We start from the raw sequence: 142,638 nt of genomic DNA, 5'->3' as shown, positions 1-142,638 counted from the left end.
TCTTTCTTAGCAGTTTCCTGTCCTTTCCATGCTAGCGGCTTCCAGGGCTTTCCTGAGAGCTCCAGGCCAGAAACTGCTGCAGGCTTAGAGCAAGAGGGGGCTGGATCATGGAATCACACAATCATTAAGGTTGGGGAAAGACCTCCAAGATCATGAAGTCCAACCCTTAACCCAACGTTGCCAGGTTTACCACTAACCCATGTCCCCAGGTGCCACATCCACATGTTTTTGAGCACCTCCAGGGATGGTGACCCCACCACTACCATGGGCAGCCTGTCCAATGACTGATCACCCCTTCTATGAAAAATTGACCTCAGTATCCAACCTGGCAAAACTTGAGGATGTTTTCTCTTGTCCTGTCACTTGTTACATGGGTGAAGAGACCAACCCCCACCTGGCTACAATTTCCTTCCCTCCTGAGTCTCCTTTTCTCCTGGCTGAACCCACCCAGCTCTCTCAGCTCATTGTCATCACACCTGTGCTCCACACCCTTCCCCAGCTCCCCTGCCCTTCTCTGGACATGCTCCAGCCCCTCAATGTCATTCTTGCCATGAGGGATCCAGAACTAGTCCCAGGATTTGAGGTGAAGCCTCACCAGTGCCCAGGGATGATCCCTGCCCCGGTCCTGCTGGCCACACCTTTGCTGGTACAATATTTCAGAAGCTCAGCAGAGGCAAATAACTTCTGACAGTGGCATTGAACAGACAGAACCAGCAGTAATTTTCCCACAACACTGACTGTGGCCATGTGTGCTGTGGTGGGAGTTCAAACTCACAGGGGTTAGAAACCTGACTCTGGAGAACAAGGGACTTTCATTTATGAGACCTCAGGGTGGATCACAGATGGCATAGCTGGGCCCCAGGCACAAACAGTCTCTCTTCTCCTAGGACATGCAGCCTGGGGTTAAAGGTAGCTCTGGACTTTACAAAGTGCTTAACTTTGGCATTTTTGTGCAGAGCACTAAAGTGAGCAGCATTCCCAGCAGCACGAGGGCAGAGCCAGGCCCTGGGAGAGTGAGCTGAAGCCTCTGTGCCAGGCAGGAGCTGGTGAGTGACACCAGGCACAGTGTCCCAAATGAGCCTCCTGGCTGGGGACAGGGGCTGGTGTTTGGGTCCCTCTGTCCTGCTGGGATTCAGCTGCAGGCACGAGAGGATCACGCTGTGCAGGAGAAAAAGGAGTGGAGAGGCTCCTATTAAACACAAGAGTCCCTGGGTTTGTTGGGAGGTTTTTTAATTGCCAAGGTGATGAGAGCTTGGGCCCAGTTCCTTTTCCCCGCTGCACTTCTGCCTGCCTGGAGGCACCAGGAGGGGGAACTCCCCATGTCTCCCACTGCTATTGGGAAAGTCACATTCCTGCCTGTGCCCCACTAGCGTGAAGCTGGACAGTGTGCAAAGCAGGGCTGAGACAGACACCTACCCCTGTACACCCCCTGGGGAATAGCTGATATGACCTCGAGGAAGGACTTAAAGTACATGCTTCCACCTTTGACTGATTATTTTACTTCCTGTGTTGTTAGGTAAACAGCTGGTTCAGCAGCCTGGCGGTTCAGGAGCATTGTGAGAACAGCTGCTGGATTAGTCAAGAAACAGGCAACAAACACTGAATGTGAGGAAGGAGAGAGGAGAGAAAGAAAGGACTTGAGCATAATAATATTTGATCAGTAAGCTCCAGAAAATAGAAGATGGAATCTTCCAGTGGCACAGAAACTTTAAACATAAATTGATTTTTTGGAATTCTAGAAAAATAACCTGCTCTTTATCTCAAAACACAGTGGGGCTATCTGTCTCTCAAAACATTATATTTTTGGTAAGAGAAAAAGCCATAAGGAATAATTCACTTCTTGCAACAGTAATGAAATATTCCCCATGCCAGTAAGATAAGAAAGTGATGAGGAGCATGTGCTGGCATTGTCAGAGTTTTAAAACATTTCACCTGCCCCAGTAAGCCTACTGATTTTTAATAAATCTTGGGATTTTGGGGAAATTCCAGAGGTTTGGGAGTCTCAAGAGAAAAGGAACTTAATTCAGTACTTTAAAGGGTGACTGTTCTGAACAGGCAATCATAATCAAATTATGGGGTTGTTGATACTGATTGAATCTAAAAATGTTGTTGAAGAATAGCAATTCAATTTGCAGGTGATAAGGGCAAGAAGCACAATGAGGATCATTTGGCCTGACGAACTCTACCTACTCCAGGTAAAAAAAATTACTTCTGAGTGTCAGCTCAGTTTTTACAGCAATCAGGGAAGCAAATACAACTTTAGAAATGACTGAGAAGGAAATAGAGAATAAATAAGAAGACAAGATGCAGACACTGCACACAACTCTGAAACACTTTGGGATACAAAAGAGCTGCAGAAGGGCAATAAGAAAGACAGGAAGGATGAAACAGCTTCTGTGAGAGAAGTAATGAGACTGGAGCCCTTCAGTGAAAGGTGTCTGGGCAAGAAGGAAAAGTGGTGAGGACTAAGAATGTGAACTGGGAGCAAGTTTTCTCCCAAACAAGAACCACAGTACCAAATGATAGTGGCTCACGACAGGCTTGAAGCAAGCAGAAAGACACTGATTCCCTCAGGGTTGCCCAGCTGCAGAAGTCCTGAGCACAGCCTGGTTCGAATGCTAAATTTTGTACATGTTTGAAAAAAAAAAAGGAAGAAAAATCCATTAAAAGCTGTTGACCATCAGTCCATGGGACTTTCTGAGCTCCTGGCAGCTGGAAGTTCAAGAGCTCTGCCAAGAAAACCTTGCTGCACATTTGTCCTGTCTTTATTTTCTTTGTAGGGATCTCCTGTTCCCTATAGATGATGAGCTCCATGGATCCATGGTCTAACTTGGCAAAACCATTCTTCCACATGAAGCCCAAAACTCTGAGTAAACTGGTACACTGGGACATGGTGGCTCAAACCAGTGGGACTTACAGGGGCTGGCCACTGTCCTTTAGAGGAGCATGGCTGTCTGATTGGTGCCCCCTTTCCCATCTATTTTTTAAAAGAACCTATATTTAGAGTTCCGTGGAATTAAATGACGCTATGTAATAGCTGGGTATTACATATTTGGAAAGAGAGATCCAGGATTGATTTAAAGACCGAAAGTTTTAAAAAGCTCACCACATTCAGCTCTAAGCTAATTCTGGGAATATTAGCACTTCATTTTTTAATAAGCAGCTATTTCTACTTACTGTCCAGTTTCCACTTTGAATTACTGAATTGGCTTCTTTGTCTGCTGTATGAAAAGACTTACTCCCATGGGCATTGTTCTACCTGTGCAGACTGTGATGAATGTTTTTCTCTTATTTTCTGTGGAAGAGGTCGATGGACTTTGTTCTGCTTCTGCTATGCACTTTCATTAGCAGATTTTTTTTCTTCTTGGGTTTTTTCCTTTAGGCTCTCACTTCTCCAAATACTTTTAATATGTAAACACCAGAACTCATTTAATGTTGCAGTAACAGTCTCATCAACACCACAGAGGCACTACTAACTTTCTACTTTTACTGGATTTTGACCTTTACAGTCTGGGGATCAGCTTTCCCTCTCAGTTCCAGCATCACATTAGGAGTTCAGAATCAGCTTTCTATTATGACCAACCCTGCTTTTCCATAATCACTGCTTTCTAATGAAAAGCTTTCCATTTTATAAGTTCTTGCCTCAGAGTTGAAAATCCTTGTTTACAGCTGAGTTAAAAACCAGTTCAGTGCCACTAAAAAGTCTCTGCTTGACATGATTTATGTAATTCCTGTTATTCATTATTAAGTAAAAGTTACTTTGCTTTTTAGGGTGAGGTGTTGGGACAAGTGAAGGTGGGACTTCATGAGCCCTGTCAGTGCCAGGCTCCAGAGGAGAGCTCAAGGTCCCAAGCTGGAGGGTTTGCCACCATCCCATGCCTCCAGGAGGAGAGAGCTCCTCAAGAAGTCATAGAAGAAGGATGCAGGCAGCAATTTGTGCTTCTGGAATTGTGGGGTGCTGGGTTCCAAGAGCTGGGCAGAGGACTGACAAACCCTCTGCTGCTCACACATATTCACTAAAACCCTTTCTCCCAGAACAATCTCCAGACAACCCAAGGATGTGAAAATCAAGATGTGCATGGATTTGAAGTTGGCTTGAAAGCTGCTCTGGACCAGCTGCCTGGTTCCTACACATTTTGTTCTGCTGTCAGCCCTGAGAATCACACGCTCTCAGGTCGCTGGGGGAGGTTTGCACCTCTTGCTATGAGTCCTTAGGGCACCTCTGTAACCTGCTTGTAACCTGCTTGTAACCTGCTTGTAGCCACTTCTTCCTGGGAGAGGGCATGTGCCATGCTGGAGTTCTCACCAATGCCATGCTCCCCCAGCACAGTGCCAGCTGTCTTGAGGAGGTTTAAATTCTGGACACTGGGTTTGTTTTTGTTTTTTTTTTTTTTTTTCCAGTGGTGCCCAGTGCAGCCAGTACAGACACCCCAGAGCAGCATTTGCTCTGCTGGCCCAGGAGGAGCTGTTCAGGCACCCCAAGGGCTCCTGGGCTGCTCTGGCTCACCAGCCTCCAAGACGCTGTATGAGTGCACTGCTGGACACAGCCCCTCTAATGAGTCTGGGCCTTTTCCTTGTTTTTCTGGGATACAGGCAGTATGCTGGCACTGGACGAGCCATCCTGTAACTCAGTCCCTCAAGATTCTTTGGAGCAGCAGGAGCCTCTCCCTGCCACTGCATGGCCTATTCAAGCATGGGGCTCTTGTTGGGAGCCATGTGAAGGGAGGGAAGAAGGAATGACTGCTGGAAGGTGGTGGGGTGAGGGATGGTGGGGACATTTCTCAGTTAGAATTGCTCAATCTTTGCTAGGAAGGACTGACAGTCTCTGGTAGATTATCCCGGATAGCCAGACCTTGCCCCGTATTATATGGTTTTCATCACAAACATAAAAGTACTTGGTATAAAACAGAAGGTCAGGAAGGTTTAAGACATGGTATATGAGAAAACATTTTCCAGATTTCAGCTTCCTCCAAGGTAATATGCAAGTGTAATTAAAACAGAACCTGGAAATATAGAGTACAGTACCCTATTGAAAGTGTGTTGTATGAGCTGAACTCCCTTCATTGATAGTTTTCCAAAACACACAGCTGCAATAATCTTTATCCAGGAGAAGGGAATAAATTAAGTCTGAACACCTCTGCATATAGTACAGTACAGTGTATAGCCCTGCACCCCATATAACCTCGGAGAGGTAATGGAAAGCTGAAGGAGGCGCAAGTGGAAAACCTCTCTGACCAGCAAACACTTTCTTCTTCTGAAAGCAGACAGATGGGAAGAAAAGCTCATGAAACAGAGGCAGCTTAAGTACTGGGATGTCTCATTTCTGCTCAAGTCGTTGAGGCTCTGCAGTGGCAGGGTGCCAAAGCACACTCCAGATTTGACAGGTGGGGAGGGGAATGTCCTGGGCTTGCCCAGCAAACAGAGACTATTGATGGCTGGCTAACGTGAACAAATAGGAGTTTATCATATTTAACAGTAGCAGCAGCCATTAGGATATAAAAGCCTGGAAAAAGTAACCAGGTCCTATTTCTACTCCTCCTGAACAGTTCAGCCATGGAGTTCAGGTTGTGCTTGCCAGGCTTCACCAAACTCAGCGAGGTGCAGCACTGAGCAGCCTGCTCTGCTTCATGTCTGCTTTTCCTCCTGCAGCACTGGTGCAGGAGAAGGGTAACTCCCTTCTGGAGACCAGAGCAAGGACTGCTGTGCACCTCTAGCCAAGGAATTCCAGATCAGGGAATTGATCTCAATACTTGCCAAACCTTTTAAAGTCCAGAGTGAATTGTAAGCATTGTATTTTTATTGAAAAATACATCTTAATTTCATATTTTTAAATAGCTTTTTCCCTGAGAAATGGCAATACAAAAATGTATGCACACTGACACCCCAAACTGAGTCTTATGGGGAGGACTAATCACCTTTATGTTGCTGAAATATAATTTTCTCCCATTAAAAGTCCTTCTTCAGCTTGTAACATATTCCTAAGGGTGGACTTGATCTCGTAGTGTTCAGATTTACTCCATATGAAAAGGAGAAAAATTTTGCAAGAGCGAAGTGTGACATATTTGTTTATGAACTACCAGTTCAAGCTTAGAAAAGCCCTTTTCCTTCAGCAACAGCCAGAGACAGGAATCCAGTGAACCCGGGTTTCCCCTGCAGTCAGATGGCCCCTCACCACTCTGCTGGAACTCAGAGTTCTGCTAAGAGCAGAGCAGACACATCCAGGAAAGCTCTGGAAGAAGTCAATCCACATATACCAGTGCTCCAAGGTATACGTTATCACTGATCTGCACTTCCAGTCCTAAAGGAGTGCATGAGACAGGAGGCAGTGCCAGGTGGGACGTACAGAACAACCCTTTCAGAACCTGGAGCACCAGGAAAGACACTCACGTAGCTGTGGGGCCAGCTGGCACTCCTGCACTATTGGAACAGAACCAGAATTAATAAGACCTGCTGGACTTGAACTGAATTTTTCTATTGGGTTTCTCTTTATCATGATCTCCAGAGTGTCCTGGAATACCCATATGGATTATTTTCCTTCTTGTTAGTGAGAAGGTCCCAGCCCTGCTTGTCCCAGGCAACATGGACAGTTCCTCTTTCCTCTCATGACCATGAGATTCCTTTGACTTTACTTCTGCAGAAGCAGGAGCAGGTGGTAAAGAAGAAAAATTAATACAATTTAAAATCTTTACTTAGACAGGAATTTCAGAATGAGCTGAGGAAAGATTGAAGTTGAAATATTTGTACTTTTTGCCCTGATCTAAAGCTCTGTTTTTCAGAAGGAGGGAGTTCCCCACAGCAAATGTTGGGCTAACAATTACCTTATCCACTTGATTTTGATTCTTCATGTGTCCAAGAAGAGAAAAATACAAGATGCTGTTACAGAAATTTAATTCAAGATGGTCAGCTAACCTGCATATTTAACATTTTAAAATATAAAAGCACAGGCCTGCATAAAAATGATCAGTCTGCTTTTCTGTGTGAAAACAGGAAGAGCATGTGCTATGTTAACATTTAAAAGAAAATTATGTGCTGATGGGGAATGAGGAGGACAGGAAGATCAAATATTTAGATGTCTTTGTTTAAAAGTTATTTATCACTCCTTCCTAATTTGGACGAAAAGGAAAGAGAGTTGTAGTAATGACCACTGAACTAGCGTGGGAGAGGTTAAAGAGAAGATAGGATTGAGACCAAATCAGGAGGCCCATTAAATATAATGTATTAATAAATGAATTATTATTATAAATAACAAGAAATTTCTTTTATAATTCATTATGTACATTAAACATCATGATATCCTTTCTGATCCTTCTTTCCTGTTCAGCCACATGAGCTCCTGAGGCCATTGTTGATGTTCCCCAACATCTTTCAGAAAACACATAACAACAAGTTTCTCAGTCTCTTTAGTGGCCTCAGGTGACAATCTCCCAGGAAGCGGGAATCTTCCACATGGAAAATTCATTATCACAGATGTAAGACTCACACAGCTGTGGAGCTGCCCACTGAGCAAAGCTGAGTGGAGGAGCTTGAGGACAGCAAAAATGTGTGCAAAGGAGAATAAATTGCCAGTGCTCTGACTGAGGGTATCCCTTCAGAACTGAAACTAAAATTGAAACTCAGGTCCACAGCAAAGTCTTCTGGGTTCATGTCCCATCAGAGGCTGTTCTGTTCCCTCAAGGAGCTGTGTTCAGACAGATTGACAGGGAAAGGGCTTGGTGCTACATGGAGCAGTGACAGGCAGAGGAATCTTAGGTGGGACAGTAACTTTCTCCAACTGAAGTGTGTCAGAATCTTTCTGTGCATCATTAGGTAGGACTAACACAAACCCAGGTAAGTGTCAATAGTTATCAGACATAGCTCTGAGTTGGAAAGTGTCCACTGTAGTGGACAGACCATGTCACATCACTGAGAGACCCTGCTGGTGGCAAGAGCCTTTTCTCTGCACGACTACACACTTTAGGGCCTCTTAAGCATCGTCATTTTTAATGGCTGTAACTCATTAATGGCAAAGAGGGTTCAGAAAAGCGTAATCACTCCTCTCCATCACCTTCCTACAAAAAAATTGCTACTAACAATGGTATTTAATATTGGTTTGAGTGCAATGCATGAAGGGTAGCTAAGCAAACATAAAACAACAAAACCATCTTTAACCTTCCTGCCTGGAATTCACTGCAGGGACAAGAACAAAATGAAATGTAGCATTTCACCAACAGAGATCCCACGGTCCCCTGCATTGTTCAACATCCTGCCTCGTGTCAGAACAACTTGTTCACTAAACAGCTTGTCAGACACAGTTAAACCCCTTTCAGCAGATAGCTGTGGGGAGGCAGAACATCTCGGGAAAGACCAGCTGCAAGCACAGGGATCTGGGATGCCTGTGGATAAGAAGTCCAGACAGGTGATTCCATTGGCCCCCTGAGGCCTGATATTTAAGAACATATGAAAGATTTCTAAGGACTACTGTGAAGTTTCAGGGCCATTAAAGCAGCTGCTACTGCCCTCCTGAGAAGCTGACATCCCAGTTAACGTGCTGGGAAAGAGAGGAGGAGAAAGTTATAGTTCCCTAAGCCCTCCAAGCCAGCGCTGCCGCTGGCCGCACAGCCTCGCTGCCTGCCCCAGCTGCTGCTGCTCACATCTGCACCAGCACTGGCGTTTGTGAGGTGATGTGGATGTGATCCAGATTCAGCCTAACCTGGCAAAACAAGCCAGCTCGCTTCACCCCATTGGATCACTGCTCAGGCTCACTCTGTGGCCTCGTGAAAGCTGGTGCCAGCAGCAGCCAGGAGCAGGGAACACGGGACAGGGACAGGCGGGATGGCTCCTGGCAGGGAACACGGGACGGGGACAGGTGAGATGGCTCCTGGCAGGGAATATGCAGCAGGGACAGGCATCAGGATGGCTCCTGGAAGGGAGTATGCAGCAGGGACAGGTGGGATGGCTCCTGGCAGCAAGCTGCTGGCTCTGGGGGGCTCTGGGTGATGGGCTCTGCCACGTTTTCCTGGTGACACGAGTGCAGGCTCACACTGATACTTGGGGCAGCCAGGATGGCCTCACCAACTTCAGCCACGGGAGCTACTGCTGCTTCCATGCTGCTCTCTCTGCTGCCCCGGGGCAGAGCCACTGTCCCCCAGGACATGGCTGACAGCAGTGGGCAGGCATGGATCTGCCACCTCTGCCCCTTCCAAACCAAACCCCAGCACAGACCTGGAGCCTCCCATGCTGTTGCAAAAATGTGGAATATGTCAAGATTGTCTTAAGTCAGGATGTTCTTTGGTGTAAGGTCTTTGTATACTTTCAAGCCTAATGATCAAGAAAGGAGACCCCATCAGTGGAACAGGGAGCAGGAGCATCCCCTGCCCATGGACATCCTGTAACTAACAAGCTTTAAGGACACAGTAAATCAAGATGTTGATGTGAGTCTATGTCTACACTGCTAACCTGGCAAAATACTCAAGGTCCATGTATCCCAAAGGTGAACTATGTTCATTGTAATACCTACATCATGCCTACAAGTCAAAAAGGCTCCTGGGTTATGTAACTGTATGGAAACTACTAACTGATCCTAATAGAGGGGCTGTACTTGGGAAGTTCCTAATTCTGAATTTCTGCGTCTAAAAAATTTGTGGGGCAAATTCTGCTAGGGCATGCTGGATTTGTTGAATATAACCAAGCTCCCAGGCTTGCACAACTCTGAAATAAATAGTCTTGCTGACCTTCATTTCCATTGGGCAGATGATCATATGCAGCACCAGGAACAGGACTAGGTGCTTCCTTTCTCAAGGAAAGGTGGCATCATTTAGATGCAGATCCCAGTTTGGCATTAGGAACTCAGCTCCAAGGCTGAACACGCACAGGGATTGATACAACACAACAGGCTCCAAGAAAGAAAGGTCTTGCTGGTCTTTACCTCCTGTTGGGCAGCCCACTGTCTGCACCTGGAGCCCTGAGGCTACTGGCTCTCATTCCCACGGAAAAGCACAGTTATTTCCACTCAGGGGTCCATTGCCAAAATTTATGATACCACCTCCAATACTGAATACATCCAAAGATTGCTCACACACAAAAGGTGCCAAGACAGAAAAGTCCTGCTGGCCTTTTCCAGCACTAGGCAGATGATCACCTGCAGCACTAACAGGACGAACAGGTATTTCCCTTCCCCAGGAAAGGGGCTTTGATTCACTTTCTGGACTGGAGCTCTGCAATTTGGTTGCAAAATTTGCTTCAAAACTGAATAGATCGAGGGATTGCTCTTACACAAGATGTGAGAGGTCAGAAAGCTGTTGTTAGACTTTACTGTTGAGAAATAAATCTGGTCCAGGTAACTCGGCCTGCAAACTGCAGATTGAAATGTGGATTGAGCCCTGGGTTGGAGCTATGAGCTGCCAGCCTCTGGTTAACAAAGGGCACAAAGACAGGTCCAGGTGATGAAACCTAGCAGGAACCAGGGAAGTGGATGGACACAGAGAAGGGGACACTAGCCAGAGACTCACGAAAAAGAGCTGAGACTTTGCTGTGCTCAGACTGTGAAGGCCTAACAGCCCAGGGGTTCAAAAGGTCCTTCCCTGGAGGCACCGGCTCGAGCTGTTTCTGTGTTCCTGTGCCGCAAATAAATTGTTTTGTGGAATGAGACCCGTGAGACTCTGCTGTGGGAAACCTGGTCTGACTGGGTGAGAGTGGGGAATGCAGGGACACCCTTCGGCTCATTTGAGCCTCCCATTGTGGAGGTGCTTCGGTTCTAGCAGTGAATGTGTCTGACCTTTGGCAGTGTGACTGCCAGGGCGTTTCAGAATGGGAAGCTTCCTTAACATTTACCTCCCATGGGCAGCTTATAACCTGCGCTTTAAATAGCAGGGAAAGGTGCTCTCCTTCCCATGGAAACACAACTACATAATTACTCTCTCGAGCGTGCCATTATCGGTTCGTTTCACGGCGGGGAAGGCTCACGATCCTGTGAGGCAGCGCCCCGGTGCCCGCCCGCCTCACGCCGCCGCCCGCCCGGCGCTTCCCGCGGAAGGGGCCGGGCCGCGCCGGCGGAAGCGGCGCCGGGGACTCATGGCGGCACTGGCGCGGGCCTTGGTGAGCGAAGGAAGGAGGGAGGGGAGGAAGGAGGGGAGAGAGCTCTGGCCCTGAGGGGGCGAGCGGCGTGTGGAACTGAGGCCGCCCCTGTGGCAGCCTCCCCCCGCAGCCCGAGGGGTGTCAGCGGGGGCTGCTCCCGCTTCCCGCCCTGTGGCCTCGCACCCGGTGTCTGGAGAAGCAGCCGGGCGAGCTTTTCCCGCGGAGTTTGTGTTTGCTGAAGGGTTAGTGAGGGGCTGGAGCTTGTTTAGGGAGGGGAACGGAGCTGGGGAAGGAGCTGGAGCACCAGGAGTGGCTGAGGGAGCTGGGCGGGCTCTGCCCGCGGAAAAGGAGGCTCAGGGGGCACCTTCTGGTTCTGCACAAACTCCCTGAGAGGAGCGTGCAGACAGGAGGGGTTCGGGAACAAGGATGAGAGGAAACAGCTTCAAATTGTGCCAGAGGAGGTTCAGCTTGGACGTTAGGAGGCATTTCTTCACTGAAAGGGTGGTCAGGCGTTGGAAGGGGCTGCCCAGGCAGGTGGTGGAGTCACCATCCCTGGAAGTGTTTAAGGGACTCTGTGCCATGGTCTAGTTGACAGGATAGTGTTGCAGTCCTAAGTTGAACTCGATGATCTCAGAGGTCTTTTCCAACTTAATTGATCCTGTGATTCTGTTGTGTAAGGGTGTGGGCTCCTGGTGGGAACTGGAGACGCATGCCTGCCAGTGGGCTCAGTGTGTGCCCTAAGAGGTGGGCATTGCCCTTATGGGGCCTTCCCCTCTCACTCTGGAGCTGTTTGATAGCAAGGGTAGTGTAAAGATTCCAGTTCTTGTGTACTGCTCAGGCACTGGCACCACCACAGGGCAGTGGTGGAGATACCATCCCTAGAAGTGTTCAGACACCATGTGCATATGGCACTTGGTGACATGGTTTAGTAATGGTTGGACTTGATCACCTCAGAGGACTTTTCCAGCCCTAGTGGTTCTGTGATTCAGATTGGAAGTGTTTGGGTTCCTGTGAAAGTGTGGGTTTCCGATGGCTCCACTCCTTTCTTCTTTCCTGTTCATTTGTGTGCATTTTTTCTTTCTATTAGCCTTTAAAGCATCTGTGGCAGAGTTCCTCTCTTTAGCATATTGTCTAGAACACGGAATTTTGTACCTGGATATGATCTTACATCACCACACAGCACTGCTAGGTGGGTACAGATGTCCCAGGAACGGGAAAGGCCTTTAGTATGGGGGCAATATCCACTTACTAAATCAGTCCCCCAGGTACTCTGAGCTGATGGCTCAGGGTGTGGTTTCCCCAATCATGCTGAGCCCTGCCTTTTCCAAACTCAAGATGAGAGCAGCTCAAATGCAGCGACCTTGAGTTCCTGCTTTCTCCTCCCACCCCTGCCCTTTCTCTGTGCTTTGTCCTTGCTCTGTTGCCTGCCTTTTTCTTGGCCCCCAGGATCCAAGTGCTGGAGCAGCAGAACAGTGACAACAGGTTGTGCAGTTTGAAAGCATTTAAGAGGCAATGGTCAGCAGGCAGCGAGGGGGGAGCCGGGCAGGGAGGGCAGTAGGGAAGCAGTGAGGCACCAGGAGGGCTCAGCTGTCTGTGGAGCCTCACCCCCAGGGCAGGGTTTGCAATGAAAGCTGCTTCTGAAGGGGAAGAATTTGCCTCCTGGGCTTACCTCTCCCTGGGCAGCTGCTCAGCCAGCTGCTGCTGGCATTCATGTGGCAAAGTACGCTGATTTGATTTTTCAGCCGGATCAGAAAGGTTTCTCTTTGGAGAGGAGATGATGTAGTTACCTGCCATTTTTGTGATCTGAAGTATGCTCAGCTTCAGCTCAAGAAGTGCTCATCCCTGGCATTTCTCAGCGTGTGTTTCTGCATTAGAATTCAGTGGTTTCCTAATTGTATGAAAACGAGTCTTAAAACTTTCTGTATTTCTTCCTTCTACTGGAAATAGGAAAATTTGGGTTTTGTCTGACTTTGAGCTCCTGGTGGATGATACAGCCCTGACATTTCAGCTCTGCTCCTTAATACTGGCATTATGATAAATCTGGCTTTTGCCCAAGATACCTTGATAAATAGCTTGCCTGCTACCTTAGCCTTTCCGAAAGTTTGCCAAGAGGATTTAGAAGACTAGTGATATTCTTTCATCTCTGTCTTGACAAGGCAGCTGCCTGCAGACTATTCCTGAGTAATCCTGTTCAGTTTAGGCTTGGTACATTTTCTTTCAGCCCAGGGGGGAAGCAAAAGAAGCCCTTGTAATTTGAAAGGAAGGCTGTGTTCTGCAGAGTGATACTGGCTTAGAGAAAATTCCTTAGCTCTTCATATTCCCTGCTATCTCCTGGTGTCTGTTTTCTTTATTACTGGATTGTTTATCACACCTCAGCTTTTAAGTGTGCTTATGCTTTTTTTTTGTTGTTGTTTTCATATGTCTTTGTCCAGTTTTGTTGCATTTGTGCTTTTCAGCAGTTCCAAACCTCAGTATGTTCAAGCTCTAAGGCATAACCTGGGCATGTTAGTGAGAAAAAGCCTCAAAAAAGCTCTGTCAGATCCTTGGAATCTTGTAGTAATTGTTCACAAAAAATAAAAAAGGTTACTTCTTTCTCAATGAAGTGTTTATTAAACTGTTTGGGTCAGAACACTAGATTATCTCAAGAAGTACTTTGTGGGACTCAGCTAAAATGTTTTTTTTGATAGAAATGTGTCATTTTCATCGTTTCACTTGCTGACGGTGATGTTAGGTGCAAAGATCAGAAGCCTGAGTAGTTTTGCTGCAGTGGAAGTGGGAAGGTGTAGTAGAGGTGGACACTCACCATGTTTGTCATGGGACACCATCTCTCCCTGGGCAGTGTTTAAAGCCCCAGATCAGTTCCTTTAATGGACTCGAGGCGCAGCTCTGGAGTTGAGGGACAGCCTGCGAGGCCAATGGCCACACCTGAGGGACAGCGGTGACAGTGCAGGTCACAGGAGGGGGACAGGAACTGGGGGTGCTTTGTGTTGGTTCCTCTTGTCTCTGGGCAGATCTGCTGCTCTCATGGTTGTCCTTTCACTGAGCACCCCCAGCGACAGTCTGACTGCCCTCCCCAGCAGATGTTAATACAGATTGGTAAGATTTCCCTGAAGTCTTTGTTTCTCAAAACTAATTCTCTGCTAATACATTGCATGCTTCAGTCTCTTAATCATCTTTGTGGCCAACCAAAAATGAAGCTATTTTTATTAGAAAATGGCATCTCCATACATTATTTCCAGTGTTGATGTAGTGTATGTATGAAGGAGGCAAATATTGTACTAACTGAAATATTGCAGAAGGTGAAAGGTGCAAGGAAGGTGCAAAAAAAGCTCCACCTCTTTTTTGTATTGCTGACATTTTCAGGACAGAAAATAATGATCTTCACTAAAAATTTATGGGGACAATATACTTTTGGAATACGAAAATTCTTAGCTGTGCCTGAGTAAATTAAGAGAAAGATGCATAAAAGCTGACTTGGATGAGGGCTTTTTAGAGCTTACTCAGTCAATTGAAGAATGCTTCTTAAGCATTTGAATTTATTGTATAGACAGAAGTTGTGGTGTGGTTTTATAATGTAGACAGCCCACCATTTCCTTCCATTCATCTGTTTCTGCCATCAGACTTGGGTTGGATACTTGTACTGGAAGGCAAAATATTTTCATAATCAAAATTTATACTCTTGTCAAGCGCAAGTTGGGAGTTGAATCTGAGGATTGTTAGAATCATGGAATATCCTGAGCTGGAAGGGACCCACAAGGATCATTGAGTCCAATGCCCAGCCCTGCACAGACACCCCGACAATCCCCCCTGTGCCTGAGAGCGCTGTCCCAAAGCTCCTGGAGCTCTGGCAGCCTCGGGGCCGTACCCATTCCCTGGGGAGCCTGGGCAGTGCCAGCACCCTCTGGGGAAGAGCCTTTCCCTGATACCCAACCTAAGCCCTTCCCTCTGCCCTTGTGACACAGCTCCATGTTGTTTTTGTTGTATGAATGAATAAAACCTGTGAGAGCAGAGGGGCAGTTACACTATTTCTGCACATCTGTGTCCTTTCCCTCATTGCTCCTCTCCTCGTTCCAGAGCTGCCAGGCTGGAGTGACCCAGTGGACAGCAGGGTGCTGTGGGTTGCTGCAGAGCCCCACAGTCCCGGGCCCCTGGAGGTGGATGCTCTGCAGTGCTTTCCAGGTAAGACATCACTGCATGTTAAAGTGTCTGAAAAATGGAATGTTCTGAAATTACCAAGAAAAAGTAAGGATTTTTCAATAAGGAGGCTTCCAAAAGTGATGTCTTCACCATGTATTGTGGAAATACCAAGGCAACTCTAGAGCTCTCTGCTGCTGCAAGAGTGAGCTCCCACTCTTGCTACATGTCCAGGTGTGTCTTTTACTAGATCCAAATGATCTGTCATGAGAATATTAAATGCAGAAGTCCAAATGGAGGTGTTACTTTTCCAAACAAGCTGTTACAAGCCAGTCATGTTTGCATGCTGTTTCCAGCATTTTATTTTAGAGAACACTTTATTTTATAGAGCATCTCCACTGTACAGTGACCTTGGACTTCCTAGTACTGACGGATGTTTACCTTGCACAGCACATTTAGTGTTGTTCCAGTGGAAGCTTTGCAGTTTGGCTCAGTGTTGTGGGATGCCAGCATAGTGCCAGTGTGTCTCTCCAGAGTAAATCAACTAGAGCATCAAGTAATAGGAGTTAATGATAAAGGGGTGAAAAATATGTAGAAAATGGGAATAGACATAGAATGCTAACCCTACTGTTAAAGCACCAGTTTGCACCAGTAGCATGTGATGTTGGGACTAGAGGTGGAAATGAGCAGTTGTGAAATTATTAATGAAGTTGGACTTACTCTACATTCAGTACACATCTGGGGATGACTGCTCTGAAGAGCATATTTACTCTGAATTAATTGATAAATAAGGTACTGCTAAGCTGGGTGTGCTGGGAGACTGAGAGTGTTCTGTTCAGTGTGCAGCTTCTCTCCTGGAGAGCCCACATCCTTGCTCCTGCCTGAGTGTTTTCTTTGTTGTGCACTAGATCTGTGATTGAAGTCATAGGGCCTGTAGTGGTAGCATTTACACTGCAATTTGTGTTTTCTCAAGTCTTGGCCACAAAAACAACTGAACAGGCTATAAAGTTGTAGATAAAAATAGCTATTTGTCTGCTAAGTCAGAAAAAACAATTATTCTTTATTAAGAGACAAACCCCATAATTAGAAGTAGTGTGAGAGCCCAAGCAGAGAGGCTGTGGCTTTTGGGTACAGTGTTCTACCAGTCCATTCCATCAGTACATTTATGGAACACTGGAAAATGTGATCTGGAGCATTAAGGATAGACAACCATTTTGTTTCTAACAGTTGCTATAATAAATTTGTGCTATTTGTGATTTCAGGATTAGCCAGCTTGGAAGAAAACTAGTGGTGGTTGATGTAAAATCAATGGTTTCTTAATTCTTTTTCTTTTCTTTTATCATTTCTACTAGAGACACAAGGCTGGCACCTTCCAACTCTCTCAATTCTGTGGTGGATTGATTCAAGCCAATGGAGCCATCACACAGCAAAACAGATCTTTTTACAATATGAGTAAGGTGAGAAGAGTTGGGAGGTTTTATTGTTGGAGGACACATGTGCTGGGGATTCTACAGAGACAGGGGGCAAAACACATAGGAGAGGATTCAGCCTTTCTCTGAGATGTTTTAGTGTAATGTGAACAGTGGGTCTGGTGATTGGAGAAGGAATTCTGTTCCTTTCCAGAAAACGAAGGGCTGGCATAGGAAGGTGCAGTTACAGTTGGGTCATCAGGGTGAAGGTTCATTGACAAGGCTGAGGGCTTCCTTCCAGTCAGGAAAGAAATTAAGTCAAGGTAGTTGGGGGCAGATGTTCCTTCCACACATATTAGAAGTGACAAATTGATTTCTTATTCTTTGGTTTGGGAGTAATGTGTGGTGACAGTTTTGCTATCTTCTAAACACTGAAAATTGTCGCGCAGTCTACTAATAACAGCTAATTATTGTGTGACAATTTATTGTTCATCTGTACTGTTTTGTTAATCTGTGGTCTATGTGTCTTGTACATGCATTGTCTTTTGTCTTGGAGTAGAAGTTTCCTGAGGCATGAATCAACTCCGTAATATCAGTTCACCACTTAAACTAAGGGTGTTAGCATCTCTCAACTAATAAATATCCTGATATCTTGTTAATCCAGTGTGAAAAAAATGGCAAAATGGAACACATGCATGAGAAGTGAGATGACAGAAGGAAAAAGAGTTAGGGACTGATGGGTAAAACTTCCATGAAAACAATAATCCCAGTTTGCTATCTAGCTAATAGTGCATTTTGCTGGTGTGGAGTTAGAGGTCCATACTAAGAAGGATTTAAAATTTGTTATTTTGAAGTGGATAGAAAAAATGAAGTGAAACCAGAAGTGTGCAAGGGAAGAGCCTCTGCCTGGTCTTTGCATTAGTTCTCAGCTAAGGGTTTTTCCTTCTTATAGTCAATTTTTCAGTGTTTTCCAGCTATTAAGATAAACCAAACATTTTGCAGACAGGGATTGAATCATATACAAAGGGATTGCACAATTTATCATGGCCAGAGCTAAAGCTGTTACCCAGACTCCCAAAGATGGTGCATGCCCCTAATCCCCACTCCTGCCTGCACTGCTCTGAGCTCTGCACAGGCAGCACTTAGAGAGCAGGTCTGGGAGAGCAGTGGGTGACAAGACAGTACCTCAAACAAACCAGGAGTGCCATGAAAATCTTCAAGGCAGGACTCAAGATTTGTTTTGGTGTATTGGAAAGGGCAAGGGGAAGGGTACAAGGGCTGAAAGATGGATGGGGAAACTTCCCAGTTAAAATAGCCATGGTGTAAGAAGCCAGGCAGGATTTATGACCAGAGAGGAAGCAGTTTACAACACTGTAGGTTTGAGGTGAGTTTTTGGACTGCAACTTCATTATTTTGAATAGAGAAGTACTTACTCATCTTTGAAATGTGAACTTGACTATGCAGTCCTGGTGGGAAAGTGGTTTGGAATTAATGGTGAGCTCCAGATGTTTCAGTTTATGTTTGGTGTCAAAATTAAAATGATTGTTTGCTTTAAGCACTGCCTTTCAGGTATTGAGCAGGAAAGGCAGCCTTAGGTAGGCTTATGTCCCTTGCACAGTGTCTTCATGAGCTTGTTTTGAGTGAGTTATAAAATAAATTTTTATGTCTCTCTCTCTCTCTCTCTCTCTCTCTCTCTCTCTCTCTCTGTTGTGGTTTTAGCCCAGCTGGCAACTAAGCACCACTCAGTCGTCCCCCCACCCCACCCCAGTGTTTCCTAGATCTGATTTTACAGATTCTTACAGGATTGTTTAATTGCATTTGGCTGCAGTCCTAGCATTGACAGGATGAGCTTCAGACCTCTATCCATAGGTTGAACCAAGCACTCTCTGCTTAAATCCCTTCACCATCTCTTGAGCTAGTCCAGGCTGCCTTGCAGAAGAAAGAAGCAAGAAACATGGCATTTCCTAGAGAAACCTGCTTGTTGGTTAGTCTTTGTTTTAGTGATGAGCTAACAACAGACAAATTGAGATAATTTTGGTTTTTAACTTATTCTGCATAATGAAAAACCTGTACAGAGGGAGACTTCATATGCATTTATAGATAAGAGGCATGTAGTGAAGTTTTGCCTGGGTTCATTAGAGGTTCAGTGTGATTTGAATTGCTGTGGAGGAGATGAATGTTGATTTAGTGAGCGTGGCAGTGGTTATTGGACACAAGCTCTGCCTTCAGCAGTTCCTACCATTGCCTGGCTGGAGGGGGATTTTGGAGTTACAATGGAAGGTTAGGAGCCATTTGTAGAGTAGCAGGGAGTATTGCACTGCATAATACTGAAGAGGAGGTTTAAATAAAAACTGGTTTAAATACCCACGTAGGTGTCAGGGGAATCACTGGGTCCATCACGTGTGGCAGAGGGTGGGATGAGCCTCTGCAGACCTTGGTAACAGGGGACCTGGTGAGCAGGGTTAATGACCAGCATTCAGAGGAGGAGCTATCACAGGAGGTCTGAGCAGTGTTACACTGTCTGGGAGGTTGACAGATATTAAAATGGTGCTGGGTGTGTTTCTCCCCATTTACCTGAACACTGGGCATGGCAAGATTCAAGGCACTGACAGCCATCCATGGACAGTGCACAAGTGCAGAGTATTTTATCTCAAATGCTCAGGCTTGTGTGTGGATATACACAGGGATGGATTCTGTCTCAGAGCTATAATTTTGTCACCTTTACAGTCAGTTTTTAATTAATTATAGCAATTTGTGCAGAGTATGGATCTGTATTTTAATCTGTATCTTAATGTGTATTTACTTACCGTTCATGCCATTTCAAACACTACTATGTTAGTGCTAGGAGGTCTATAGAGAATTATCAGAAAAGGGAAAAGATTTCAATATGAGAATAGCCTGTTTTAGGACCCTTCTAAACTAAGGAATGCATGTATGATACTGGCCTATAAAAGTAATAAAAGTTACTGAAAAGTGGGATAGGAAACGGTTGTTTGCAGGTTCTTATGCGAAAATTGGGAGCGTCCAATGATCATAGAATACTTTGGGTTGGAAGGGACTTTTAAAGGTCATCTAGTCCAACTTACAAAGTTGGATTTTAAAAAGGCACAAGGGATTTTTTTTAACATGATTAAACTGTGAAACCCAACATACCACGACTTTGTGTTACTGAGGTTAAATAGTTTCAAATGCCACAGGGATGCTGAAGGTGTAGCCAGTTGGAGCTGACAAAAAAATGAACAGGTACATTTTCGTGTGCAGGAATGTCTGTCAGAAGCTGGGCAGGTACATCCCAGAAGGCTGGGGGGGTGTGTGCTGTATTTCTCTGCTTTTGTGTCATCCCCAAGAGTCTGCTCCTGGTCCTTGCTGGAGCTGCCATCCTGCTCTCATTACTGTCACAGGTTATAATGGCTCTCAGCTGTATTTCCTCAAATCATACCTAGGAGGTTCATGTGCAATAGATAGGTTAAAAGTAATTTATTGATGGCAAAAAGTCTATACTGCATGCTTAATTCATGGAAATTATTTGCTGGAGTACCAGTGGTGATTACAGCTGGCTGATGGCTGCTGCTGGGGCAGAATGCCATAAAGTTTTCTTACCAGTTGTGCTGCTTTGGGCTGGGGGAGGGTAAATTTTCTTCCTGGTAGCTGGTATGGGTTGTGGTTTGGATTTGTGATTTGCGCTGGACACAGCCCTGACATCCCAGGCATGTTTGAGTTACTGAGCAGGGCTGACACAAGGCTGAGGCATTTCCTGCTCCTCTCCCCACCAGTGGAGTAGCTGGGGGTGCACAAGGAATTGTGGGGACACAGCAGGGACACAGTGAGGACAGCTGATCCCAGCTGACCCCAGGGACAGTCCAGACCATCCAGCATCATTCTCACATATAAAGCTTGGGAAGAAGGTGGAAGTGGGGGACATTGGTGTGATGTTACTCTGATGGAGACCAGGTGCCCTGGGGATGGTTTAGCACCTGCCTGCCCTGGGAAAGTGGGGGATCAATTCCTCCTTTGGCTTTGCTTGTGTCTCTGGCTTTTGTTTTACTGCCCTTATCTCAACCCTTCAATTTTCTCACTTTTACCCTCCCAATTCTCTCCCCTGTCCCCATCTGTCCATTGGGCTAGAGCCACAGCATCAGCCCAGGGGTGTTTAAGGTGTGTAGTGAGTCTGGAAGAGAACATTTATCTTCATGTTTGCACACACTGCAAATCATTGCTGACTAAGTACTTTGCTGATCTGGATTTTCTGCAAATACTCTGCAGATTAACTGTAAAGGGAATAAGAGTCTGGGGGAGCTCTTTGGTAAGAATGGTGGGTTCATGTATCTTCATTGGTTTTAAAACAGAGCTGATTGGTTTGTGTAATGCATAATTACTGTAGAATGCCTGTGAGAGGAAGAGAGGGAATGTGAAAGGTTAGCTTTATTTACTCTGTTTCTGTGATTTGTTTGCTCATTTTATCTGCAAAAGACTTAAGCCCAAGTAAAGACACTTAGAATGAATATGGGAGTCTAGGATAGGAGCCATATTTTGGAAAGCAAGTTTCTGTAAATATTAAATATTTGAGCTTCCAATGGGATGTTGTTATCACAATGGTTATACAATTTTTGTATTCATACACAGAGGAATGGCACATATGAAAACCAGTGGAATATTTTCAGAGGAGACCTAAACAGTGTTTTTTGTTTAAAAAACAGTTGAACAAAGAAAACAGGCAATAAAACCCTTAAATTCTCTGTTAAATTTGTAACTTTGCTATCTAAAATGTGTCAGATTTAAGTGCTGAGACTGAAATATGTGCTATTTCAATTTTACAGCATCTTTCTGCAAAAGATTCCTTGCTGTCCTCTGAAGAAAAAGTGGGTGCTTTTACAAGGATAATAGAAGCCTTGGGGTTCACAGGACCACTCAAGTACAGCAGATGGGTAAAGCACTAATTTAATAATTCTTTTGTTTGTTTCGTAGTTCTAAAAAGCAGACCAAAAACCCTCCACATTTTTTTTCTTATGATAGGAGCAGTATTTAATAGATAAGTTTTAATGTAAATTTCTGTTTTCTGATGTAAGGAATTACTAATCCAGATCTTGAACCTCCATTATGTATTGCCATCATTGACATATGCAACAATACTGTATTGGGTAGAGTCTAAATCCTTCTTGAATTTCTTCAGATATCTGATTTTAACTTCGTTTGTGCATCAAAGAACAGAGTAAGAGCCTTACCAGGAGGATCTGCTGAGCAGGCAGTGATGAGATATGGTGTGGTTGCTGCTCAAATCACTGTTCAGTGGTAGCTGACTGGGGCAGAGTCACAAATAGGTCCAGCTCTTTCTCCTTTTCTTTTTAAATAGCCCTTTCATAAAACGATTGGTAACATTGACTAAGTGAGAGCAGCTCTGTGAGAGACGCTTTTGGTTCCTTATGTGGAAGAAAAAGATGAAATTCATAATTTTTTTTCTCTGAACAAAGGAAGAGTACAAAAGAATGAGAGGAGAAGGCAGCTTGAAAGAAGGACTGAGCTCAATCGTGTTGAAATGAAAACCAGTTATTTGAATAAAAAGATTAAAAATAATGGAAAGCTTAAGGTGCTTCGAATAGCTGCAAGGCAGAGTGCACCTCTTCAGAGACTGATCTGAAACTATTGCTGATTGCATGCTGCTCCTCAGAAAGTGTAAAGCAAAGATAAATGACTTGTAACAGGCTTACTTATTTTGGTTAAAATCAGTTGCTTTAATCAGGTGATGCTAAACCTCTTGAGAGTGTAGTTTCTCTCCCATGTGCTTGTGTACATATTGTTGTAATAAAGATTCTTGTTAGCTCTAAGTGTTGATTTCAGAGTTCTCCTTAATTGCTGCTCTTTACTGCCTGCTTTTGGCTGGGGATCCTGGGTTGGGACAGAGTTATTTTGTGGTTAGGGCCCAAGAGACCTGAGTTCATTCTTGGCCTTGCCCGTGCTCTACAGGAGATCTTTGGGAAGTTTCTTAATATTTCTCTTGCTTTTTTCTGTTTTATTCTCCCTTCCCCCATGCTTCTTCTACACTCTAAAACTTCCATGATTAAATTTCATCAGTTTCTCCTTTGTTACCTGCATTATTTAAGGGCTGGATTGTGGGGACTGTTTTTTTACAATATGTTTTTAATGTCTGGTAATGCCTGCTCTGGGGCAGTGACTCTCACCAGGGAGCTCTCTGCTCACAGGCCAGGCAGTGTTTCCTTTAAAAGGGAAACCTTCAGAACTCCTGTAAGCAATGCAAATCATTTTACTTCAAGAAGTTTAGATATATGTTTGATTTTTGACAGAAGCCTGAGATTACTGAATAAGAAAAATAATGAGCTCCTGTGTTTCCTCAACAATCAGTTGCAACTTCTTTATTTTCCTTTTGGTTGAAGGAGACACAAATAATTACTTTGGTGATTTGAACTGCCATTTAGCAGGCAGAGTGCTCATCCTTGCAGTGTGGTGAGCTGAGATGATCACTGGTATATGTCACTAGAAAAAACAAAAAACCAAACCAGAGCAATCCAAACCCAATGCCATTCCTCTTTAAGATTTTTGCTATTAGTTATTGTGCTCTTTGAAGCTTCATCACATGTGTCTATGTTCTAGATGATGCACTGGAGGTGTTTTGGGTGCAGTGGCAGGCAGGGAGCAAGCATGCAGGAATACCTCATGTTGTTCATCATTTGGAATTCCTTTCTCACTCTTATAATCAGTCAAGTGTCACTTTTCTAGGAAAAAAAAAGCTATTTTTAGGACATATCTGGTATGTGACTTCTTTAATATTTAAAACTTAAATTACACAAAACGCTCTTACTGGTATGCATCACTTAAATTTATTAGAGGAAACCAGGAGTTGTGAATTGGGATCTTCAGAGACTCTGTAAAGAAAACCATTTAATTTATATTTTCTGTAATTATATCAAGTATTTTAACATACTAGATTTGGAAGACATTTAATAATTTTTTTTCCTTCAAGGCAAAATGAATTATACTCATGCCATTACTGGCAGATCTAATAGTTTAATGTGCTCCTGAAAATCTCAAGCATTGGTGATTCTCAGAAGAAGTGTTTTCAGAAAATGGCTGTGTGGGACAAAGGGACAGTGTTCACCAGTGTTCCCAGTGTTCAGGGACAAAGCCAGCAGTGTTCCCCAGCTCAGTGATGAATGTTTCAAGTGTTGTCCCTTTCTTTTGTTCAGAAGCTGAAGGTGGCGGCGCTGCGCATGTACGCGTGCTGCGTGGAGAAAACCGACTTCGAGGAGTTCTTCAACAGTAAGTGCTGCCCTGAGGGTGTGTGCCTGCTGCCTTGGGAAAGGAACACACACTGGAATCATGTCACTGGATCTGTTTGTGATGATAAATGCAACAACAAAAAGACTTGTCAGACCTTACCAGGGCATAGTCAGCTGGAAGGGGACTGTACTGCAGCATTCCCCTGAGCTCTGGAGTGACAGGGGTACAAGGGCAGACCCTAGAGTCTGGCATTGTTACATTTTCCCTGCTGCAGTGGGGAGCAGGAACAGGAGTGGGATAGGAAGAGCTTGGAATGGCCTGGACTTCAAAGGATATTGCCATTTTTGTTATTACCAGGGGTGGGATAAACTAAGAATCCAAATATACCTTCCCTTTTTATGGTGGTCAGGTGGTTTCTGTGTCCTACCCTGTGCCAGCCCCAGTACAACTGGGATGCAGGTAAGGGAATCACCCCCATCCACTAATGCTCAACTTTGTAATGATACAAGGTCAGTTAGGTCACAGGGATCACCTGTCTCTGTCATGGCTGGGGGAGGTTTGGGTACGACTTAAGAGACTTTCTACATTTTTTACTGACCCTGATAGCATTAAATCAGGACACATCTCTTGACTGGGTAGAGAGTATGACTAGAACAGTCTGTATAGTCTATATAGTGTGTGTATATATGTATATATATATATCTATAACTAGAGCATACATAGAGCAAGTCCTTCCTACAAGTATATAGGTATATTAGTGACTTGGATTGGGATGATTTTTTGATGTTGTACACAGTGGTTTTTAACTGGTTTTTTTTAGCTAAAAATCTGTTGCAGCTTTGAATAGTTTCAAACCTGGCTGGTGAAGAAGGAAGATGTACTTTGAGACTTATGTAAGCTGCAATAGTATTTTTTTTCTTAGGTGAATGATTTCTCGTGTCAGTGTGATTTAGCTGGTAGTAAACCCAGCTGGATCTGGCCTGGATTCCTGAGCTGCCAGATGCTTCCTTACAGCACAGGTTGGGGCTGCTGCCTCATGAGAGATCAGCTGAAGGAACACCTTCATCCAGTGCAGAGCATAGTGAGGGTGGTTTGTTACATAGTGTTGCTACTGCAAAATTTTCAAGTGTTTTTCAGAAGATTTTCCAAACCTCTGATGTGGTTTCAGTGGTTGAAGGAGTGAGAGAACTCTGTGAGCAGTAGGATTCATTTCTAGTGATCAAAACTTGAGAACCTCATTTTGCCTGTGCACACCCTCTCCCAGCTGAGTGCCCTCCCAGGCTTGCTCAGATAGGGTCTGCTCTGTTTGTGGTATTTACCTCTCAGACAAGGGCTTTGCTGTCTTTAACTGGTGTTTCACTATCCCTGTTTAATTGTACAAAGATCTATAAATGTTGCCCTAGCTTAAAATTTAAAGGAATTTCTAAACTTGTCTGTGGAAAGAATTCTGGCATAGATTTTCAGGTTCAATACAGAGTAAAATAGCTTCAGTTGTGTTTTTGATGTTGTCTTACTGTCTTGAAAAGAAAACATGTATTTAAAGAGTAGGTGTTTGCATGGACTTAAGACAGTTGTTGTCTAAAGAACAAGGTAGTTTTCTGAGATTGATGGAGTGCATGATGCACCTGTTGGTGGTATAGGATCACCTGTGCTGTGGGGGGTCAGTGCTTGTGGTTCCAAAGAAATCATTGTTTTCATATCACAACAGGTAAGAGAAGTTTCTTTTACTTCTGTCACATAGAAATTAAACTGTTTTGGGGGATTAGCTCAAAAATTTAACAGGCTTGTGATCCATGTTAAAAAGTAGTTCCCCTAAAACAAGCAGTGTGGGATGGGTGGGAAGCTTTTAACAGGATTTTGCCATGGAGAAGCTTTAGGCTGTGGTTCCAAGGGCAGCTGAGTTGAGGTAGCAGCCAAAGGTGAAAGTCTCACATCTCCATCTTCCTGTGCCCTGTTCTAGTTTGCACAGGTATATCCTTGGTGAATGTTCAGGTCACTGAAGGAGAACAGCCCAGTTTACTGACATCCTGGTTTGCTGTATTGATGAGCTAAAGTGGCACATGGAAGGGTCTGGTGCAGAGCAGCTGTGGCACAAAGCAGGTGCTAGGGAGTGCATAATTGAGAGGGAAACATGGCATGGAGCAGGATACCCAGCTTTCACTTGAGTTTACCATGTCTGCATCAAACTGTGTCAGTCAGGAGCTGTTTTTTTCCTCTAGCAGCTAAAGATGGACATTGCTTAAGCCCATTGCTCACTCCTGAAGGAGCAGCCTGGTAGGAGGAGGGGCAAGTACCTGTGACCTGTGCTGTGCTGCAGCAGCAGAGCAGTGCCCCAGCCTGTGCTCTGTGGGTGCTGCTCCCCTCCCAGTGCCCACGGGAGCCCCAGGGCAGGGTGGTGCTGTCTGAACCATGTGCTCACCTGGGCTGTGATTGTGCTCTGCTGCCCTTCTGGCTCTAGCTGGAGGGTGTTGAGATCAGCTGAACTGCTCAGAGTCAGCTTTGCTCTCTGGAGAGCTTATTAGCTCCTTCCTGGCCACGTGTGAGCCCTGTTAACCTGCTGAGCTGACCTGGGAAACCTGCAGCCACTCATGTGTGAAACCACTCGTGGGCTCGTTAACCTGAGTGAGCAGAACCAGTTCTGCACAGAGCCCTTCTCAGTGTTTTCTGGATGTGCTTTTGTGGTGTGGTTCTGCTGTGGCATAAGGAACAACTGCACTGTGACCTTCTGGAACTTGGATTGCTGTGGGGAGTTTGTAGGGTCACTCTCTTACAGAGGTGACAGTGTAAAGAGTGGATGGTGTAGTGGAGGGCTAGGACAGTGTCCATTTCATGTCTTATGGGCTCTCTTCTATCTCACTGCATTCCTGCTGATGCCCAGTGGAATTTCTGAGACTTTTTGTGGCACAGTATGAGAGCCCTGTGAACTGCCTATCTCTGTATATGTCTTGGAACAGCAGTTCCCAAAATATAGACTGTGGCTATGCAAGTCATGAGGCCACTGTAGGATATAAAGAAGGTGTTTTAATTGAGACTCTTGAGTATAAAACTGCAGCTAATTTTATTATGCTTCCCATCCTTTTGTCTCTTGATATTGGATCACTCATGGACAAAACTTTGGGAACTCTGCTTTAGAGCCCATATCCCAAATGTCTGCACTGTGCTGCTTATGGGGAAAGTGGAGCTATTTTAGGATGTCAGCTGTTTCTTGTTTAAAGGAGAAGAGAGAAACGGCAGAGGGAATAGCAAAGTTGCTGGTGCCAGGTTTGGCACAGAGCTTGGGTAGTTCCCATGCAACAGAGGAGGCAGCCTGTGAGGAGAGAGTTTCATGCCTGACCTCAGACTTGAAAGGTCAAAAGAACTTTTAGCATCAGGCAGGTAATACTCAGAGCTGAACTGGAGTTTGGCTGATGAATATGGACTGTAGGGTTACCTTGAATTGAACTTGAACTATTTATGCTGTTAATTCTCTAGAGTCAGGCAGCTGCAGCAGTAGAGAGTTTGTCTCACTAAATCAGGCTTTTGGATGGCTCCTAGTGGGGCTCAGTGCAGCTCAAAAAAGGCTGGAGGTTACAGGACTCTTAATTCTTATGTCTCCCATAATAGGCACTGCTCGGTGCCTTCCAGGCTCCTGCTCCTGCTTGCCACACTCCGGGGAGCACTGACACAGCGCACCTGTTCTTTTGCAGGATGTGTGGATGTTTTCCCATTGTGTCCTTCCTAAAGTTGTGGTAGTGGCAAAGAGAATCCATCATGAAAAAGTTCTTGCTTTTGCTTAAAGGAGCCACTCTTCATTTAAATTTACCATGCAGACAGTCCAAATATAGAAGTTAAAAATTATTTATAAAAATAGAATTGCAACTCTTGGAAAGTTAGAGAAAAAATTCTTGCCTCCTGGGTACTGAATAGGTCTTTAAAAACTTTCCGTGTTTCCAGGAGTGGAGGTGTGAGCTTTGCTTTCCACTGCAGAGTGATTTCTGTGGTAGGGGACTGGTCCATGGGAACTCCTACTGGAGAAACCTCTGTCTGAACTGAGTGTTTGCCTCTTGCCTGTGGAACCTTCATTTACTGAGATGGTTTGGTTAATGCAGGCATTGTGTGCTGCTGCCCTAGTTAGAGATGCCTTGGCATGGCTTTAGGTCAAAATAGTCATTTCTAGGCACAGGAATTATTTCTAATAGGAATGAGAGAGCCAGAAGGGTAGAAGGGTGAGGGAGACCTGTGTTTAATCTCCAAACATGGACTGTTAGTGTCTTTGTACTGTCTTAGAGGTGATGTATGGGCAGTGGTGCTGAACCTTGGCACCTCCTGGGCCTGATGGAGTCATCTCTCTGGGGAGGGAGGAATAGTGGTGATCTGTTTGGTTCTTCTGACCAGAGCTGGCATATAAAAAGAAAGAGGCTGTGAAAGCTTTGCTTCATGATGTGGGTGAATCTCTTTTGTAATACTTGACAGCAAAGAAGTATAGGAGCCAGGAAGGAATCTATTTAGCACAGAAAAGACGAGGTTGACTTCCCTAGGGCATATCTGACTGTAGAGTCACTTTCTGAAGGCTCTCAGGCCTTTTTCCAGCTAGGTTTGAACAGCTCAGAAGAGAACACCAAGTGCTGGGTAGGCCAAGGTGGCTACCTCAGATCCTTCTCATTAGGGACTTGCCTTAAAACCCTCTCCAGGAAACAGATGCAGAAGTGTGCCTGGGAGGAAGGTTTGAGATTGACAGGAACTAAAGGATTTGGCATGCACAGAACCCACAGGTTCATTTTTTTTCAAGCATGAGGAAGAGGAATATGGTTTTTGTGCCACGTGGCCTAAATCTCCAGCCTCGCATCCTAACGGCACATGAAAATCCATCTTGTGAACACACATATGGACAAGCCATCTCTGGGAAAACAGCGGCTGTGGGAGTAGAGCTGAATCTGGAAACAGATTGTTTCTGTGGTTGGTTGATGGGTTTAATCCTAATGTAGCCTGGCTGGAGCACTCAGAGTGCTGTGGGCTGTGCAGTCATGGAGTGAATCCAACTGGTGGAGTGGGAGCAGAGACTCAGGTAACACAGAATTCTGTCCCTGGCAGGAGACAGCAGCACATGAGAAGGAAGAGTGTAAGAATGGAGCAAAGCATCCATTGATTCCACTGTGTTAGCCACTGCTGCTTTGAGACTCTCCAGGCTAGAAGCTACATGTTTGTCTCATTGTGGAATTTTCCCCCTCTGTAAAAGTTGTCCAAGTGGGTTCTAAACACCTGAAATCTTTCAGAATCCACAGCATCCTGTGGCTGTATGTTCTAGAGTTTAAGCACAAACATGACAGTAAATCATGTTTGCTTCTAGTATGTATGTACTGTTATTGCTGAAAATAAATTACTAAAGTGCTTTTAGATTTTGGTGCAGTGAATTTCTGTTAAGCACAAAATGGGATTAAATTCATTTTAATGTTTTGTTTTGGTTTTGTGTTTTTTTCCCCTTCCATCAAGGATGCCAAATGCCTGATACTTTGAATTCATGGTTTCTAGTAGCCCAGCTTCATGTCTGGTAAGTGAAAGACAAAATAGTAATACAATTATTTTCAGGAAATGGAGTTATATACAACTTAATGTAAGAAAAATACAGCCTTCTATCCATGCTTGATAATAGAGGTTATATTAATTTTACTGCTGACTGAATTTAGGCTGTTTTCTGCTGAAGAACAGTAAGTCCTATAGAGAAGCTGACATCTCTTACATCTCAAAATTCCTCACTAGTGGAATGATCTTTGCCATGAGTTTTCTAAAAGCCTTGCTCAGGCTATGTGGAAAAATCCTACTTGGGTGTTTTAGGAAAGGTTTAAATTTATGTAAAAGTCATTTAAATTGGGAGAATTTGTGGTGATGAGAAGCATTTAACAAATTACAGCACTGGCATTTATTCTTTCACTTCTGAAAGGTACGTGCAGGGAGGTGAATGCCAGCTTGGCTGCATGTGAAAATATTTAACACCTTAAACGTGAAGTTTTTTCCCTTTTTAGTTTGTGAAAATAGTAGCCAAAAAAATCAGGTTTTCATCTAGCATTACATACTTATAAAGGTCAGAGGATGCACAAGGGAGTACAGTAATTTTTTAAGTGCCAGATCTTTCAGGGAACTGAAATCCATAGACTTGGGTTCGGCTGTCCAAAGGCTGAAAGGAAGTTTGTACTGAAATAGCTGCACTTAAGGCCCCTTGTTTCTTTGCCTCCTCCTTTTTCCCTTCTCTCCTTTTAATTTCCTGACTCCTCAATATAGTGGAAGATGGGGCAGCTCATTACACTGAAGAGTGAATAAATGAGCAGAGCCGTTGAAATTATAATCAGTTAATGAAATCAGTGGAACAAAGTAAGGATAACCCTCGAAATCTGCAGTTTATTTATTTTCTACTGTTCCCTGTGGGAAAAAAATGAATTGATGATAATAATTCATATAGGTATTTTGAAAATTAGTGCAATAAGTGTTAAAAACCAGACTGTTTGTAAGTATCTGGGAAAACCAAAGAGGGTTAAGATGAATCTGCAGAGAACACACTTTTTTCATCTTGATTTCTCATTGATGGGACAATGTCTCCTGTGATTAATACACAGCTTCAAATTCAAGATTAATTATAAAAATCAACAAGAGAACTATGACAGAGATGAAACTGGTATAGGATAGGCATAAGTTTCCAAGATCAAAGCTACATTGGCTTCTTTTGAAGGTGGCCAAGAGTTGCTGCCCTTTGAGCTGATGTTATGGGGAGATTTGCTGAGAATTGAAATACTCTTACATGTGAGATATGGTGGACAGTTTGACAGCAATATCCTGCACAAGCAGGAAAGAACTAAATCCCTCTGTCTCGTTGTGGCAGCAGTGAAAATTCAGGTGTGGAGGTTAGCACTAGAGGTTAATTTTTCTAGGGTTTGTGAGCCTGGCTCCTCTGTGTTCTGGCAGCACTGTCATTCTGGACCACAAATCAGAGATCTGGTTTGATATTCCAGGACACACAGAAGCCTGTGACAGGCCTGCTCACTGCCTGGCTCATTGGGAAATGCTGTAGGCTTTGCCTGTGATGAGATCAGTGACCAGCATCCTGCCATGCCATATTTTGCTTTCCCAGGCAGGTTTATTGCTGTTCTCTGGGATCTCTTTCTTTAAGCAATTTGACCTCAGTAAAGTGGGAGCAGAAGTGCTTCTGCTAGCTTTGACAAGGTCAAGGACATCCTACCCCTGTGTGAAGGCTCCAGTTCTCCTCTTTCCTGCTGGACCATTTGTCTCAGGGGGTAGAAATCCTCCTGATCTGGTGGCCAGCAGCCTGCCAGGAGATTCTGATCACCATCTGCTCCTGCTGCCCCTAGCAGAGCAGTCTGCACAACTTTCTGAGATACTTCTTCCTTCTTATTTCAGCAGCCTATTTTCAACTGATTTAGGGTGTCTTCTGGAGCCAGAGAAGTTGGTAATTTTCCCTATTTTGGTAAACTTTGTCTCCTTCTCTTACTGTTGCCATTGCCCAGCATGTTCTAGTCAGTTTTTCCATGCTTTTTGCATCCCAGGTTTTACAGACTTAAAGTGCTTGTCAGGGCACGTTGTTGTGTTACACATTCTGGTGGGTTCTCTTTGAATCTCTGGCTCCTACTTCTTCTTGTCTGTGAATAGAATGTTCCTACTGACCCCACTCAAGAAGAGAGGAATTCAGGCTCTCATGTTTAGCCTCTGCTGTTGCAAGCTTCTTTATAAGATAATGTTCCTTTAGAAACACTCCAGTGCCTTCCAATGCAGTGCTAAAATCATGCTGTAAAAAGTCAACCCATCAATATTACTTGGAAAACCAACCCATGGTTATTCTTTCCTGGATGTCATGTTTTCATAGGCCATTTCTGTTACTTTATGCCTCTGATGTCAGAGGGACTCTTGGTTTATATTTAGAAGTCCAGAGCTTTAGAAAAGCTCTTTATTTCTTCTGCTGGGTTTGCATTTTCCCATGCATCTAAATGGAGTATTGGCTGAATCCAGAGCTGTTACCAAACTGCCAGAGAAATTACTTGGGTGACTGCTGAGGAATGTCTTGGTTCAGTATTTGTTATGTAGATACCTAGAGCTCCCTTCATATTTTCACCACACCAATCATGGTGACATCTCTGAAGTATTTAGGATCAAATAGAGTGGTGCTACAACTCCTGTTCTGAAAGACTCAGAGACCTGTTGCAAAAATTCATCCGAGAATTGTTTTTCTTAAGGAAATCTGCACTTAGGAAAGTTCTGATCAGCCTCAGGAAGTCCAGAGGGGAATGAAAACCACCAAGTATATGTAGAAAACAGCTCCTGCCAGAAAAGATTTCTCTGATTTGCACAGAGATGCCTGAGGACACAGTGCCATTTTGAAATGTGGTGCTTCAGAAGAAAGGGAATAAACTCTATGTTTTGCGTCTTAATTGCATCAGGATAGTCTTGCTTGAGAGAGATTTTAAGAGTAAGTTTATTTGGAATGTCTCCAGCATTTAGTTGCTCCTGCCTTAACGTGAGGGACTGGGCCACAGCAGCCTAAGAAAGGCCCCAGAGGAGAGGAGGCTGCACAGCCAGGCTGGGCTCTGTCTGATGGATACAACAGTGCTGGGGAGCTGGCCAGGCTGGAGCACAGGAGAACATGCAAACCTAATTAGGACCTGTTCAGAATTCTGCTGATAATCATTATTCCCTGAAGCACAACGTCACAACAGAGCAGATGGAAAAGTCAGTTCAGGAGTTTCCTGCCATCCCCCAAACTGGCAGCTGTTCATGAGTGGGTTAAACAGAATAAAGCTTTCCAAAAATGCTGTTGATATTTGTGGTGTTAAACCAGAGTAATTTCTTTGAGCAACTATAGCATAGCTGCAGAAACAGTTGCTCTGGAGCAACTGAGGAACCAGGAATGAGTGGCCAGGTACAGGAAGGTTCAAGTGGGCTTTACCCTTAATGGCTCATCACACCTTGGTGCATGGCACAGGGCACCTCACAGCAGTGATCAGGGGTGTCAACCACCACTTCTGCTGTTCAGGCCAGTCTGGCACTCTGGGAACACTGACAGAAGCTGGCTGAGGCTGTTGTGAAAAACTACATCTCAGCTGATGTGGGTTGAGTTACAGATGCTCCTGGTCCTTTTCCACTATCCTTTCTTCTAAGATTCTAAGGTTTTCTTCTAAGATAATCTCTCTGCATAGCTTAAATACAGCAAAAATTATCCAACCCAACTAATGTGAGGTAGACAGCTTTCTAAAGATAGTTTGGAGTAATTTTCCTTTCAGGGTTTGATGGAGATGAGTCAGTATTTGACTAAATTACAGAACAGATTGTGCAGTGAAATGATGAAATGTTTCAGGCCATGGTGATCTGGTTAGGAGGTTTACAGGCTTTAAAGAGTCTGTGTCACCTCAGACAGCAGGTGTAGTAACAAACTACCAAACTTCCAAATAAGCTGCAAAATTCCATGATCTCACTCGTGGTGCTGCAGAACAGCTCTGTGTCAGCACTGTGCATCCAAACACAAGAGGTCTCTTTTAGGCCCCATGAGTAGCAGGTTTTCCCCTGCACACCAGCCCAGTCCTGCTCATCATTGACCAGTTGTTGGCCTCTGCACTGCTTTCTCCTCCTGCTTCTCCACCACCCAAGGCACACAGGATGGAAAACACTATTTATGCTCAGGGGGAGCTTTTCTTGCCCCTGAGTTTTTCACCCCTGAGTTAAGTCTGTTCAGCAAGACAAGTATAAAAATGCTTTTCTTAACACAAAATTAGTCTTTTTAACTGAGTCTTTTTCTCTTTGGCTTGTTAAGAGTAAAAATTTTCAATTCAGTAATTCACTTCTTTGTACACTTCAGTTGTGTAAATGCACATGAGGAACAAAGGTCTTGAAACTGGTAGAAGTAAACTGAAAGTTTTAAACTCTTTCTGCATTTGTTTTGTGAAAGGTCTGGTACCTGGACAGCTGTTCTATGACAGCTGCTCTCTGACCACTGTTTGAACAGAAAGTTTTGCCATCCTTCTGTGAGAAAATGAGGGTTTGGTTTTGGTGCCATCTTAATTGCATTTGTGTGGTGGGACAGTGATTCTGACTAGTAAGAAGAATATAGGACTGCTCCAGGTTTTGCTACCTAGCAGCTTTTGTCTTTGACTGTCCCTGGCAGTAAGTTTTACTTCTTTAACAGGTTAAAAAATGTTTCCTTTACTAATCCATACACAAGATAGAACCCATCATAAAGATGGACATCTGTCCCTTTACGGGTCATCTCAGCACACTTCAGGTGTTTGTGATTTTCCCTGTTGGGCTGGCATTCATGGGTCACCAAATACTTTTAATGCCTGCAGATCTTATATTCACTAAAGAAATGAATCTATTAACAATAAATAATCGTGTTTTCCTTTCAGCTCTTGTGGCACATTCACCATTGTTAGTGTGCACCAGCTCCACAGTGGCCTCCAGCAGCTCTGCTCTCTTGGTTTTACAGGGAGCAGTTTCCTTCCTAGCATGTCTGTGAAAAGGAGTGGATTCTCTGAGCTCCAGTATTTGAGTATCATCTTGTCTGCAGTCACTCAGTCAGTCCTGGACAGGCACTTCTGTCTTTCAGCACAGGAGTTGCTGAGTGAGGTAGAGAAGATGGGACAGGTGACAGGACTGGTCCCAGCCCACTGAGGAATCAGCCTGGGCTTCAGTTTGTGCTCTTTACAGATGTTTTGTTAGAGGCAAAATAAAATTATTCTTTTATTTTGTAGACAGAACAGCAGCAATGAAGTTTTAAGTGGCTTTAGTGCTTAAAAACAAAGTAAAACAACTCAACCTGATGTTCTCATTAAGATCTCACAGTGCCCTTACAAACCTCTGAGCTGGTCTTGCATGTGAAGGTTTTGCCAGGTGGCTGGACATGTATCCTAATACCCCTGTAGTTGAAGTAATTTAGGACATTGCTAATGTGGATTGGTTGAAGTCTGTAACTTGCTTAAGCTTTCCCAGCTTGGCTAGTTGGGCTCTTACAGCACTGGAGTGCACCAAGTGAGCTACAGCTGGCTCGGAGCCTGGGATTAGACAAGCCATGTGTTCCTGCTCCAGAGGGTGAGGTGTTCTTAAGGCTGAGGAATTCAGGTTGCAGCAGTGTTTAACTAGATTACAGTACTGTCAGCAAGAATAGAGTCCACTGTCACTCTTCCATGGCTGGATTGGCCAAAATCCAGCAGATACAGCTCCTGAGTACAGAATGGAAATGTTTGTAGTGGTTTATTAAAAAAAAAAAGGCGTGTGTATTTCCCTCCTGATCACAAACATATACTGTAAGAAAACTGTTAAATGAGCTGGAATGTATTTAATTTACTCTCTCCCTTTTAAAAAAAGCCCAGGGGCTGAGTGGTGTGTGCTCTTGCAGGATGTGCCTGGTGCGGCTGAAGCAGGAGGGCCGCACGGGGAAGTACATGTGCCGCTACATCGTGCACTGCATGTGGGAGGACGTGGAACAGCGTGGGAAGGTGATGGGGGTAAGTCCTCTCTGCTGGTGTTAATCCTGATGATTCCCATCTTTCAGTGCTCTTTTGGATTTAAATATCTTAGAAAAATGCCCGAGAATCCAACTGGTTGATTACTTTTCTAGCTCAAGCTGATACCTGCAGCCCTCACTCCTGACCATTCATTCCCTCAGCTGCTATATTGAACCACTGTCCTTGTTTCTGAAAGTGCATTGTGGCCTGGATAAAGGTATTGATTTGTCTGAAATTGATTCATTTCCGGAATGATTTGCCATGTGATTGCAGGAATGGATGCTGCTGCAACAGAATGGGGATAGGAATAAGCAGCTGTGGTAGGGAGGAATGTGGCTGGTGCCAAACCTATAGCAACAACTTCAGTCATTCCAGCAGAGCTCTGAGTGTTCTCTGTATCTAAAGTGGTAAAAGGGAAGTTAATCAACAAGGGGTTTTTGTCAAGTTCCTGCACATGACTATACCTAGTTCTTAGTGTATTTTTAATTTTAGATTTTCACTATACCTGATCTTTATCATCACAAAAAAAAAAAGTATTTCTCCAGCCCTGTGTTGGTGTTTGCCTGAAGAGAAGGCATTGCAGAGGCAGTGGAGGCAGGTGACAGCGGACCTGATGCAGGTGAGGCTGCCTGTGTTTAGGGCACTTCTGTGCTTCTGTGGGAGAACAGGCCTGGCAACATCTGTGTTGTCAAAAAGGAAGAGAACTGTTCAGTGATTCAGTGTTAAGAGAAATGACAGTTTTCATGTAGCAATAATTAATTCCTTATTTGTTAAGCCTTAGCTGTCAGTTCTGTTGGAGAAGCTGCCAAGATGTTCCTGGTGGTGCCAGACAAGGGAATTAACTAGTGAGTTAGGATTTGGGATGCAATCACATTAGAAATTCAAGAAGTTTCTCCCTGATTCTTTATTTTGTATGTGGTTTTAGAAGGTGTTGGTTCTGGTATAACTTCAGTTATTCCTTTAGCAGTAGGGTTTGTTCCTAGTTGTTGGGACTTCTGTCGCTTTACTTTGTTGCACATTGCTCTTAACGACAAGACATCCTGTTAATCTTCTTTTGAATTAAATTTAAATTTGTACATCTGAGGATTTTTTGCTATGTTAATGTTCTTAGATAAATTCCAGTGTGGGAATCTCCCCTTTCTGGTAGGGAAGTGTGAGTGAGCCTAACAAATCAGATGTACTGGAGAAAAAGACTGAATGAAAGAGCTTCTGCATTTTTGTCCTTATCCAATGCCTTCCATATCATATCTCTGGTTCATTCTGCTTTTTCTCTAGGAGCTCCCACATCTTTACTCTGGGTGAAAATTTAAGGTTCTTCTTGAAAAGCAAAAAATCCCCCCAAATCCAAAACAAACTGCAGCCAAACATGTCACCTTCCAAAGCACCTGAAAGCATCTGTCTGATTCCATGCAGAAAATGACCTTTGGAAAAGAAAATGATTTGTCTGTTTCTTTTGTCCCTAATTTTGTCTTATATGAACAAAGTGCTGCCCTGTAGTTTTCTGTGCAGGGTTGGAAGCAGCAGTCAGAAAAGAGGAGCAGAGCTGGCTGTTTGCTGTCCTTCCAAGCCATGCAGGGCTCCAAAGTGAAGAGTGCTGCAGGGTAGGCCTGCATTGAGAGCTTTATAATAAACCTTAGGGGAAAAAAGATAGTGTTTGCAGTCAGTTATTTTTAAAGGGATGCACAGGGTTTCCATTTATGCAAACTAAACTATCCCGTTTCTCCACAAAATTCCTTGAAGTATAAAAAAAACCCATCAGTGTCTTTATCTTTTCATCCAGTCTGTACCCTGAAGTGTTTATACATGCATTTTGCAGTAGCATGGTTGGTGTGTGATGCAACTGCAAGGAGCTCTGAAGTTGCTGGAATGCCATTTATTCCCGGCCTTGTCAAGTTAGGCATCTGGTCAGTTCACCCTTGAATTTAAATTGTGCAGTCTTTGTAGGAATGACCCTGCAGTGGCATCTCCAGTGTGCTTAGCTTGCCCTGCTGTGATTCCTGTAATACACCAGACTGTGGCCTGGTGCTAGCACAGCCTTTACATGGCCATAGCAGATGCTCAGAGGAAGAACCTGCACATTTCAGGGATTAATGTGCAAGGCAGTTACACCTGGGTGTGTATTTAGTACAGCTGAGCTGCACAGGGGCCCCTTGGTTTAATGAGCCTCCTTGGCTGAGAACTCCTGAGCAGGCACTGAGGGGGGGGTGAGAAAGCAGAGTGGACTCTAGTGGGGTGTAAATTTGGAAATCAGGATTGTTCTCTTCACTGTAGTCTTAGGGAGGGCTTTCGTTATCTGCAGTGGTTTGGTTTGGTTTTTTAATCTTTTGTTTATTCCTGATCTTTCAGTCATTATTCGTAGTCAGTCCCCTATGGAGACAGGCTGAGAAGGTTGGGGCTCTTGAGGCTGGAGGAGGGGAAGGTTGTGTGGAGACCTCCCAGCACCTGTCCAGAATCTGAAGGGGCTACAGGGAAGCCAGAGGGGGACCCTTCCTCAGGAACTGCAGTGACAGGACAAGGGGAGATGGCTTCACAATGAAAAGGAGGGGATTTAGGTTAGACATGTGGAAGGAGTTCTTCCCTGTCAGGGTGGGCAGGCCCTGGCACAGGGTGCCCAGAGAAGCTGTGGCTGCTCCTGGATCCCTGGAATTGTCCAAGGCCAGGTTGGATGGAGCTTGGAGCAGCCTGGGACAGTGGAAGGTATCCCTGCCATGGCAGGAGGTGGAATGGAATGACCCAAAAGTTCTGTTGAGATGAACAAACTTTTTGGTCTGTTCTGGTAATATTTACTGTATGTTAGATGAAAATTATCTCTGCCCTGATGTTTGAAGATGTTACCAGTTCCCTTGCTGCTTGTCACTACTTCATTTTGCTTTGTCTTTGCCAGTGATTCTGGCTTCATATCCCACTTCACTCATGCCCCTGCACAGGCAGTTCCTGTTTTTTGCATGCTTGTTCACTCTTCTCCACTCACCTTCCTTCCCTTCACAGATCTGTACCCTGATTGAAATCTTTCTCACTTCTCACCTTTGGCAATTGCAAGGAGTTTTGAGTGACCAATAAAGGGCAGTTTCCCAAGTGCTACATGCTTTTTATTCATCTTGACCTCTTTATCCCTAATGATTTTTTAAACTGAAGCTGAGGTAATGACAGGGAGTTTGTGACCTGATGGAAGGATGTGTATAGCAGCAATTTATTTTCAAGTAATGTAGTCCTGCAATCAGTAAATATTCTGCCTCCAAAAGAAGGTGGTCAAATACCAAGAATAGTAGATAAAAAGAAGATGACACTTATGTTCCTGTGTTGATGCTCTTAAATTTCAGAATCTGATTCTTTCTCAGAAATAAGTGAAAAGAAACTTTACTGACTACATCCAGAGAACTAAATTTTCATTTGCATAGATCCTAGGAGGTTAGGAAATTCCATTCCTTGCTTTTTCTCTCATGCAGTGTATCAAAGGTAAAGATTTAACTCTGATTCCTGTATTGTGGTACAAGTGACAGAGCATCTGGGTGGAATTGCTGCCTGGATGCAATTAGTTTAACTTGCTGACATACAAAGTTGCATTTCTTTAGCTTGCTTCCAGTCTAGCAACAATGCTGGCACTCGATGCAGAAAATGGACACTATATTCCTGAGGTGATGCTGATGGTTTATTGAAATGTGCCATCTGCTCTTAACTGGTTCATTGGAGCTGAAAGGGGTAGAATGTAAAGCATTTTAACTGCAAATTTACATCAGCTCCAGCTCCAAATTGAGTTTGTATTATTTCAAAACCTGGTTGTTAAAACTGCTGAGATCTAAATCTCTGCTACAAAGTTTTGGGACCTGTTAGCCTGAGCTCCTTCAGCACTCCTGAATGTCGGCAAGAGTCAGAAACCCAAACTTGACACAGCTGTAAAAACACACAGAGTCTGTGGCCTCAGCAAATTCTACTGGTGCAGGCATATTTCAGATATAAATTTTACTCTGCTGTCCCTAGTACTAATGAAGTCAGTCTCTTTTGGTGGGTTTGCAGCCAGGTGTGTCCAGTTCTGTGGCTAACCAGTGCTCTTTACTTAATTTTTCCACTAGTGACATTTCTATCAAACTTTAAAAACAAACAGAAAAATTGGCTTGATGCAATGGCTCCAAGTGTTAATAGTAACATTAGGCTGGGTAAAAGACTTCCTTTGGATCCTGCTTTGCCAGAGATCTCCACCTCGTGGCTTGCAGGGAATAGATTTACACTGTGCAAGCTGGCAGCTGCCTCATCAGTGTGCAAAGGGAATTCTCTCAGGACTGGACATTGCTGCTGTTTCTCCCTAAGGGAGTTCTGGAGCCACCTGAGAATTAACCTGGTTGATCTCAGTATTGTGCTTTAGTAATAGTGTGGATTTAAAAGTTGTGATAAAAGTTTAAGTGTGTTTTAAATACCCTTAGATGAAGCTGCAGAGTTGATGGGAAGGACATGTGGGTATTCCCTGGAACAGGATTTCAGCTGATAACAGGACAGGAGATAGGAGGGTTAAATAAATAAATAAATAAATAACAGACTTTCAACCACTCAAAAAATCCCAACCCAAAACAACCTCTACCCTCCTTCTCCCTCCTCCAAGCACCCCACATTTACTTTGGGGTGCAAATCCCGTGGTGTCTAGGGAAGATCCACCAGGCTTTATTCCAATACTTGTAACTGGTTGCAGGCTCACTTTACCTGCCTTGGTCGTGTTTGTGGTGGTGGCATTCTGCTGCTGAAATGAATTAAAATTGTTTTCAGTGCAAAATGACAATCCATTTTATAATTAATAAATGTTCTAAAAGCCGCCCATTCATTTTATGATAAATAAATGTTCTAAAAGAGATAGGACTAGGAGGGGCTGTCCAGCCCAGTGTGCCAAACCTGTTTTAATTTGTCATAATCTCACTTTCCTGTTTTCCCACCAGACTACTTAGACTCCTACCCCCTTTTTTTTCCAGGAACACATCTAGGTGTCTTTTGAATTCGTTTATTGGCTCTGCTGTGTGTAGCACAATACAGCCTTTGTTGCACTTTTAGCTGGAGCTGTTTATACCCAGTGACCCATAATTTGCTCTCAATTACACTCATGTACATCTGAAGTAACAGCATCAGAATCAATACATGTAACTGAGAGCTGAAATTGGCTCTGGGAACTTGAGCACTATTTTCTGTCTTGATACTTTTTTCATAATTAGAAAATTTCAGTTGATTAAAAATGCTTATTTACCTCACAGGAGCTACAGAATTTCCTAAACTCAGTTTAATTCTGTTTAAGTTATTCTTACTGTGGAGAACAAAAGGTTTGAGCCTTGTGACTAAAGACTCAGAAGGCATGGTCAGGGTGAGACCAGCAAGTTGCAGAATGGCTTTAGAGGATGAGAGGACAGGGTGTAAAATGGATACAGTTTTGAAATAGAACTTGATCTTTTTGTGAATTGAAGTGGGAAGCTGCTGTCCTGGGGTGTCCAGGGGTCCTCTTCAGGCCTGCCTCTAAAATCTGATGGGAAGTCATGCAGTCAGTTTTGGATACACAGGAGTGAAACTACATTTTTGAGAGAGAATGGGGCAGGAGGAAAGTGGGTGCAGTATTTTGGGGCTGGAATGGGGAGTTGGGATGAAGGGAATGTACTGAAGCGAAACACTGCAGAGAAGGTATTGATTTTGTTTGAGGAAATGGACTGGGGTATGAGGCAGAGGATAGTGTTCAGTAGAGTTGAAAAAGGTTTTTAAATACCTATAAAACTAAAGAAGAGAAGTTTGAGTTTTGAATGATCTATGTATATTTTGAAATGCTTTACTAGGACATTTTAAGGAGAAAAATGTTATGATTTTTGATGACCAGTTGGAATATATAAAATTTCACCAGTTTCTAGTTCCCTTTAAAAACAACAAAGAAACTAAACCCTTGCCAAAGTAGTGAGATAGAAAATTGTTCTGTACAGTTTTTGTGGCTTTTTTTAAATAGGATACCAGACATTGTATGATTACTTTTACCTGAAGTTATTGTTTCAAGAACATCACCAAAAAAAAGTTCATCAACCCTTGATCTTTTCTCAAAGAGCTTGAAAGTTCACACTAAGTTTCCAGTACTTTGTCATTTCATGGATGAATAATAGTAGGTACTTTTCCAGAGGAAATTCAGTAAATTTGATTCTGGAAATCTTAATAACTTAAATATGTAGGATAGTGCACGTGCATGGAATGTTACATTGAATTATCTCAGCTGTGATGATGTCTGGAACAAACTGTAATGATGCAAAGGTAGCTTTACCAGCATGTGGATCTTTGAAATATGGATCCCTTTCTCAAGTTGTTTGTTCTGTAGTTGTTCTAGAGACAGCATCTGTGGAACCAGCACACCTGGGTGAAATGTTTGGGCCATGCTGAGGATGCTTGGTATTGAAATAAAGGTATAATAAATGCTTGGGTTCTCTTCAGACGGCCTGCTCCAGTTTTCTGGCATAAAAAAATCGATTCTGGCACAAAAAAATCAATTTAAATTTCCCAGATGTGTTGGATCCTGTTACTGTAAGGTGGTGGTGTTGGCATGTTCTGTGCCTTGCTTGAGTGCCTGCAGGAATTACACTGGAAGCTGCCTTGTGGCACCTTTTCTAGAGATACCTTTTTTTTTCAGAATTATGTATTTTTCAGTGTTATATTACTCCATGTCTGTTATATAGGGAGAGCTCTTCCCCCAGAATGTGCTTTCAAGCTCCTCCATAAAAACAGAAATAATACCAGGACCAGAGTCTGTTCTAAATCAAGCCAAACAAACAATTGAGAGCTTCTCTGTTGTTCCCATACATTTTAATCACATTGTTGCTTGTGCTTTTCTCTGCAGATAGAAAGTCACTGATATCTTCTGCTTCCAATTCTGGAGTGAGTCTTGTATTTTATTGCTGGAGCTTTGTTTATTTTTTGCTTCCATTTTCTGAGTTCTCTGGCCCGTTTTATCCATTTACAGAACTGGCAGCTCTTTGAAACTTTTTTTTTTTGACTGCCTTTGCTAACTGCTCCCACAGGAGAAGAAAAGATAATGATCAGGAAGTGCAAGTGCAATCCCTGCAGTAATCCCAGTGCCTGCTTCCACACTTGCTGACTCCTCTGGTTTCTTTTACAACCCTACTAAAGCAACAGCATAGAATACTTCTGTACAATCTAGGGAAACTAAGGTGCTTTTCTGTTTTCCATTCTGGAAATCAATGGATTCTATTCCTTTTTCTGTCCTCAGTCTTCCTCCTCTCTTCCTGTTCTTACACAGCACTTGCTTTGTCTCTATTAATTAGTTAATTCCGATTACACTTCCGTAAGAGCTTGAATGTTTTTATTTCATTCAAAGGTCAGGAAATAATGCCAAAGCTTAAAATACCAGCATATCTAATCTTGGAGATCTCTCTTAGTTGGTAGCAAAGTGTTCATCATGTTGATTTTCAAGTTAGTCAGGAGGCCTTGAGGCCAGGAGAGTAAATGGACATAAAAGGGACAATTTTATGGCTGGACTGTCATGGATGGGAGATGGGGTCACTGCAGTCTTGGTCTGTAATGTGAAATGAACAACCCTGGTCTGAATGGGTTTTCACAGGGCTTGGCCATGCAGAAGGATCTGGCAGGGAACACAAGGCAGGCCTGTGGGCGAGCAGGGGTTTTAGGGGGTGTCCCCTGAGCTTTGGAGTCACTTGTCTCATTGATGCTGAGTACCAGCAATTCTGTTTGGAGGTGCTGTTTGAAGACTTCATTTTTTAAAAGTGGGGAAGTGTCAGAGCCGCTGTAATTGGTAGAAATATAGGACTAAAGTCCCAGAGGACAAAGCCAGGTACCAAGAGCTTAAAAATATTGTGTCTCCTTGAAAGCATCCTAAATGTACCCTAATTTACCCTTTTGTATTTCCTGTTTTATTATGTCCTTGCAGGAGGGAAGATAACCCATATATAGGTTTAATCTGTGTTATTCAGGAAACTGTGTAAGGAAAAATCTTTGCTCATGTTTTTAGGATCTTCTGGAAGTTTATTTATTCACAGCAGCATCGAATCTGAATGAAATGCAGAAGTAAGATGGAAAACTCACAGTATCTTACCATGCAGCCTTTTCATGGTTTGCTTTCCTCCTTTGCCTTTTACTTGAGGGCAGAACTAGGGTAGAGAAATAATTTTTGTTCTCTTCTGAAAGGTTACAGTAATAAAGAAACTCTTGTTAACATCAGAGTATATGGCAGGCAGGAGTTTTCACAGTCTGGCATTGTTTATTTTACCAGCAATTTGGAACCTTCTGCACTCTTAAAATATTGGCAAGAAAATATTTAACTGTTAACTGTTCTGTGGCCTGTGTGTGTTTGAAGCCCTGGGGAGGAGGAATGCTTGGGGAAATCGGGTTTTTCTCAGCTTATGATTGAAACCAGAAGGTGCAGAATATTGGTAGAAGGTGAAAGCAATGTGACTTCAAATTAGAATTTTACCCAAATGTGGAACTGATGGGAGAATGTCAAACAGGTCACGTACGAGCAGGGCCCTGCCAGGAGAGAGTGGGGAGGCTGATGGAGCAAGCACAAATCAGCCAGTCTGCCAGGCATACAGAAATGAATTTGAAAAGGTGATGGTAATTGTGAGTATTTGCATTTATCCTGGCCTCTGTCACTGGATAAAGGTTGTCGCAGTAAGAATTAGGCTGGTTAATTGCCTACTAATTGTATGGACTCTAGCAATTGTCACTGCATTTGAAATCAAACAAACATTTTTTGGAGAGTTTTTTTAGGGGAGGAGATGAGTGCCTTGCTGTTCCCCTCCAACAGAAGCTTGTCCTGGTCCCAAATTCTGGAGAAAAAATGTTTTTTTTGTGTTCTTAACTATTTTCCCCTAGGGGAGGATGACCTATTTGGTATGAGTGGGATCATTCTTGCTCATATTGCTACATAAAATGTAGCCTCTTCCCATGAGGGTATTAAAGGCTATGGTAAGGGAGCAGGTTTTTTTAATAGCACTAGCACTTTTCAGGTGAAATTCCTGCCAAGTCAGCAAAGTGACCTGAGTCTGGTGTCCAGGATCATCTAATGAGCTGTGTCTGTCCTGCTGGAAGTCAGGACAGGAAAGAACAGAGACCCAGAGAGGAGAGATACCAGCAATATCTGCAAAGGTCAGCAAAAAAAGGACAAAGCTGAACATCCTCAGAGCTCCTGCTGCTGTCAGATGAAGATCCAGTGTGTGCTGTGGCTGCCAATGACCAGAGATATTTGGGATAAAGGATAAGAAACAGAACTGTGGGTCAGTTCCTTCTGGTACATTCTCCTGGCATTCACTAACGAGTAACCCGAGAGCTGCATGGGGATCACTGACAGGAATCCTCCAGGAATGTGCAGCCCTTTGTTACCTCTTCCATAATTTTTGCTCTTTAATGCCCTGTGGCAGTGGCTCTTGCCACTTATATGCGTTGCATGAGAAAACACCTATATTTTAAACTATTATTTCATCATTTCATTAGATTCTTTTCTACATCTTTTTTAATGAGAAACAGTGGACAGTAATTCCTTGTTTATCTGCTTGATACCAGTCATGACTTTGCCTCTCCATCATCTCTTCGTCCTCACTTTATCCTGAAAAGTTTCCTGAGTGTTTGCTCATATGTGTCATCATGTCATCATGGTCTTCTCTGTGTGTTTTCTACTACTTTTAGATTTCTTTAGAGATCAATAGGTAACAATTTTGCACACCATTTTACATGCAACACATTATGGATTTATGCAGAATAGGGTTCCTCTTTTGGTTTATATCCCTTTCATAATAATTCCTAAAATCTATGTATCTTTTTCTTCACTATCTAATTGTTCAACTTAATTTTTTTCTCTTAAAGATCCATTTCAAAACTGTAGCTGCCAAATGGGTGCATGTTGTTAAATAGGTTTTATGGACTTTTTTTGAATATTACTGGTCATAATTATCTGTGATTTTTATTTTCATCTACTGTATTTTCTACTAATTTGTACTTATGTGTTTCTGCTGAAAGACTTTTCAGAATGGATGCCACCTTTCCTGTCTCTGCAGCCCTGGTAATGTTAGCTAAGATGTTTAATTTAGTTTAGCACTTTATGATCCTTGGAATTTTGTTGTTCTTGACTTTTATTAAGTTACCAGAAGCCTTTCTCTGTGGGTGGGTCACATCTCCTGGAATATGACAGACTGGCAGTGTCCAAGGCGAGGATGGACAGGGCTTGGAGCAGCCTGGTCTGGTGGAAGGTGTCCCTGCCCATGGCAGGGGGTGGAAATGGATGGGCTTGAAGGTCCCTTCTTCCAAACCAAACCACTCTGGGATCATTCTCTGACTCTCAAAATCCTGAGTGCTGTGAGAAGGTGATGGAGCAATGAGTATTCACTGCCTGATCCTGTGGAAAGAGTGGGCCAGCAGATGCAGCCAGCTGGAGCCAGTTTCAGAGGTCCCCACAGGAGGAGATGGATCTCCTCAGGGGTAGCAGACCAGGGTGCTTCTTGCTGAAGCGCATGGTGAGCGCAGAAAGTTCCCTGCACAAGCTGCTGGACATGGAGACCTTTTGGAGGTTACTCTCTAAACAAATAGCAAGAGTTGGGAAGTATCCTTAGCTGAAATTAGTTGGGAGAATCCTTGGAGGGAGTATATATCAGCTTTTCGAGGGTTTGGCCTTTTCTCAGGGATTCTGGCTGCTGTTGAAGGCAGGATACCCTGGTAGGTGGCCCCTTGGTCTGATCAGTGTTCCTGGTGTGTGACACTTCCTGACAGACCCTGAGGTTTGTCTCAGTGAGGAGCTGGAGCTTTACAGGAGCTCTCTGAGTGCTCATGGTGCATATTTACCTTAATGATTTATCTGCCTGTACTACTGTCTTCTCCAGGTGCTTCTTTCAAACTTGGTTCTGAAATTTCCCTTATCAGTTTATCCGGCTGAATTCCTGATTCTGGTGTGTTCAGAAACACATTGGTTAGCTTTAGGCTTTTAGCAACTAGGTTTTTCAAGAGGCATTACAAGAAAATCCCTTGACAACTGCACACCTTACAGAGAATCAGCACAGCTTGACAGAACACAGCAATTTGACCTCTTCTCCCTGATCCTTCTCTTGAGAGGTTATCAGTGAGCTCTGCCAGCCACGTTCTGCAGGGAAGCAGGAATTTGCAGTAAGCCACTGAATACAGTTCAGATTGTACTGTGATCTGCTCTGCATCTGTAACTGTTACCGTGGCAGAGCTTCCAAATTAATCAGCTGCAAGAGGGGAACAAACCTCATTTTCTGGGTAGCAGAAAGGTAGGGGTGAGCATCTGCTTTTGCTGAAAGATGTAGGTAATGTTGTATAACTTGCTTTTCTGTGTCTTTCTTGGAATAAACTTGCTCTGAGGAGCCTTATTGATGATTGCACAATTGTTGTGAAGGTAGAGCATGCACAACTTTTTCCATTAACATGTTGTATTTTATGGATTGAAGATTTTGGCAGGAGCTGGTTTTGCTACAACCCAACATTTACCTTTTGTCTAGGTTAAAAGAATATTGGGGTAGGTTATCACTGAATATTGAAGAAGGCTTTAAAGATTGTTCTCTGAAGTTAATGGTTATGGAGGTGTATTACAAAATTACTTCTAATTAAAAAATAGAGAATTTATCAGAAGAGTGAATATTTAAAACACACAGGACTCAAGCTGTGGGTAATTACAAGCAGTGTTCCGCTTTGCAGACAAAGTAACAGAGCAGTTAATAAAAGGCTCAAAAATTGAAGATTGGAAAAATAATTTCTTTAATATCTTTGTCATTTCACAAGTATGTGCCTGAAGGAACCAGCTGTTATGGCCACTTGCTACAGGAATCTTCCTAATCTTTTTTATTAATTTAATATTTTTGATTCTAGCTACAGTCTCAGTCATGTTAAAATTACTGTCCTGCAAGCAGTAGTGATGTTACAGAATGAAATAAAAGGGCTGTTTGCCCATTTAATGTCATGTGTGTTTTAACACAGTGTTTTGAGCAAACACTCAAAAAGCCCATATATAACTGCAAGTGTGTATATATTATTTATAAAGAACATAAACCATATTACAAGTAATTCTGTCCTATTCCAACTTAAGAGAGGGGGCATTAAAAAACCTAAATATTTGTGGAGTGGCATTTTTTACCACGGAAGTTTGGTCCTGTATCTCCTTCAGGAACTTTTGCTGATAGTCCTGCTCCAGCAGTCAGAAGTGTCAGTGAGAGTGGCTGATGTTTATGGCAGTGGGGCTGCAGAAGCCCCAGAGTGGACTCAGCCATGACAAGATGAGTGTACTCAGACCTGTGGAACTTGTTTTGCACAAGGGATGGATTAATTTGTACTATATCAGCGTAAACCACTGCTTTGCTGTTGCAACTTTGACCACTCCAGGAGGGTACTGCTGGTGTGGTGTGATACCTGGAAGAGCCCAGTCCTGGTTTGAAGAGATGACTCTGCTGGCACATCCATCCTGTACTGGTACAGGAGCAAACACATTGTAAAGAAGAGGCTATTTATTCTAGCAGCATTGGTATAATGAGAATGAGGGGGTGGAAACCCAAGCCAGAGAATTCAAATATGAAATGAGATACACATGTTCAACTGTGAGGGTGATATGCTTTAGCCAAACACAACTTAGTGAGCTTAGTACAGGGGGAACTTGGTGAAATGTAATGGTCTGTGATATGCAGAGGGTCAGGTTCTATGATCTAATCATTTCTTCTGGCTGAAATCTCTTCATAAAAAAGTCTAGTTCAAGCATAGCTTACAGCCTAAAGAGAGGAATTGCTGCCTGGAATTCAATGACTAGTGCTTGTACAAGGCAGTTAGAAGTGCCCCTTCTGACTTTATAGTCTATGGAAGGATTAATGTGTTAAAGTAGCTTAAGGGTGCAACACATGCTGGCAAAAGCTGAAGCAGAAAGAAACTCCTGTTGCAGTGCTCAAGGCAGTGCAGCCCATGGCCATCCCAGCTGGGGCAGTGCTGGCAGGACACAGTGACACTGCCAGGGATGCCTTGTCCTGCTCTGAGGGGATGGGCTGCACCTCAGCCCCTGGGCTGATGGCTCTGAGCAGGCAGAGCACATCAGAGCCCATGGAATTGTTAAGATTGGGAAACACCATCCAGATCATCCAGTCCCCATCAGTCAGTAACAGCACCTCCATGTTCACCATTAAACCATGTCCTCAACTGCCTCATCCACACGATTTTTGAACCAGGGATGATGATTCCACCACTGCCCTGGGCAGCCTGTGCCAGTGTTTTAAAAGTCTTTCTGTTGTTTCTTTTCCCTCATGTCCAATCTAAACCTCTCCTGGGACAACTTGAGGCTGTTCCTCTTGCCCTGTCATTTGTTACCTTCCAGTCTGTGCACACTGATCCTACTCTGCACCATGAGCCAAAGCACGTGGGGAGGAGGAGGAGATTCATTTCCAGAGGAAGCTCTTGGTCCTTCAGAGGACACTGACATGGACTAATTCCAGAGCAGCATTCCCTTTAAACACCATGGCCATGTGTTAGGTCTTTTGCTATGTGTCCAGCAGTACAGGAGAGCACAGTGCTCTTCCCTAGAAATCTTCTTAGAGTACGAAACCTTCTGTGAGACTTTGCTGCAGAGTCACCCTCAGCACGTGGCTGTTGGATGATGCACATGAACTCCCTGAGGCTGAAGATGGTTTCTTCACTGTGACATGGAAAATCCAGCAGCTGCTTGCTGCAGTTGTCCCACAGGCAGAACAGAAAGGCTCCCAGAGAAAGGCCCATGGAGCCTTTCAGAGAACAGTTGTGACCTGTAGCAGGGAGATAATGTTAGCTGTACATTTCCTTGTTTCAGAGGCCTTGTAAAGGTGAGATGTGTACCAAAAATGGGTTCCTTGTTTTGAACTAGCAGAGTCCTGTGTCACTCAGCCCATAAATCTGTCCAGTGACAGCTCTGCACTGGGCTGCTCCAAGGAAGGCAAAGGGGCAAAGTCCCAAGAAGAGCTCCAGATGTTACTGATTTTTTCCTTGTTATTAGCAATTACTCACTTGGAATTCTCTAGCAGTTTTTCTTCTTAATAACAAACTGTGGAAGAGTCAGCAGAATCACAACCAACCAGATCCTGAAACTTGCCAGTGGCAAGAACTCGTACAAGCTTTGAAAGAGGAAGCAATTCCAGCAAACACTGCTTTGGATGTGCTCATTTTTCTAGATTTAAAAAGAGGGATTTTTTTCCTTCAGTATTTGTACTTGACTGATGCCAGTTGTATTCTTCAGAAACTGCAATATTTCTTTAAATATCATTTCATTGCATAAGATACAGCTCCATCCCCAAACTCAGGTTTTTTATCTGAAACTGTCTTTTAAGATGTATTTATTGCCATGTTTGTTTAACTTGCTTATCTCCTGCATCAGTCTGTTTCTTGCTAACTTAAAGCTGCTGCTCTTTGGTTTTAGTAGGGAAAGCTGCTTCCCCAGGGATGTATAGTCCAGGACTTGTCTCTGTAATGGGACTATTTGTTTTCTTTGCCCCTTGCAGTTGCCTGCTGTAACATTTGTAGTATGTGTTAAGTAATCCTTGAGGTAACATTTTTATTATGTCATAAAAAGTGCGTGGCAAATATATAATAACTCATGGAATTTGTTTGTTTAAAATGGAAGGATAATTTATTGAGTGTGTTACATGAGACCTGCTCCCCCTTATTAGAGCTGTAGAAGTGCAGCTTATTTAGAAGTATGTTCTATTGAGAAAAACCACGATCTCTGACATGCATAGAAGGTTTGAGCATGGTTGGGTAGAAATGACATCATAGTTTATGTACTCAATAAAAATTTAATTAAGTCATTACAGAAGTTGCAGTCATCATTTAACCCTCTGATTTCTTATGTTTAGTTCTTTTTTTAAACATTCAGTAATAACCAGTCTCCAAATCTTGATAGCCTATAAAATATCTGCATGAATTTTAATAGTTTATATTAATGGAAAAATATGAGTAACTGACATAAAAGGAATTTTCCTTGTGTTTGCACTATGTGCATTGCTATAAAAATCAACAGATGAAAAAAGACAGTGGTTTAAGGGAAGAGTATATGAACTGGAAATTTGTTCACTTGACAGAAACTAACTCATATTTTGATAGAAAAGCTGTTGTGTAATTGCCAAGGTGAATACTCATAAGGATACTGAGAGAGAATTCAGGACAAGGGGTTCCCAGTGTGGTGGATGTGCTGGGCTGGTGTCTCTTGTGTGTGAATCCTGTCTCTGCAAAGTGCAGTGTCACACCTGAGTGTCCTGCTGGTGTGCAGGGCTTATTGGCCTTGTCTTTTGTGCTTCTGGAGCATGTGAGAGCTGTAGAAAAGAAATGTCTTGTGTCTCCTGGATCCCTCATGGGAGTCAGTACAAAGAAGCTTTACCAAAGTGTAGCTGGGCCCTTGGGAGAGAAACTGCATCACTTTGTTGGCAGAGGTAATGAGTAGAGGCAAGAGAGACAGGCAGTGTGGGTGAGGGAGATGCACAGGAAGCATTTCAGCCATCCCTCTGCACCCAGCAGTTGGTCCAGTCCCATTTTAAGCTCACGTGGGGTCAGTTCTCACATCAATGGGTGGCTTAGGCCAACCCAGCAAATACTTAAGCAATTACTAAATTTAGTTAAAGGTCAGTGTGGAACTTGGACTGAGTCGCACTTAGAGCATGGGGGAAGTTGCTGTGTCATCACAGACTCTGAAAGAAGTTTAATCATAGTCAAAAACTTGTGAGTCTGAGCTGCTAGAGATGCTGGGGAGGGAGAATTCATGTTCTTGCTGGCTGAGAGTCAGTCTGGACAGTACAGGAGGAGCAGTGGCAGGGTGGTGCCTCTGTCTTTAGTATTCCTGTACTTCCACTGTAGTAGCACATCCATCCCTGCAGTCTGTGCTTTGGGGACAAAAAAACATTGAAAAACAAACAGTTTCTACAGATGGATGAAGGTCTGGAATAGCTGCTCAGTAGTTGACTACAGAGGGCTCTCCATGCTCTTGGGCTGTGCTGCCACTGCAAGGGCAGCCTTGCTTCACACTCCCCCAGCAGCATTTTCTCTCCCCTCCTGCAGCTGGTGGCAGAGCTGTTGGCTGGGCTGCTCCTGCCAGTTGTGAGCTGAGTAACAACAACCTCAGCTGTGTCAGAATTGATGGAGCTGTGTCCCAGGGGGTTCCAGAGGGACTGACTCCTGCTTGCAGCCAAATCTCACTCAGGTGGGCTGGGGCACTGGTGGTTCTTTGTCCACTCACAGTGAAATTGGGAATATTTTCTCCTCACCTCTTCCTTAAAGCCTCTACTGATGGTTTTCTGGCTTGTTTTTCAGATTAATTCTACTGTTCTAAAAGAAGACCTGAAAAGGATGGCAGAAAATTTCTATGCAGCTCTGTTTGGATACGATGAGGTAAGAAGGCTGTTTTCAGGGAATGTACAACAAGTAGACCATCTAATTCCTGAACACAGAATAGTCCAGGTGGGGAAAACATTCACTGCCCATTTCTTTGGAGAAATATTACGTTAGGGAAGCAGCCTGGAATGAAAGTTCTTAGAAGAAAACTGCACAGGGCATATGGATTTAAACCATGGGTGTGGATGGTAGGCTGTTCTTTCTGCTGCTTCACCATCCCTTACTGGCCACCACTAAGTCATTTCCTCCCTCTGAATCCTGCTGTACTCAGCTGTACTTTGAAAGCAAAGAGAGGATTTATAGAGTATTTGTAGGGAGTCTATGCAAGAATATTTACAGGCAGGGAGGCAAAAGCACCACTCTGCACAAGTGTCTGCAGGACCTTCAAGAGAAAAATACAATTACATTGGGGTTTTTTGCTCTTGTGAGTGTTGCTCTTCAGATGCTGTTATTCACATCATGATATTGGTTTTTTGCTCAGTGATTTGTGTTATTATTATGTTGTAAATGTAACCTCATAGAGTTGTGGACAGTGTTACATATGCAAGGTTTAATCTAGTTTTAAGTATAACCAGGATGTGTCTGCTTGTGCTTTGTTGACAATCTTTTTGGAAACAAAATGTTTGCTTTGATTAAAGACAAATGTTGACTTTTAAAAAATTTTAACGGAATATTTTTAAGTCTTTTACCTTTGGTAAATGTATCAGGAGAAGACAGGATTTATGAGCCTGTGGTGATAGCACTACATAATCTAAAAAGACAATAAAAGTTCAAGAGAATTTGGATAAAAACATTAATGGACATGGTTCTTGTATAAACCAAAGCTAATATTTGATTTAACTGGAAAAATCTAGATAGTTTTTGATGAGCAGGATTTCTCTCTCATTTAGAATGAAAAGTAAAAAAGTAAAGAAAAATAGCAAACTCCAGACTACAGTTCTGTGACATTGGATTAAATATCCTTTAATTTTTCTTTTTAAAGTGTCATAGGCTTCGCACATTCCCATGAGGTGGTGCTGCCTTCTCTGTAAGATCACTATTTTTATGGTAAAGATTTCATAACAGAGAAATGCAGTTATCAACTCCGACGTTCGGAATACCCTGACCCAGGTTTTTTCCAAATTAACTTGCCAGAAAATTGGTTACAGGCTGCTCTGTAAATTAATTGAAGGCCAGGGCTGTTTTTCCATTCTGGGAAAGAGTGATGTTGCTGCCTTTCCATGTGCAGAGCCCATGGCAGCTGCAGGCTCTGGGACAGGTGCCGTGGCCAGGGGCCAAGTACACCAGGGGGGTGTCTCGTGTTCAGGCCTTCTTCACGTGCAGTTTTTAATCCCCCTCTGTCCTTCCCTTTAGGGAATCCTGTGTGATGATCGTGTTCTGGCATCAGCTCTTTGGAGAAACCTTTTTAACAGGAACTGTGAGGACCCTCGGCACCTGGAGCTGCTCGTGGAGTACGTGCGCAAACAGGTGCGGCCCCGCTCTGCATGGGGAGCTTCCACTGCTGCCCTGTGCAGCTCATTCTCATCAATAAACCTGATTTTAATATTCAGTGATCGTTTTTAAGGAGAAGAAAGGAAAAATATGAAAACTGGGTGATATTTATTACAGAGTCATGGAATGTCCTGAGCTGGGAGGGACCCCCAGGATCACCCAGGGCAGCCCCAGCCCTGCCCAGACACCCCAACAGCCCCACCCTGGGCATCCCTGGCAGCTCCTGGAGCTCTGGCAGCCTCGGGGCCATGCCCATTCCCTGGGGAGCCTGGGCAGTGCCAGCACCCTCTGGGGAAGAACCTTTTCCTGATCTACAGCCTGACCCTGCCTGGCACAGCTCCAGCCATTCCCTGGGTCCTGTCCCTGGTCACCAGAGACAACAGATCATTACTGCAGTTTGATGACAAATGGCTGCAGAGAAATTAATGGAATATTGAAAGGAGTCCTGCTCAGCTATTTCTGGACCTGTGCTACAGAGTGGCTTGACAAAATGTGCCAGAAATAGGCTGCAAACTTATTGTAGAATTGTTACCAGTCTTAGAGAGTTGGGGTTCTCCTCATAGTGAATTAGCAGATAGAGCTTGAAAGTCTCTTGGTGACCTTTGAGGAAAAGAAACAAATGGATTTGTTTTCCAGAATTATTTCTGATTCTTTCAGTTATTACCTGGAGAAGACAGTACTGAGTAGTGTTTGTCCTCTCAGCCCTGAGGAGTTTTGGGAACCAGATCTCTAGGAAATGTTGGGATAAAATCCATGTGGGCACCAAAGAAAGGGGGTGAGAGAGGTTATGGAGTAAAAGTGGAGGGTGTTGGACAGGAAATTAAAGACCAGAACTTTCACAACATCATTCTCTGTAGTGTTTCCAGTACTATATTCAGGATCAGATAGAGGTATAGAGAGACAGTATGTAAGTGTGTGTCTGAGAAAATGGGAAATAAAGGGCTGAGCTTCCTAAGGGAATGAGGACACTTTGGAAATGCCACAGAGTTCTCAGGAGGGACTGGCTTAAATACTGAAGGTTGCAGATGCTCAATGGTGAAGCTGTAGGAAAGTTTGCTGGGGACAAGCACATATAAAAAGTATGTAATTTGGGATAATTTCTTGCCAGATGGGAAATTTGTTGCACTTCTGGATATTCAAGCAAAGGATAGGTCTGAAGCAATCAGCAGTTGAATAGGAAAGAGTGATCAGGCAGGAAAATGTGGCACATTGGGGAGGAATGAGCACAGGTTCTGTGCAGACAGATCATTCCTGCAGACAAGTGGTGCACTTGAGGAAAACATTCCCAGCTTTACATAGGTACCAATGAGCTCTGAACTGTTAGCACACAGGAATGAGGCCTTGAGTTCTATTATAAAAATGTCAATTCAGCACTCCATAGTGTTTAAAATCCTCAGAACTACTGGGGAAGAAATAGAGAATAAAATACTGCTGTGGTGCCAGTTTTACATGTCTGGTACCATTGTGAGCTGGAATAATGTGTCTGGTTTGGGTGCTGACCACCAGAACAGATCAAACGTTACCTGAAGAAGGCTCAGAGAGGAGCACTAAGGGTGACAGTGAAACGGCTCCTTTTTTAGCAATGAGTAGAATCCCCTGCCCAAAAAAGAATGGGAGAAAAAATGGGAGACATCTCTGGGAAGTCCTGAAGGCATGTGAAAGGTGAGGAAGGAAAGGCATTCAGAGACACAGGAATATAGGGACAGAGCATTGGCACAGTTGTTTGGGATGCTGCAATTGCACATGGGGTTCCAAAGCCACTGGCAAGATTTATGGAAGAAAAGTTTGCCCAGGGCTATTAAATCCACAACCACTTCAGACTCAAAATCTGTGAATGAACAGATTCTGAGAGGGAGGGAAAATGAACAAGGAAAAGAGCATTGTGTGCTGTGTTTAACTCCTCCTGGGGAAGTTGCTGGTGGTGACTGTCAGGAACAGGACACTGTGCTTAGGTGGCTTTCCAGTGTGACCCTCTGTGACCATGGGTCATTCATTCCCCTGTTGAGAAACTCCTTGTCCAATTATCCATTGTTTCTATAACATTGTGTACCAGGTTGTCCCCAGTTTCTTGTGGATCCTGTCTTTAACAGTGGCTATTAGTGGGTGCCAGAGGAGAACATACTGACAGCACAGCATGTACTGTGCCCCTGGTCAGCTCTCCCAGCCTTCCTGAGCTAATGGTGGTGGGTTTGTCTTTGACTCATCCTTGAATGACTTTTTTTTTCCCCCATTTCCCATATCTAGGGTGACCAGTGGCAGCAAGGTGACCCTCTGCTATATGATGAGAGGGTTTTTTTTTTAATTTTGGTTATATTACACCCTTAAATTACAATAGATCCCAACTATCTTGCCCAGAGAAGTTGTGAATGCCCCATCCCTGGAAGTGTTCAAGGCCAAGCTGGACAGGGCTTGGAGCACCCTGGGACAGTGGGAGGTGTTCCTGCCCATGGCAGGGGGTGGGACTGGATGGGTTTTAAGGTCCCTTCCAACCCAAACCATTCAGGGAATTCTTCTGTTGGGAGGATGAGCATTCATTGCATGTTACCCTCTTCCAGCTCATGTGCTTTGATGTGATAATCCCAGGTGTTCCCTGCTGCTCAGGCCAGTTTTCTGTGGCTGAAGCCTCGGCTGTGTGCAGGGTGGGAGCTCTCCATGGGGCTCTGGCCTGGGCAGTGTTCCCTGCAGTAAGCACCAGGAGGATGAAGTGACTCACTGCAGCTTTGCTGGCTCCTCTTTGCCCTGTTGCCACACCTTCAGAGGAGGCATCAGTGACGCAGGTGACTCCAGAGGATCTGCAGATCCTTATCCTGGCCTTTTCATGATGCTTCGCAGTCGGAAGTGACCGTTCTAGGTCCACCTCACAGAAATGGCAGAGTAGGCTGAAATGTCCCTGTTGTGTTGCTTTTTGGAACGAGGTGTTTGTGTAGCTGCTGAGGGAGCTGCCTGGGCCATGGGGCACGTGGCAGTGACTTGTTGTGCTTGCAGGTGCAGCACCTGGACGCGCTGAGCGGGGAGGATCTGCTGCTCACGGGCGAGGTGAGCTGGCGGCCGCTGGTGGAGAGCAATGCCCGCAGCATCCTCAAGCCCCTGTCCCCCATTTACAACGATGAAGGACTCTGAGATCCACGTGCCAGAACAGCTTGGGAAGCATGGCTGCAATGGGACTGGGCTGAGGCTGTGTGGTTGGGAAGAACAGTTTGCTGTTGGAAGGAAAACATTTCATTAGCTCTCCCATCCGTGGTGCCTCGGTAGCCTCCTGGACAGCCGTACTCCCGAATCTTCACCTGCAAATAAATGCTCATTGTTTTAAAAACCTCTGTCCTCTTTATGGACCTGAGTGGCCCTTGCTGACATGGACAGAGCTGCCTTCTGCCTTTAGGAAACCAGGTATTCACCATGATGTAGAGTTCTCTCAAAAAGACATTTCTGTCCCTTGCCTTGTTTAAAGAGCTGCTACTCAGAGACACAGTGGTGTCCTCTGCTCCCTGAATGGTTGTAATTGTAAATCTGAGCTTTGCATACTTAGATATTAAGTATATATTTTAAATGTCTGATACCAAGATGGAATGGTCCATTTTGCATTAGTGGAGTTAAGAATTGCTTTAACATTCTGAAGGGTTTTCTGTGAAAATCCCTTTCAGGAACTCTCCATTTTGTTGCACAAGGATGAGAGAATGTAAAGAATGCTGCACAGTCCCCAGCAATCCTCTGTGACCTTGGCTGTCTGAGGGAGATGAAAGCCCCAGTTCTGGCTGGGCTGGCACTAAAAGCTGCCCCAGATCCTGACGTTCAGTCTGCCTTGCTGATAGTTCCACATTCTTTGTAGAATTGTCTTCTAGGAACTCCTTTATGGAAAGAACATCCCTGTTGTATCCCTGGGACAGGACTCTGCCATCCTCCATCCCCTACAGCAGCAGTCCGGGGATTTTAGCAAGATCCTTCAACACCAGTGAAAACTTTCTATGGCTGTGCAGGCAAATGGCGCCAACACAGTAATTAGGGGAGCAGGAGCTGCACTGATGAGATCAGCAGAGGCTGAGGTGCTCTGTGTGGGTGGATGGTTCACCAGGCTGTTTCCAGGTCAGTGGCAAAAAGAGTTTTTATTTCTCTCCTGTCCAAAATCTGAGTCAGTAATAAATGTCAGTCTGGGTTAAATTGCTGTGTGTTTGTTTTCTGTGCCATGTGTGCTTTTGATAAGAATAAGCCCTATAAAATCAGGACTTATTCCTAATAAAAGTATTAAGCAAAAGTAGAAGGTGATAATCCTTAATTTATGAATTTAATCCTTAATTTGTGACTTCTTAGTCTGGTGAAAGTGAAACTGTGCCTGGTTGTGACTATTCTTCCTTCTCAAGTTGCTTTCTTTGTGTGTGTCTGTTGGGGAATATTTGCCATCCCTTCCCTGTGTAAAAAGCAGTGGGATGCAGCATAGAGGCTCCCAAACACTGACTTGTGGGGTTGTTTTAAAATCTTCTTTTAGGGAGCCTTCTGTGTATAAAAAGGCGCTTTTTTTTCCAGAATGAGCTTCCTCAGTTTAACTTGTTATAAAATGAGGCATGTAAAGAGCCCCTCTCCCTGTGTGAGGTGTATCCCTTCTCTGTGAAAACATTACAGCCCAAACAACTTGCTTGCAGTTTATTTAAGATGCTTTTGTTGAAAGCTGAGCTAAGCAGAGAAACCTCTTATGTGTGAAGTATTATACAGTGTGTGTGAGATAATAACACCTTGTAATTCATTACAGCTGGCTTGTATTTACATAAAAGAAGGCTGAGCTGTGTAGGAATTTGCTGATTAATTTATTTTTAATGAGAGTGAAGTATACCAAGTACCAAAATAAACTTTACTTTGTGTATCTTACTGCTCCTGAAATAGGTGGAAAAATTAATGGTAGATATTTTGGCTCAAAACTACATACATTAATTCATATACAAAACAGTTATTTAAACTTTAACCCCTTTCCTGCTGTGTAATTTAAACCTGAGCTCATGTTCTCCATGCCATGGGAACGGGCTGGGAGCACAGCACCATCGAGGCTGGAGAGCTGCTGGAATCCTTGGGCTGGCCTGGAGGGGAGAACACCTTTGTGCTCTGAATGTGGGACAGTGTGTGGTCAAACTGAACCCTCCTCTGTGTTTATGGGCAGGAGACTCCACAAGTGATGGTGCCAGATTGGAGTCATTGGCATCTGCCCCTGCACCTTTTATTAGGGTGAGGATAAAGGGCTGTAATCACAGCTCTGCCTGGGCCATGAAATGCCTTCACCGCCCACTGGAAGGGCTGAGCCAGCAGTGGGCTGTGCTTGGGCGTGTGGGGCCTGGTGAGAAAACAAGGCAGATACTGTCTCTGAGTTAAAAGGGTAATTTGTTAGGGAGGCAAAATCCACTGGAGGCTACACAGGAGCAGGGAAGACTTTCCTTCCCAGTCATTAGTTACCCAGAGACAGGATCCTACAGTATTAGATTGGACACCAGGAAGAAATTCTTCCCTGTGAGGGTGGGCAGGCTGTGGCACAGGGTGCCCAGAGAAGCTGTGCCTGCCCCAAGAGATCCCTTGGACCTCTCCAAGGCCAGGTGGGATGGGGCTGGGAGCAGCATGGGACAGTGGAAGGTGTCCCTGCCATGGCAGGGGATGAAATGAGATGAACTTCAAAGTTCCTTCCAACCCGAACCATTCTGGGATTTTAATGTGACCCCTGTTGCTCTCAAGAGGTGAAGAAATGTGAGCTGGAAAGCTGCCATTGCCAGTATCTTACATAAGACAGAAGGAAAGAAAACACATTCCCAGTAGCAAAATCTGCCCTCTGCAGTGTTCCAGCAGCAGAGACTGGCAGGTGAGTGATTCCTATGCACAGCTCTTCTTCCAGGGCAGCAGAACAGAGGGGGTTTAACCAAACATTGTAAAGCCCATCTTTTCCTATTTTCAAAGTTTTCCAGAGGGAATGATTGAAGGTGTTTCACTTATGGACAGTTCTTTGTTTATGCTGTTGGGTTTTTGGAAAGTTGTCTCAGACCATCAGCTTAGAGGCACTAACTGTATTTAAATGAACATATCCATGTGAATTTCTTCTGGAAGGAACTACTTCACCATCCAGCCTGATCTCCTGTCTCGTAGACAGCATTTGGACATCCCTTAGGATTCCAGAGGACTTACTCTTCAACTTTTCCAGGTGTCTTAAAATGAAGAGACATGAGCCCCTAGAAATCACTCATGATTTCAGCTGGATCCTGGGCTGCTCTCTGTGGGTAGAAGGATCAGCACTCACTGTCTTCCTTCTCTTCTGTTTTGCGCCATGGGAGAGTAGGAGCATGTTTTGGCTCTCAGGGTCAAACTTGGGAAGTCTCTTGCTTTAGGCTGGTATATTTGAGATGTTTTGGAGTAGGGGGGAGTAATCTGATACTCTTCAATGCCCACTCTCTATTTTAGGTGGTTAAATGTTTTCCTGTGTCACCTTGGCTGCTGTGCTCACACCACCTTTGGGTGTTGAACTGTTTTCTCCTGCATCTTCCAAGTGCTGCAGTGCTGAGAGCACAGGCATCCTCCATGATCTCCACACTCCTGTGCTCACCAGTGCTTAAGTGCAGTTGCCACTTCCCAGATTTGTGACTCCCATCCTCACCTTGCACAGGGTGATGTTTGCAGTCGTGTTTCTGCCCCACCAAGCCCTAGGTCAGAACTGCTGCTCCTGACCTGGCAGCTGGAATTAACCACTGTCCTGTCTCCCTGCCCGTGCCTCGGACACAGAACAGGAACTAGAGCTAAGAACCACAGCTGTAAATGAGATGAATGCAGAGTAGGTGAAGAGCAGCAAAGCTGGGGGGGTGAGCATCAGCTGGGAGGGGACTGGTTGTGCAAGCTTTGTCCCTGTGGCATCTGCCACTGCCACTGCCACTGCCTGGCACCACTCTGAGGAGCAGTGGGAGCCATGCCCTACCCTGTGACCCACTTGTATTTTCCACATTCTCCTAGTTGTTGGAGAATTGTTTAATCCTGGTGGTTGCCTGCATCCCAGGGATGTGTTGAAGTACTGCTTGAGCATTTGGAGAGGTTTGCTGATCCCCTCTCCAGGGATGCTGAATGAGGCATTGAGCTCCAAGCTGCACTGGGTGCTTCCTTCCCTCCAGGAAAAGTCCCACTGTAGAGAATTTTAAGTGTTTAAGTTAATCCATACCTAGAACTGCTGTGTCTTCCTAGTTCTTCTGCTACAAGAGCTGTGCCACAAATGCAGTGGTTATTTCAGGCCCCAGTGTGGGGTTTGGTCCTGTTCACAGCCTTGTACACGAGCATTTTTCTTGGCTGATGCTGGTGGCAGCTAATTAAAAACATAGAATCATGGAACATCCTGACCTGGAAGGGACCCATCAGGATCATTGAGTCCAGCTCCTGGCTGTGCACAGGACCCCAGGAATCCCACCGTGTGCCTGAGAGCATTGTCCAGGGTTCCAGGTGGAGATCTCTCTGTATGGGCTCCTCCCCTCCACATCTGCCCTGCTTTGTCTGATCTCTGTTGTCTCCCTGATTAATGAACTCTAATCAAGGCTTCTTTGCTCTTTTCTCTGCAAGAAGCTGTGATAAACCCATATTCTGTCCTTCCCACTGTCCTGCACTGTGTCCAGCTCTCCCAGGCTGGAGGGACACCTGTCCCAGCGCTCTGGGTGACGATGTTTCTGTGCCACTGGAACAGGATCTGCATCTTTGGGCACGTTGTGTCTGCACAGCCTGGCCCTCAGCATGCTCCGTGTTCTCTTGAAGATCTGAGAAGGCAAGGAGAGGGCAGCAGCTTATGTGAGAGCCTGGGAAAGCTGGCAAGGACATAGGGAAGACCCTGAGGCTCAGCAGAGGTGACCAGTGGGCTCTGCTGTTCACACAGTGCCTGCCCCTCCTCTGTCACCTGTGGGTGTCATGGGCTGCCCGGCCTCCTGCACCCTGATGGGGCAGTTGAGTGTTAACAATTCTGTGATCCTTCCCAGACTCATCTGGTGAGGGTTTTTTTGACCACTGCCCCTTCTTCAGGCGCTCAGGTCTGCCCTGTGCATCCTACATGTGTTCTTCCTGAAGTTGCTGAACATGTTGAGGGAGTGCTTGTTTTGCCTACAGTCATTCAACCTGCTGGGCAGCTTGCTCTGCTCATTTGTGGGACAGAAGAGATGGCTGGGCCTCATCCTTCCACTGGGAATGCAGAGCTCACATGGGAGTGATTCCACCTTCTGCTGTTACATCTCAGTGGCTGTTGAGATGTGATTTGCTGGGATCAGCCAGGGAGTTCAGGTCAAGTGGCAATAGAACTGTCAGAGGGACCTGGGGCAGGTTAGTGGAAACACTCCCAAACACTGCCTTGAATTTTTTTAATCTTTTAGGGAGCCTTCTGTGTATAAAAAAAAGCTTTTTGGTTTTTTTTTCCCAAGGCAAACTTCCTCAGTTTGACTTGTCATGTAAAGAGCAACATCTGTAACCAGCAACATCCTCTGTCCTGCTGTTACTGTCTGGTGCAGGTGTGTTCATCTGGGAGGGCCCTGCACAAGCTGCTGAGCCTGGATCCTGTTGGAAGCTGCTGCAGCTCCTCCAGAGGTGAGAGCTCCCTCGTGCTCATTGTAGAAGTGAGGAATCCTGCACACTCAGAGCCTTCATTAATGACTGCATCACAATGAGCTGGGATCCTTCATGCCTCATCCCACCTGCCAGCTCCTGGGCTGCTCCACATCCTGTCAAAACCAGACATCTTAGGCAGATTTACTCAATGTCCTACATCCTTCCCTGTGCACCCTCTTCCTGCTGGTAGCCAGAGCCAGTGATGTTACAACACCCAGTTCAGTCTCTGTGGATTCCCTTTGGAAGGGTTCACAGAAGGGGTGTCTGGAAGTGCTTTCTCCCATGTTCAGGACGGGCAGCAGCTGAAGGAAGCAGCACACTGTGTCCCTCTCCTGCCAGCTGTGCATCAGCCCCCTGGGCAGCTCAGGGCTGCACCACAGCAGCTCCATGGACTCACACTGGCTTCCCTGCATGGCACAGGGGTGTGGAAACCTTGGAGCTGCAACAGGACAGAACCCCTGTGCTGGGCACACCACTGGGCAGGGGCAGCAGGGCTGGGGGGTCCCTGCCTCCCCTGACATCCTTTGTGGTTGGATCATTTGGCCTGTGGCTGGCAACTGGTGTCCAGTGCCCTCCTTCAGCTGTGCAGGCTGCCTCTCCCCTGACTTGAGAGGGTCTTAACAAACAAATGGTAAAGATGAAACGTGGAATTCGTGTGCTGCCCCTGTGCTTGGATTGTGTAACACCATGGTTGGGAATCTTGGACAAAAAATGGGGAGATTTGACTTTGCTCTGTGGGTTCAGTGCTGACAGAGCTCAGTGCAGGAACTAAAATTGGGACTTTTCTCATCCAGATGTGCTGGCTGAGTGCATCTGGCCAGTGAATTCTACAGTGGAGCACTGCTGTGCAGTGCCTTCCAGAAACGCTGGTACAGCGCTGAGGAGCACCCTGATGTTTTGAGATGGAAGATTGGGTTTCAGTCTGAAATAGAGGGGGGAAAAAAGCAAATCTGGCTTCTTGTGTTGCCGGGTGAGCGCTCTCCAAGATCTATCAGGAAACAGGCTGGCAGGCTGCCTCCATGTGTGCGTGAAGAGGAAGCAGCAGGTACATTCTGTGGAGAGCCCAGGCAAGGTGTTTTTGTTTGCTGAGCTCCAAGAACATCTGTGGGATGGAAGAATGAAGTGTTGCCTAATGCTTGGCTGAGCTCAGTTATCAGCCAGAGCAGAGCTGCCCAGGGACATTGACTTGGCAGTGGCACTTGGGGCGTGCGTGCAGCCAGAGGGAATTTTCCCCTTGTCTTTCTCTGTTGATTGCAGAAGGTGTGTAGACAAGACTTGAGATAAGATCCCAGCTTTTAGCTGGCAAAAATGGGCTGATGAGATTCCCACATCCTGTGTTGGCCAATCAGCCTCTGGAGTGCCAATTAGAGCCCTTTTGCCAGACAGCAGGGACAGAACACATCTAATTTTAGATGTCTGCATGGCAAACCTCTGTCACTGACTTGGGCAGCCCGAGCTCCTGCTGTCAGTGGGGGGAGATAAGAGCTTCCCAGGCACATTTCATCCAACCTGTTCCAGGTGTCTGCTGCAGGGTGAGGTAACTGACTCCTGGAAGTCTCTGCCTCTCCCCACCAACTCTGAAGGAGCCCAGCCTGACAAGCTGGGCTGGAGATATTTACATCGTGTGTGCTTTCATGTGCTGAGGACCATAAGAAATTACTGGTGGGAAAGTAGATCATTACCAAACAGTGCAAATCCCTTTACAAATCTCCTTTATGGGATCAGCAGCAGAAAATATGTATTTGATTACTTCTTTTAAAATTCACTGTCTTTTAAGCTCTTTAGGAAGGCAAAAAGTAGGGTGATGGTACACTTCTTTTCTGTTATCACCCTGGCAAAGCAGCTCCAGAAAAACACTCACCATGTTACAGCTCCTTACCTTTGTTACTTCCCCAAACTTCCTTACACTGGGTTGGCTGTTCACTTCACATTTTAAATTAGTCTTTAGGCTGTTCTAATGTTTACTTTCACCCCTAACACTTCTGTGCCAGCAGCTTTGTTACAGTTTTGTCCCATCCCTACTTTGCCCTTTCTCACAGCCAACTGGCAGCCAACTTCTGTTTTCTGATTCAATCAATGCAGTGTTCTTGCCATTTGCAGTCCTGCTGAGGCTTCATCCTGAATTCAGGCATCCAGAGACCAGACAGCTAATCCAAACTAATCATCCCACTCAGCTGTAGTCCATGGAGAGTGATAGTCCCTTGGGGACATGATTCATCCCAGCTGTCTTAGAGCCTGGTGTCTGGATGTGCTGGTTCATGCTCAGGCATGGCCATCCCTACTCCATTGACTATTATTCCATGCCCATGATTATTCCAGGGCACACATTTAGCTTTTACATTACTTAATTTAATTTAATCCCAGGGGAGTTTGTACATAAAAGGCTAGTTGATTACATCAACTCTCCAGCCAGTTTTTCATTCCCTGGTTGCCTGTGTGGAGTTCAGTAGCTCCAAGGTAAGCTGATCTCTGCTCCTCTGCAGTTCTTCACACGTTGTGTTCTCCTGGTGTGTTCCTACGCAGTGCCTTAATTCACATAGCAATGTCTGCCCGTACTGTTCCTCCAAAAATAACTCCATGATGCTTTTGGGAAGCTGGAATTGACTAATCCCCAATAAGCAGCATGCGGGCAGTATCATCATTCACACAGCACCAGACTCCTAAGGCTGAATGTCCTTGAAGGATTTCCAGGGATATGCTAAATGAGCATGTGAAATATTGCTCTTCTTGCCTGCAGCATCTAATGACCAAGATTCCTGCTGGGATTCCTACAAACACCATGACTCTGTGTGTCAAGAAATAGACTGTTCTGGTGTAGCAGAGCCAAGCTCCCAAGAAATGCTAAGGAGGAGCATTATCTGTGGCTCAGGGATGAGTAAGTTTCTCTGCTGAGTCTGATTACCCACTTGGGGTATTTGTGTTTCATTATAACTGACACTAAGCAGTGTGTTTGATTTGGAACAAATTTCAAGCAGGAACAAGTTCCAGCATCTGCATTTCCACTGCGAGCACAGTGAGGGACAAAACAGGTTAGAGCCTGCTAGGCCAAGGGTGGGGACCTCTCTAGGGACGGGAAGGAAAGGGGAGAACAGCAGATTAATCAGTTACAAGGAAAAGGAAGGAGCAGCTTGAAGAGTTGGTATTCTTCCTCTTGCAAAAGGGGCACTCGGAGCAGTGAGTATCAGGTGTGTGTCTGGGGAAGCCGGGTGAGGGAGCTGGGAAAGGCGGCTCCTCCCCCGGAGTGGGAGGCTGTACCTGGTGATTAAGGAGTTGAGCTTATGCTGAATCCTGGAGGAACCTGTTGGGAGGAGCTCAGGAGTGCAGGAGGGGCAGAAAAGACGTGAAGACGGACACAGGACTAATCCAGCAGGAGAGACACCTCTCGGCATCAGCAGCTCCAGTCATGTTCAACTACCTGGCAGTCGAGGTGAGGCCCCAGCTCCACCGCAGCTATGGGAGCCAGCAAGGGGTGTCTGGGCCACTGAAGAGCCGCCTGGAGCAGCTGAAGAAGCCGTGGTGGAGGGAGCCCACCCCACTGGTGCTCCAGCACAGCGAGACAGCCAGGCTGGCCATCGACGCCTTCCTCGAGGAGGGCGAGCGTGGCTACCTGAGCGCCATCGCCGAGGAGAGGGAGCTGCCATTTCTGTCCACCTTGGACATGGAATACATCAGCCATCAGAGGAACCAAAGCTTCCCAGACCCCAGTGCAATGAAAGACAAAGAGGCTGACCCTGGTGATGCGGACACTGGAGACAGGTTCTCCCTCAACTCTGACCTGACATCGGGCACCTACTTCCCCCTCATGTCAGATGTGCTCCCTCCAGAGCTGGAGCTGGGGTGGCCAGGGACTCCTCTCCTCACGCTGTCTGGCCAGACTCAGGCCACTGTGATTTTCCAAAGAAACAAAACGAACAGCATTAAGGATTTGGTCCGGTCTCTGATCAGCCGGGCGCGGACGGTACGTACAGAGCTGTGTCCCTGAGGGGAGCCTTGTGCCACAGCGCCCGGGGCTGCTCCCACACCTGTGACCACACGCTCCACGCTGTCGCTGCTCTCTCCGTGTCTGGCATGATGTGATTGCTTTTCCTGCAGCAGACCTGTAGCTGCTCCTGCTCCTTTCTTTCCTTGTCATTTCTTTCTGCCTGGGATTTCACATCATGCAGGCAGTGCCCTCGCAGGCTTTCTGTGTCCATAGCTGCAGGGATGCACAGCAGGCCCAGAGCCCAGGGGGGTGCGTGGCGGGGCCTGCAGTGTCCCTGGCTCTGTGTGTCCTCCCAGCTCTCCTCCCTCTGCACGGCCAGGGCTCTTCTCCAGCCCTGGACATCATTTTAAGCTGGACAAGACAATACCACTGGTGAGCTGCTGTCACAGAGAAAATCTCAGAATGGTTTGTGTTGGAATAAACCTTAAGGACCGTCTCATTCCATGCCCTGCCATGGGCAGGGACACCTTCCACTATCCCAGGTTGCTCCAAGCCTGGTCCACTCTGGCCTTGGACATTACCAGGGATGGAGCAGACACAGCTTTTCTGGGCAACCTAGGCCAGGACCTCACCACATATGACCTGAGGAAATTTGGGGGACTGAAAATCCCTGCCAGTGGTTTGAATTAAATTAGAATCCTGTCTCCTAGGTTTGATGTCTGTGCCTCCCCAGGGATGAGTAAGATCAGCCCATTTTGCCCCATTGCACAGTTTCTGGTGTGTTATTACAACCCTCGGATGTAATAAAAACTGGATGATTACAGTGCCTGCCTACCAAGCACAATGCTGGCATGAATTTATTCCCTCAATTATGCTGCTTGTTGTTTCTTTCGCTTTGCCACTGTACTCTGTGTGAAAGCAGCAGCTCAGAGAACTCAGACACATTTTCAGCTTTTTGTTCTCTTCATGGTTCTTTTCAGCTGTTTCACATCAATCTTCTTTTGTAGTATTTGTGTTGAGTTATTGAAGAAACATTTAGAGCAAAGTTCACTTTAACCAGTCCACTTCTGGCAGTTTCTCTTATCACTCAGTAGTTTCCTATTTAACTTCAGTCACTCCTTATATTCATTGTTGCTTGTGTAAAAGCTGGAGATAAGGAATCACCTGGATCACTGCAGCTCAAGTGTGATCTTCTATAACCCTCAGCAGAGCTGAGCAAATGAATTTATGTATTCCCAGCAGCTCAGATTGCTGCACAGCATTAAAACAGCCTCAAAGAGCCAGATATCAGTGAAGTTTGGGTGTGATATGAGGTGAATGGGGATCTTTTTTCTTTTGCCCAAAAGACCATTTTGCCACATGAACTGCTGCTCAGTTGTAAGCAGCCCTTGCTTAATGCCTGAACTTCCACTGCATCTTATAGGCAACTACAGGAAGTTTTGGTCCCGGAAATAAGTGACAGAAAGCTTTGTTTGTCCTTGTAGGCAGCTGATTTATGGTATCTTAAATGATCCGAAAAGTTCTGTGATACTGACCCCATCCTTGTCAGGAGTGGGGATTAAGGCACAGTCATGGTAGAATGCGCAGAGTAAATGACTACCAAGAAGTGTCCTCCCCTCACTCAGCACGTGTCCCGGATCTTCAGTGATATAATGATCTTTTAAGCCACAGGAAAAACATCTTGCTGCTCTCTCAGTTCACAGGAACTTCTCAGTTTCTATGGGCAAGTTGCCTGGGCAGTGGCTGCTTTATTGTACTTTCAGTACATTCTGAGCTTTTTGCTTTCTTTGCTTGGGTTGACAAAGCCCTGACAATCTTCTGCCCTTCATGTTTGAGTTGGTGGTTTCCTACAGTGCTTTTTACTGTTGTGCAAAATGTGAGAATGAGTTTTTAAGTATCTTACTGATTTATTACTGGCTTTTGGGTTAGCAGCTCTGGCCAGTGCTTCCCATGATTAACTCTATGATTGATGGCAACTCCAGCTCATTCACAATCTCAGTTATACATATTTAAGTATTTACTGAGTAATTTTGCTCAACAAACCATCCAAAAGGATGTTACTTATGTGTCTAATTGACAAAAGAGCTACTACCAGAGGTAAAAGCTTCCTTTGCTTGAAGTGCCAGTATGAACCATTTGGAGAACCCCCTGGTTTTTGGTTTGCAGCTGCTGTTTCTACATTTCCAATATTTTTGCCGCTAGACTTTTAGCTGTTGTCATAGATCCCTCTTTTGCAGAGAGTTTCTCCTCCCATGGGGGACACAGTGCTGGTGTGATGTGGGAAAGATGTTGAGATCCCCAGCTGCTTTTCCCAGGTCCTGCAGACAGGGAGGTGCGTGTCTTGAAATGCTGTTTGCTTCTTCCCGGTAGAGTCACACTGAACAACATCAGCTGACATCTCTTGCAACAGCATGTTTGTGCTGACAAATTAGGAAAAGGAGCATTTGTTTCATGGGTATCTTTGGCTGGTGAGGTTGGTCTTTTGCCTTCGCTGTGTTTAACCAGCTCTCTTTGAAGACTGATGTTCAGATTTGAGCTTTTCTCTTTGCAGACGTAAGAAGATGCAGCACAGCCACACCTTTGCCTTCATTTGATAATACTGTTAAAATTTTGCTCTTGCTAGATGAGCTCCAATCTGGTTTGAACTGTTCATGCTGCTTCTTTCACTCCTCTTGTGCCCCTTGGACTCTGTCTGTGCCTGGTGGGAGAAGGGTCCCTGATGGTCCTCAGGGAAGCAAGAGATCAAATGGCACCACTGCAGTAATGACCCAAACCACACTGCTATTGGCAAATACCAGTAAAACCAGCTGTGCTGGTTAGAAACCAGACAGATGGCAAACCCCAGTGGGGATCTGGTAGGTGCTGTAATTCCTAAAGTGATGACTCCAGTAATTGCTGAATTGTGAGTTTCCAGAAGTGCGTTTGGAAATGTCATGGTTTAACCCTACAATGGCAAGGTGTGAATTTTTTTAAAGCCTGTGGGGCAGCTGTGTCTCTAATATCCTGACCTGCCAAGGCCGAGCCATGGGCTCAGAGGTCATGGTGAGCATGGGGAGGAGCAGGGATGCCCCAAGCCAGCCTTGCAGCCCCCACCACTGAAACAGAGGGGCTGGAAGCACTGACACAGGTTTAGGTTTGTATGGCCCAATTGACTGGAATGCCCACAAAGCTTTAAATGTGAGACAGAGCTGTTTGGAGCCTGAATTGCAGATGGTACTTGGATACTCAACTCCCACTGCTTTAGGGGGTTTAAGGGGAAAAATCTTCCAGGGTCTTCTTCCCCCAAAATTTCTTGGCTTTGGGGTTGATCTGATGTTATTGTAAGAGCTGCCTGCTTTGATTTCCAAAAGGGTGTGCTGATCTCAGTGCCCTTATGGATACCCACAGTTACAAGGAGCAGCCCCGCATGGGCATCTCCCCCTGCAGGGAGGGCACAGCCTCCCCTCTGTGCCCACTGCAGCACACACGGGGTCTGTCCTTGCTGCCAGCACCGGCTGTGCTGCACGCTGGGAGTGCTGGGAAGGAAGGTGTGAGCAGAGCTGCAGCCTGCTCCACCTCCAGACCAAGCCAAGACCCGCTTTGGAAAGCCTGAGTGTGACTATCAGGGCTCCACCCAGCTTGCACAGGCTGGCCCTGCTGCCTGGGGCTCTCGCTGCATCCAGCCTGGCATCGGCTGCCACGGGTGACTCTGTGCTGTGTGTGCTGCCTGCTCAGCCCCATCCCTCTCATGGGGAGCACTGAGGCCATAGCAGTGCTGGTCTGGGGCAAGGATCAGCCTGAATTGTGGCAACCAGCCCTGCCAAAGCCTGCAAGCACTGGTAGAGGAGAGCAAGTGGTGTGGATCTCCTGTGCACTCCAGGTACAGGCCTTGCCCCTCAGCATGTGGGATCTGGGGACAAAGGATCTTTGGTCTTCCTTGACTCCATCATACTGACTTCCCAAGCAGACAGACTTCCCCAAGACAAACCTGCCTCAAACCCAAGCTTGAGATGAGCTCAAATATCATGAGGTGAAGTCTGGCTGAGAGGGACTTGCCTCAGGCTTTACACAAGGTCTGGGCTATCGTTTTTTCATGGTGCTTCATCATCAGAGGATGTGTGACCCATCAAAGAAATTTGGCTAAATTGCAGTTGGCCTTTGGCTGGAGGTCAGTGTGGAGAGATGTGGCAAAGTCCTTTTATACTGTGGATCTCAGTGGTACCTTGTGCTGATAGACCAGCAGCAGCATTAATTCGGGAAGTTGAAGATGTTTCTCAGTGCTTGCAGAGCTCCTCCAGGGCTGACTCTGCTCTCCATGAGACATGGGCGCATTTCAAGAGGGGAGAAGTTTGCCAAACCTTTGTAAGGCTTCTGGGAAGACAACACTGACAAGGGCTACAGAAGAGGTGCCCTTTGGAGTCAGATTCTAGACCCTGTATCTCCCAGGGCCAGGGTGAAAGGGTAGAGATGTGGTTTTGGCCTGGACAGCAGGAATGATTTTTAGCTCTTGACAGCTGCCTTGGGTCCCACGTTGATACCTGGGATTGCACCATCCTCTGGGAAGGTTCTTCCCCAAACCCTGCTGCAGTGAGCTGGGCCCGGGGTCTCCTGCAAGATGTTGAGGACACTGACAGTGTGTTGGGCATCATCACAGGGAGGGGTTGTGGGGACAAAACAGAGCCATGGTATCTTTGTCCATCTGCAAAAGGGCTCGATCCCCAAGGGAGTAGGAATCAGCCTTCTGACATTGTTGTCTTCTCCACTGTGGCTCTGTGCAAAGGTCTCTCCATGGACTGTACAGGCTGAGAGCAGCCAGCTCCCCAAGCAGAAGACTGGGCTGGAGAGCACGGGGGCCCTGCTCTGCCTGTGACTGCTCTGAGGCCATGAGTGTGAGCCTGGAAAGAGGCAGGTTATTAATGAAAACAGAGCAGAGGAGCTACTGGGCAGAGAGCAGTCTGGGCCAGTGTGGCAGTCTGGAGCACAAATCCAAGCACAGTTAAACTTGGAGCTCCTCTCCTCTTTTCTGAAGCTATTCCAAATCAGCCCCACGCCATGATTGCAATTTCCCCTGTTCCTATTTACAGCTCGAAACACTGCACATGTAAAATCTGACCTCACTGCCATCTGCTGCATTTAGCTCTTGGTTTGAAGGTGAGCAGCAGCGGCAGAGGAAGGCTCACCCTGCAGGGGTGAGATCCATGGGGTGATTTGGTCTATGGAGAGTTGCATTTGTGGCCATGCATGTAACACAGGCAGCAGAGGTGCTGGAGCACAGGCTCCCTCCTCATGGAGGCATGATGGCAGCAGGGCTGACTGGGTTTTCTGTGCCAGGTGTGGTGCAGGGCATGAGCACTGAGAAGCAGAATAGGTTATTGGAGCTTCACTCCCAAATTTAGTGAGTTTTGAGTCATCTTTACTTGGGCATTCTCTGACAGGTGCAGAAACACAAATCAGGGTTATACACCCAACTTACCAGCAGCAGTTACCTTATTCACTATGATATGGTAAAGACTGGGACTAAAGTACTTGGGCAGTAGTTTCACTGGTTTTTTTCAGCTTTTGAAAAGAAGTTTGGCTGATGGTAAATCCTCCCCTACCCTTTTCCATCATGCAGTGTGTTCTCAGTGTTAACTGCTGATTCTTCAAGGTCTGAGTCACCAGGTGCTCTGCACCCTCAGGTGCAGTGACAAATTATCCTGCTCAGCAAGTGCTCTCCTGTCTGTTCTTCCTTGTTCAAGGTGTCCCCCTGACCCTGACAGTGACAGCCAACAGATGGATCCCAACAGTCACTTCCTCATCCAAATAAGGGCCCCCTCAGCATTGTCTGCTGGCAACTTCATTCCATGAGGAACAGAGCAACAGGGTCTCCAATCCCATCTGAATCTATTTATGGCTGATTTCCCTTGATGCATTGTGCTTGTTGCAGGTCATTCTATACTTTGGATTGTCTGGTCCTGGGTCAACTCACTTGTAGTAGCTGCTTGTCATGATTTACCTTCTGTTTTCTGTATTTTCATTCCAGTTTTTGGAGAATTCATGTAGCCATGACAGTCTGCTGCCTCCCACTCTATCTCCATAGTGGGATGCATCGCCATGGTCTTTTCAACCTCATTCTTTAAAGAACTGGCAGTTCTCTTTAAAATTCTTTTCCTATTTAAAACCCCTTCCTTGAAGACCTTATCTTCACTTTATTGAGATACATATATTTTTATTTTTTTAATAATCTTAGCGTTATTCTTTCTTCCTCCTGTCAGGTTTCATACCCATCACTTGCATCCCTGGCTGCATGAGCAGTTCTGACAGCAGGGAAAGGGGAGGGATCCTTTCCACACACATTATTCTCAGATTTTGTCTAGGCACCCCTAGGATCTAATCTTGACACGAGGATTTGCACATACTTTATCACAATACCTTCTCCCTCACCTGGTAGTGTGTTCATCCTAAAAAAAATTTGTACTTTTTTGTATTAATCTGCCAGTCATGTAGAGTCACTCTTGCTGACTGATCAATGCTTTTGCTCAGTCTCAGCTCTTGTTTATATTCTTTATTCTTGGCATATTTTCTTAAGGCAACACATACTTGTTGGACCACTGAAATTCAGATTTTGTGCATGCATTACCCTTTCAGCTATTCCTTTCTGCGAATAGCAGATGAGACAGGAGGTACCCAGGTGGGAATTGTCTTCGCAGTTATTAAAATTTGATTTTAGCTGCCACAGCAAGGTAAGGGCTGTGGCAGCTAAACACAAATTAAATTAAATTCTGGACCTTAAACACAAAGGTCCAGAATTATCTCCATTCAGGCGGCCAAGGGGTCTCAGTAACTCAGGAGGTTTGAATAGTTTATAGCACACAGTTTAAAGCACAATTCACTTGGGCATGAGATTTCAACAATCTCTTGTGTTTCTTTCCCCCCACACCTCTTTTCTCCTGGCCAGGTGATAGCAATTGTGATGGATCTGTTTACAGACATGGAAATTCTGTGTGACCTGCTGGAGGCCTCAAGCAGACGGCACATCCCCGTTTACCTGATCCTGGATGAAGAGTACTTGAAGCATTTTGTGGAAATGTGCAATAAAATGGCTCTAACTCAGGACAGCTTCCCAGTAAGTTTTCAGTCACACACTGGATATGATAAACAGGTCTTGGAATTGATAAAAATTATGTACCCTGTGTTCTGTTCCCCTTGCCTGGTCCCTAGGACTCATCCCTTCTCCCCAGAATCTATCCCTTCTCTCCCTGTCCCAGGCTAAGGAACCAAGGCTGTTTGCTCTAGGAAATTGAGATCTGTCTGGAAGCACAGAGGAAGGCATGCAGGAGCCTCCTAGTCCCATATACTGATGTTTTATGGTCCTCCTTTCAGTTTTCCATGCAGAGAGTGTGAATCTGGAGCCGATGAGATGCAGTGAGTTGCTGAACACTTTGCTGGGCTGGTGCAGAGATGCAGGGGGAGGCCTGGAAATTTAGTTTATGTGAACCTGTATCATCTGCACATGGCGGGGGAAAGAACACAGCCCCTGCTCTAGGACATAGAATTGCAAGACTTAAATTGCTCATAGCTCAGATCCCTGAGCTCAGGGATTTAAATTCTGCCCAGGGCTGCTGCAGGGCAATAGCTGGGAGGGCAAGGGAAGGAGTGAGTCCCCTCAGATGTCCTGCTGCAAACCCCATCACTTGCTTCTGCTGAACCCATAGGTTAAAAATCTCACATTAAGATCTGCTTTTAGGCTTTGCAATTCAGTTGTGGGCCCATGATTTGGATTTATGAAAAACCCAATTCCTGCTCAGTGGGTGCCCATCACCCAGCATGTGGTGCCCAGGGCAGATAAACAGTAAAACTAAATGTGACAGTGCCATAAGCTCTCTTGGGAACTTGCAGACTCAGAGACACACCCCAGTATCCTGCTGATCCCCATTTCTGGCCACCACCTCTCAATGGAAGTTGTTTTTTTTGTTGTCATTTGTTATTCCTGTAAGGCCAGCAGTGCTGGCTGTGCTTCTTCCCTTGGTGTGCAGGATTCCCTGGAGCACTGACTCCACTCCAGCCTCCAGTTTCATGGGTTTTCCCTTCATTTTTGTGGGGAACACTTGGAAATTTTCCAGTTAGCTCAAAGGTATTCCTAGCTAAAAATAAGCTAGGGACAATGCAAAAACAATGTTTTACAGGATATTCTAAATAGATGCAGTTAAAATGTCTTAATTTTCCCTGATTTTTAAGCTGTCTACACAAAGGGTAATTTACAGAGGCTTCTTTAGAGAAGCACTCAGTGCTCTGGTCCAGTTGACCAAGGTTGACTTGATGACCTTGGATGTATTTTCCAGTCTAAATGATTCTGTGATTCTTCCACCATGCTGGTGAAGCTCTGTCCTGTCTTGGTTCTTACAAGCCAGACCCATTTCATCCTGACCCTTGAGATGGTAGCTCTTGGGGAAAACTCCTCCATGCTGCAGCACGTTTGCTTCCATAAATAACTTCCACACTGAAGTGACCTGGTGCATTCAGATGAATTCCATCTCTCAAAAATATATTTTATTCCTTCTTGTCCAAGAGGTGGCCATTGTTAAAATTAAAATTAGAGTGAGTTTATATCTGGTGAGATGTCTGTGTCTCTTTGTTATGCCTGATGTCATGTCGTGTGCTTGAATGGGTAATTAACACCTGCCTCCCCATTCCATGACTCACTAGCAGCTCTCCATCTGAAGTGTCTCTTACCTGATGCACATGTGCAGTCCATTACCTGCAGGCTGAATACACATCTGAGTGGAATGAGGGTACATATTTTATTCCTGCCTCCAAGTTGTGACAGGATGTGGCAGTAAATCTCCATTTGGAATAATTTGTGACAATTTGGGCTTGAATGGGGAATTTGGGGTAATTGCTCCTCCAGCATCTTAGTTCTGAAAACAACATGTGAGTCTGCTGGTGGCAAATTCCAGTGCTGAGCATCAGAAAATCCTGTGTGGAGCACTGGCAGCAGAAGCCTTAACTTGGAGTTTTCAAACATTTGTCTGCTGAACCTGGAGCTACTGTTTGGATGGAGCAAGAGTAGTACCAGGGTGTCTTTCCTGCAAGACTGCAGGATTCTCATCTTGTGGGGACTATTCAGGGTCTGGATGGACAAGAGGAAGAAGATGATAATGAAAATGAACAAGATATCAAAAACTCAACCAGCCTTGGAAAGGATAAAGGGAGTGAAGAAATACTGTGGTGACAAACTTACGGAATTTACCTGAAGTTGTTTTAATTTCCCCAGGAAGGAGGTGAGGGGGAGGAAGCTCCTCCCAGTGAAAACCAGTATTACTGAAACTTTGTCACTGGAAGAAAAAATCCTGTTTTGACTGGCCACAGGATAAGGTGAAGACCTCACCAAGTATCCAGCATTATCCTGGTCTGAATTAGCAACTTGTGGTGTCATTTCAGAGGATCACAGGTTAATTCAAGTTGGCAAGGATCTTAGAATGTCATCAGCCCAGTCTCCCACTCAAAACAGTGTCACCTGTGAGGTCACTTTACCTGGTCTCATCTGGCAGCTCTCCAAGTGAAGAGACTGCACAGTCTCTCTGGGTAACTTGTTCCAATGCACAACTGTCATTATTGGGAAAAGATTTCTCCCTTCTCATACGTGGCAGATGAGGATATGTTCTGGGACATAAAAAGCCAACAAGTGAAAGCCACAGTGTCAAAATTCTGAAGCTTCATCACTGTACTTGCTAGAGGTTTGCATGAACTCAAGAGAAGACTAGACCAGCACTTGGAGAAGAGATCACAGTGGGCTTCCCACTGAGACAAACCACAAGAAGCTTAGGAAATCCCCTGAGCAGAAAACAGGGCCAATATGAGGGGCAGCATCATAAATGATTGCCCTCTCCCTGCTGTCCCCAGCTGCCATTGCCACAGCAAGAGAGAGCCTGGATGGGCTCTGGGCAGGAGCAGATTTGCTGCTGTGCTGCCCTGAGGGCCGTGGTGCTCCCGGCTGGGCTGGAGACCCTCACTGCAGGGCGGGAGCCGAGCCTTTCCCACCTGGCCGTGCTCCCGGAGGGAAGCTCGGCTCCTGCCCGCGGGGACTCTGACAGCAGAGGAAGCCGCAGGGTCCCTGCCCTGAGCCCCGTGGGAGGAAGGCGAAGGGGGCACCGGCCGGGACAGCTCCGGAAGGCTGGAAGGGGCGTGGGACGCGCCCTGCGGGGAACATCTGCCGGCAAAGCCCTGCTGGCGCTTGTCCCTTGCCTGGCCTGGCCAGAAACCTGCTGGGGGGCAGAGGGGCAGTGACACATTCCCTGAGTGCCCGGCTCTGCCAGGAGCAAATCGGCCCCACCAGCTGCTCTAGGGCTTTGTCTGTAGCTGGGCTGATGTTCGGCAGGAATGGGCTGCCCACAGAGGGGTCTGCCCGGTCAAGTGCAGGCGGTGACAGCTTGTGACAGCTCCTGCTGTACCAGAGGTGTGACAGGTGTCAGGGGAGCTGGCCTGCAGGGCAGGAAGGGATGACCTGGCAGCCCCGCGGAGGTGTAGCCTTGGGGATGTTTATTTACATGCCAGATGTTTTGTTTGGCACTGTATCACACAGAGCAGGTCACTAACAACTTCCAGTGACTGTTCTGATCTTCTGCCTTCCTCACCTGAGGTGCAAATAACTTCTATTATGGGCAAACACCTTGCATTATGAAAGAGGCTCCCAATGGATACCAAGAGCCATATTCCCCAGTTTATTCTGGGCAGTTAGTTTTACAGGTCAAGGTTGTATCAGAGAAGTACTTGCAGTGGAGCATCAGGTCTGCTTCAATTGAGTATAGCAGCTGAAAATGTTAATATATTTTTAAAATGTATTGATAAAAGGAATTCCTTAAAATGTAGATATTCCTCTAAGTCTTTTTTCATTGAGTAATGTTTTAGTTTTAAGCCTGTAATTGTATAAAATCAGAGCAGCACACTCTATTGATTAGAAACTAGCTAGTTGTTATGCATCAAAATTTACTTAATGTAGAGCCATCAGCTAGTGGGGTGCTGAATATCATTAATAATCTGGAAGAAATTGGATAGTTTTACATACATCAGAAATGATCTGTAGGCTCATAGGATTCTCCAAAGTTTTTTTTTCAAACTAGAATTTGCACTCAAGTGCAACTTGTTAATTTTTGCTGGGTTTTTATCCCATAGAAGCAGGCAGTGTGACAAAATATTTGATATGTAGGAGCCAAGAAATACTTAATGCCTTGCTGAGTTCTACCTCTCAGAGCAGAGCATGAGCTTGAGGGAGTCCAGCAGTGATGCACAAGGGAACATCTCAGTTTAGCTCAGTACATGGCCCCTTACCAACTCTCCCTGCTTTGGTTTCAGAACATGCGCATAAGGTGCCTGAGTGGAGACACGTACTACAGCAAAGCAGGCAAGAAATTTGCAGGCCAGGTTCTGGAGAAGTTTGTCCTGGTTGATTGTGACCAAGTTCTTGCTGGTACATACAGGTAAGAAAATACAGCAACTACTGTGGCAGAGACTGGTGACACTGAGGAAATATTCCTTACCAAAATACTGAACAACTCCTGGTGCTGCATGGTGGTTCAAGAGTTACCCTGCATTCACCTCAGTCAGTGCTTTCACAGTTTTCCAAACCTCTATCTTATCCACCCTCCCTGCCCTTTTCTTACCTGAAGACCTCAAACTTTTCAGAAGTCTCTCCTCATACAGTGGCTGCTGCATCCCTCAGCCTTTTTAATTCTGTTTTTCTGCACCCTCTGTGACCTCACTACCTCCTTCTTGAGGTGCAGAGACAAGAACTGCATGTGGCCCCCCTGATAGGCTGCACCGAGGTGTTCAAGAGGGGTCAAAGATGCCCAGACTCTGGTTTGTGATTGTGGTCCTTGCTGGCAGGGGCCAACACTCACTGCATGTTTTAGTTGCCATGGCACTCTGAGCTGATGATGTCAGACAACTTCCTGAGCTGTTCCAGGTTCAGCATCATACAGATAATTTTCCCCAATGGATACACAACATTTTTCTTTACTGAAGTTCATCTGCCACATATTTGTCCACTTGCTCGGTTCTGTGAGGTTCTTCTGGATTTGCTCACTTACAGTGAGGTATCCAACCAGCTGAAGGACCTGAGGATCCCCTGCAAGCCTGGGAATTTCACTGCACCCCCCCATGCCTGAGGGCATCCATGTGCTCATTGGCTCCCTCACCAAACTCCAGCAGGTTGGTGAGCTGGGCTTGCCTTTGCCCTGTTGTCCTTTTCCAAGAGGCTGTGATTCTCCATGCTAGCAGGAATCTTGTTCTTCTCAGCATGCTCTGCATGCCCCAGGGTAGAGAGCAGCTCCAGGGGTGTGTGGGCCTCAAGACTGCACTCAGAGCCCCCTCTGTAGGTGGGATCAGAGGGGAAACCTCTCAGCCCTTGGCCGTTCTGGTGGTGCTGATACAGAGGAGAGAAGTACACCTCAGTGCCACCAGCACCAGCGATGGATGCAGGAAGTTCTTTGAGGTTCTCAGCTATGGCCTTGCCATCACTCTTGTAACACCCAGGCCTCAAATCAGGCCACAATTCCTTGACTGCCAGTACAGCATTTGTGAACAGCCTACAGCCCCAGTCATCCTGGGGATTTTTGGTCTGCTCCCTTTCAGCTCTTTTTGACAGATTGCTGCATTTTTACATAGCTACCTTTCTTGAAATTGAACCTCCACATGCTGCATTTATTTAGCTTGCTCTCCACTAAAGAGTTAAAACTGTGTTGTGATCATTCTTAAAAACGGGTTCTTCCACTTCTGCCTCTGGAACCAAGTCTTATGCCCCATTCCAGACCACATCCTGAATCACATCTTTGCTTGTGGGTCAAACAATTTAGACTAGTTAATTCTGGCATGTAATCATTTATTGCTTCAAAAAAGTTTTTCTCCATGGTTCATCCCAGTGAAGCATTATCCTGTATGTGTATGAATGGATGAAATCTCCCCCTGTTGCTGCCCATCCTAATTTTGCAGCCTCTGTGACCTCAGCTAACATTGTTCTCCACAGTTCTGATCAGAGGGTCAGGCCTACTGTTCTTGTCCTATATTTTTATTACTAGACTCTATTCAGTTACTTTGCCACCTGCAGATCCTCCCCACAGTATTTTCACACTGTTGAACATTATATGATCCTTCACAAACAGTGCAGCTCCTCAGGACAGCCTGCTCTGTGAATCTGTTGTCCTGGCAACACTTTTATTCTCCTTCCACCAGATCTCCTTGAACACTGCTCTCCCTCTCCCTTTCTCTCAGTTTCCATCTCTCTGTGAGCGCATGCTGGACCCTCAGGCTACCAGCGTCCTCATCAGTGCTGTAGCTTCAAGCTGCACCTTCTCCTCTGGTGATGACTTCATCTCCAAGAGTGGAGGTCTCACCTCATCAAACTCAGGCAAAATGAATTAAAAATGGGAGTATATGGTTGAAACTGGTTGTGTCAAATCTCTAAACAACATGGAGAGCAGTGTCTGGTGGCATTTTTACCATCCTAAGACACTGAAAAACAATGGAGTGAATCACAGGTGGAAAAGCCCTTTAAGAGCCTTCAGTCCAACTGTTCCCTCAGCATTGCTGAGCCCACAACTAACCCATGTCACATATACTCATCTTTTAAATCCCTCTATCCATCTTCATTGGCTGCAGGGGCAGGGATTACATAACTCATCAGGATCATTTAGTCATTTTTGGATGACTAAAGCTGAGCATGTGTCAGCTGGACTGAACTGCACAGCTGGAGGAACATCTGATTTCGCTATGGCCCACAGTCAGGGTATTGCTTAAAATGCAGGTGCAGCTCTCTGGGTCAGTTCCTCCCTGTGCTGTTAAGGGCAGGGACTGGGGGCTCTCATGTGCTCCCTTTCTACAGAGCTCTGCAGAGCTGAAACTTCTGGAATTCTGGAAGACAGTATTTCAGTTGAATAGGGTTTTACATCTGATTCTGTGCTGTGCCAGTAAGCATATGATGTTCTGCACTAACAGAAACAGTCTCTTCTTGAGGAGTTTGTTCACTTGTCAGAAACACTTTCACAGCAGAAAATCAGGATGTCTGCTTCTGGTAGAGTGCAACCTGTATAGGAGATATTTAGATTACTGTCCCTGCAGATGGGAAAGCCAGATGCAAAGGATGAGAACAGTTACTGAGTACAGCCAAAGATCCAGAGTGGAACCAGGGGTCTCTCAGGATGATACAGGGACAAGGGTAAGTAAGAGTGTTCTTACCCAGCAGCAGGTTTTGCAGTTCAGCAATGCTGTGTGCAAGGATCAGAGGTTTCAGAACTCTGGGGTTTTATGTTGTATGTGCTTCTCTATGTTCAGTTTGCTGTAGGACACTCTTTCCCACCGTGTCTGGCCTCCATGATACCCTCTGGCAATGGGTTATGCAGTTTAATTTATGTTTTGTGTGAAGAAGTTGTCTGTGGTGTTTACAGTAGACCTACTGCCAGATAATTATATTTGATGTCCTTAAATTCCCACAACCTGGGCACAGAAAATCAGTGTTTCCTATTTACTTTCTTGACTGCATCCATGATTTTGTCCTCCTCCATTATAATCCCTCATGTGAATCATCTCTTCTCCAGGTGAAGTATGCTTGGCTTTTCAGTCATTTCTTGTATCCAGAGTTTGAATTTATTGACATTTAATTGTCCATCATTTTGTCACATGTTCCTCCCCTTACCATAGAACCCTCTTGCAGCTTCTGTTTATCCAGTTTTCTTTTGATCCACAATAATTTTGTCATGAGGTCTGACATGGACAGTTTCTACAGTTTTTTAGTACTTTCCTCAACACGTTGGACAGCATTGATCCCAGCACAAAACTTGTGGGTTTCCAGTGGGTAAATGAAACCCACTGCTAATGTTTGTATTTTTAATCAGCTGCTACTTGTTGGGAAGACCTTCCTTTGTATGTATTTCTTGATCACTTAATTTTTCCAACAACAAAAATTGTCTTTGCTGAGTGACCATGTCAAAATCTCTTTGAAAGTTCAAGTTTGATACATCAAGCACATCTGTGTGCTTGCCACCTCCCTCAAAGATCTGCAAGAGGCTTTTGAGGCATGGCTTCCTTCCACAAAAACATGCTGAGTCTTCAGCATTATGATTATAGTTATTTATGCATCTAATCATTTTACTCTCTATTTGCTTCTACCAGTTTGTTCAGTATGGAAATAGGACTGGCTGGTTTGTAGTTTTCCAGGAGCTCTTTAAAAGGTTCACATTTAAAACTTTCCATTCCTCTGCTACTATGTTCAATATTAAATGACAGGTTATTCTCTGGTTTATAATTGGAAAATCGCTGACTTACAGTTTATGAAGGCTTTTTGCTTCCATATTTTCATATAATGCATCTTTCTAACTATGGTGAGATTTTCTGATGACTTAAAATGTCTTTATTTTGATAGGTACGTTTTCTCTGAGACTCTAACATAGCATCTTTAAACAATCTTCTTGCCACCTCAAAGCATTTAACCTTTTTGATTGCTCTTTTAAATTTCTTTTAAATAGCATTCCTCACATTCTCTTTGAAGTTAAGCATTACTGTTTTGGATTATTTTGGTCCTGAAAGAATATTTGATATGGCTAGGTCATGGTTATTTTTTGCTGAGTGAACTTCCCGAAGAAACTCTCTGAACTGGTAGTGTTGTTTCTTCTTTTGTTGGCTTTCTGGTTGGTTTTTCCAACAAGTGGTCATTTATAGTGTCTAAAATGCAGTTTTGGCAACTTTCCTCATTGTGGCCCCCATTCAGCCTGGCAGGATCTCCCTTTATCCCTCTGCTTTCTGCCTTCTTAATCTCTCAGCACCCCCTCAACATGGCTAATTTACCATCAGCACTCCGCTCAGAAAGTTCCCAGTACAGCCACCGTGCACTTTTCTAAACACAGCTTTATTTGTTCAGATGTTCTCCATTGATTCTAATTCCTTACCCAAGTGTCACTGATTTCCATCCTGTCCTTTTATCAGAATACAGTTTTCCTGCATTTGTTTTTAAAGTGAAGTGGGTGATCCCTAACTGTGTGACCTTCAACACATCCCAGCTTTGGTCTGTAGCAATCCACTGCACCCTGCTGTCCACTGGGTCACTCCAGCCTGGCAGCTCTGCAACGAGAAGATGAGCAATGAAGAAAAGGATCCAACTATACAGAAACAGTGTAACTGTCCCTCTGCTCTCACGGGTTTATTCATTGATACAATAAGAACCACATGGAGCTGTGTCAGGGGATTTAGGCTGGAGCTCAGGGAAAGGCTCTTCCCCAGAGGGTGCTGGCACTGCCCAGGCTCCCCAGGGAATGGGCACATCCCTGAGGCTGCCAGAGCTCCAGGAGCATTGGGACAGCGCTGCCAGGGATGCCCAAGGTGGGGTTGTTGGGGTGTCTGTGCAGGGCCAGGGGTTGGATTGCATGATCCCAGTGAGTCCCCTCCCACTCAGGATGTTCTGTGATTCCATGATTCTTTAATTTATTCTGATAAATATATCAGGATAAATTAAAGAATGCTGCCTCTTGGTACAGATCAAGCACATTTCTGCAGCACTCTCTAAATATGGAAGCCAAGCTCACAGCTCTTATCTTAAACAAATGTAGGCAAATTAGTTTAGACCCTTCAACTCTTATGTGTACACTGACTAACATTATATTTCTTCTAAATAAAGGAAAAAAACTAGATTGAGGTATCTAGGCAAAGCAATCATCTAAAATCTTAAATGTAATTAAGTATATAGCTATTTAGGTTTATTCTGGGTAACAGAAGAAATAGAGTGTTTATTTGAGCAATTAAGATATTTACTGTTTCAGCAGGTGAGAAGAACCCAAGGGCCAAGAGGGGCTAGAGCTAAACAGGATCTTGAACAGGATATATAGACTAGAACCAGAGTGGTATTGTCAGCCTGAAAGAGAGTTATGTGGCTGAGTTGCCTTAGAGGAGATTAAATTTCTCTGCTGAAAATGACAGATGGTCACGGTATGGTTGTGTCCTGCCATGGGCACAGAGAGGAAGGAGCCAGTCCGGTGTTTGCTGTAGGGAGAAACTCAAGATCTGGGGTTGAAGCTGACACAGCAGCTGAAACTGAAAAATGAGAGGCGAAAGTTTACAAGACTGCAAAAGCTTTCACACATGGCTTCAGGAGAAATAAAACTGAAGTACAGAAGTGTTTGGCAATGGACAGATAAAGTTACATGGGTTTGAAGCTAAAGGAAGCCTGGAATTTCTTTCAAAGAAAGGTGCTTATACTCACAGGTATCCATGGCCCAAGCAATAGGAAAGAGCTTTGAAGAGGGATTTTCAGATCTAGCTTGATGAGGACTCACCTCAAGAAAGAAGTTCTAATTAAGCAGAAAGGGAGTGTGTAAGGAGTGGGAAGCACAGTGCATCAGCAAGGGAACCCCAGATGACACACACAGCAGACATTGCCAGGAGATGAGTGATGTGCAGCCTTGCTGGGCACACCAAAGCAGGGAAGAGCAAGTCCTCGGGTGTGTAAATAAAAAGTGAATCCAGGAGAAAGAGACAAGGTCTGCTGCTGGAAGGATGAATAAGACGTAAGAGATAACAGACATGGGTGCCCAAATTAGTGAGTACATTGCACTGGTTTGGATCAAAACAAAGATGAGAATCAAGGAATGGAAATTATTTCAAGTGTGTTGGGAGCAAGCTAAAAGAGGTTGCTGCAATAAAGGCAGGTTGTTGGTACCCTATCTAAGAAAATGTCACTTGAAATCAAAGTCTAGTAATGAGTGTTATGTGGTACATGCATTTAGCCATGAGCAAAAACAAAACACAAGTTTGTGTTGGCATATGGAAAGAAAAGAATGGCTTTGTGACAGCCCAAGTGGCAGAAGAGCAGTAAAAATGAGTTTGAGAAACTACTGAAAGAAGCAAAAAATCTTCCGCTGCAGATTGGTATCCCGTCTGTTGGGAAGAGCTGAAGCAGAGAGGCTGAATGTGGAGATGTGGTCACCTGTCCAAACAGCTGAGGAAAGGCAAAGGCCACCGTGAGCCCAGAGCAGAGCACGGCTGCACAGGGGGGCACGCAGGGAACTAATCCGGGTGTCGAAAATGCTGCTGAGACGGAGACTTGTGGAACACCGCAGGGGCTCTTCCCGCTCCTGCTCGGCCCACGGCAGAGCCCCGGGCAGGGGGCGATGCTGCACCTCCATCTCCCGGCCAAGGGCTGAGCTGCACCGCTCCCGCAGAGTCGGAAAGCAGGGCACGGAGGGGATCCTATCCTACAGCCATCCTCTCTGAGTCTTTGTGCCCCAGGGTGATCTAGAACGGCTGTGAGCTGCAGTTTGTTATAGGGAAAAAATAATGTCAGGAAAATCCTACCGCTCTTTGAAGCTTCTATGATCTTTTAGCATCCAGGGTAGCCTGCAGCAGGAGGAGCTCCAAAGCCCATGTGGGTGTTGTGTTGTGCAAGGCACAACACCTCTTCCTGTCTGTGTTAGATTTTTAATTTGTGAATTTCATCCAGTGCCTCATTTTTATACCAGATATCATTCCCTGGCTATGCCAGTCAGGGAAGAAAATGTTCTTTATCAGTTTGTAGTGATGGGAATAGCCACGGCTGCAAGTCCCATCCTGGAAACTTGTGCTGTGGCAAGGAGGGCTGTGCCACCGGGGAACTTGGATAATTCCTTCCAGATCCTTTTATGACACAGAGTGAGCAGGACCTCATTGGGTCGGCATGGGAAACTGGGACACAGGAATGCCCAAACTGGGGCAAGAGGCATCAGTGGAGCCAGGAAGTGCCCTGGGACAGACGCCTTTGACAGTGTCGAACCATGAAATCTCCCCTGTCTGGGCTCCTGGATTTCCTCAAAGAACTCTCAGGGCTTTCTGAGAGATAACATTCCTTTGCCAAAGCTGCCTTTCCTATTATCTCATATTTCCTATATTGCCATTAACTGCATTCTTTAGAAGAGTGTCTACTAATTTGTGTATCAACACAACTTATGTCTATCTAATTTGTGAGATTTAATTGTCTATAACATAAAAAACATTATATCACATTAGCACCCTGGCACTCTGACAGCCAGAGCCCTTTCAAGTGGAAGATAGCACAGCCTGGTTAGGACTGAGCTATTTCATCCTGGCATTCCCTGGGTGCTCTTATGTTGATGATCCCTGCTCCTGCCCAGGTGCTGATACTGTTCTGTTGATGTTTTCTAATCTCTTCTACAGAGATCTCAACAGGAGACTGATCCTCCCTTGTGTTCTGTGCCAAGGGGGCTCAGGGCAGCCCAAATTCCTGTACAATAAAGGGATGCTGAGGAATTATCTGAACACTCCTGTTGCACATGGACCACGTGCCTCAAAAAAAGCTGAATAGTTCTTCTTTCCCCTTTTGCAATATGTGACCCAACCGTTTTCAAAGATGATCTCTCTGGAGCTTCTCCTCTGTCATTTAGCAATCCCAGGTAGTTTCTGGTTTGATTTTTTCACCCTAATATCTCTGTGAAGGGATGCATTTGCTTTGAGCCTCCAGGATGGTATTTCTGAGTACTCTTCATGCCACCCACAAAGATCTTTTTATTCTTTTACTACTTTTGCATTCTTACCTAATTCACCTGGTTTGATATGAAGCAGCAGAGTATTTTTTTCCATATTATGTTTCTCTTTGGTGTGTGATTGAGTGTAAACATACCAAACACCAGTCTGACTTAAAACAACTGCAGAGTGCTCAGGGACTGGCCAGGAGCTGTGTTTCCTACTAGAAATTCCCAAACAGCTTTCTTGTGAGCTAAACATTGATGAGGTCCCAAAACACAGTGCCAGTATCTTGTCCTAAAAGGACATTTTCTTGAGAATGTAATGTCTCATGACAATTGCTCTCCTGGAGCTCCTGTAATTTTACCCTGCTCTTCAGAATCAGTGTCTTGCTTTAGCAGCCCTCAGCTGTACTGTCACCTCTGAAAATTCTGGTTTATTTGACACATTCAGTGTGCTGGTCTGGTTTGACTATAGCAAGAATAAAAAATCAGCTGATGACTGGGATGACCAGGAGCCTGGGGCTCCCACTCTGGAGAGGAACTTCTCTGCTTAATCAGAAAAAGGAAGATGAAGAGAATGTGGTTACAATCTGTAGCAATATTGGGGAAGAGCTGATTAGGTTACAGTTTGGGCACAAACAAGAGGTAGGGTTAAACAGATAAGGAAAATTTGCAGAGTTGCAATTAATGGAAGTTTTTACCCAGCTAAGGCAAAACCAGTTTGGTTTTAGGGTAGAATATGATGAGCTCCCAGAAAAAATCCCAAAACACTTAACTGTGAGGGCAGGGACTGGAGTTGTTGAGCCAAGAATTAACTTCTATTGCATTTGGGAATCCCACAGCATACTTATAGCAAACATCATCATCCTTCCTGTCCTGAGGTATTCCTGTAGTCTCTGGAGACCTCCACTCCTCAAGGCAGTTCCTCATTTCCTGCCTGCCCAGGCAGCTCCTACAAGCCCATCAGAGATGTCAGGACATGAGAACACAGCTCCTGCCAAGGTGAGGGAAGAGCAGGGGACCCCGAGCAGAAATCAAACAACCACTTTAGGGTTATTCTTTTGTACTTATTGATGAGCACATTCATGTCCATGAGCAATCTCACAGCTGCCTACTTAGAGAAAGTTGTAACAACACAAATCGGGTAGGAATCCATCACTGGAATGTGAAAATCCGTGGTAGGCATTCTGGCACTCTGTGAACTGAAGTTAACACGTGTTTTGTTTCTTTTCCTGCAGTTTCACCTGGCTTTGCAGCCAAGTCCACACTGGCCTGGTGACCCACTTCCGCGGGCAAATTGTTGCAGAGTTTGAAAAGGAATTCCGGTTCTTGTACGCAGAGTCCAGAGCAGTGACCAGCTTCTGTGTGCCAGATCCCAGGACATGCCTCTCTTCTTGGAATACCTCACAAGTTGACAACTGTCTTCTAAAACCCACTCAGGGGAATGATACTGAGACCCTGAGCCCCTCCAGCAGTCTTTCCAATGTGAGCATCAGGAGCATAAAAGTGTCTCCCTTTATGAAAAACTCCAGCTGCAGTGCACACCAGGAAAAGCAAGATTCCAGCTCTGATTCTGGCAATAAGAAGGGGAAGGAGGACACATTCCTGAAGCCCACTTGCCCTAAACAGCAAGAAGAACCACCAGACTCGGCTAACAGTCCTCCAAATAAACCCACCCCAGCCTTGTATCCCAAATCAAACCTCATAACAGCAAGGATATTCCTGCAGCCGGAGCCTTCCTCCAATAAACCTGGTGACCAGGGGGACACAAAGGCCAGCAGCAGCCACTGCTCCCCGCCGAGAGCGGGGCAGCCGCTGCAGTCCCTGTCGGAAGGCACCGGCAGCAACGGGACCAGCCTGAAGCAGAGAGCACCTGTGGCCACCTCTGGGGAGCTGCCAGCTGAAAATGAGAACGTGGTTTATGGGGTAGAAAAGAGACAGAGCCCTGGACATGGCCATTTTGACCTTTTCTCCCCATACAACCACCTCAAACGGGATAAAAAGTCCGTAGTGCCTTGCTATGACAAGTTCCCAGAGGATGTGCTGCTGGACAAGAACAGCGCGTACGGGGCGGAGAAGAGAATGACTCTGGGGCACAGCAAGCTGGACCTGATCACCAAGTACAACAAATTAAAATCCAAACACATACACAGTCGGTTTGAACTCTGACCTGGGCCTCGAGCTGGCCTCTGCTCTGATTTTCCAGGGGTTGCTTTTCCCCGCCAGTCATCATGCCTGGGGCTTGGAATCAAAACATTAGTCTTGTTCCTGTTAAAAGGTGTCTAATCTATGTAGACGACTGATTCAGATGAGATTAGCAACTGCAGCTCAAATTTTCTATTACATGATTGTGGCAGGAGGGAGAAAAGCACATAAATATAATCCACATTCTTTTTATCCACTTCAGAAAGAACTATTTCCCCTCAAACTTACACAAATCCATTGCTACACCTGGAAACTGGACACTGAGGTCTTCAGGGTGAGCCCTGGTTCTCTCCATGCTGAGCAATTCCTCTCCCTGTATCCATATGGTGAAAATGAAATGGCCAAAGGCAGGGGGATGTGAAAAATAAAGGAGTTGTTCTGCTGGAAAAAGCCGTGTTGGGTCCTGGTGGAGGGGGTGAGCACTGAGTGTGGCCAGCACCCTGCCCGCGCTGAGCCGTGCCAGGCCAGGAGGGGACAGGGACATGTCTGGGCACATGTTTGGCATCCGTACACGGCTGACATTGGCACGGCAGTGGTGTCAGCACACGGATGGGGTCACACCTGAACACTGGTGCCAGCTGACACAGGTGGCCCCTATACACAAGCACGGCACTCAGGTGGCAGCCGGGTGGCGGGTGGCCTGTCAGCTCACAGTGACACGTCTGCTGTCCTACAGCACAGGTGGCAGCAGGGCGGGGGTGTCCAGGCACGGCTCCTGTTGGGACAGGGACAGTGTCAGCACCAGGGGAGCACCAGGGCATGGGCCGGGCTGCACACGGAGGGGGTGGCCCACAGTGGCCAGGGACAGCCATGGCACACCTGGCCCAGGAACAGGGACAGTGATGGACACCAGGGACAAGGACAACGATGCCGCCCCTGGACCCGTAGCGGCCTCTCCAGGCTGTGGGGACACATGGGCCGGCTCAGCCCCAGGCGGGATCCGGGCACACGGGGACGGGCTGTGTCCCACAGGGCCGCGGCGGGGCCCGAGCTGGCGAGCGGTGCCTGGGGCGGTGCTGCCGCCACGGGCCGGTCCCTCCTGGGCCGGTCCCGGTCCCGCTCGGTCCCTCCTGGGCCGGGGCCGGTCCCTCTCGGTCCCTCAGCGGGTCCCGCCCCGTTCCCCCTCACGGTGGCGCGCCCTGGGCGCTCTCACCTCCCGGCCGCTCGGGGGCGCTGTCCCCAACAAGGGCGGCCGGCGCCGCTCTGCCCCGCGTGTGCCCCGCCGGAAGCGGAAGCGGCGGCGCCTCGTGGTTCCGGCGGAGGCGCTGGGAGCCGCCGCGGCCCGTCCCTGTTCCCGTTCCTGTTCCTGTTCCCGTTCCCGCTTCAGCTCCAGCTCCTTCCCGGCCCCGGCCCCGCCCAGTTCCCGTTCTCGCCCCAATCTTGGTCCCGTTCCGGCTTCCTTCCCGGAGGCAGCTCCGTTTCCATTCCCCTTCTCGGCCCCCTTCTTCGTCCCGTTCCCGGCTCCATTCCCGCTCCCATTCCCGGCCCCGCTCGCATTCCCGTTCCTGCCATGGCGGTCCGCGCCAGCTTCGAGAACAACAATGAGCTGGGCTGCTTCGCCAAGCTCACCAACGCCTATTGCCTCGTGGCCATCGGCGGCTCCGAGAACTTCTACAGGTGAGGCGGGCCCGGCCCGGCCCGGCCCTGCCCGCGGCCCCGCACGGCCCTGACGCGGCGCTTTCTCCTTGCAGTGTGTTCGAGGGGGAGCTCTTCGGGACCATCCCGGTGGTTCACGCCTCCATCGCCGGCTGCCGCATCATCGGCAGGATGTGTGTGGGTACGTGAGGCGGGGGGAGCCTCGGGGGGGACGGGAGGGGTCGCGGTTCGCTCGGAGCCGCAGCGGGGCTGAGCCGTGCCGGGGAGCCCGTGGGGCAGCGCCCTCGCTCTCGAGGGTTGTTCTAATGCCTCGAGTGTGCGAGCAGAGGGAAGGATGAGCTCAAAGGTCTTTTCCAACCTGGCTGGTTCTGTGAAGGACGGAGGGAAACAGAGACTCGCCCGGAGCCGGGGTGGGGGAGTGTTGGCTCTCGGGGCCAGGGAAGCTCGGCTGCTCCTCAGTGCCCAGGGAGGGGGAGGCGATACCGAATGTGAGAGTCAGGGAAAAGCCTTTGACGTGTCTGTGCCTGGTGAGACCCTGTTAGGTCTGACCAGCTTCTTGCTTGTTCTTTAACCATTCAGTCGTGCTGCCACAGCCGCACAAACAGCAGCCCCGGGCCTTCTGTAGGGCCAGTAGCATCTGCACGGAGAGTTCCTTGTTAAGTGTCTCACTGAGAGCCTCGAGGTTCCTTTTGTCCTGTTGGAAGAGAGAAGGGGGTAAAGATAGTGCCATTCACCCACACTCTGTGCTTCAGCCTGGCTTTTCATTTCCTGAGGTGCTGGTTATTTTTACATCTCCTGGGCTGAATTCTGGGCTTGGAAGAAATGCACAGGGCACGAGCAGCTGAAGCCATGTGTGAACAGCAGGGCGGTGCTAACACACCCTGTGGGAGCATTATTTTCATTCTGTCCTGTTTCCTGTTGTCCTGTTAGGGAACAGGCACGGGCTGCTGGTGCCGAGCAGCACGACAGACCAGGAGCTGCAGCACATCCGGAACAGCCTCCCCGACTCCGTGCGCATCCAGCGCGTGGAGGAGGCGGCTCTCGGCCCTGGGCAACGTCACCACCTGCAACGACTACGTGGCCCTGGTGCACCCGGACCTGGACAGGGTACAGGGCTCTGGGACGCTCCCTCATCCAGAGCGGGGCTGGGAAATGCTGCCCTGGCTGAGGCTGGAGTTGTTCCCTGTGCTGCAGAGGGGGTGGATGCGCTTTGGAGAAGGGAGGGAGTGGGGGGGTCCTGTGTGTCACGGGGCAGGGAAGGGGGAACAGCTCCCCACTGACTGAGGGCAGGGCTAGATGGGATAGTGGGAAGAAATTCTTCCCTGACAGGGTGGTGAGGTTCTGGCAGAGTTGCCCAGAGGAGCTCCAAGCCCCATCCCTGGAAATGCCCAAGGCCAGGTTGGATGGGGCTTGGAGCAACCTGGTGTGGTGGAAGGTGTCCCTGCCCATGGCAGAGGGTGGACTGAGATGAGTTTTAAGGTCCCTCCAACAGAAAGCATTCTGTGAATCAGTGATCACTGGGTGCAGTTTGCTGTGGGTGCATAAAATTGGGTGAAGTAGGGTGTGCATGGGTCTAATCAGGAGCGTAAGGAGGAGTGCAGTGACGAGGAACACAGGAGGGGTTACAAGCTACAGCTGAGTGAGCCAGAGCATGTCATAGCTGAAAGAGACCATGGATGTGCATCATTACAGGGGTCTGAAAGAAAAATAGAAGGTTCTTGTATGAGAGTTTAAAATAAGGGCTGAGGAGACAACGTCACTCCCATTTTATGCCTGAGAACAGGTACCTCAATAGCATTGAGAGAGATGTGTTGTGTGGCTGCAGGTCCTGACAGTGTTTGCTTCCAGCTTGTGCTAAAGGCAATGAAGGAATGGGACTTAGTGGCAGGAGTGCAAAAGGAAAAGTAAGGGGATGGGAGAAGGCTTTGTACTATGTTTTTTAAAAGTGTAAAAAGTAATGTAAGATGGCCAAGGAGAGAGAAATCAAAATAATTCACAGTGAAATCAGGAGAGGAAAAGAATTGTTAGAGTTATGAGGAGCATAAGACCATTTTGTCCCAGTGGTTTGGGAGCAAAGAGGACTGGTTTGCTGAGAATTGATACAAGTGATGTACTGCCAGCAGAGAGGGGGGATTTGGGCACTTTCCAGCAAAGGCAGGAGGTTGTGTTTATAGTGACACAGGAAGCTGGGAACATGTGGAGTGTGGAGCTTGGCTGTGTGTGTTATTGTGGCTGGGTTGCACTGGGCTGTGCAGAGTGAGAGGCTCCCAGCTGAGGGCTGTGTGCAGGAATAGCTTGACTTCCCACTCCACAATTCCATTTGGCTGAAGGCTTTATCCTCCTTCCATTTGCAGGAGACAGAAGAGATCCTGGCAGATGTGTTGAAGGTGGAGGTGTTCAGACAAACCGTAGCAGACCAGGTGCTGGTTGGAAGTTACTGTGTGTTCAGTAACCAGGGAGGAATCGTGCACCCCAAGACTTCCATCGATGACCAGGATGAGCTCTCTTCTTTGCTGCAGGTCCCACTCGTGGTAAGGTCTTTGTGGAGTGTTTGCTGCTCCCATTCCCTCCCAAATCAGGTGCAATGTATCTCCAGCTCAGGGGCTCCCAGATACAGTTTTTTCTGTGAAGTGATTTTGAGTGGGAGGTGAGGAGAAGACTTGAACCAAGTCTTCCATACAGTTTCTCATCCTTCCTGAGTCTGAATAAGCTGCTCAGTGCTTTTAGCTGCCCTCTGAAATGTTGCTCTGCTGGGATTGTGCACATTGTGCAGATACAGAATGTGAGGCTGTTTGTGGTTTGGCTGAAGCCAGTTGTAGCATCCCATGAACTCGCTCCCTTTGATCAATCCCCAAGCCCTCAGCCCATGGACTTGGTGTCACAACTTCCTCTGGTTTCTCCTTCCTTGTCACTGGCTGGGCACTCTGGTGGCTGCCCCCCTTCCCCTGGAGGCCAGGCCCCTCTGCCCAGCCCTTAGCTCGGCCCCCTACCCCTTCCCCTTTATAAGCTGCCTGCTCCACGTGGTTCATTCATCCTCTTTTCTGGGGGTTTGTCCTTCAGCTACTGTGTTACTCTGCTGGAATAAAACCTTGCAAGAGAGCCTTTCTTGCCACTATCACTGTGCCAGTTAGTGGTGAGTGTTGAGTGGAGGTTTGACTGTGTTGCCTGAATGTTCACTCAGCTTGCCTTTGGACAGGAAAGGCTTGCTGGGGACAAAACTAGGCAGCAGCACCTACCATTCTAACACCTGCATTTTTAGCCAGTGTTTAAAAAGATTAAGTAAGAAACTCCTGTGCCTGCTCAGTTGGATGTGTGAATGCTGTTATCCTTCCTGCTCCTTGGATTCTCTGTCACTGAATGCCACACCAGTTTCTCACCAGAAATAAAGGCTGTTCATTAATCACTTTATCTGACACCTTCAGAACTTTGCTGGTGGCAGAGTTGCTCTCTTCAGCAGTGTGAGCTGAAGCCCCCAACAAAGAGCTGTGGCAGGGCACTGTGAGGAGCAGTGTGAGGAGCTGTGGCAGGCACTGTGAGGAGCTGTGCCAGGGCACTGTGAGGAGCTGTGCCAGCCCCATCTCACGGCTGCTGTGTCCGGCAGGCGGGCACGGTGAACCGCGGCAGCGAGGTGATCGCCGCGGGGATGGTGGTCAACGACTGGTGCGCCTTCTGCGGGCTGGACACCACCAGCACCGAGCTCTCCGTCATCGAGAGCATCTTCAGGCTCAACGAGGCTCAGCCCAGCACCATCGCCACCAACATGAGGGATTCCCTCATTGACAGGTAGGAGGATCCACCTCTGGGCAGTTGTGGGCAGAATAGGCAAGACTTGGTAAAAAAGCAGCTGGTTTCACAGTTGATCTGTCTGCTTTAATTATCTTTTTTTTCACTTCTTCTCCCTTTTTGTTGGTTACTGGCAGCAATTACTCATTGGGTTATGAAATATGCTATTGTAATGAGAATCCTTTTTGTGAGAACTAACATCTGTTTCAGCTGGCAGATTTTCTTTCCTAACTGTTCAGTGCTCAGCTATGGCATGAATGGGGTTTTTTAAAACAAATCTTATTTTAAAAGTTAAAATACCAGTGACTTTGCTTGTCATCTTGGCTTTTGATCACTGTAGTTATTCAATTGTTATTTCAAATGCTAGCTGTAACCATTTCTGGAGCTAAAAAGACTGTGGAACTTGTCAGCTGCTGCTGCCACAAACCTCTTACATTTAAAACTGCTAACTTGAATTTTTTTAAGCCTTTTTGCTAAAGGCTTTGTTCAGGTTACTTTGTAATATGAGGCAGGTGTTGTTTTCCATCTGGAGTGGTAATGATATGGGACCTTCCCCATTCATTAATGTATGTAAATATTTTTCATAAGCAAATGTTTTTACATTTAGGCAGAGCACAGATGAATGTCCTGTGGGAACTGATTTTGGGCCCTGAGTTCCATCCTTGAGCACCACTGATGTGGTGCTGAAAGTGTGTTCCTGAACTTCCTGAGCATTGTAACTTGGTTGCTGAGTTCTCAGCCAGTCTGGGAATTGTTTATGGCATAAGGAGTTCCTTCAGTGGAAAACCCTTTAAATTTTTTATCCTTTGCCCTGTTACACTTTGGGTACAAAGTCTTGATGTCTCTGAGCATATCAGAGCTGTAATTAAACCTGCTCTGAGCTGTAGATCATTACCTGGGCCAGGCTGAATGTGCATTTTGCCTTTGCCAGCCTGAGAGGTCTGACCCTGTGGCTGGCTGTTAGCAGCCACAACATCTTGCTTCCCTCTTATCATAGATCCTTTCCTAGAAAGGGAAATTTCTTCTGGGCCTTTGTAATGGGAAGGTGAGAACTGACTGAAGCTGGTATTTTGAAATGCCTTCTGCATTCTGGCACAACTAAACCTTCTTTCTGTTTTGTCTTTCAGCCTGACATGAGCAGTATTGGTTTCTACTTCCCAGAAAGCTCCTAAGGAGTGAAGTGTTGAGCTGCACTTTGGATCACAGACATCCAGAACTTCTGATGATGTTTCTGCAGGCCTGGCCCAAAGGAGAGGCTACAAAACCAAATTCTTGTTATCTTTTGTAAACTGTTACCACAAAAACTGACAAATAACATGCATAAGATACAAATAAGGAATGCTCTCTATCCCTTTTCTCAGTTCTTCTTCTCTGCTTTCTGGTTCTGTGATGCCAGCTGAGCCCCTCAGATTACCCCACAATATTTACTCTTGTGGCTCTTGGATGTTGATCACTAGAGATTATTTTGCCTTAAGTCTTGCACCAGTATCCTGCTGCACAGAGTTTGTTTTGGCACTACATGTGCTGCCCTCTCTTTCCACACTCCTGCTTGAGTGGTGTTTCTGCTCTAGGTACATGTAAGACCCCTTTGTATGTCCAGTACCAAAAATACAGTAAAATAATTCAAAAATCCACAAAATAATTCAAAAACCATCACCTGCTCTTTTGCCCTGACTTGCAGCTGTTCCCATGGGATGGTGATTCTGAAGTGATCAGCTTGGATAAAAACTGGAGTTTTTCAGTGTCAATCCAAGGGCTTTTACCAATAACAGTGTGGGGGTCAGTGTTTGACCTGGTGTCACCTGTGCTGCTTCTGAGGCACCTGCAGGAGAGGGCCCAAAAGGCACACTTGCCAGTGGGCTTAATTTGTCCTGCAGGAGTTCACCTCCTACAATGGGAAGCTCCTAGAAATCAGCAAATCCCAATAGATTTGGACTACCTTATCTGGAGTTACCGTGGAGACAAAGGTTAAATAGCATGGTTCTGAGCAGTCAGTCAGTCAAAGGCTACAGATTTGGGAGCTTCCTCATGAAGAGCTCTGCCTGAGCCAGATGAAAGCTGCTGTAGGTGCTGCTTTCAGGCAGAAGATTGTAATTTCTTTCTGCACAGCTGTTAGTCAGGATATCTCATTTCAGTTGCTTTCCTGCTTGTCCATTAAGGGTGCACTGAAGGCATAGAAGTTCCTCCATTTCCCATCCTGAGGGTAAGAGGAAGCTCTCGCTTGTCTCCACGCAGCTGCCTTGCTCTCAGCTGAGTTCTCTTGAGGGGTGATGACCCGTGGGCTGTATGGGCAGAGCTCTTTTCAGCCCAGGTGCTTTGGGCTTTGTAGAAAATTGAGTAAATTTCCATTTTTGTTTTACTGTCTGGATGTTCAGGAAAGACTTTGTAAGATTTGGCTGATACAAGGTTACTCCTTAAACTTCAAAATAAAGATTGCCATGATCATCTGTGATCAGATATCAGCCCTTTAATATGCACCTGTCTTGGCCCTGACTCCAGGTCTCCTCCCAGCCTGTCTCAGTATTTAGAGTGAGAAGCTGCTTCTCTTTGGCCACCTCACAGGGCTCAGCTCTTGGGTGGAACAAATGTGATGCGTGTTTTAAATGTGAGTCTGTGGGTATCCTGAGCTAGTGAGATGGAGCTGTGTACAAGGAAAACAAACAAACAAAAGGATAATAAATAATGGGTTTAGAAACATAGATCATGAGAGAGGATAAACGTGGTGTTTCAATGGCAAGTTGTGTCCCACAAGACCTGTGCAGCTCTTTAAAAGAGTCCACAGGGATAGGGAGAAGGTCTCTTACACTGTTGTATTTTCAAAAGGCATTTGGGGACCTTGGGTCACTGATCCCATGGAATGATGAAAGTCCTCTTGCCTGGTTTAGGAAGGTCAGTGGATTAGGGCAGGGAATTTTGGCCATACTGACTTACTCAGACTAGTGAGGATGAGGACTGGATAGAGGGGGAAACTGCAGCTGAGTGTGAAGTGAAGCACGTTGTGGTTAAGAATCCAAATTTCACCCAGTAGTGATGAACTCTGAGCAGTGCAAGAGCACACTCCTGGCTGAAGCTCCATATTGGAACAGACATGCTCTGGCTTCAGTAATGGTCAAGAAAGCAAACAATGTCTGGAGCTAATGAGGAAAACAAAGCCCAAAGAGCCCAAAGCAGCATTAGCTGGAAATCCATGATGCATCTTTATCCTGAGCTCTACGTGTAGATGAGATGCAAGTGTTGCACAGTGGTTGCCAAGTGTTTCTGCAAATAGATATTCTGGAGTAATGCTCATCTACATTAAATTTTGGGTCACAAACTCCAAAAGAGGCTGGGGAAAGGAGGGGTGAAATTCTCATGCTGCTGCCCATTGCTTGCCATGAGATCTGCCCTGCAGTGCCAGAGCTGGCAGGAGCAGGGTGCTGAGGAGGAGGCTGAGTGCAGCACTGAGTCACAGCAAGGGTGACATGAGAGCCCAGGTGAAGGGCTCAGAATGGCAGGATTCCAGGTGACAGGCCCTTGGCTTGACAGCCTGGGGCACAAGCACAGTGCAGCCCCTGCCTGCCCCTTTTCCATGGCTTTCATCTCCAAGGCAGTACAGCATGTGTGCTGATGATGCCAACAGGTGTTAAGGAATAGCCAATAAAATCAAATTGGATGTTCAATAGTCAATCAAATCAAATGTTCCCAGAGCTGGGTTCCTAGGGGTTCTTGGGATTCTTAAATTGAGCTACAAAGGTGTGGGTTACACAGCATGACTAAAGCCACCTGGCACCTTTGCCATCAGGCAAAGGCAACATGTGACTTCAGGTGCTGGGAAGGGTTGCAGGAATGATCAGAGAACTAAAGGAGTGCTGGACAAATAGGTGATGCTATGAGAAGGGCCGGAATCTAGCCTTGGGGTGAATGTGAGAGGAGGGAGAAATGAAAGTCTCATAACTGGCTTCAGTGGGAAGGTCTTGGGGTGCGTAGCTGTGTGTGCTTTAATAGCCAAAAACTCGTTAGGATCCTTTACAGAGGATGTAAAATGTAAAAAATGAGCCTGAATGGTGATGAAATTGTTCAAAGTAGTCAAAAACTGGAAAAAAACCCAAATAGGATATTGGGTGTGGCTGGCAGTTTGTCCAGGGTGTTCCAAGGTCCCTGGGCTGTCCAAATCCCTGTGCTGCAGAGCGGGATCACAGGAACACAAAACAGCCTTTTGCTTGTTAGAGTTGAATTAGCACTGCTGATCCCTGCTCCCGTGTGGGAACAATGTGTCCTGCATTTCTGGAGAGGAGCTGGAATGCAGCCCCTGCCCACAGAGAGCTTTGGCCAGGCGGATGGGCAGCGAGCCAGTGCTTCTGTAGGATCCCAGCAAAGAGCTCAGGGGTGGGAACTGTCCCTTACACAAAAAACCCCATGTTTGTGCCCAGATCCAAGTTACCCCAGGACTGCCATGGGCTGATCCTGGCAAAACAGAGGTGATAATGAATAGGATTGTGCTGGAGGAAAGCTGCCTCCCCTCCTGCAGCCCCCTGTGGCTGCAGAGTGCTGTTCTCACCCCCTGAACACCTCCTGGAATACCTCACTCCTGGAAACTCCCATATGTAACACCTGCCCCAGGAGGGGGCACAGGGCAGGTAGAAAAGGCCCTGGGGTATTTCTGTGGCTCTGTGGAGCAGCAGCTGAGGCTGGGTTTTGGCAGCCCAGGGCAGCAGCTCACCTTGCTGCAGCCACCCCAGGCACTGCACTGCCCAATCAGCTCCTTCCCTGGGCAGGCCAAAACCCGAACTTTGGGGTGAGGGGGAGAAAATACAAACAAACCCAGACGCTGCTCTCCGTTGTAAATTTTTTTTTTAAAAATTTTTTTTAAATGATGGCTGTTGGAAGTTGCTCAAAGGTTTGGGCTGTCGCAGTCCCGGCGAGATGGCAGCGTACAGATGAGACCGAGGTGCCAGGTGGCCGTGGTGTGTCCCACCACACCTCTGGTGCACAGAGCAACGCGGAGTAGCGTGGGGCTGTCTGATCAGGAGCTCTGGTTTCCTTTGGTCCTTCGCACTCCTTCACTCACCATGAGACGTTAGCACGTTTTGTCACTACAGTTCAAAGTTTTGCATCTACGAGCTTCTCACTTACTTTGTAATATGTTGGTAATAGTTTATGTTTAAACACAATAAACAGCTTGGCTATGGAAATCAGTTATGAAGGACAAAATACAGTTTGAGACCACATGTTACTGCAGTCCTAGTGGGCTTCACCAGACGAATCTAAGTGTCTATTCTGCTTCACCAGAGCAATATTTGAGCACTAATTAGCAATCCAGAATGCTAACGATCTCTCTGCTGCTTTGTTCCTCATTGTAATTAGGAATACTTTTAGTGTGTTTGTTGTCCTTGGGGGTTTTTTTCAGAGCTGACATTACAAAGCTGTAATTTTCTATACTAAGTGGACATTCTGTGCATTGCACTTCATTGCACTCAATAAAATTCAGTTATAGGCAGGGGGTTTAGGTTAATCACCTGTTCCCCATGGTGAGCGGGCAAAGCAATTCCTGTGCTGACATGGATGGCACTTCTGTACAGTGCTGGGCTTCACCATTACACTGCACTGCAAAAGGCTCTTCCACTCATTCAACATGGTAAAAATATCAGCATCAACATGAAAATCAAAAGTTTGTGGCTAGGGCACAATGTCCTGAACCACTCACAACTGTAAGAGGGACAAGCAGAAGCTACTGTTGTAGGAAGAGATCTGTGGAAAGTCACTAGCTGAAAGTTAAGGTATTTTTCTTGCCTTTACCTGATTTTTATGGCTCTGTCAAACATGGTAAACTCATTCTACTGTGTGGCATGCTTCCTTTGGTCCTTGCCAAATATTTGCCTGTGAAGAAGTGGGCAAAACAAACCCCCAAATTCTGAAGGCATACAATGTTTGTAACATCTACAGGGGTTGGATTTAGTTTTATAAACAGGCCTAATTCTTACCGAACCTTGATTATTTCACCAAAATATAATGACAACCTCACTCCAAACAAACATTTCCATTCTCCTGAAACCCAACATACAAATTCCACAATCTAGTTACACATGCCACGGAACAACAACTCATCTTTTCCCAGCGTCTGAACGGGCAGAGTGCAGTCTGTCTATACTCATTCCCCGTATTTTAGTAACCATTGGTTCCCGGGTTCTTGCTGGTGGGAGCTTAAACCAACTTACATGACATTTAAATATTTCTTTCATGAGTGGCTCCCAAAACAAAAACCATGATTGGTTTGGTTTTTTTTTTTTTAAGACCCAATTACTTTGTCTTCAGATTGTCCCAGTCTAGGGCTTGATGTTGCCAGGTGTCTGGTTTGGTGCTTCTTGAGCTTCTGCTCCGCACTCCGGTACCTCTTTGAGTGCTTGGTGGTTCCTCGTGCACTGTGCTGAGTGGCAGCATTGATTAGTTATGAATGTACAAAACATCTGACCAGCAGGTATTGGAAAATCGTATCCAGGTAGATCCCTGGATTTTTTAATAAACTAAGAAGATTTTTTAGAATGATTCAGCATCAGAATGCCTTCTGCTTATGACACTGAAATTGTTCATAGATTTCATGATCTTAATTCATTTATGAGACAGCTATTAAAAAAATGGTTCTGTTCAGAGGTGGTTTAGCTACACTGGAGAATGCTGGGTTTAACAGGGAGCACTGGTGCAGGGAACTGAAGGAAGTTTCCCAGATCAGTTGAAACCTGTCTCGAAGACTCTGGTGCTGGCAGAGCGAGCCGGTGGATGGCACCGCGGCTGGCAGGTGACCAAAGCAGTACAAAGGAAAGAGGCTCCACACTGCAAGGCTGCCTGCCTGAATTTTTTCCAGTTTTCCTGCTTATTTCCATCCCAGGGTGTCCAAAACTTGTAGGTCACTGAAGTAGTTTTGTTTGGTAGGCTTTTCAATGCATTTTTTTCCACTTTTTTGTGTGTGTCCATAGTCCTCATCAGCTCAGTGAGTTGAAACGTGCAGCAGGCTGTGTCATACCCATTCCTGGACAGGTCTTTTGTAGTACACAACATTTTGCTGCACCTCTTTGTTTTTAAACTGGAAGATTGTGTATACCAGGACAAGGATACATAGAGACAGGATGCAGGGGATCACCACTGCGATGGCATTGACAGTGCTGGGCATGTCATTTATTGTCACCATGATATCCACGTCGTCGTGCGGGAGGCGCCGGTCCTTGCTCCGCTCAACTTCCTTCTGGTTACAGCCCATCCAGTCCTTGAGGATCGACCTGGGGTAGCCTGGCTCCACACTCAGCCTCTGGTTATCGAACTTCCAGTACTCCTTCCCTTTGTAAAAGTAGGTGTAAACTAGGAGACAAAACAGAGAATATTTCTCACTATTTCCCGTTGGTGAGCTGTGCCTGTGGGAGGACATTAAGGGAGCCTGAAGACGGACACTACCTAAGTCAATAAAACACATTTATCCAGAACATTCCCAAGCCATTGGAAAGTGAAGGTGATTTTGGAGGTGGGATTTAAAGGAGAAGCTGTAACCCTAGCTAGCATGTTCAGCATTGCCCATGGAACACCATTCCCCTTGGCCAAGACAAGCTGGGAATTAAAAAAGAAAACCCTACTATCTTTAAAGGAAGGGTTCTGCAGTGAGGTACTTTTTAACTAAGGCATCTGTAAATGTGTGCTTATCATTGCTAAGTGATAAACATCATCTGCAAGGTGCCAGCATGTGCCTGGGTATGACAGTGTTTGGAAGAACACCCTGTTTCTGTGCATTCAGCCTGAGGGAGCAAATGCTGAGTAAGATGAATCCTTTTGCCACAGAATCCCGAAGATTTGGTCTGTGTTAAGGAGCAGTGTTGTTCTGCTGCTAATAAAAGGGTGATGCTTTATGCTACATGTTGTTTGAAGCACCCCCCTCTCCCCAGATGACCCATTTTCTAATGACTCTCAAGTTAGAAAAAAAGGGAACAGGAGAAGGGAGCTGTGGTGAAAGTGTTGGTCTCCTGCACTGTTCCCCAGCTTAGCTGACTCTCACTGCCATCCCTCCAGCCTAGCCCAGCCCTACAGTCCCTCCTCTCATACAACTCCAAATTTGAACACAGCCTCAATGGCACAAACCCCTTCTGTTGGCTCTTTCCCTTACTGGAGGAGGAAATCTTCAAATCAGAGAAAGAAATGTGTTGGAAGGAGCCTCTGGAGCTCCAAGCTCCTACTCAGAGCATAACTTCAAGACTGACTACTGACATCAGACAGGCTGGAGCCTTTAGCAGAGAGCCAGAGCTCACTACAGGTAGATTAGGAGGAAATATAAGTTCCAGCATCCCCAGAACCAGGACCCAGGAAAAGTAGGGTAGGGTCTGTTGTGGCAGAAAAAGTCCCATTCCCACAGAGCTGGATTGTCACAATGTGGTTTAGCAGCTGAGGAGGTGTGTGGGTTGGGATGAGGGTCAGGAAGAATCTCAGACTGCTGCTGCTTACAAAGCCCAGGTGACCCCAGGGCTTCTGAGACTTGATTCCTGGATCAGAAAATACTCAGAACACTCCCCATCCAACCGCCCAGCTCCCAGCACAGACCAGCTCTTCCCGATCTAACAGGTGCAATGCCTGCAGACACATACAGCCTTCCTTGCTGATGAAAGCCCCCTGAGGAGCCTGAGGGATTCCTCTCCACACGGTGATGGGCTTGGGGTAGCCTGGGTCCGTTGCTCTCTTGTCCTCGTTGTACCTCCAGTACCTGTCCCCTTTGAAGAAGTAGGTTTTGCCCACGGGCTCCCAGCGCAGCGCGGTGTCGATGCCCTCCCGGGGCAGGCAGCTCCCCAGCTCCACCAGGCTGTGAGGGTAGCCTGGCTCTGCCGTCACCTCCTTAAAAACCCAGTACTTATCTCCTAGAGGTGAGTGGGGACACAACAACAAACACATTGGCCTGTTAGGAGTCAGATCGATATGAACCTAAACCAACCAGTGGACTGCAGCATCTTGAGGGCTTCCAGGCTTAACTGCAATCTGTGAAAAAGCTGCTCCTCTACTTCATTTTGAATCTGGAACCTCATTTCATCTGCTGCTTCTCAGCTCTTGTGTTGGGAGAGCTGTTGAATGGCCCTTCCCCATTTACGTTCTCATGCCAGTCATGATTTCAGACTTGTCTCGTCCCCTGTCTGCCATCCTTTGCTCAGGCTGAGGTGTTGATCAGCCCAAGCTTTTCAGACATTTCTGCCGCCTTTCCCTGAGCCTCTCAAGTTTTAGTACAGTTTAGAAAGGTGAGGTACTGGAGCTGCAGACACGAATGCAGAAGCCCAGGTACTGTGGTTTTGTACCAGCCATGCTTTCCAGCCACCCTTCCTTGCTCACCACTTGCTCTCAAGTTACAGGATCCTGTTCAGGCACTGCCACCATACAAGGAGCTAAAGTGGGCCCCAGCACAAGGTTGGTCATTTTGTCTCTTTAGGAGACAATTGTCCAGAAATGAGGTTTGGGAGTGCCCTGCACCTGGAGAGGGCTCAATGCCCTGGCAAAAGGTGTTCAAGGAGATAAGCAGGGCACTGGCACTCGCTGGGAAATAGGAGCTGTTTCTTGTCACATGAAAGCCAACTTCCCCTAATTGATATTAACTCTAAACAGAGAATGTCCTGGCAAGGCCAGCCCACACTGAACTGTATTTTAAGGATCAGTGGCTGCTTGAAGTGCCCCCTCGGAGAAGGGCAAGGGTGCAGCGTACCTGCTTTCCCCATTTTCATGCCACAGAAGCAGCCTGAGCTGAGGCAGGAGTGTCTGGCTCGTGCTGAGCTGTACTGTACCTTTGAAGAAAACGAATTTGCCATCAGAGCGCTCATAGGCTGCGTCGATCTTGGCAGGGAGGCCCTTCCAGAACTGCTCAATCTGCATGGGGTACCCCTCCTGCACGCGGTTGTTGCGCAGACGCCAGAACCAGCGATCCTGAGGAAACCAGAAGCCTCTTGAGACTGAGCACTCTTGTCTTGCAGTCAGACCCGGCTGGGTCCAGCATCCAGCTCTGCTAATCCTTGCCTAGACCCCACAACCATTACAGACACAAGTCCTGCTGCAGGTGACAGCTCCAGCCCAGCCCAACACTGTCTCCAGTGTGGGAAATGCTGTGGGGGGAAGATGGCAGCAAAAAGGGGGAGATGTTGATTGATGGGGCTGTGTGAAAAGGGTGGAAAGAAGGAGAGGGGAAGGGAGCAAGGGGGAAGCGGGTCCACAGCTGTAAGCATTGTGACCTCTCCATGTCTTGTCACTGAGGTGTCATGCTTGTCCTGGTTCAGCTGAAGCTTAGCTCCTGGAGCCCAGGAGAGCCAGGCAGCCTGAATATCACCTGGTGACTGTGTGAAACACACAAGGCTTAAGGGCACAAAGGAAGTATGAAATATCCCTTTAGATATTCTATCATTACTTAAAGCTGCAGGGGATGCTCAGGGATGAGCATGAGCAGGACAGAACCTTTGACACTTCTCCGAGATACCATCCCAACCTTCAACTCGTTTCATTTCAGGAATCTTCTGCAGCTGATGTGGTTTGTCCATTTAATAACCTTCAATATGTCCCTTTCCATACTTCACACCCACTGGGTAGAGATAAAACTGCTGGTATTTTGGGAATGGGATCACGGATGTCCATATTCTGTTGGTACTCTAATGGGTTATTGAGCAAGGGCTGTAGTTTACAAGAAAGGTTGACTCCAACTCCCCAGGTAGTTGCTGGGGAGTGGAACTGAGTGCTCCCGGAGCCCCAGTTCCACGCATGTCACCTCTGAGACAATGAGGCTGCTCCCAGAGAAGCTGTGGCTGCCTCATCCCTGAAAGTGTTTCAGGCCAGCTTGGACAGGGCTTGATCTAGTGGAAGGTGTCCCTGTCCATGGCAGGGGGTGAGACAAGGTGATCTTTAAGGTCCCTCCCAACCCAACCCACTCTAATGGTTACCCATGGTACTGGTATTGCTTCCTGGCTTTACAGGGGGCTCCTCTCAGGCTTGGTGGCATCTGCATTCTCTGCCAATGCACCCAGTTGACATTTTGGAGCACAGGATGCCTGGGCATTCTATAAATCCCATCAGGCATTGTTTCCAAATATTACAGAACCAATCTGCTCACATTTCCTTCCAATATTTCTCAGTCATCACCCTCAGGGGAACAGAGCTATGTTCACAGACATTTCAAATCTCACTACCAAATACTTCTATTAACCTTTTCCAGCAATAAAATGAAGGGAAGACTCATGGGTAAGTGGGAATTCTCAGTACCTTGAAAACAAACATTTCTCCTCTAAAGAGAGCCACAGTGTTAAAGTTGCCATCACAGATGTTTGGTTTGGAGCCAGGGAGGGCTGGCCTGTCACCCAGGGGAGGACTGGGGGGTCGTGGCTGCCGCTCGTGTTTTCTTTCTGAAGTGGAGTGAATTCTGCGAACAGGAAGAGTTGGTAAAGGCCTGGTTGGCTCCAGGGGCTCTATAGGAGGACCTAGAAGTGAAAAGGAATATATTTAGCAAAGTGGATAAGCTTGTTTTTTCTGTAAGCTTTAAAAGGCTCCAGGCTGGATGGACAGCACTGCCAGGGTACCCCTGATGCAGAGCTCATTCCCTAGAAATGGGGAGCAGAACAAGATGCATCCACATGTGAAAACTATCCCAAAGCAGACCAGTGATAAGAACTGAAGAAGAGCCAGAATGTTTTTGTAGGTCTTCCCAAGGAGGCTGGAGCTAAAAGGAAGAAAGAGCCACACCAGTCATGTTCCCAGCTGAAATGAAAGGTGGTAACCCTTGAATAGAACTGCTTAGTAGACCATAAAAAAAGGCAACAAAAAACCGTAAAAACCAAAGTAAAACTAGAAAAAAAAAGAGGGTGTGAAAACCAATGCTACATTGTAAGGAGAACTGCAGGGAGCACTTCATTACACAGCAGTGACCAACCTGTGCTGTCCCTGGTGAGCAGCTGTGACAAGGGACCTTACCCACTCAACTGACGACCTCCCAGCACAGCTCTCCCTTTCCATCCTTCCCAAACTCAGCTCTGGGATCTGACAAGGCCAGAGAAATAAAAATACAAGTGAGCTAGACTGGAGCAGATGTCTTAAACAGCCTCTTGCCATAGGATGTTTTCATCAACTGTTAGTGGTAAATCTGGACCAAATCTCACTCAGAGTCACATTTCTTGTTGCTTCTCAGAGAAGGCCATGAGTTAAGATGGCAATAAACAGAAGGCCACTAGAGCAAGGGATTTTAGTGGGCTTGAGATGTGAAGATGGTTTATTTGCAAGGATCACAGTTTCAATTTCCTTCTGAGCCTGTAGGACAAACCCCCCCCATGGAGGCTGCTGCCATGGGTGCTGTTTCAGTGTCACACACTGGGGCCAAGGAGCTGCACCCCAGCTGGAGGTGAACACTGGCCCTGGACAAGGCTCATCCTCACAGCATGGAAGAGTCACAGCACCTGCAACCCAGGCCACCAATGTAAAGGTTTTAATTAGCCCTAAAATGCCACTGAAGAACTGGCATGGCAGAAGCAGTTGTACACACCATGGTCAGGATGATGCCAAGCAGCAAAGATTTAGATGAACCAGGGATTTGCTTTAAGGAAAACGTTTGCTAGATCAGTGGAGAGAGATCTCAAGTCAGGCCCAACAAGGGAAGCTGGCCCTGTGTGTACTCGCTGCTGGCCATGGCCAAACCAGCCCTGGCAAGGCTTCCCACACATGCTGCAGGTGGTCTGCAACCTGCTTGGATGCAGACTTTGTCATTTCACTTCAAATATTCCTCTTACTGTCCTTCTCTGCTAGCCACGGATGTTTCCTTGCTACCTTTCACTCATTTTTGTTTTTATAACCTAGGCCTTCTAATTTATTCTGATTGAAGATTTGTCTCTCTAGACTGCCTTTTCATTTTTAGCTGCTGCCTCCACTTAGTCCCTGAGTGTGGCTTAGGGTGGGAGGTGATCCTTCAGCTGTGCACATGTGAAGAGCAGGGGAGTACACTGAAAACATGGAAATCCTCAGGCCCAAGTGCTACTCAGGCAGAATTGTGGTACAGCTATGGGGATGGGAAACAGAAGCACAGCCTGTCCTTTGGTGGAGAGAGTGCTCCCTCATAAGGGAGGCACTGCAGAGTCCAACCTGGCACAAAAGCAGAATGAGCAGACTCCATCCATCAGGAAAGGCCACTGGTCATTCCTATTTCCAGACTCCATCACAGTTACCTGCCTCCAAAACAGCTCAAGGCAGGATGGAACAGATTCACCATGAGTGTGTGAACAAAGTTACTTAAGATGTGCTGGCACTGTGGTAATTAATGCAGAGACTGATCACATCCACCAGCCTGAGCAGGCAGCAGAGCACACAAACCACATCCCCTGCCACTACATTTCTGAGCAGCTTCAAAGAATCAGACAGAGGAAAAGTATCTAATTAGAAAAATCTAAGGGAGAGAGGTTATTGCATGGGACTGCAAATGGGCCTGAACACAGTCACCTAGTTCTCATGTGTGATCCCAGCAGCTGAGCCAAGTCCATCCCTGGGACTGATCCTGCAGCCACTTCCCCAGGGGAAGCAGGTAAGAAATCTCCTGGAGCTGGAAATCTCCATTCTGGAGGGAAGCAGCTTGCTGGGACTCTACAGACCCTGTGTGGAGAAGAAGAGTTTCTTCCTCTCTATCAGAAGCAAGGCAAAGAATGTCAGAAAGCTTTTGAGTCCCAGCAGATCACCTTCAGAGTGTGACTTCCACCACTGGCACTTAGCCTCCTCCCTTCATGCTTCCTCTGTCGCAGCCCGTCTGAATACCAAGGTGACCTGTGAAGATAACACAGAGAGAGGAGGCATTTAGGAGCCACTGTGTCAATAGTTGAGGACAAAATATAATTGTACTGTCCTCCTGGCTATTGACAGAGTGTTCCCTCAGCTGCACAGCACCTGCTGGAGGCTCAGCACCTGCCTGGCTCAGCCAGCCCCAGGCAGCAGCTCCCCAAGCCTGCCAGCACAGAGGAGGCTTTGGGTCAGCTCAAGGGAGAGAACCACTTGCAAACAAAGGCCTGTCCTTATCTTAAACTTCACTCTGAGAAGAAAACTCTCCTCCAAACTACTGTTATGGTTTGAATAACTCAAGGGAGGTTTTGGTTTGAAAAAGCAGAGCTGCCAGTGTGCTTCTGCAGCTGTCCAGGGACACAGGCAAGGCTCCTCAGCCTATGATCCAAGGGAGCCAGGGAGAGCAAGAGAAACCACCTGGAGCTGCTCTGCAGGCTCCAGGGCAGTGCAGAGAGGCCCCTGCTCACACTACATGATGTAGCTGCCAACGAGCTACCTCAGGGGCCAGAGATTGTCCACAGAACTCCAAGTGCAGGAAGGACTCCTTGTTACTTGACAAACTCACCCACAGAGCACTTTGCACTTCTGGGTTCAGCCCTGAAGGCTGAGTTAAGATGAAGTGAGTGAAGGTGTCCCAGTTAGCCTGGGACCTAGCCACAGTGCAGAACAAGCCCCAGCACCCACAGAACAAGGGGTGGACAGTCAAGGCCCCCATGACCATCACTGGGTGGCAGGAAGGGTTTCTCAAGCCCTTCTCACACAGACATTCTCCTCTGAATGACAGCTGCCACCCAGGTGACAAAGCATTCACCTGGGAGACAAGAGTCCAGAGCAGACATCCTTGCTCCAAGCCAAAGGAATGCTCTCCTGGGCTCTGGAACGAGGTGATTCACCTTCACTTGGGTTCTCTGCTTTGGGTGCCAGAAAACTGGGTCAGAAATTCCCAGGCTTAGGCAGGCAAATGATGAGAGGTTAGGGCTCTGCAAGATGCTCCAGTTTCCTTCTGGAAAAACTTTCAGAAGCCTGACATCTGCTCCACAGAAAAACAGAACATTTTTCTATACACAGAAGAATCTGTAGGATGAGAAAAGTATTTTCTGCCCAGCCATAATACACACCAGTGTTTTTCCATCTGAGAAACCTCCCAAGAGAGATGGGCTCCCTCTCAGCCTCCCCTTTGGCAGAGTCATCCAGGTGGAGCCCAGGGAGAGCACTGGGAACCAGGCAGTTGCTCCCTGTGCTTCAGAGGAGTGGGAATGAAGATCTGGCACTCAGCAGGTGAGGGAGGCTCTGTGGATGCACCAGAGGTGGAGTCTGGTGTTTCCTGCTGGGTCCAACAGAGTCTGTGGACAGGAGGAAAGGTGCAAATGAAGTGATGCAACATAGGGTGTCTGGTATCTCTGCAATGTGCCAGAGATGTGGCACCAGGGCACACCCTCCAGATTCCTGACTGCCAAGCATTTTCCTTCTTCTCTCCTCCTACGAGCACAGGAGATGGGGCATGGATCCACAAGTCCCAAATCCTGCAGCTTCTACAGATGAGGTCTTGGATGTTACTCTGTTTCCTCCCCATGTCCAAGAGGACATTTCCAGAGAACATTCCAGGTCCCACACGACAGCAAAGCTTGCTCTGATGGTCACAGTGCAGTGTCACCACATGGAAATTCTCCACCAGGTCCTTCTGCTGTTCCCTCACAAGCCATCTCACACATGGGCGCAGCTTAAAGTGCCCTGGGATGGTCACAAGGGTCTGTAGGTTACAAGAGTCTCTATGGCTGCCACTGGAAGAGGGGGGAGGTGATGGAAGTGCTGCACTGAGGGGGTGAGGCCAGCAGAAGGCCCTGGTTGCTCATGGACACTGCTGATCCCCTGTTCCTGGATGCCAGAGCTGCTGCTGTCCAGTTCCTCAGCAGGGCCTGCAGCGGTTTCATGTCCCCTCTGGACCTCAGCCCCCAGGGGTGCAGCATGTGCCATGACTGGGATCTCTTCTCTTGAAGATGTCTGAGGCTGGGAGTTCCTCAGTGAGGTTTGGGATATCCCAGATCTTTGAGGTTGTCCCCAGGGTGAATGACCTGGTCTACCTTTGAGTGATGAGGAGACCTCAGGCTTTGACAGGCCCTGGAAGGCTGGCCTGGCCACCCAGCCCCGTGCACAGGAGCTTTCCCTGTACCTCAGGTCAAGCCCTCAGACAGAGCCACGAGAGCCACTCCCATGGGAGGCTGCCTCATCACCCACTGCAGGATGTGAGGAATCATGGAATCACAGGATCATTCAGGCTGGAAAAGCCTTCTGAGATGATCAAGTCCAACCCTTAACCCAGCACTGCCAAGTCCACCACCAAACCGTGTCACCAAGTGCCACATCCACACATCTTTTGAATGGGATGTTGGCTCCACCACTGCCCTGGGCAGCTGTTCCCATGCCTGACCACCCTCCTAGTGAAGAAATTCTCCCCAATACCCAGCCTAAAACTCCCCTGACACAACTTGAGGCTGTTTCCTTTTGTCCTGTCAGGAACAAAAGGAGCCTGAGCCCCTCCTGTGAGGACAGGGCTGCAGAGTGACCAGCTCAGGCTCTGTGACACAGACACAGCTCTCCCCTCTCCACCTGCAGCCCTGGCTTCAACCCTAGCAAAGGTAAGAGGCAGCTCAGCAGGACATCCAGGGGACCTGCAAACTGGTGTCACTTCCAGCGTAATTCCCTCCTGGGCATGTCATTTGTGACACAGGCACATAAATACAGAGGGGGAAACCCTTCTGAAAAACACACATAAATGGGAATGTTGCTGACTGGTGTTACAGCTCTGTCACACAGGGAGCTGCTGGCCTTGCTCTCAGTAGCTCAAAATGGGAGTAACATTTCAAACACTGACCTTATACTTATCAGCATGAAGCACAAACAAGCGTTCACATCACCGACTGTCTCTGAGGGTGAGTTTTGAAATAAATTCAGCAGAAAATAAATTAAAAATTCAACAAGTCATTATATGACAGATCTGGACATGTTTCTTTTCTAGTGGATAAACACAGACACAATATAAACCACATTTGAAATGCATCATTCTCAAAAGGCAACAAAATGGACTTCAGTTTTAGTAGAGCTTCTGTTCTTTGTTCTAGCAACTTCAGTGGAATTAAAAATTGGAAGTTTTGATTATAACTATTTTTTAAAAAGGACCCTACAGGCAAGACAGTGGCTCTGTGTCTGACTTTGCAGAGTAGGTTACTAAATAATACATATTGAGCACTTGCTGCTGCACTGTAGAGAATGCCAAAGCAGCAGGAAAGCAGGAGATTTTGGTTTTTGGAGAGGTTCTCTGGTAGATGGGCTTTTGGTACTCCCAAGGCACAACAAAGCAGAGTGGCACTGTGGAAATAAAATACATTAGTTGAATGTTCCTGCTAAAGCTACAAAAAGGATATTTCAGCAGGCCCTTCTCAGTTTTGAGATCAGATGAAGGGTTCTGTTCTTTCACCATTAGTTCCAGGGAGAAACATCACATTTTCCAAAATTTCTTTGTGAACCATAAGTGGAAAACCTAATTTTAAATTCAACTTTGATTTTTGGACAGTAACTCTGTACCAAGGGCTGAAATCTCTACCTGGGGAAGGAAAGCTCCTGCTGCAGAAGTTGCTCCTTCTTCTCCCCCCAGGATGAGTTATCTCTACAACCCCTAACACCACCCCCAGCCCATTCCAGCTCAAGGGCCTCAGAGCCCATTCTGGGGAGTGCTGGTCCCAGCTCAGCCCCTGCTGATCTTGGTTTGAATCCCAAAAGTGAAGCAGGAAGGCTGTCAGCTCCTTATCTGCTCCCTTTCCAAAAACATGTCTGAAAACAGAGAAACCAGTCATTTTTTCTTGATTGTACTTCCACTGTCTGCAATAAATTACAGTTTTTTTCTTTCTGATTAATCAAAGTTCACAGGAACTCAATCAACATTTCAAAATAGAAACAGCATAATGGCATTTTGACAGCTTTCAAAAATTAACACTTAGATCTATTACTTAATGAAAGTTTAACACTGACTACCCCAGCACTTTATTTCAAAACCCTCCAGAGTCTCTGCTATCCTGAGCACCAGAACATGTAACTGTGTTAAGCTGTGTTAAAGTATTCATAATTAAACAATACCACAGGACAATTAACATGCAACTTCACCTGGTAATGATCAAGAAGAAGATGCAGCAATGAGATGAGACAGTTCCCCTGGGTGTATTTTAAGCCATCTTATTTTAGATGTTGGACCTTACTCGGATATGTGCCTCACACTGAGGCTGGACTGCTCTCTACAAATGCCTGGTTTTCCCCACTGCCCTCACAAGTCAGAGAAATTAGCTCAGAAAAAGACTTTTCCAGGCATCTGCACTTAAACAATGAATCTCAATCCAGTCACAAAAAACAAACACCAAATCTGACTCAAACAGCTGAGATGCAATTTAGATGTCTAAAGTCTTGCTACACTGCTTTAGAGTCTCACAGGTCTTGCCACACATTTTATTAGCAGCAATTTCAAATTCACTGGCAGACCATGGATGGAAACATTGAGTGTCAGGCCTGCCACCAACCTCTGCAGCAAGCCCTGAGAAACACCAGCTTTCCCAGTGACCACCATCTGACAAGTATTTTTTTCACCTTTAATTCATACCATATCTGCCCTGTTGCCCCTGGGAGCTGATGTTTGACTCCAACTGCACAGTTACACAGCACAGCTGCTCTGTGCTGCATTTATTAGGTGACCTCTCTGTCAAACTTGTACTTTCCACAAAGAATGAAACCAGGGATGTTTGGTGAAACCTATTTATCACAGGTTGCCACAGACTGTGGCCATCAGTCTCAGTCTCCCCTTGTGTTCCTAAAACCTGGATTTCTCTTTGCTCTCAGAGTCTCCTTCAGCCAACAATTCTGTGAATTCCTGTCCTCACACCCTGGTATCCATGATCCCATCACGTGGCACCACATCACATGCAGCCTCTAGGCTTTCTCCCATAATCTCTCTGCTCCTTTTCTATTTCCCTTGAGCCCAATATCTTTGTGGCACATGCTGTACAAAATGTTCAGCTGGAGATGAAAAGAAGCAAAGTGCTCCCTAAGCAGATCCAAACTTTCTTTCCCTTATCTTATAAATAATGAGAAAAAAAGAAGAGTAAAAATACTTTTTACCTTTCCTTGACGTTCCAGGCTCTTTGCATTCTTTTCCTTTATTTGCACTGGTTGTTCCTAATGGACAAACCTTGGGTACAGCAAACCCTCTGCAGTACTCCTTGATTTGGGGACACAGTGAGGGAGGGAGCAGCAGGGGGGATCACAGAGGTTTGGTTATCCTGACTTGTGCAGTCATCTGGCACTTAGTCCTGGATGAAGGGCTTTAAGCAGTCCCCCACTGGATGCAGGGCTTTAAGCAGTTCCCCTCTCAGCTCTGGCAGGAAATGCAGCCCCCATCTGCAGCACGCGGGGGCGAATGGTAAAACACTCCCTAGGCTCAAAGCTGGTGTAAGGAAAGAAGTAGGTAGGGTTGCTCACCATAGATTTTCTGAATCCCTTGGAGGTCGTCCTGGGGCAGTTTGAAGTTGTGTGTCTCCATGTACTGGTAGAAAGGAGCCATGATAGCACTGGGATCATTGGAGTGCTCCAGCCCCAGCGCGTGCCCCAGCTCGTGGACAGCAACCAGGAAAAGATCATTCCCTGCGGGGGGAAGGCACAGCCAGGTCAGCACCGCACAGCCACGGCCTCAGCCCATCCCAAGCCCCTCTTGCCCATAAAGCCAGAACGAAATGCTTTGCTCTCCTACTGCACAGCAGGTCACAGTGGCAGGGTCAGCTCCTGCAGATGGGTTTAGTCCCAAAAGCCTGCACAGCCTTTAGCCATTGTCAAAGAACGGGCCAGAGGCTGCCAGCCCCAGAGCAGGTAAAACAGGCAGTGCCTGCAGTGAAAGGATACTGACTGTAGACTCCTTTGTAGAGAATTTACAGAAAATGGCCACTCTGACACCCCTGGCTCCTTATCAGAGTGCTGCCAGGAGAGGTGAGAGCACGGACAGTCTGCTAATCAGTGGTGGGTGAGTGCTTTGTGCCCCTTCTGCGTCCTCTGGGGCCATTCTCTGATCAGCTCTGGACCAACAAATGGTAGGGGAGGTCTGCAGAGGCCTGGCCAGGCAGGAGGAAGGACAGAGAAGACCAGGGTAACACTCACTGTCCCACATGGGCAGCCCCATCTCCTCCAGCAAAGGCTTTTACTCTGCTGGACCCCTGGCACTGCCATGCGTGCAGGAGCTGAGCACAGGCAGCTCCATCCTGCCCCATTCCCACACAGGGAAAAGGCTGGGTTGGATCCCAGTGGCAGGAGACAGAAGGAAGGAGGAAAGAAGGGTCAGGGACCCTTCCTGGCTGGAGGAAGAAGGGATGAGGAGCCCTGTCTGGGGCAGAAGGGATGAGGAGCCCTGTCTGGGGCAGAAGCTGGGAGCAGTGCCAAGTTGGGGTACCTTCAACTCTACAGGCACACATTCCTCTTCAGCTCCACGGGCCTGGGACCCTGATCCCTTCGATCTAGAGTGGTCCCTGGATGTCCTACTCCATAAGGGCACTGGAAAGTGGCCCAGGCAGTGCTATGTAGGGATGAAGACACAGCCAACAAGGACGGATGTAAGGGTCTCCTCACGGCAGTAAAATGTCTGAGCCCTCAGTTCTGCCTGAATTTGGGCTCCTCTGGTTTTGCGTTTTTATGGCAAGGCAGAAACCAAGAGCACTTGCAATCAGACATTTGCAATCAGTTGTCAGTGTCTCCAAAGAGCTTCCTCACACCTCCAGCTGAACAAAGCTCAGTTCTGTGCTGAGCTCTACCTGAGACAGGAGTTGCAACAGTGACTCACACAGAACCATCCCCACTTTTTAAACAGTTACTGCTTCACTGTTACCCATAAAAACATGACAAAGCAGTTTCAGGGGTCTGTGAGCCTCCTCAGCAGGGAGCTTTGCCAGCAGCTGAAGATACCTGAAATCAGTACCAAACAGTGCTCCCCAGCCACACATACCACCCCAAAATTGTTAAATGCTGTAAACATTTGAGTTGGATGGTGAAAGCATCTGAATATGCAAGATGTGTTAAAATATACAAATGCATTTCAAATAAATTTTCAAATACAATTGTCCAAAAACATATAAAGCCTAAAATTTAGCCACATATTTATGGAAAATTTTAGAATTTCTGTATTTGGGGAATTCAAATAAATACCTACTTAGTAATTTTTTCTCATCTGTTGCTGAAAACTCTGGTGTATGCAGAACAGGTTAATACAATGTCCAACAGCACAGTATAAAATCCATGAAGTAGTTTTATGGTAAAGTTTGGAGGACTGATCATTCTTCACAGGTTTTCAAAAACATTCAAGCTTAGAAGACGCACCCAGATTCCAAATGGGATTCAAAGAATCAATGTCCTTTTGCAAAATTGAATGGACTTAGTCTCCTATATCAGCTAAATGCCAATGAAAGCATAATTTTCACTGCTACCACAACTACTCACACGTGGAAGTCCACAGTAAAGGTCACTCAGTACAGAGCTGACCTCATGAGACTCTGCTCAGCACAGGCTCACGGTCTGTGCCCGTGCCCAGGGACATCTTCCCTCACCTTCCCTTGGTGGCATTTTCCTCCTTGCTAAAGTACCTGCAGTATTTGTGCTGCCAGCAGATGTAGAACTTGTCTCTGTGTAACTCTACATATAAATCCATGGAAGTGACTTGCCTCTCTGTGCTAATCCTTCACCAGGAGCATAAGATCAGACACTATCTTAAGTTAAATTAGTTTAAAATAGCTTTCAGTCATTTGTTTCTGCCCAAAGTAAATGCCAGCCCACTCTACAGGTGGAAAATGAATCCCACAGACTCAGAGGATGGTTGAGGCTGGAAGGCACCTCTGGAGATTGTCTGGTCCAATGCCCAGCTCAAGCAAGGTCAGGTAAAGCCAGTTGTCTGGTGTCTTGGTTTGGAAAGACAGGAGTCTGCTAAGGAAGGCAGGAGCCTCCCCTGAAATGGAGAATGTAAACCCTCCCCACCCCTCCGAATTGCTATAATTTTAAATTAAGGGGCTCTCAGGCAAAGATATAGGAGCAGGAAATAACAGTTCTTTAATAGGGAGAAAAAAAGAATAAAAGAATAAAATAAACAATGCAGTCCACTAGAACAACACTGACAGAGTCAGAACCCAACCTGACACCCTGTCGGCCAGGGTGTTGGTGGCAGTCCCATTGAAAATGTGGCTGCAGCCCTCTGAAGTATCAGGTGTGGTTCTGTTGGAGCAAGGGGAATCTGTAGAGAAGGATGTATTCTTCCTCTGAAGATCCAGTGGGGAAAGAGGCAGCTGCTGTTCCTCTGGGGAATCCCGTGGAGAAAAGCCATGCTGGTGTTCCAGAATCTCAGAGTATAACTGGGTAGCAATGCTTGGCTCCTCCCTCTGGGCGGAGCATCTCCCAATGGGATGTTACAGTTCTTATCAGTCATGCACTGATATTCAATAGTCTGTTATCAGCAGAGGTCCCCTCCCGAGGGAGGTGTGAATGTGGTCACTCAAAGAGAGAGATAAGGCAAACTGCCCACATGACAAGGTAATCTGCCATACAGATGGTAATGGAAAACATCTTGCATGCAACCTTCAACATCTGGTCAGGTTTGAGTGTCGAGTTTCTCATACTGGGGAGCCGTGCACAGGGCACTCCAGGTGTGCCAGGTGGAAAGGAAGGATCATCTCCTTGCTCATGGCTCATGTTCAACTTGCTGCCAACCAGGAGCCCCAGGTCCTCCTCTGCAAAGCTGCTTCCAGTCCCTGGGCCACCAACAGTCCAGGGGCAGGGCTGTGCATTCCTCACCTTCCCATGGCTCCTGTCAGGCTGTTCCTCCAGCCTCTCAAGGTCTCTGAACAACAGCATCACTTGGCAGTGTTATCAAACACTCCTCCAAATTTCCTGTCATCTTCTGTGGTATTTTCTGGGGTCCTCCATGGCAGGAAGGAAATGATGAATGACTCCATGTTCTTAGAAGGCTAATTTATTATTTTATGATATCATATTAAAGAATGCTATACTAAACCATACTAATGAATAGAGAGAGGATTCTTACAGAAGGCTTAACAAGATACTAATGAAAAACCTGTGACTCTCCAGCTGGACCATGATTGGTCATTAAGTCAAAACAATTCACATGTTGCATAAACAATCTCCAAACCACATTCCAAAGCAGCAAAACACAGGAGAAGCAAATGAGATAATATTGTTTTTCTTTTTCTCTGAGGCTTCTCAGCTTCCCAGGAGAAGAAATCTGGATGAAGGGATTTTTCAGAAAATATGACAGTGACAATCTTCAAACTCACTGAATGTGCACTCTGCTGCATCACTGATGTCATTTCATCAAGGTATTAGTCAGTACTGATCTCATGCAGCTCCTCTGACACAAATCCTGAACTTGTCCATCTCGTGGTTACTGCAGCCCAGGATGCAACTGATCTTCACACTACCCACATTTCTTCAGCTGTCAGGTCCAGCAGATCATCGTTGTTTGTTCTTTGATCACCAGTGAGATAACCAGCAGGAGTTCTGTGATGATCAGTCAGATGAAGGCTCACTCCTGAAGAAGTACCTCAACCACCACGGTGGTCAGGCCAGCCAGCTCTTCCCCTATGGAACAGATACACACCTTTTCCCAGCTATGCTTAGGAAATACTCGCTCCTGGAAAAACAGCTATGGAAAACAGCTGCTGCTGTGCAGTTTTAAACCACCATTCTGGCTGGCAGTTGTGTGTGAGGATGTCACAGAGCACAGAAAATGTTGGCTGGGAAGCTTTGTTGCAACTAGAAATAAGAAACTCAAAGAAATGAACTGCCCCAGTTCCAGCACAGCCACAGCAGCAGGTCAGCACTGAAGTGGAAAAGTTCTCCTCCTCCATGGCCAGGAGACCTGAACCAAAGCAGGGATAAACCCTGGGCAATGGCTGGAGCAGATGAAGTAGAGCTCAAGAGAATTCCTAGGAAGTGAACTGATCTCCACAGAAAGCAGGACAAGAAGCTCCTCTTAGTTCTCTCCAAGTGCCCTGATTCTCACTGCTATGGTTGCTTCTCATCTACTTTTGCTGCAAGGCAGCCATGGCAGAAGCACACACAGCTCCCTCTCCTTCTGCTCCCTGCCCTGGCCAAATACTTCTCACCTCTGTTTAATCCCCTCATATTTCTATTCTGGCCTCCTCCCAGACACATCTGTTGATCTTTTCCTTCCAGCATGCCCCTGTTACCTCCTTTCTCCATCCTGCTGCACACTCTAAGGGGGCCCCAGGTCTGAAACAATGACATCATTCTCAGAGAACAAGTGAAACAGCATTTCATGGGAGGAGGAGATGGGAGAAAGAAGTCTTAAGACCATTTCAGAAGCCCAGAGTTCTGAAAAATCCAGCTCTGGATTCATCATCCTGTTTTCTCTTGAAGGGTCACTCAATCAATAATATTGTTAAGCAACAAGTTCCCTTTCATTTGCTAATGGTAGCAAATCCCACAGCATGGAAGAGAACACATTGTTCCTTTTGAAAGGGTAGGCTAAGATTTGCTCTGAAAAGAAAATACTGAGGTATAAAACCACCAGTGTGGTTCTCTCCTTCCACAGACCTCAGCCTGGGGCTCTGAGGGCTCTCTGTGTTCTCACCCACTGCTGAGCTGGAGAAGTCTGGAAAGGAGCTTGTACCTCCCACATTGTTTCTGTTGGTTCTTGAACATGCTGGAAGGTCTCTGACCTCCCAGTTCTCCACATTTCTTATCCAAAAGCATTCCCCATAGTGTCCATCCTTTTGGAGAAAGAGTCAGATGGATGCTAGGCTAGCATCAGCCTAGCTTGATGCTTTGCCATGGAAACATGGTCAAGCAATGGGATACAGCTCCTTAATTTCCTGCTCAACCCACTCAAGTAACAAGAAAAACTTGCACTCAGAGTATCTCAGGACCTGGGTAAAACAGTAGGGTTAAGAAGGATCTGTACTTGGAGGAAACAGTCCCAAGAGGAATACAACAACTTTTGCTCATTTGCGCAATCTGTACAAAACAAACAGGTCTGGTCAGAGACCTGCCTGAGCTTCCTCCTTCCCAGTTCTCAGAAGGCAGCCAAAAGTCCACCAGTGAGCACCAGAAAGAGGATGACCCTGTAAAACTGGAGGGAGTAAGTTGGCTCATGGAATGAAATAGCTGACCTGCTATACTAAACACAAAGAAACACAGTTAATTTAGTTTTGAAGTTGCTGATGTGTTTTCCTTACCAGCACGTTATCATCACAGAAAATGACAACTGAGGACACACTTATAGCACTATAAAAGTATCCTGGGATGACACACAGGTGAATACACTGCTTACCTTACCTCCAGCTCAATGGCTCTATACAACTTGAAACATAGGTTTAATTTTCTTAATCAAAAACAATCTGTGTTCAGGATAAACCTCATTAGCTGGTGTGCTCCCACATGAGCTACCTTACTTTAGATAAACTGCAATATAATCCCACATTAAATCCAGATCTTTGGTGAAAGGCCTCTCAAATTGTTTGTAACACTCTACTTTTCCCTGCAGAATAAAGAAAGACATGGTTTTATTACAACAGAGAACACTGGAATCATAGATAAACTATTTATGTATGAACTTCCTGCAACTCTCAAACTCCACCCCTCCTGATTCTTTGATTTTAATCTTCCTCTGGAAAAATCATTCAATAGGTAACAGACACCTTGAGACAGCTTTCCTTTGTCAAGTTGCCAGCACATGCTTTCCTGTATAGTGTCATTCCTTTAAACTATGGAAATCCATACCAAAACACTTCATTTGGCCACGTAACCCACTGAAAAATTCCTGTAGGTTGCTCAAGCGCCTGTCAGCACACAGCAGCAGGTCACAGACTCCATTAGGGCAGTGCTATCAGTTCCTGCCATCAGTGTTGATCCCTCAGCACAGCTGTGCTCGTGGGTAGGCTCTGGAGAGCACACAGCACTGGGGACTGTAAATCCAGGACACAGCTTCTAAGACAACAGAAGTACAAATAATATTGCATATCTGATTAACAGCAGAAAAGAGACTGAATCTCTGCTCTTTGTCATGTTAGTTTTATACTTTATGAACTGTATCACTCTGCCAACAAATCTACATATTGCAGTGTACTCAGACACAAAAAGACATATGAGGGTTACATTGAAATTTTATTAAAGTAAGAATGATACTTAAGAAGTCAGATGATTGATTGTGTGTGACAATAGCATGCCTCAGGTAATTACAGAAGAGATGGTGTGAACTGAACATGCTTATGTTCCCTCCACCCCAACAGCCACGTAGAGACAACTGTTTCCCAAGCACAACTTAAAGAAGCTTTAGGGCTACTCTAAGCTATGCCTTGGTTCTTGCATCTTCAGACCTGGTAGGTCTGACCTGTCCAACAGAAGAACATGTGATTTGTCTGTGCTCCTCCATTCGCATCCACGACAGCTCTGCTCAAGGAAAGCTTTCCAATCTTCTGACCCTGAAGAAGGGGTGATACTGCTCTGTGGAATTCTGTGGAAAACAGCTTTTCTATCTAGAAAGGAAGAAAATACATGTTAAAAAGAAATACAGGTGTTCCTCTGTTCATAAGCAATTATTGTTACATGTTGCTTCTTAAGGAATTACTGAAAACTCTGAAAAGTGTCTGAACAGCTTCCCTGCAGAAAGAAGGAATGATCTGCAGCTTTAACAGCAATTGCACCACAGCCATATTAAACTGATCCCCACGAGACCAAGGGACTGCAGAAGGACAAGAACCACATCATGTTACCAACTTGAAAGGTAATTTACCTTTATTGCCCAAAAGGCAGTGTGCAAATCAGGGCTGGTAGCTGTGCTATACACCTTACTAATGGCGCAAGCTGTGCTTTATTTGACATGCACAGAGGGGACTATGAGGACAACCTCCTGTAGAAACTCAAGAGGAAAAATACAAACTAAAGGTCTGGAATGGTGAGACCAAAATTGACAGAGGGGGCAGCCAGGGGGAGGGGCAGTTGTGCCATTTCTGCTGCTCAGCAGCCTGACAGTCAGTGGAGCACAGTGTTCTGCTGAAAAATTAAACCCATCTTTCACAAATGTAGGTTGTAGTTCAATAAACAATTCAATATCAAAGAATTACAAATCCCAAAATGAAAACTCTTATTTGCCTATACCAGCAGAGAATTTGGTAGAACAGATGGTAAAGCAGTAAAGAAAAAAAAAAACCATAGAAACACAAAAAAATGTAGGTATGACCTTCATTCCATCAGTCTTGAAAACAAGTTATTGTTTGTATTTTGAAAGTATTTAAACACAGCAGAGTCTACTGACAGAATTCAGTGGAAACACTGGAAGGTAACTAAAAACCCCAGGCCTTGGCATAGGCAGTGTGGACAATCCAGTCTGTGACATTTGGAATCCTTTTTTGCCCATCAGGTTGAAATGATATTTAATTCCTGATGCTGGCAACAGAGCAAGTGTTGCTCTGGAAGCTGTAAGAGCAGCTCTGTGCCACAGCCAGGGCGTTCTCTAGAGCAGGAGACTTTCTGTCTTTGTCCTCCCCTAACACAGAAGTTCCTGACGGGGCTGTGAGACTGAGTAGGACTGAGACACAAGAGAGCTGGGACGGAAGAGAACCCCCCCCTCAGAGTCACATTCTTGGTGGATTTGGGTAGAGAAGGCAATACTAGTCAAACGGTCTTCAAACTGTGAGCTCTCCTTCAGAAACAGCAAAGAATAAAGTAATTTAAGCACCTCCCAAATTTGCTGCTTGCGTGTGATGTCAAAATCCAGAGTACTGGGTGTCATTTCCCCGCTGATGCTACAAGCTGCCAGTGATGACCTGCAAACTCTTTTCAAGAATTCCTCTATTTTTATTTTCTTTTCTTCCTGATGGCCTGTTGTTTTTCTCCTCTGCCCTTCAGCAAGTGGAATGCCACAACTTTATTACAGATACGGCTCCGTTTTGGCTCATTGCACATCATCAGTTTCTGCTTTACAAAAGGAAAGTGATAAAAAGAGAATTTTTGGCTCACCTTGATTCTTGTGACCTGTTTTTTTCACAGTTTTTTTTTCTTCTTCCTTTTTAAGGGAATGACACACCATTTTGGTCCTTACTGGCTCTTTCCTGTGAATCCCAGAGTATTTCATTCTCTGTGAAAAGAAGTAAAATACTTAATTTTGATTATACATAAATTAATAGGACTCCAAATACCTACATAACTATATTCATACTCTGTGTATTGAAAGACTAGTAACAAATGCAATGGGCTAACATTTTTCTTTAAAGAACACTGTGAACTTCAGGTATTGACAAGTACCATCAGGTGTATTTACAAGTACAGTGTTTTGAAAATTTGGAATTTGGAGGTGACCCTTATTAATGAATCTCAGCTGTAATCAATAACTAGCACTGCCAAGCTTTAAAATCCAGCCTGCATTGTGAAGCCACTGCCATGTTTGTAAAATCACAGCAAATACACCAAAAGAAAGCATTACTTACAGAGAAGCTGTCCAGGGGTGGAGAGGAGAATCTGAAGACAGAAATCTTCCCCATGTGCTGATGGGCTTCCTCTCTTCTCCTTCAGGTTGACAGGACAGGGGTGTAATCTCAAACTGCTGCTGATTTACGCTGTCTGATCTGATTTCTTTTTACTGTGGCTGGCTGGCTGGAAATCATGTGTCTATATCCTTGCTCAAATCTGTTCAACATTAGCACAGGATGTGAGAGAGCTCTGGCTTATGGGAAGGAGTCTCTCTCCAAGCAGCTACAGGATGAAACCAGTGTTAAATAGGTATGTCCTGGAGATTAAACACTGAACTGGTCTTCAATGAACAAAATACCAAGCAACAGCATGACCTGGTGATGTATCATCAAAAGGCCTGAGAGAATAAATTGAAATTTTAATACAATTTATGCCCCACTTGACTTCCAACGTGTACATGAAAGTCTTCCAGGTCTTCTGTGTTAAGGGACACGTGAGTAACTTCAAAGCAGCTCTGGTTTTTGCTCTGGAAAACGCTGATGCTCATTTTCAACAACAGTGTCAAAAGCCTGAAAAATAATGATGGATTCAAAATGCCATTTGTTAGAACAAAACTCTTTAGATGTGAACATGTTCTGCATCTGAGAAATCAAAGAAAGAAAACTAAAAATCTACTTAGTAGCCAAACAGCACAAAAATTACACATGTTCTCTGTTGTGAGTTACTCGTGGCATTCACACTCTGTAGATTGCCAACCTCAGTACCTCCGCAGAAAATGAAGATGAGAAAAAGTGGTAAAATAAGTAAGAAATGAGACAAAGGGAGGCAAGACGCAGAGGAAACAGGAATTAATCAAGGAGAAAAGACGGCCAAGTTCTGGCAATTTGCTGGGTGAAGGTACAGGGGTTAGGGTGCATTTTCTTTCTCAAGCAGGCACTGCACTTGCACAAGTCAGGTAAGTGGGGAAGCAAGCAGAGAGCAGAGAGTCAATCTAGGAAAATGCATGCTAATACAAATCTCAAACACAAAAAGAAAGCTACAGCTGGATACTCTGCATTCCTCTTAGTTCCCTCTCCCCACATAAAATATCACAACTGTAATCAAACAAAACAAATAGGATAAATCATGTTTGGCCAGCAGTGTTTCCAAAGTGATTGGTAACACCTGGAAGTCTTTGATAAAAAAGAATTGTATGACTAGAAGAAGCCAAACCTACTGATACATCCCCCCTTAATACCAGGGAATCTGTTGGATATTCTAGCATACATTCTATGTTTATAGGATTAGTCTAGTCAATGCTCCAGAAACCTTGTACATTCAGGCATGGAAAAAAAAAAAAAAAAAAAAGGAACAGTCAGAGGTGTTTCTTCAAAAGGATCAAGCAGCTGGCAAAAAATATTGCCAGCTACCTTTTCATGCACCTGTGAGCATCACCAGTCCTCCCTCATGAACAATTTCAATGTTAAACAGTCCTGTTTTTAGAAGGGAACTAGCTGATAGAAACAGAGAATTTTATGAGCTGAATACCTTGTTATGGCTCAGAGCTGCCACGAGAAGTAACTACAATTTGCTTTCAAGTTCTAGGAACTCAAATTCTGTCTATGGCAGTGCTAAAGAATTATGGGAAAATGTAGACTGAAAGGCATGGCTGGAAGCCACCAAGTTTATCTTTCTGCTTCAAGCAGGACTAATCTCAAAACTACATCAGGTTGCTGAGGACATCATCCAGCCATGTTCCAAAAATCTCAAAGGATGGAGTCCCCACAGCCCCTCCAGGTGCAGCCTCTGAGTTCTACCACTCTGCAGCTGAAGAAGTTTTTACCTTACACCCCTGGTGGAGTTTTTCTTGTTGCAGCTTGTGCCCCTTGCCTTTTGCTCCTTTTTCTGTTCCTCCACCTCCAAGAGAGTGTGCCTCCCTCCTCCCCCTAATATTTCCTCAGGTGGAAGACTTTTATTAGATGCTTCCTCCCCATCCTCCTTCTCCTCACTAGGCTGACCAAGCCCAGCTCCCCTGGTTTCATCTTGCTTACAGGGATACAAATGTCCAAAGAATCAAGGAGGTCTGTGATGTTAATACTGCCAGGACAGAAAACAGTAAACCTCTAGTGAAGACAGTGCTTTGAACACACTGATCAGCAAATGTTGGCTTAAAGCTCTGCATTCCCCCAAACAGGCATGTCATGATCAATGGCTGTCAGTAAGCTCCAAAATTAGCTACCCTAATCAAAATTTTCTCCTTCAGATCCTTGCTGAATATTCACATTCGTCAGCCTAGACAATATTTGGCTGTCCTGAAAAACCTGGTCAGGTTCCTGAACATATGCCATGTCCAGATGGTGACTCCAGGAGTGCTTGCTCTGCTGTGTCCACTGAAACAATGCTACTCCTTGTGGTAGAATCACAGGGAAAAAGCTGTCCAGTTCCTCTGCTCTGTGGCTGACAGAACCTTCCCAAAGGTGCTTCAGGCCCTTTTCGTCCAGAGCTCCTGTGCTGAATTAGCACTGAATTAACTGAAGGTGACCTGTGAAATCTCATCTCCTGTACTGCTTCTGCCAGTGTCTTGCAAACTCTGGCAGTATTTTTGGTTGGCTTTCTCTCAGAAGCCATGAACAGGAAGCTTTCCAAAGAAGTCTCTGCAGGATCCCACTGGGATCTGTGGGGGACACAATCAGTTGGAACAATTATAAGATTTGTTTACTTGCTGTTAGCAAAGCTCAGCATTTCTTGCCAACATCTAAAAAGCTGCCACAGTGGTCATCCAACATTTACAGAGAAAACTTGGTACACGTGTGGAAGACAGGCACTGAAAGATGAACCCTGTGGTCTGTACAGGGACCACACAATGTGAAGCTGAGCCACACTGGAGTTGGTACAGAAATAACTCATCAGCTGCGGGCATTTCCTGAAGGAGCTGAAGTGGCTGCCCTGGGCACACTCCCACCCACAATGCTGCATGACAACAGATGACAGGGAGGCTCTTAGAGGCCAACTCTGGACATGGGGAAAGAAATAAAATCTGGTGATCCCTGGCAGAGTATGGATACCCCACGTCTTACCTCACCTTAGTATTAAAAAGATTCTCTAATCTTCCTGCAGGGGGTTGACAGACACCACAGATTTAGAGCTATGGTGTTAGTGACATGCATAACAGCAATGTATTTTTGTTTTTAAAACACCGGGAGGTAGATTTGCCTGGGACTATTATTAATAGTATTTGTAATGTTAAACTGGAGATAAAAATTTTGCAATTTTTCTGTAATTAATCTGGATTAAAATGTTTTGAGTTGTCAGAGGTGTGTAAGAGCTGCTATGTGTCATGTGGATATTTAAACTGACAGAACTAACTTTCAGTCACTCAGGATTCCTTTTCAGCTTTGGAGTTACACACATCTATAATTATTATTTCCATACAAAGGCTAGTAAGTATTCAATTTGGCCAGTTAATAATGTATTTCATGCATCTCCTCTATGCTTGAGCCAAGTTAGGAGCCAAGGGAGAGAGACCCCAGCACTGCCAAGTCTGTTCATCCCCTTTTGGGCTTTTGCTGCTTGAGCAACATGTTAGTGTTGTGAGTCTTGAGGTGGGCAGTTCAAAGCCTGCTTGGCTGTTTCTACAGCACATTTCAAGTAAAAAATGCCCAAAACCTCAAGAAAGGAGAGGAAAGTCTGGTGTTCCTTCTGATAAAACCAGCACTTGGGAACTGAGGCTGTGCTGACACGTGCAGGTTCCAAATACTGCATCTGAGCAGCCAAGAGAGGCCCCATGGCCAGGGAGCAGCTACAGCCCAGGTCCTGCTGAAGGACAGGACTCCAAACACAGCCTCACCTGCCTCCACCTGCCTGGCACCAAAGCCTAACAGGGCTGGGATCAGCTAAGCAGCCAACAGCTGCTTTCATCCCTATTGAAGAGCACATTCCAGGAAAACCACGCGGTCAGTCCCCACCACTGTGACCATGCCAGCTGCTCCTCATGTGGGGTTGTGTAGATGATTTATCTCTAAATGTGCTCTCTCTTTTTCAGTTGCATCTTGTTTGCTGCATCACTTCCTACTGATTTCCCTTGTTTCCTCCAAATTCCAACATTCTGCTTCATGCTTCCAGCTGCTCTCATCAACATTTTCATGGGAAAACAAACAAATTCTTTATCCCATGGTCCCAGTTAATAAGGGCCGCTCCAGGAGCTCAACCTCCTACCTGGTTTTGCCCATCTTCTTCATAAGATTATCTAAATTAATCTTCCAGAGCTTACTTATGAGAATGCCAGAGAAGGCAGTACAATTATGAAGATAAATCAGCAACCATAAATTGAAAGTACAGTCTTACTCGGCTAAAGAAACAGAATGTCTGAGTGGAACTGTAACTAATATCCAGGGGGAAGGAAACTTTGCATTCACTTTGAAAGCCTATGCAGGGGTCATTCTTCACAGTAGAAGAAAACAGAAGGGATGGTGCATGTGCCCCTGTTACCAAGGGCTCAAGAGGACAAGCAACAGCATCACAGCTATTATGATTACACCAGTAATTTTAAGGGATGTGGTAGTGGACATGCTGTCCACGAGGGCAAAATCAGTATAATAATAACAAGGCAAAATGATAATGAGTACATAAATCCCAACTATATCCTACCTGGGATGATAAAATTGTCAATAACCCCAGTGGATTACCACAAGGCCTCTTTACAAGACAGAAGCTTTCATCAACAGGATATACCACATTCTCCATGTACAAATTGGAGATGGCTGTTTGCATAGAAAGATCTGCTCAAATCATTCTTATTTTTCCTGAGTGGATGAAATTTCATGTGAAACATTTCACTTTTATCCATATAATTTGTACTGCTAGTGAAGACTGCAAAGCAGCTCCTCTGTGGGGGGACAGCTGTTTCCAAACACAGATGCACTGGATCTCTGCAGGTGCCACAATACAGCATAACTGATGCAGACCCACAAAAGCAAGGATTCAGACTGGAATAATTGTAATAAAACTGTATGGGTGAGAGGTCAGCAAAATATTCTAAGGATCTATGGCACCAGTTTCAGCATTCTGCTCTGCTGACAGGACATTTACCTTCACAGCTGCAAGGCTAAGAGAGCTCCAAGGTAGACAGCTCAACTTTTCTCTTTAACTAATACAAATTTTTGTCAGGAGTGGAACATTTTACACTGTGGTATTTTGTGGGTTGATGAAAAGATACCATTGTTGCTTCCATCTTACTTCAAGACTCTTATAATCATTGAACAGATACTGAATGGCCAAACCAGTTCCTTTTTTGCATGTGAATAAATGAGAGCTTTGCTAATGATTTTTGGTAGGGCTTTTTTTATTCTTTTACTAAGGCCTCTTCAATTCCAGACTGATCAACCCTGTTGCCAGAAAATACATATCTTAAGGACAAGCAAGATCATATTTGAAGAAACACTTCCTGTTAAACAGATTATATTGTCCCCTCTAATAACTTATTTTCAATGAAAATTGGCAGCGAACTGAAGAGGAAACCTCTGACCAAGAAAAAACTCTTCAAAACCCTCCTAAAAGCATTTCAAATAGAACACATCAGAGGTGAGAACCTGAAGCTAGTGAGTGCTCCAGTGACAAGGAATAGTGAAACAGAAGGAAACTCCTCCCTAAAGAGGCCTGGATCACCCAGGGAGGAAGCAGGACACCTTCACAAGTGCACACCAGAGATAAGGATGCAGGCAAAACCAAATTCCTCACACAACATGTCTATAATGCTCTGACTACAGCCTTACCCCTGTAAGGGGTTTTGGTTTTACTCCTTCTACCACCAACACTTCCCACAGATGGAAGGGTCAAATACAACCCCACCATTCCCAACTTCCTCACTGGTGACTTTTGAAAGAGCCTGTGCAGCCCAGTCTCTGCAGCACAGTAATCTGAAAGCAAATGCACAGGTGACATCCTCTGAAAAGGAAGTCTCAATTCCTCTATCAATTCTTACACAAACAGCACACCAGCCAATTCATGAACTTTGAGGACACCACTCATGCCAGTCACTCAGAACAGCAGAGAAATACATCACGTTTTTGAAAGAGCCACATGGATAAGAATAGCATTAAAAAGCTTTTATAAAAAGAGAGACACTCTACTCATTGTATGCATTGCACTCAAACACCATCCTAAAAACTGCATCAAAAAAAATCCTCAAAGAAGTGACCACCTATGGTGGAACATCCTACCAAGGGATGGAATATTTTCTGCAGAGCCATCCCTGCCAGCCTTTAAGCTGGCTCCCAACCTTGCTAAGCTTATCTCAGAAGGAAGCATTTTGTGCAGAAAATGAGAACAGATAAAAGCAAGAACAACTTGTCAAAACCTTCCCTTCCACCTTCCTGCAAGACACCAGCACTCCCAGGTCTCATGCATGAGCTTTCCTGGGAAGTCATATCCAATACCTGGGCCTCCCACACTCCCACAGCTGAGCTCAAATAGCTGCTGAGACCAGACTGAAGTGGCACAGAGCACTGACACACACAAACACACCTCACTGCTGCAGCTCTCACACAGTAACCACTCAGTCTCTGACTGTCACTCCTGATCCTGGAGAGAGCCCTCCAGCCACAAACCCAGGAATAAAACTTGCTAACATTTCAAGACAGCAAAACACTCCTTTTCTCAGTCACATTATAATTTCCCACAGTCTCCACACTCTCCTCCTCACCACACCCCACCTCCCTTTCTCAGCCTACACCTCCTGTAGTCATTTGCACATGCCAGGAAACATTGCTCCTCTTTCCCTACAAAGACAAGTATTGTCTCATTTCTGCTCTCCTACAAATCAGCACTCCCTCGCTGAACCTGACAGCTCCATTTCCTGCCAGAGACAATCTGATACCAACTCACAGCTCTGAGGGATTTTCCCCATTTGCAATCCAGTCTGAAAGCAAGCTGTCACCTTTAAGCCAGGCCTGAAGGTGGCTTGTGTGCCTGAAAGGTTTTTCTTTTAAAACAACACTGTTTGGTCTAATGAAAGACATCACCTCTGCATATGTCCTTAGGCATCACGGGCACAATGATACTGCTGCTTTTATATAGTTTAAAAATCAAGACATATTTACAGTCCAAGTAAACTTTTAGTCCTTACCAAAATTTAAAACATGATTTTGAATCCCTAAAGGCTTAAAGACACCTCGTTCTTCCCAAACTATTAGGACTGTGGAAATTGGAGAGATATTTTGTGAGAGAGAGAATTGTGAAATTCTGATTATCAGCCTAAACTTTTTACAAGACATCACTATCCTCAATCAAAGGTTTGAAAATAGAACAGAAAGAGCTCATTGCCTTTAGAGAGTAAGATAAAGCTAGAAAGATGCAGAAACTCTTCATGCTTAATAAGATAAAAAGAGCCGTCCCAATCATCAGCCTCCCTTAACTGATCAGCCAGCCCCAAACTCTGACAAAATAAGGAATTCCAGAGTGTGAGAAAACAAATATGGATCAAAACAAATTGGTAATTCAAATGTCTTCACTCTCAACTTACTATTGACCTTTACAACTAACTTTATTTGCCCTTGGAAAGTACTCCATTTGATACAATTTCAACACTATTTTATTCATCTATTCCCTCTCAGAGTTGTGGTTTTTGTAGCAATTAAGGCCCAAATCTTGAGAGATGTAAGAAGCCAGCAGACAAACTCTTCTCTTCACTCCTAAAATTCACACCATGCACAGCCACAAACAAATAAATACTATTATTTTCCCATTTAAGATAGAATATGTATTTAGAAAGCATCTGAACCACTGTATGGGAGGTGAAAGCTCCACCAAGCAAAAACTTTCTAGTTGAAAGCCTGTCAGTGTGTCTGCATCCAACTTATCCTTGCTGGGAAAGATGACCTGCACTCTTACCATCATGATTAGAATTTCCCAGGGTCCATGGCTCATCTGAGTCAAAGTGAGTGTCTCCTCCAATTCCTGGTCCAGGAAAGTAAGCGTGAGCCAGGAATCCACCTTCTCCATCAAACGGAGAACTGTCTCCATGGAAACCAGAAGCAAAAAAGATCATAATATCTGCCTCCTTTCTGTCATTTTTAATTTCATGGTAAGGGACCTCTTCAAAGGTAAGTGGTGTCACTCTCTGCCAAACATCAAAGGCCTGACGAATGGCTCTCCTTGTATCAATCTCGCCAACCTTGGGGGTGTAGTTGTGTACACTGTGGGAATGAGAAAGAAGGGATGTTTCAATTTGCAGAATATATTTGAGACTTATCAATACATAACCACACAGTTTCAATTTTCAACAGGAAGGTTTTTGCAGACACTACTCTGTGCATGCAAAGTTTGGCTGTTACAAAGAAAGTTACCAACAGAACTACCTCCCTGATCTGAATTCTACATTTATTAACAAGAACGTTCATAATGCTTTGTTTGATTTTGGATCACTTCCTAAAAACCTTTCGAATCTGGGTGTAGACAGCTGAGTAACTTTTTTTAAAAATGTAAATTACTTCAGATTTTGTCTGAAGTTATGCTAAGATGGAATCTACTACAGGGAAAAAAAATGGACCACTAAAATTCGTTTTGAGAAACAAACTTGCAGTAAACTACACAACCTTACTTATATCACCTACTTCATTCTCCAAACTATTTAAAATATTCTAGAGCTCATAAGGGCGATGGATCTGCCAGTTTTGTGCAGCCCAGCCCATGAGAGCTAAAGATACAGAGTTTGGGGAGAGTAAGGGGCATTTAACTGCACCTAAATGTCCCGTAATTCTAAACCTTATGTTAAAAATACTGTTAATGAGATGAATGCACACAACAAATACTGAAATTGGAAAGCTTAACAACTACTGGTTTGACAAGGGCAGCAGTGCAGTCATCTGCCAAGCTCCTTCTCTTGCTTATGCATATGTTTAAGACTTATTTTATTTATATGACTCCATACCACTTTCCCCTACGGTCCAGAAAAAGGTTAGAAGAAGGATCTGATTCTCAGACCTTTGCATACAGAAGGTGTCCCTTTACAATTTGAGTTACAACGATTATTACTGGTGGAAGCTTTGAACTAGTGCCCAGAACTAGTCCTTCCTCCTCGTCTCTGTAGCCTCTCACTGTAACTTGAAGCATCCTCCTCCTTTCTCAGAATTCTTGGCAGAAGAGACAGAGGGCCCCAGTCCCTGATCCTCTTTCCCTTCACACCATCATGTTCTTTCCTACACATTCTGGTACTTTTCCCGTGCTGGTCACTCACATTTCTACCTCTTCACCACACACCTTCTCTCTGTCTTAGTCTTACCCAGATCTTCTCCTTAATTACTACATCTCTAATTTTCATTCCTTTGCAATCTCCTTTCCCCCTCCGAAAAATTTAAAAGGCTGCAATTTCAACTAGAGAGTGGGTTAATTTCAATTTGAAGTGACATTCCTATTGCCAGAAACCTCCACTGACCATCTTTCAGCAACTGCCTTCCAAAAGCTCACAGCCTGACTGACTCATAACACCCCTCTGGGAAACAACTGCCCCTCTGCAACACTCCCTTGACACCTGTAGCTCACCCCAGCTGGCTTAACCTCAGCTGGCCTAAGTCTGGATAAAAGCAAGAGTTCTACTACAGGAGCAAAAGGAAAACCTCTGCAAAAATAAATGCTGCAAATCAGTAGAAGGAGAAAGCATCTCATCCCCAAACAGTGATGTTCCTTTTGCTTTAATGGTTTGTTAAAGGTGACACGTGATCTAAAGGCTAGAGCCTTAGATTTCTAACAGAAGAAAAAAGGCCTTTTACTAAGATTTTTCTACCAAAATTACACAACTGATGGCTGCAATTCAGGTGCCTTTACTGATCAGTTGTTTTCTAATAAATAATAACAGACTCTTGATAACACTCTGCAGTTACTCCAGTGCTCTGACAGTATTCTCCCCCATCACATTCTGAGAACAAAAGCCCAGACTAGACATTACAGGGAGGATCCAGTTTCAATTTAAAAGTACTTACAAATTCTGCATGCCAAACCAGTACAGACCATTTTTTCCCCATCAAGAAGGGCGAGGGAGGGGGCTGTACCTGTAGGTTATGTGCTTCTGTCTCCACTTCTGGCCAGTGAGCGCATACCGCTTTTTCCTCCGGCTGCGACGCAGGTGGGGATGATCCGGAACTCCGCATCGAGGCTTCTTCATCCACCTGCAAGGAAAGGGAAAAAACCAACAAGCTACACTAAGAGTTTGGAAAAGAGATTCCAAACAACTCAGGGGGTGACTGGAAGACCTCTGAGAGATGGCCAGTGCTGACAGCAAGAAGGGTTCAGTCCTCCCTTTGTCAGGTTTATCCTCCGCACAGGGCTGTGCTACCCACCTCTGCTGGCAATCCACACACCAAAGTCACTTCACTTTTCCCCATGGAAACACAGAGTCCAGATCAGGTAGTCCCTATGCTCAACAAGAGCTTAATCACGATAATGCCACAAGAGACCCAAATCAAAATCGCAGGTGGGTGCCCCCTGGGATCAAACTCACCTATCACCCACTGGATCCACTCTCCATTTGGTAAAGTGGTCCTGTGCCACTGAAAAAAAATCCAGTTCATACCTCACTAGATAAAACTGAACAAGTGCAATCAGCCCTCCCAGATAATAACTAAGGCTTTCACCTGGAATGACCAGAACAGATCCCTCCAGTCTCTGGGTCACACACACCAAATTCCATTAGGTTCTCCCTATAACCCCTGACTCTTGATGTCACTCATGATGTAGGAAACTCTAGTCTCTATTGCCAAGTGAACTGCAAGAGCAAAGTCCCTTGCACAGGGATCCAGGCAGTATTATCACAGAAATCCATTCTCCTTCCCTACCTCCTTTACCTCCAGCCTTGACAGATCTTTTGCTTCTTTCTTACAGCAGCTTGGGGGTGGTCAAACACTCACAGAGGTTGCCCAGAGAAGTGGCAGAATCTCCATCCTTGAAGATATTCAAGACCCAACTGGAAATGGTCCTGGGCAGCCTGCTCTAGACATCCCTGTTTTAGCAGAGGGTCAGAGTAGGTGAACTCAAGACGCTCCTTCAATGATTTTCTGACAGAATCAAGGAGAAATAGACTGTTCCTCAAATTACACTTGCTCATGTGGACACACTCCGGAGAAGCCAGAAGTGGCTTATGGAGGAACAAATCTGCCCATCACTGCATGTGGCAGCTGGGGAAGAAGGAGACAAGGGCAGAGGCTGAGGAACTACAGGTACTACTCTCCACAGGTGCCCAGTCACATCCTTTGAGACTTTGCAGCGCATCCCAGGAGAGCAGAGGCCAGGAATAACACAAGCAATCTCTGGCCACAGCCTCCCCCTAAGCAGCCTGGCGCTGCCTCAGCCACTGGACTTCTTCAGGCATTTCATGCCTTTGATCCACTCACTCTGATGGCAAAAGCAAGTGGCACAAAGCCCTTAAGAACACTTTGCAGGACATGCCACTGAAAAGCATTCTAGCCACTGCTGGCCCATTTCTCACAGGACACCAAATTCTCTCCCCCCTCCTCAGTAAGGTTTCTCCCACACTCTTGGTTATCCAGGGGACAACTTTTGGCCTCCAAATGCAGACATTCCTTCATCAACTGCAGCCAGCCAATGGCAAGCAGTCCACACTTGTGCCTAAACAATGTACATCTTATTCACTAAAAAATATTAAGCCCAGACCTTCAGGAAGGGAGAGTCTCCCATCACCAGTAGATGGTTTACAAGACTTTTGGACACCTTTTAAATTAAAACCAACCAGACACACAGACACTGTGCCTCAGCAGAAAATTCTTTCAGAACACACACACACACCTGCTCCCTATTCAGGCAGCCATGCAGCCCTTTCCTGATTCCACTTCCTGTATGTAATTCTGGTTGCTTATAAATTTCAATGCAGTCATCTGTCATCGTCTCCCCACCAAGAACAGAGCAAATGAGAACTGTTATACACATTGCACTGTACCTGACAAGAACCCAAGCTGTGTATATAAAGCCAGCACAGATCTTCCTCACTTACATCACCTCACATTTATCAGCACTGTACATCTTTCAGAAATCCAGGCAACCTGTGGAAATTGGATCTGTCTTGCCCACACAACTGCTGCCACCTTCAAATAAAATCAGTACATCTAAGATTTGCTTTTGGAAATATCAATTCAACCTGAACACACTGTGTTTTTCCAAGTGTCCTTTATTTGTGCTCTTCTGCATTGCTTCTAGCACTTTCCTAAAGAGACCTCAAGCTTACTGTCACCTGTATTCTCACAGATTATTTCCTGAGTTGTCAGGGTTTTTTTCAGTTCCACTCATATGTTATGATACAATGTTTTCATCATAACCTTACACAAGCCATAGTCTGAATCAGGTTTTCACCTCTTGAGCTTCATGGGAACTCCAGTAGCCTGAACATCACCATCATCAGGCCCTGACTATAGTCAGAAAATGACCTTCTGTTTTATCCTTACCAGTATCATCTAGAAGATAAAGAATTAACAGAGCAGTACTACCAAACCAGCCTGCATGTGTAGTGAGGTCACTGGGGCTGTCCAGGGCAGTGCTGACACACCAGCAGGACCTCACACCTCAGCATCTGTTTCCTGTAAGAACATCTTGCCAAGTTCCCAACACTTGCCCTGTGCCCAGCTGGCCACATGAATTCACCCACACACAGCTCAGCCCATTATTATCAAAGCCAGAACTGCACAGAGACCCTACAGAAAGTGAATTCCTTCCAACAGCCAAATTCCCTGCCTGTTTGCCAGCTCCAGGTACAGGCACAGGAGCATAGAGCTGTTCCAGAGGAAGCTGCAATACCAACCCCTCGGCCTTCAAGGACTTCTTGAGCCAAAGCTTCCAAGGTAGAGCTGCTGAGACTCATGCTGCCCATGGCTCCTAACTCCTCATTTAAACTATATAAATACCCCATTTAACTTAGGGCTGTCTGAACCCCCATATTCCTCCACAGTTTGTTCCAGAGCTCAGATACTGCCTGTCTGAAGCCAAGGAACAGAGCTCAGCTACCTGGTTGGAGCTCAGCAGCACCCGAGCTGTCATCAGCCTGAGCTAATGTCAAGTTGAGAATGTTTATCTGGATCAGTTCCCTGCTTCAACTGACTTCCCAGACATATGGGCCCTGCTCTAACCACATGGTACAAATCCAGCCATCTCCCCTCCTCTCAGCAGAGCAGGTCTGTGGCAAAATACCCACAAAGCTGTAGCTGCTGCTGCTAATCATCTGTAGCTGAGCTTTATGATAGTCATTCTCTACTGAGCAGTTTGGATACCCCACTCTATTTCCAGGGGAAATCATCACATCAGAAACAACAAAAGACAATTACTTGAAGCAAGATTCAGATACTTATGGTTGATTCCCCCCTCCTTATTTTCTTAAATGGGAACAGCAGTAACACTCTATCATCAAAATTTATACTTGGCAGTCTTGAGGCACAGACTATTGCATTCCTCCAGCTGCTTGGCATCAGGAAACAAGCAATTTCCAAAAGCAGTGACATCCAGTTCTTGTCCAGATACAGCTGCTCTCCCCAGCTCAGGCTCCATGCCTTTCACAAGACTCTCCTAAAGAGAGGGAGCTGTCACTCTCAATCCCCTACCCTTGAGCTGCTGGGAGTGGTATCTTTAAACTGCTGTGGGGCACCCCAAGGTGAGAGACTGCACAACAGGCTCAAGACAAAGCACAAGGTGCTTCCAACAGAAGTAAGACAATTTCTTGGTTCCTTCCAAGGCCATGTGACTGACCATGACAGAGACAAATCACCACTTTTGTTCAGCACTATTGTGCCTTCTCTCCAGCATGCTCCAGGATTATATCCTTGCCCAGCTGCTCACAAAACCACAGTTCAGCCCACCAGCTGCAGGCAGACACAAAATTTGCTGAGGCATCATCAGTTGCAGGGTCTGAGGAGTCTGTTTTATGTGTTCTCCTTGCTCTCTTTACAGGAAACTACATATCTTCTGCTGAATGGATTCCCCCCCAAACTTCCTTTTGGGTACTAAAAAGCAACACCTGTGGTGATGCTTCTTTTCATCTCTCACTAGCAGCACCTGCATGGTGGCTTCCACATGCTTGGGTACAAATGTTGGAAGAAAAAACAAGGTCCAGATTTGAGGGCATTTGGGAAAGGAAATGAGAAACTTTAGGCTTCCATAATAAGTGTAAATAACTCTGATTCTTAAAGTCACTTTAAAGAGACAGAACTTATGACACTGACAGAAGTGACAGAAAAATTCCAAATTGCAATCTCAAAACTCCTAACACAGACTGAAACAACGGCTTAGTAAATGCTTGAGTAATTCAGAGCCCTTGGAGGCAGCCTGCCTTGCCAGCTCTCTGCCTTCTGCTCAGCTTCCACAACCGGGTCTGAGGAAGTGACAGCCCAACACAGCCCAGGCAGATGCCCCTCCAGCTCAAACAACAGGCTCACTGCTAACAGCAATCTGGACCTCTTTTTCCCTTCATCCAAATTCTAGGCAAATTCCACCCTGCCATACAACATATGGACCCACTGACTCAGGACAGATGGAGGCAGAGCAACCCAACATGCCTCCAAAGCACACCAGTGTTTGGTTGGAGCTGAGGTCTCAAGCTTTCGAGACTCGAGTTTCAGAAGAGGGAACCATCTGGGTTTTCCACTCATCAGCCTTTGGGTGTTCATGCACTGATCAAGCCCTGTCCATAAATACAAAGTCATAAAATGTGGGCAATACCTTCCTTTCTTTCAGAAAAACTTACTTATTAAAGCAGGGACTCCCACTTGCAGTTTGCACCCTTCCCCTGTCACCCACAAGGCAGCAGAAGCAGCTCCTTAACTTTCCAAACTAGCACCCCAGTATCGCAGCCCCTTCTTTCCCCATCCCTTTCCAAATCATCAGCATCCCAAATCCAAGCTTCTACACACCAACTGCACACACAGAGCATTGCTCAATGGCTCTGCTTCAGCATTCACCTATGAACCATGTTATTAATGGCAAAGAGATTTCAGGTGGAAAATCTCCACCTTTAAAAAGCACTTTGTTTTCAAGTCATTTGAAAAGCATACAGGATTCTCTCTATCCCTCAATGGAGAACAAGGGGCTTTTCCTGTGAGCTGAAGGGAGGAATGCTACATTCACTGGAGAGGTAGTCCCAGCCCAGGACGATCTCCTCCTGTCCAAATCACTAATTTCTTCTATTTCTCCCTCTTCTTGCAGTCTGGAAGGCATAAAACCAAGCCACTTTGTTCTTTACATTATTTGGTTACTTTATGGCCCTTTCTTTTGGGCTACCACATCCCTTTTGCCAGCAGCGTGCCCTCTGAGGAGAGATGAAGAACCAGGCAGAGCATGCTCTGAAAGGGTCTCCTAATGTAGCAAGGCAGCGCCCAAGCAAGTTCCATCGACCTTTCTCTTTTTGCTCACCATGAGATGCTTTTTTCCCCAGAAAGCCGTAGTAAGACCTTCTCTGCATTCTGCTGTAGTTACCAGATGCTCCCCAGACCAAGAGCAGATGGATCCAGCCACTACACAACACCTGGCAGCCAGACAAGGAGCCACTTCCACACCACCCTTTGGAGTCCATACTGAAGAGAAGATGAAAAAACAAAGTCCCTCCAGCCCTGGCAATTTACACCAATGCATCTGAGCTATCAAAACCCTGATCACAAACAACAACACATGGCCAACATACAGCAGAGAATATCTAATGTCCAACAAATGGAAACTATGGGCAGCTAAGTAGCCTTGACTACCGTCATCAGACTACAATAACTCACTTCAGTTCAAACTATGGATCTCCACAAATAACATCTATGGAGATGCACAAATCCAATTAATTAGGAAATAGATTAGAAGCCATTTCTGGAGCCAGAATTTTAACCTAAATTCAGACAGAGATGGAAGTAAATTAAACCCTTGATATCTTCCACTTTCAAAAGCTCACAGGATTCACGCTTTGATTGTGCACCAGCAAGGGGGATCTGTGCTCAAAGAACAACAGTAACAAGAGCTTCTCCTCACACTCACAAAAAATACTGTCAGTATGAAATACATATTTCATACTGAAATATGACAGTGCATTAAGAAAGAGAAAGACAAAAGTAGCCTATATTAATCTTACTCAATAGTTGTCTGGTCCAAAACTCCTGTTACTGGAATTCCATAAAACTGTTGCATAGTGGCAACTGCAGACTGCACAGCTTTTCCTGACTGCAAGGGAGACATTTGGCTGTCAGATGGAAGTAAGTAGCCATAAGTTTTTAACCAACCCTGAAAAAGAAAGAAACAGATGGTAAGATGCCACAGTAAGTTTTCAACATAACAGTTCAGAACATTTCCTCAAAAGAAAAAGTGACAAACTAGCCCAAAATATTCAGTCATCTCTCTTTTTTTGGTTAGGTTTGGTAATATCAGATGATTCCTATGAAGGGCTGAAGACCCAGCTTAATATCACCTGTCCTGACAGGACAGGCAGATCTGTCACTTAAAAATGAGCATCATCTGTACTGAGCAACTGGGGCAGACTTTTGGAGCACCAGAAATGCCCAAGAAGCTTTGTTGTTGCTCCAGGGACTTCCTGTGCACCCTGTCCTCTTGCCATCATGAGCCTCCTCAGTCCCCACAGCAGCAAGCTCCCAAGAACCCACTACACACTGCTGTCTCTGGACCATCATTCCAAGAAAACAGCTTAACAATTCTGAGAAATCCCTGGAAACACAAGTTCACCTTTGCATTCGCAATGAGCACAGGAGTAATTCTAAAAAAACCCAAATGAACCCAAACAAACAAACAAACAACAGCAACAAAATCCCCAAAAACCTAAAACACACACAAAAAAATCGAACAGCCTGATTAGGTGGGTGTTTCCTCAACTAATAGCTAATACAGCCAACTGTCAGAACAGGAAAATAGCCAACTCTCCTCAAGGAGTTCTGTCCCTTTTCCCTGCCTCCACCCTAAAATGCAGCCTTAGATAAAACTGCATATCAAACTTGTCAAAATGCTAAGGACAGCATTTTCAAAAACATACAATTATTCAGGATTTTTTTCCTCTCCCGTCTTCCCCTCCCTCACTTTGATATGAGGAGAAACCAGAATATTAAGTAACAATAACAACAACAACAATAGCAGTAGTAGAAACTACTAAAACTTGTTTTCATGAACTTTTCCCCATAACTTTTCATGCACACTCCCTAGTGATTCATTCTTCTGGTTGATTCAATTCTTAGACCAGGATTATTATGAGACCAGCATATATCCTATAAGCTTTTCCCCAATCAATCTGACCCACAGGACAGTCCTCACCACATCAGCACTGATAAATCATCTGCATGACTGCTCTCCCACTGACAGCATGATCACTCAGGGAAGGGGGAGGGAAGATGCTTGCTCTCCCCTAACATAACACAGCAGCAGGAAAGGGGCTCAAGTCAGGAGAAGCAAAAGTGGGAGAACAATCCCTGTTTCTTTGTGGCAACAAGAAGATGGCAGAAGCCATTAGGGAGAAGGAAGGGCCCTGCTTCTAAAGCAGGAGAAAGAATCACAGAAGGACTAGAAGCCCATCTCATTCCACTCCCTCTGCTATAGGCAGGGACATCTGCCACTATGGTCTTGTTGGTTGCTCCAAGCCCTGTCCAACCTGGCCTTGGACACTTCCAGGGATGGGGCAGCCATAGCTGCTCTGGGCACCCTGTACCTCCCCACCCTCACGTTCCTTCCCAAAATCCCATCTAACTCTGCGGGCTGGCAGTAGGAAGCCAGTCCCTGTGTCTGTCCCTCCAGACCCTTGTCCAAAGTCCCTCTCCAGCTCTCCTGGAGCCCCTTTGGGCACTGGAAGGGGCTGTACTGTCTCCTCGGAGCCTTTTCGTCTCCAGGTGAACATCCTCAGCTCTCCCAGCCTGGCTCAGAGCAGTGGAGCTCCAGCTCTCGGAACATCTCCATGGCCTCCTCTGGCCTTGCACCAGCAGCTCCTTAATGGCCTTGTGTTAGGAGCCCCAGAGCTGGAGGCAGTGCTCCAGGTGGGGCAGGGAAGCGACACGAGAGCATGGACCGGGCACGCCAAAGTTCACCAAGGGCACATACAACGCTACTAAACACAGACATCACCAATGGCTTCAGACAAAGCCAAGCTGCAAAACTGCTCCAAGACCATCTGCTATCCCTGCCTTGGCCTCTGACAAGCACAACAATGCTGGGACACTCCATTATAACCAATATTAGCTTCCCTCGAGCAGCGAGAGCACAGTAACCAAAACAGCTCGGAGCGGGGCTGCCCTCGCGTACACCCCTTCGCTCCCGGCCGCACTCGGAGGCGGCAGCGGGAACGGGGCACCACACCATGGCCACCCGGACACCCCGAGAAGCTGCTCCCGGAGACTGAAGCTTATGATCACACAGGAGGAGCACGGCTGCTTCTCCGGCCAGTCCCAAACTGCCGAGGCGCGGCCGGAGGAGCTGTGCCCGCAGACCCGAGCTCAGCCCGGCCCTGCAGGAGATGATGGAAGGTTTCTGGCGGAGGAGGCGGAGGAACCGCTGCCCGCCCAGCTTTCCGGCCCACCCCGAGACACCCAGCGCACATCGCGGCCCCGGGACGCCGGTGGCAGCGGCGGCCCCGCCCGGCCCCGCTCGCGGACCTACCCGGCCGGTGCTGGTGTCGGCGGCGGCGCGGAGCAGCGCGCAGAGCAGCGGCAGCAGCGGCCCCGCCGCGCCCAGCGCCCGGCGCGGGCAGCGCGCCATGGCCCCGGCGGGGCCCGGCCCGGTCGGCACCAGCGGGGCTCGGAACGCTCCGGCCCCGGCGCCGCGGCTGCGGCTGCGCGGCTGCCCGGAAGGAGAAGGGGGAAGGGGGACGGCGAAAGAGGAAAGGGAAAGGGAAGGCGGGCAGCGGAATCCGCTGCTTCCTCTGCCGGTCGGCCCGGGGCTGCCCCGCCGGGAGTGCGGTCGCGGGTCGCCGTGACCAGTCGGCGTGTTGCAAGGAATATGCAAAGTTTTCTTAAGAAAGGCTGTTATTCGGTGTGACCATCTCCGGAGAGAATGTGATAGCAGCTGCGGGTAGCAGACAGCAGGACAGCTGGAGGGGCAGTCAGCAGGGACATTCCTCAGGGAACGAGGGCTGTGTCGTGCAATATTTACTAGCTCTAGCATGTGGAAGGCCTTCCCAGATGAACTGCTATGTACCAGAGGTAGCAGGCGGCGGATCAAGCTCAGCCACGAACTTCACCAGTCTCTCTCCTTCCAATTGCACCCCATTTCCCAAGACACTTCCAGCACATCACGGTCAGCAGGACTCCCCCTGACACCTGCACAACCAGCCCCATCTCTCACAGGCTACGGGAGCCCTTCCCTCCTGCCAGGCCAAATCATAGCTCCCTCCTGTTCCCCCGCAATTCGGTCTGCTTGCAGGGAGGGTATTGCTCGCTGCAGGCAGCCAGCTCTGCCCCTGAGCAGCTTGGCACCTTGGAGCCTCTTCTCAGCCAGGTAAGCACTGAAAAGTTCCAGCAGCCAGATCTTCCCTCTGCTGCTTCAGCCCAGCAACATCACTCTTGGTTCTGTTCTGAGTTTTCTTTTTATCATGCCCTGTCCTGGAATAGGAATGACAAACCCACGTTCCATTTGGGGCATACTGTGTAACCAGAGGGGCTGTGAGGATGGAGGCAGGCAGCACTCTGTTCTTCTGTCCCCTCTGACCATCAGCCCCTGCCAGGACTTTGGGCGGAGAGAAAACATTCTTTTTTTTTTTTTTTTTTTTTTTTTTTCCTTTTTTTTTTTTTTTTTTTTTTTTTTTTTTTTTTTGTATTCTTATTTTTTTTCTTTAAAACAATTTTATCTAAGGGGGGGGGAGTTTTGAGTTTTTTAGAATTTTTTTTTTTTTTTAAATACAATAAAAAAAAAAAAATATTTTTTTTTTTTTATTTTAAAAAAAAAAAAAAAAAAAAAAATTTCTTTGGGTGTGGGTGGGGTTTTTTTTTTTTTTTTTTTTTAATAAAAAAAGGCTTTTTCTGGGGGCCCCCCCCACCCCCCCTTTTTTTTTTTTCCCAAAAATCGAGGTGTTACAGACAGGTTTGGATTGGCAACACAAGGGACAGTTGTTCACAGCTTGATGGGCCCGTGGTGCCTCAGGCCATCAGGGCTGAGATGCCACCTCTAGGTGGGCACGAGAGCCAGGGGTGGATGTAACCATGGGCAGCATCTCCCAGGTTATCCATGATTGTGAGACGTGAGCTGCCATCAAGCAAGCTAAGCGGGTGAAGCCCCTGTGGTATGGGGGCCATGGTTCAAACAGAAGTATGGCGAGGCCTGGCAGATTGACTACATCACGCTGCCTCAAACGCCCAAGGCAAGTGCTACATGCTCCCAATGGTAGAAGCCACCACTGGCTGGTTGGAGACCTACCCTGTGCCTCGTGGCACTGCCCAGAACACCATGCTGGGCCTTGAAAAGCAGGTCCTTTGGAGGCATGGTACCTGTGAGAGAATTGAGTCCAACAAAGGGACTCATCTCAAGGACAGCCTTATCAACACCTGGGCTAGAGAACCTGGCATTGAGTGGGTAAATCACATTCCCTACTGTGCAGCAGCGGCCAGGAAAGGTCAGCAGTGCAATGAACTCTTCAAAAACACATTGAAGGCAATGGGGGGATGGGACCCTCAAGCAGTGGGAGCTGCATTTAGCAAAGGCTACATGGTTAGTTAATAGCAGAGATTCCACCAGCCGAGCTGGCCATGCCCAGTGCGAACCCCTGTGCACAGCAGGTGGAGACAAAGTTCTGGTGGTGCACATGAGAGGTGTGCTGGGAAAGACTGTTGGGATTAATTCTGCGTCGAGCAAAGACAAACCTGCCTGTGGGGTTGTCTTTGCTCAGGGACTGGATTGGACTTGGTGGGTGATGCAGAAAGATGGATAAACACAATGGATATCTCCAGGGGACCTTGTTTTTGGGGTGAATTGCCCAAAACACTGTGCCTGTATCCATATCTGCATCTATGCATCTATGTATGTATATAATTGGGATAATACATGGATGTATATAGTTTAAAAGTCAAAGTTTGATGTAACATGTTGGTATGGGAAAAAAGTCAGGGTGGAAAATGTGTGAGGGAAGAACCAGCTGGCCATGTATGGAGCAGGGCACTTTGGGCAGTTTTTGGTGATGGACCTGGCGCTGCTTCAGAATTCTCCTTGCCATCCACAGGTGAGCCCATTGCTTGCTGCAGTTGCTGGCTGACGGGGATTTTTCCACACTTGCCATCACCAGGAAGACCCTCACAATCTGTGTGGGTGCTTGAGGGGAAACAGGACCACCCCACCTATTCTCTCTCTCTCTGGAGAGAGGGAGCCCCAGGGGCTGTTTGACTGGAACCACAACAGAGCTGCCATTGCCAGGATACTGCAAGAGGCAGGTGAGAAGCTGGGAAAAGCAGAGCCCCAGCTTCCCTGTGTCCCTGAGGCTGCCGTTAACCCCTGGGCTGGCTCAGGGCTCGAGCTGTGGCCCCTGAAGCCGCCTGGGCCGACAGCGCCCCCTGGAGCCAGGGCAGAGTCACTGCAGCCCCTCTGCCTCGCCTCAGCTCACAGCGCCCTCTGCCGGGTGTGGTCAGAACTGCAGCAAAGGCAGAACTGCTCAACGGGTGGGAAGAGTCTGGCGTTGCTTTGGGGGCGCTGCTGGTTGTTGTCTCTTCTTCACCTACGTA

The 142,638-nt window shown here is 46.0% G+C and overlaps 4 protein-coding genes across 4 annotated transcripts; 3 read left to right on the top strand and 1 right to left on the bottom strand.

Annotated features, from left to right (window-relative positions):
• Positions 1-11,022: 11,022 nt before the first annotated feature.
• On the top strand, positions 11,023-57,413 carry LOC115911882 (ubiquinol-cytochrome-c reductase complex assembly factor 1). The gene is made up of 10 exons (XM_030963148.1): positions 11,023-11,073; positions 15,127-15,231; positions 16,539-16,643; positions 21,413-21,520; positions 23,795-23,867; positions 29,298-29,355; positions 35,197-35,305; positions 51,593-51,670; positions 53,027-53,140; positions 56,150-57,413. Exons 1-10 carry the CDS (start codon positions 11,050-11,052, stop codon positions 56,282-56,284), a joined length of 909 nt encoding a protein of 302 aa, XP_030819008.1. The 5' UTR covers positions 11,023-11,049; the 3' UTR covers positions 56,285-57,413.
• A 7,615-nt stretch (positions 57,414-65,028) lies between these two features.
• On the top strand, positions 65,029-87,295 carry FAM83C (family with sequence similarity 83 member C). Its single transcript, XM_030963143.1, is given in 5 exon segments — positions 65,029-65,073; positions 65,076-65,708; positions 72,589-72,756; positions 76,983-77,107; positions 86,365-87,295. Coding segments are annotated over 5 exon segments (1,902 nt in total).
• A 1,288-nt stretch (positions 87,296-88,583) lies between these two features.
• On the top strand, positions 88,584-95,408 carry EIF6 (eukaryotic translation initiation factor 6). The gene is given in 7 exon segments (XM_030963152.1): positions 88,584-88,948; positions 89,023-89,108; positions 89,858-89,961; positions 89,963-90,034; positions 91,282-91,458; positions 92,529-92,710; positions 93,838-95,408. Coding segments are annotated over 7 exon segments (738 nt in total). The 5' UTR covers positions 88,584-88,841; the 3' UTR covers positions 93,848-95,408.
• Positions 95,409-97,526: 2,118 nt separating this feature from the next.
• On the bottom strand, positions 97,527-139,690 carry MMP24 (matrix metallopeptidase 24). The gene is made up of 9 exons (XM_030963144.1): positions 139,592-139,690; positions 137,076-137,224; positions 131,026-131,142; positions 128,870-129,174; positions 112,010-112,171; positions 103,943-104,157; positions 102,484-102,622; positions 101,308-101,574; positions 97,527-100,039 (listed from the first exon to the last, which is right to left on the bottom strand). The coding sequence occupies exons 1-9, from the start codon at positions 139,688-139,690 to the stop codon at positions 99,702-99,704; spliced, it is 1,791 nt and encodes a 596-aa protein (XP_030819004.1). The 3' UTR covers positions 97,527-99,701.
• Between the last annotated feature and the right edge of the window lie 2,948 nt (positions 139,691-142,638).

This window comes from Camarhynchus parvulus, chromosome 20 (assembly GCF_901933205.1).
Source record: "Camarhynchus parvulus chromosome 20, STF_HiC, whole genome shotgun sequence".
NCBI lineage: Eukaryota > Metazoa > Chordata > Aves > Passeriformes > Thraupidae > Camarhynchus > Camarhynchus parvulus.
Note: the sequence above shows the minus strand (reverse complement) of the source record. Positions and strands in the feature narration are given on the sequence as shown.

What these genes read in the sequence shown, in the direction of transcription:
- MMP24 (XM_030963144.1), bottom strand. Translation starts at nt 139,690, where the DNA reads ATGGCGCGCTGCCCGCGCCGGGCGCTGGGCGCGGCGGGGCCGCTGCTG. An exon ending in GGGAAATTCTAATCATGATG is followed by an intron (nt 112,172 to 128,869) that starts GTAAGAGTGCAG and finishes TTCCCCCCGCAG; the next exon opens with GGAATGATCTTTTCCTGGTT. An exon ending in GAGAAATGTTTGTTTTCAAG is followed by an intron (nt 102,623 to 103,942) that starts GTACTGAGAATT and finishes TGGTTTCCTCAG; the next exon opens with GATCGCTGGTTCTGGCGTCT.
- LOC115911882 (XM_030963148.1), top strand. Translation starts at nt 11,050, where the DNA reads ATGGCGGCACTGGCGCGGGCCTTG. An exon ending in CACTCAAGTACAGCAGATGG is followed by an intron (nt 21,521 to 23,794) that starts GTAAAGCACTAA and finishes TCTTTTGTTCAG; the next exon opens with AAGCTGAAGGTGGCGGCGCT. An exon ending in GTAGCCCAGCTTCATGTCTG is followed by an intron (nt 29,356 to 35,196) that starts GTAAGTGAAAGA and finishes GTGCTCTTGCAG; the next exon opens with GATGTGCCTGGTGCGGCTGA.